The 142,963-nt window shown below is 49.1% G+C and overlaps 3 protein-coding genes, 1 long non-coding RNA gene and 1 pseudogene across 6 annotated transcripts in view; 3 read left to right on the top strand and 2 right to left on the bottom strand.

The window, feature by feature from the left end:
* Cd81 (CD81 molecule) overlaps positions 1 to 9,442 on the bottom strand; it is a 15,916-nt gene extending 6,474 nt beyond the window's left edge. Inside the window, exon 1 of the mRNA XM_051145709.1 lies at positions 9,146 to 9,442. Within this exon, the coding sequence (XP_051001666.1) occupies positions 9,146 to 9,211 (66 nt within the window). The 5' untranslated portion in view covers positions 9,212 to 9,442. The remainder of the gene's footprint in view (positions 1 to 9,145) is intronic.
* Positions 9,443 to 30,838: 21,396 nt separating this feature from the next.
* LOC127189118 (uncharacterized) lies at positions 30,839 to 94,901 on the top strand. Of its 3 annotated transcripts, none has more exons than XR_007830634.1 (4): positions 30,839 to 30,869; positions 32,663 to 32,957; positions 39,114 to 39,185; positions 94,509 to 94,901. It is a non-coding gene; the product is annotated as an uncharacterized LOC127189118 (long non-coding RNA). The 3 variants fall into 3 exon arrangements; XR_007830635.1 differs by lacking the exon at positions 94,509 to 94,901 and adding an exon at positions 75,846 to 75,936; XR_007830633.1 differs by lacking the exon at positions 39,114 to 39,185 and having other exon boundaries at positions 94,509 to 94,900.
* Tspan32 (tetraspanin 32) lies at positions 50,901 to 64,002 on the bottom strand. The gene is given in 10 exon segments (XM_051145707.1): positions 50,901 to 51,060; positions 52,110 to 52,201; positions 52,430 to 52,459; positions 52,461 to 52,514; positions 53,589 to 53,675; positions 54,193 to 54,294; positions 57,955 to 58,029; positions 61,991 to 62,088; positions 62,981 to 63,095; positions 63,721 to 64,002. Coding segments are annotated over 10 exon segments (762 nt in total). The 5' UTR covers positions 63,787 to 64,002; the 3' UTR covers positions 50,901 to 51,017.
* An 18,284-nt stretch (positions 94,902 to 113,185) lies between the features above and the next one.
* Ascl2 (achaete-scute family bHLH transcription factor 2) lies at positions 113,186 to 113,980 on the top strand (the record flags this gene model as incomplete). Its single annotated transcript, XM_051145119.1, has 1 exon — positions 113,186 to 113,980. A coding segment is annotated over one exon (780 nt), but the record flags the coding sequence as incomplete, so codon positions are not given.
* Positions 113,981 to 119,579: 5,599 nt separating this feature from the next.
* On the top strand, positions 119,580 to 120,218 carry LOC127189980 (60S ribosomal protein L13-like; annotated as a pseudogene).
* Positions 120,219 to 142,963: the final 22,745 nt, after the last annotated feature.

The following is a 142,963-nucleotide window of genomic DNA, read 5'->3' as shown; positions in this document are numbered from 1 at the left end:
TGGAAACTGAAACCTAGGCCTGATAAAAAGCACCAGGTGGCCCATTTCCCACCCTGGGGATCCAGGCCAGGACACAAGCTCGAGAAAACTCTGGGGAACCCCCACACGGGTTCAGGAAAGAGGACCCATAGGACCCACCTACCTCCTCTACCCTACAATCTTGTCCTTTGCCTAACCCTCAGAGAGGGAGTGGGGGTGGGGGGCACACTCTCCAGAGCACCGTCTCCTATCCACGGCCTGAGAAAACCGGGTGTGCAGAACAGCAGTCAAAGCCACACTGCATACCTGCTGCCCAGTCCACAAATGCGGTAAAGGCAGGGACCTCGAGGGCACCCTCATGTGCAATCCCTACAACTTCCAGAACCTTACAATGACAGCTCTGTGCCTACACACCCTTAAGAGGGTAGCCTTCAGCTTGGGCAGCAGAGGCAGGAGGGCAGGGCATGGCATAGGCTTCAACAGGCAGCACTGTGCCCGACTCCTCCTGAACTGGTTTGAGGGGAGGAGGTGACTGGCCTGAGTTGCCCTGGCAACCTGGCTTTCTCTGCAGCTTTGAAATGTCATGTATTTTGTTTAAGAATCGGTCCAGCGGCCACTCTTGAGATGTCAGGGTAGGAGAAGTAGGTGATATGCCTACTCCCTATGCTTCCCTCTGCGGTAAAAATGACCCTATGGTGACAAACCCTGATAGTCACTGAAGCTGAGGGGACAGGTGGTGGGTCACCCTGCCTTCCTCAGTCTGTGTGCTGACCTGTGAAACAGCTGCAACCATGCAATCATGGCTGACTCAAGCTTCTCTGCGGGTAGAGAATATTCTCTGTAAGCTAGAGTCAGAAGTGGGCGAGGCTTGATGGCCGGCCTGCTAATGTGGGTGTCTGGCCAAGCCACCACTTACAGCCAGGTTTTACGAAGGAGGTGGGGTCAGGAAGTTAACTCCAGAAAAAGTCTCTGGGCTTTAGTCCTTAACTGACAAGCCTGAACCAAAAAAATGCTGAGGACCTGTGGCCAAACTGGGGTAGGGTGGGGAGGAGTGGGGTGGGAGAGGAGAGCAGCAGGGAATGGGGGATTTGGCCACTCACCCCATTGTCCCAGAGGCAATCAGAGCTGAGTGAGAAGGAATGCCAGGCACTGGGCTGGCTGCCTCCAGCAAAGTGACCCTTTGACTGCCTGCTTTAGGGAAAGGAAGAGGGAAGGCTGGGTAAATTAAGGAGCCCAGGAAGGTAAGACAAGGGTCTTCAAGGAGTAAGAGCCTAGAAAGGACACTTGGCTTCAAAATCCAAGGAACTTCCAAGACTACACCAAGAAAGTGAAACTACCCACGTTTCAGGAGCTAATACGTACACAGAGAAAGGGCAGACAAGTACAGGCGAGGGCTACCCTCCTGACATCACAAGGCATCATGGAGTCATAGGGAGATTACAAATCTACACACGAATCCCAAATTGCCACCGGGTGGGGTGTGGAGCGCTGTGGCACAGACAAGCAGTTTGCCACTTCTGAGAAAGTTAGCTGGTGTCTCCCACTCACCACAGCCAGCCCCACACCTCAAGCTTTACACCCATGTGCGTTCCCTGTTAACACCCCAAGCTACAGCAGTCTGTATGTCCTTTGGCCGGTGAATAGACAGGCCCTGGGTCCGTCGTATTGCAGGAGCTCCAGGAGAAAACACACACATCCATGAGATAGCATGGAGGGCAGTCCAATTATGCAGAGAGAAAGGAGAACACGGAGGACGAAGTGCCTTCTGACTCTCTTCATATGGAAGCAGAATTCAAAGCTCGTTCAAGATAGCGCAGTGATGATAACCCAGCAGAAGTTCTGGGGTGAGAAGGGATAAAAGGGACCACAAAGGGCCCCAGGATGCTCTCTCGATGGTGCTAACAGTTTCATGGGGTCTAAATGTTGTCTAGGTTATATATGGAGCACAGCTGGAGAAAGCTATTTAACTCCGCCCTCCCTCCAGTCCCTGGATCAGGGGGCTCTGCTAAACCAGGCCCAGGAAAGGTATGTGTGTGTGTGGCGGGTGTGTGTGTGTGTGTCTGTCCAGGTGATTAGCAGCAATCAAGCACACATCTTGTCTACAGAACCACAGGTTCAGAATGATCTGCAAAAACGGAGCAACACTCACATCCATCAAAACAAAACAAAAGAACCAGTCCAGTGTCCATGGAAACATGGAGTGTTGCCGCTGGATGGAGGCCCAGGTAAGGCAAAGGATGGCTTGAGCCTCTAGCTGTGTCGTATCTGAGCTGGGGTACCACAGGCCCATCTCAGTCTCCTCCATCCTCATCTTCATTTGTAAATTGGAGAAGTAATGAGCACAGGCTGCTACATATGACGTCACTGTATTTAGCTCTGGACAGAGCAGAGGAGGTGATCGACTATGAATCAAACCAACAGCAGAATCTGGAATTTCTGCAGGCGTCTACTGGGGGGCCTAAGACACCTCTGCCCAAAGCGCCTCTTCTCCAGGTGGCACTAGCACCTGCTCCTGAAGCCTAAGACACCTTCTGCTTAGAGGCGGGGTGGGAAGCACCCAGGTGGCATGTCCAGGTTCCTGGAGCTCCTCTCATAGCACAAAAGGATGCATTCATGACTCTGCGCAGGATTATGTTGCTTCCTCCTTCTTGAGGACTCTAATACATAACAGACTCAAACTTTAACGAGATGAGGAGCTGCCTGCCAAGCATGCTGGGTCCCTGCCCGGCTGGTCTTGTGGTTTTCCAGAAGTGACTGAAAGAGAACAGGCCTGGGGCAGCATTCTACTCTGTGCTAGCTGCCCACTGCCTGCCCTTAGCCAGATCTCAGATGGGGGCTTCTCTGGAGGTTTCCTATTGCTACCCATACATATCCCTCCAGGAGGGGACAGGGCTCCTGTCACCAGCTTGGTAGGTCTGTAGGATCACCCCCAGATACCCAAAGTGCTCCAGAAGGCTGACTATGACATCAGCTTGTTCCTTTAGGGGATTCTTTGTGTCTCAGGAGAAGAACCAGAGGCAGAAGCAGACAGGGTTGGGGCTTACTCAAGGCCTCCTGGGTACATGGTGCTCAGAAGGTGCCTGCCCATCTAAGCAATGGGGAGGTGCTGAGGGTCCAAGAACCTCTCCTTTGACGGCAGAGATCGTGAAGACCAAAGGCAGTGGGCGAAAGAAGACTTCTCTGGGCAGCTGGGATAAGTCAGAGTAAAGAGGCCCAGACTGGCTGTTTTTAGGAGCTGGGGCATGGGTGAGGTGAACAGGCTGATGGAGAGAGATGATGACTTAGGCCCTTCCAAGCTGGGTCCCTGCAGGTTGACCTTATATGCTCAGGCACCACAAGGCCTCAGGGCCTGGCCTGGGAATGGAGGATGGGGACGTGTCCTCTCTGGGAGACACTGGATCCCACTCAGGCCTTCCTATGAGGTAAAGACCTGCAGTCCACTGAAGGAAGCTCAGGAAGGAAGCTGGAGAGAGGGGCAGGAATCCTTGCCTTGGCCAGGAAGCATGGTTCCTTTCACAAGGCCCCTCTCCTCAGGAAGCTACTGTCCTAGCATCTAAAAATAGGCAGCAAAGTAAAAGCCTACCTCTGGGGCCCAATTGACAGGCTGGGGGGTAGTGGTGTAAAGAGCCAAGACATGGCCATGGGAGGACACAGTCTTGAGGTACAAGAGATTGGGCTGGGCCACCCCAGATGGGCCCCTTTCAGGGCCAGCCTACATGGCTCCTTCTCAGGCAAAAAAAAAAAAAAAAAGCTGGAAGGTACCTTCCCCACTTGCCCCACACCTGCCCTCCTCTAGGAAAGCCAGGGTCTCTTGAGATCCTGAAGGGAGACTGTGCGGAGCCAGATGGCCACAGTGTTCTGCCAGAGATGAGGACAGCGGAGGCTGCAGGGAAGCCAGGCCCCTTCAAACGGTCTGCTTCAGAGAAAGCTCACGTTTAAGGACAAAGGGAGGCAGGGGACTGAAAGCAGGTAGAAGAGTTCTACGTAGCTCTGATGTTGTCACCAGCAGCACTGAGGGGCCTCCATCTGTTCCAGGTTAGGGATGGCCCTCTGTCCCAACCATGTCCCAAGGCAAAGCTGTGGGGCAGGCGTAGCCTTACAAGCCACTTTGGCTATGGAGCATGGTGACAGAGTGGGTTGCAGTTCTACCCCCATGCCACAGCTTCCTCATGTGGCAACTAGTTGTTTGAAAACCTCAGCCCCCTATCACCAGCAGAGGGTTTGATAACAGCCTAGCAGAGTGCTACTTTGGGTGAGCTGGGTGCGTCGTTATCATGGTTTTCAGGGCACAGAAGATGACTGTTCTCAGGGGCAAAGGCCAGGCCATGCTCCGGGGACGGGGACTTTTAGCCATGAAAAGTTGTGAAAGGCCCAGCACTGGTGGTGGCACATGCCTTTAATCCCAGGACTCAGGGGGCAGAGGCACTGAGTTTGAGGACAGCCTTGTCTAGAGAGAGAGAGAGAGGGAGGGAGGGAGGGAGGGAGGGAGAGGGAGAGAGAGAGGGAGGGGGGGGGTGGGAGAGAGAGAGAGAGAGAGAGAGTGTTTTCCAGGACAGCCAGGGAAAGCCTGTCTCAAAGAACAGACAGACAAAAGCTGTGAGGCCAACAAGCACTAGTAAGTGGGTGTCAGCTACGGTATGTGCTTGCCACTCACCACAAGCCCTTGCAACTCTGGGTCCCATTCCAGACCACAGGGATGCGGGTTTCAGGAGGACAGGTGGCCTGGGCTTCCTCATTCCTACACCCTGCCACACCAGATACCTTTATCTTTAATTTTTAAAATTTTTGGTATTTTTTGAGACAGGGTTTCTTTATATAGCCTTGGCTGTCCTAGACTCGCTTTGTAGACCAGGCTGGCCTCAAACTCACAGTGATCCACCTGCCTTTGCCTCCCAAGTGCTGGGATCAAAGGCATGCACCACCACCGCCCAGCCTCACACACCTTTAAATACTATCGGCACCTTACTGTTTAGCGGCAGTACAGAGCCAATGCTGATGCTTAGCCACAGGTGAAAGCACAGATAAACAAATCATAGGGTGCCACAGAGCCACCCCGAGAAAGCATGGAGTGATACAGCACAGGTGAACACGGGGTACTGGGGGGACCCTATCACCCAGCATCTTCTGCCCCAACTGCCTTGTTACCAGGCTGTTGGCCTGGGTTAGCAATTCAAGGTGTTTTGAGGCCATAAAACTCTGGGCATTGTGGTTCTGAGGCATCTCCCTGCACTCCCAGCCCTGCAGCCCTCCCCAGACTCCACATGCAAGGGAGGCAGAGTGCCTACTCCCAACAACCCTGGTAGTTATATTTTGACAGCCAGCTCAGGATGCCCACCACCAGCTGATCACTGGCCAACCACTTGTGAACAGTTCCCCCAACAGGCACAGCCGCCCCCAAAATGGTTTTGAATGACATAGTCTATACCCTGCAGCTAGTCAGGCAGAGTAGCTTAGACTGGATCCAGAAGTCTCAGTCTCTCCCTCCCTTCCTCCCTTTCTCTCTTCCTCTGTCTCCCTCCCTCCCTCTCTCTCACTGGCATGCCAGGTTGGAGTATATTCTACTGAACAGTTGAAAGGCACCAAAGGCCAGTTCTCAGGACACCTGGTTCTCTAGCAAGAGTCCTAGGAACAAAATGAGTGCCTCTAAGGCCTCAGGGACACACCACAGCACTTACAGCATGCCCTACCTGGTTCCCTGGCATCAGGGCCCATGCCACAGGTACCCAGACTTCTCCATAACTTTCCCCCCACCCCACCCCAACACCTGAGCCCTTTCCAAAGGCCAGGCCTGTGTGCAAGGGTGACAGCCTGCTCTCTCCCTGGGACATCTGGACTCTAAGCCTATCATAGATTTTATGACTGAGGTTCCTCCCCTTTGTGGGACTCTGGGTAGTGGGACCAAAGTGGCAGTTGTTGGTGCTCTCCTGGAGCAGGACAGATGCTCCGTTTGAAGTAGGACTGAGCTAGGAGGGGAGTACAGAGAGAAAGCCTGAAGGGTCCAGAAAGGATGGGGGGATGGCTCTTAGAAGATGGTGCTGTGTGAGAACCAGAGCAGGGGCTGCTGGGGACTTGCCATTCTTGACTCTAGCTCTGTGCCCTCCAGGGCTCAGCCTTCTTTGAAGCCAGCCCAGGGATGAACCACACACTTCCCCTTCTCAGGCAGCCCAGCCCAGTGATTGTCTTTCCCAAAGCTAAGTGAGCAGACAGCCTGGGGAACAAGGGAAGTCTGCTTTCCCACTGGTGAAACTAGGCACAGGAAGTCCTCAGCCTACCCAGAGCCCACAGGATTGCAGCCCCTCTGCCGGAAGGAAGGCAGCAGACTGCTAGGTGACAGACAGTCATATGCAGTCTGGAGAATTAAATGCCAGTTAAGAGGCTGCAATCAGCCTTTTGTGGTGGGACTGGCTGCCTGGGCTACTGGAAGGGGGCCACCGGCAGCCTCAGGCTGGAGGAGCAGCCAGTTCTGGGCAAGGGACACAAGCTCTATTCCAGTAAGGACTGGTAGCAGCCTCCTCCCCTTAACCCAGCTGCTCCGACGGAGACATTATCACACAAAACTACAGACCCACCCCAGGACATAGGCTGGCAGGGTGATAAATAGGGACACCAGCCCCTGCTCTCCTGCCCTAGTCCCACCAAGAGTCAGGAGGCTGGTCCCTCTACTGGAGACAGGTTTCCACCTTGCTTCTAAGAGCATCTTACGTGGTTCCTGTTCCTCACTGCTCATCCTTCAGGTTTGTGTCTTGTCTCATGTATCTGAACAAGCTGGGTCAAGTGTGGGTCTCACTTGGCCCAAGGAGGGCTGGTGGGCATGAGAACATGCAGGCTAGGGTGCCTGGGATGTCCCCTACCACAGAAAAGCCCCTTTAATCTTTAAACTGGAAATTTAAAAAAGTGCCCATCAAGACATTTTCTGCCAACCAAATCTTCACTTCTAGAGCCCTCAGCCCCCATACCCACCGCGGGCCCACAGGACCTCTCAGCCCCCTCCCCGGGCACGTCTTACATCATTACTCAGCTTTCCTTGGCCCAACTCCCTGTTGGACATCGTGCCCAGCATCCATTTCCTGAGCCTTCTCTGTGCCAAGCCCCTTGTTCCACTCTGGAGTGCATTAGCTAGTCTGTCCACAATCCCTGGAGACAGAGACCCTAAGAACTCTCTCCCACTTTACAGGGAGGAAGTCGAAGACTGAGGACCAGAGCAGTGGGGCGGGGATCCCCAAAGGTTCAACTTTACATCAGGGAACAATCAACCAAAGGACAAGCCTTGTCACACGGGACACAGAAGGAGCCCTTCTGCCAGGGTGGTGTTCAGTCGTTGTGGCCTGGCTCTGCTCCATTTCCCTGCCCACTGTGGGGCCAACATGGGTGGGAAAGAGAGGTCCATGGGATTGTGGAAGGATACAGTTTTCACTGTTCTGCAGTCAGTAACCAGGCCCCTGAGAGCAGGGAGAGGCTTCAGGACCGTTTCCTAGATCCTCAATAGAGAGCACCCCAGGGACCTGTTGGGACTCCACCCCAGCTGCCTGGGAAACAATCTGCCTCACCCAGCCCCAGTTCTCCAGGGAGCCAGGGGTGGGAGGCGGGGTTACCAGTTGGATAAGGTGGGTGGGCCAAAAAAGAAATACCCCGCAGGGTCCTGATATCCTACATCTGAGGCCAGTGGCAGGGACGGGCACTTCCTAGGTGTGCATTTCACTCCCTGCATGGCTCAGAGTGGGCAAACACTGACCAACACAGCTACCCAGCCAAGACCCTAGGGCAGATGCCCAAGCAGAGCAAGTTTAACCCCATCACCCATGTTGCTCCCGAGTGTCTTCCCTAGGGTCACTATGATTGACAATCAGGGTCCCCCCGACAGGACGTGCAACATAGTTCCAGCTGAGTCCAGTCCAGTATCTGCCTATCCCCAACATGCTATTACCCCCACCCCACCCTGCCCTGGGATCCTCAGCTATCTAAGATGGAAAACAGGTGTCCCCTGTCTTACACACTCACTCAAGGGGCCATCTTACAAGTTTGGCTGTCCCAGCTTCAACTTCAGACACACACACTGTTTTGGCAAAAGCTCATTTCTTCCTGGGGAAAAAGAGGGTTGGGCAGCACTGTCCAGAGGAGTGGCCAGCACTGCCCACTCAAGGCCCCACAGGCAGGTCTGTCTGTGAGACTCCCCATTCCCAACCCACTAAGGGAACTGGACACAGGCACACACCACCAACGGTTACATGCCAGCAACGAAGACAGTTGGGACCCAGGGACCCTTGGAGACCCTTCTATACCCAAGTCTCCATTCCAAGATGACCAAATGGGCCTGTGCCTCTTTCCAAAGTGGAGAGAGCCCACTTCAGACTCTGTATATCTATAAAGATCTCAAATCCCTGGTTTGTACAGACCCCAGATCTTTGCACCACCCTTGCCTGCGCCAACTCAGAAGTGCACACCCTCTTCCTCTCAAAAGCATCCACAGGACCTTAAGGGCCAGGACCCGGCTGTAATCTGTGCCAGAGACGACAGACAAGGAGGAGGGGCAGCTGAGGGCTGGGGCTGGGCAGGAACTGGGGCATGGTGAGCAGCGCAGCACGCGGGCCGGGCCACCTAGCCCTCTAGGCCCGGAGCTCGGGCCTCCCAGGGTGGCAATACCAAGCTGGAGGGTAAGCAAGGGTGGAGTAATAGTGGGGTGGGCATCTCCAAGGCAAGTACGGAGTATGCCCCCACCACTTCGAGGCCGCCCATCCAGGGGCGGTGGCTACGATGAGCTCATGGGGGCGGGGCGCCAAGATCCCGCCCTTCTCGAGCCCCCTCAGTGCTCGCGAAGCAGGATGGTCCCCAAAACAGCGTTCAGAAGGATACATGTACCCCCTTCACAGCTGAGGGCTCTGGATTACGTGGCTCTAGCCCGCAGACCCTTGCACCGGTCTCCAGCACTCAGAGGAGACAGACTAGCTATCTCCTGATTTCCTGGCCCTAGAAGCCCCTCGAGCGGAGCCCCGGAAGCTTAACTCTTCGCCCCAATCCCGCTGGCGAGGGGCGCCAGGCCCCTGACCGGCGCACGGAGCCCACAGGTGGCGCCGCAACTTCGCGGCTGCGCTGCGCTTTCTTAGCTGGGCCTAGCGCACTGCCCAGCCTGGCTGCAGTGAGGTGAGCCCCGTTCCCAGTGGCTGCTCACCCAGAAGACGAAATTGAAGACGAAGAGCAGGTATTTGATGCATTTGGTGCAGCCCTCCACCCCCATGGCGGCGCGCGGCCTGCGGAGCTTGAGCTGGTCTTAGAGCGAGCGGTCTGGGGATGCAGGACCGGGGTCCGGGACTGGAAGATGGCCAAGGGCGCTGGCGGACCAGAGAACTTGGGGTGCGGAGAGAGAGACGCCGGGTAGAGAAAGGTTGGAGGCCTAGGCAGGAGGCGCGAGAGTCGCTACTGCTTTGAAGCCAGGGCGCGCTCGCTTGGACCGGGCGCGCGCCGAGCACCGCACTCTTTATAGACCGCTAGGTCCCGCCCCTCAGAGGCCCCGCCCCAAAGACGCTCCGCCCCAGGCCCCGCCTCCCGCCTGCGGGGTGCTGGGACAAGGGGTGCTTGGGTGCTGCCTTCTCAGTCCCAGAGTAACCCGTTCATGAACTCTGTGCAGCTGGTTCTTGGAGCATCGGTACACTGTGCGTGCGCAGGATGAATCCCCAAGCTTCCTGAAGGTTCCCAACCCCCGGGGCAGGCTGCTGCTGGGTTACTACTAAGACTGACCACAAGATTACCCCCACCCCGTCCCCGCAAAAAACAAAACAAAACAAAACAAAACAAAAGCCCTTCCTCCTTTACTGGGGTGTCTTGGACTTTTCTGAAGGGTTCCCCAGTGGAGGTGTCTTGACAGGAAAGAGTCTTCAAAGTTCGCATGTTTTGTGTATATTGATCTCCTATGCAGGAACTTGGATGGGCCGGAAGTTCTGGAATGGATTTCAGCATAGCCTGGCTAATCCCATGCCTCACAGATAGAGTCCCTGGCTGCAGTTCTGGAGAAGCCTTTGGGAAGGTCAGTAGTGTATGCAGTGACTCTAGCCAATCTTATGGGTGGAACACCCTCAGGGGCACCTTCAAAATACTATGCTCATGCTATCCTTCCTGTCCCTTCCAAGAGTCTCTCCTCCATCCTCTGCCTGGTTCCCTGAAAACCGGGGCTATAAGGAAGTGAGGAAAGATTCAGAGTGGTGGTGCTCCCTTCCCAAGTGAGGAAGGGCTACTGTCACCATAGATGACATTCTTATGAACTTCTTGGCACCCTCTCCCAAAACTGGAGGACAGCTGGGCTCTTTTGTCAGCAGGGACTCACTGAGAACTACAGAGGGCCAGTTTCCAAGAGCCAGCCTTTTCCAGGTCATTCTGTGTTCTAGGAGCAGTTAAGGCGATGTTCCCTATGGGGCTCACCCCAGGAACCCCTCTGGCTACAGGGCACTGGAAGTATGTTCACAAAGGAGTGTGTGTGTGTGTGTGTGTGTGTGTGTGTGTGTGTGTGTGTGTTAATTTTGAGACAATCTCACTATGTAGCCCTGGCTCCTGGAACCACAGAGCTCTGCCTGCCTCTGCTTCCCAAATGCTACAATTATAGGTGTAGGACACCGATGCTCAGTAGTCTAAAGAACTAAAATTTGAACAGTGTATAATTTACATGGAAAACTGATGATTGGCCAGCAGCTGCCTGGGTGAGGTAGCTGCTCTGCTGGGCTTGTGGGTTTCTTGCGGGTTAATTGGTGCGCTTGCTTTGGCTTCAGGCTGGTATAGCTGCTACAGTAAAAGATTATGGCGAATGCATAGTTCCTGGAGGCTGAAGTGATGTCACAGTAAATGTAACTCAACCACTAATGCTGAAGTGACATCAAAATAAAAGTCATTTGAGGCAGGACATGGCAATCCCACCCAGCACTCAGGAGGCAGGGGCAGGCAGATCTCTGTGAGTTTGAGGCCACCCTCATCTACAAACGAGTCAAGGACAGCCAGGGCTCTGTTATGCAGAGAAATCCTGTCTTAAAAAAAACCAAGCCAAAACAAAACAAGAAGTCACCTGAGTCCAAGGAGGGAGTCTTTGAGGATTCTTTTTGTTTAAAGGGTCAAAGAACAGTCCTTGCATGTGCAGAGGTGAGTACCTACTCTCTCATCAGCCCTACACTGTCTCCAGTGGTGGGGATACCTCATGCCTAGAGTGGGGTTGCACACTGAAGGTCATGCAGGGCCAGCTGTTTTGTCTGTGTGCTGTATATCAGGTTTTTAGTGGATGCCATTGTGTTCCCAGAACTGTTCCAAGTACTATGGACCATAGCCACTCTCTTTGGGATCCTTAGGCTAGATCATATCAGTGCCAAGGAGAAAGTTTCCAGGATGCTTGATCAATCATGACAGGTAATATTTTGTGGAGCCGATTCCTCCAAATTAGAACATCTCATTCTGGAGGGGACGGTGTTAAGACTCAGGAAGTAAACAGCTAGCAAGTCTCAAAAGTTCCTGAAACTTACAAGGCCCTTTCCTCCCCCAAAGATATGTAAACAGGAAGAGAGCCGATGCTCTGACCTATTGAGGTGCCAATCTCCAGGCTTCCAGTTTTTGTGAGCCATAACCCATGTTGGGGTTTTTGGTGAAACAGCCGCTTTGGGTTGCCCCTGATGCTTAAGTAACCCCTCATCCATATTCCTTTAAGTAGCCCCAATCAACTGATTGGTTTACCAAGTTGGACTTTGGTGGAATTTTTCTTTGGTCTATTGTCAGTTCCCTATCTGGAGTGAATGGATGGATGTTCATGTTGCATCTCCCCGTGGAAATGACTCACAATAGAACTGCACCATGGGTCTTAGAAGAACTAAGGTGGATCCAGACTCTCACACCTGAAAAGCCTTGTGGGCTAGAAGGACCATTCCAGGGCAAGACACGGCCAGAAGCAGATGTAGGCAGAAGAAGGCCAGACAGGTCTGAGGTAGGTGGAAGGCAAACTTAGGCTGCATTCTGTCCTGATGGAAGCGATTAGGGTAAAGAACAATCTCATAGGTTCCAGGAGATTTGCTGAGAGTACCAGTTGCAAGAGAGTATATGGGACTGCCTTGCAGGCCTGCGTATCTAAGTGCCCTACTTTACATCCTGCCAGCCAGGCCTTGGGAGGACATGGGGGAACCAAGGGGCCCACTTGGTCTGACATGTGTAGGTGGGTTCTCCAAGAGTGCATCAGAAAAGGTTCCCTGTGGTTAGCTCTGCCTGACAATCACTCTCTCTCTTCTTGGTTCCAAGAAACCAGTGATGAAGGCAGACGTGCTATGGTAGGGAATGAGGGAAAAAAGTCCAAGCCTGGGAGGGAATGAGGGAGAAAGTCCAAGCCTGGGATTGGAAATGCCTCCCTGCTTCCCCCTGCCCACCAGGTGTGGGAAGGTGGGAAGAAAAGACCTTTTCAGCCAGGGCTTGTCTCAAAATTCTCCTGTCTCTATGACTCTGTATTGGCTTCTCAGTTTCCCCAAGTGTGACAGAGGTGGATAAAGGCAATATGTCCTTGTCACTTGGAGCAGGGTCTGGCCTGTGGGAAACTCAAGGTCAAGTCTTTTTTGGCCCAGTCCCAGGGTCTTGTGACTCACTCCACTGAGGACTCCTGCTGTGTGTGTTTGGCAGGAGGTAGGAGGGGAGAGGTTGTTGCAGAACCACCCTATTTCTCTGTTTGCTAAAATTCAGGAAGACTACCCCCAAAACGGACTGTTTATGCAGAGCTTGCTCAAGTGAAGAGGTTGGCCGCCGTCACTTCTGCTTGCTAGAGATTCATAGGCAGGTCAGGGAGTAAGACAGCTGTGTGTTGAAGGAGTTGAGCATCCAAAACCAGGCAGATCAGTGCCAGATAAAACTCCTGTGAGCATCCCCATAGATAGAGGAAATGCAGCCCCTTACTTTCCAGGCGCCACACTCTGCTGATAAAATTCATTCTGTTCATTCACCGGCAACAGAAGGAGATCTGTCCTCCAGAGCAGAGGAAGGGCTGAACATTATAAAGGTCGTGAGCCCGTGTCCTCTCAAGGACGACTGGAGGTTTCTCATCCAGAAAGGTGAGAGACAGAACGAGATGAAGCAAACAAGACAGTCTCAGCATTTCTCCCCAGGGTTCTAAAAGGGATGATTCGGCAAGATGGAAAAGGTACCACACAGGATGGTGTGCTGGTAAATGTTCCAAATCTCCTGTGAGACATACATGTGAGGGAGTTTCTCAGTGGGGTTGACTAAAGAGGGAAGACCCACCCTGAGTGTGGGCAGCACTATCCTGTGGGCTGGGAGGCCTGGACTGAGTGAAAATCAGAAAGCGAGCTGTTTGCGCCAGCGTTCACCTCTGCTTCCTGCTACAGTTGTAATGGGACCAGCTGCCTCATATTCCTGAGGCCTCGCCCTCCACTGTCAGTACAGACTGTGTACCCTTGAACTGGGAGCCTGGATAAGTCTTTCCTTCCTTAAGTCATTTTGTTGGGTATTTTTTGGCACAGCAACAAGAAAATTAACAGTTGGATGAATAAACATGTTTAACAATGTGGCGGGTATTAAAATCAACAATGCAAAAGACAAGCATTTCTATAGACTAGTATTGAGTAATCCAAAACGGAGTCTAAATGATTTAGAATGGCAGCAGAAAGAACAAAGCATCAAGGGCTAAAGTCATTAAGGATGTGTGAGGCTTGCAGACTTGGAAGAAACCAAGGCTCTAATCATGTGCTAGAGGATCTGACTTTCACAGGTCAAAGACAAAATTATCATTCAGGACGTAGCACTTCAGAATTTGTCTGGCTTTTTACATGCTGCTTCTAAATTCAAGGCTGTTTTATTTTCTGTTTTTCAAATCATACTTTATTTGTGCTTCTCTCTCTCTCTCTCTCTCTCTCTCTCTCTCTCTCTCTCCTCTCTCTCTCTCTCTCTCTCTGTGTGTGTGTGTGTGTGTGTGTGTGTGTACATGTATGCATGCTATAGCATATGTGTGGAGCTGAGAGGACAACTACGTACTGTTTTCACTATGCTGGTTATAGGGATTGAACTTAAACCAGCAAGCTTGGAAGCAAGCACCTTTACCCACTGAACCATCTTGCCAGCCCTGACCCTAATTTCCCAGGGAAAAGCAATGGACTCAAAATAGCCAAAACAATTTTGAAAAAGAACAAAGTTGGAGAATTTATACTTCTGGATTCACACTACAAAGCTTGAGTACTCAGGAGAGTATAGTTCTAAAGTCAGCTATGGTAGGACATGGCTGTACTTTTAGCATTTAAAGGATGAAGTCAGGAGAATCAGGAGTTCAAAGCCAGCTTCGGCTACGTGAGCCCTTATCTCCAAAAGGGAAGGGGAGGACAGAGAAACAGTATAAGGACAGCTATTTTAAGTCTGCTTTCTACTGCTGTCATAAATGGCAGGACCAAAAGCAATTTGGGGAGTGTCTTAGGGTTACTGTTGCTGTGATGAAACACTGTGAGTAAAGCAACTTGGAGAAGAAAAGAAGTTTATTCTGCTTACACTTCCATATAACTGTTAATCATCAAAAGAAGTCAGGACAGGAACTCAAAACAGGGAAGGAGCCTGGAAGCAGGAGCTGATGCAGAGGCCGTGGAAGGGTGCTATATTCTGGCTTGACCTCATGGCTTGCTCAACCTGGTTTCTCCATCACCCACAATGGGCTGGGCCCTCCCCCATCAATCACTAATTAAGAAAATGCCTTACAGGCTTGCCTATATTGTGGAGGCCTTATGGAACCCTGATCTCTCTCTCTCTCTCTCTCTCTCTCTCTCTCTCTCTCTCTCTCTCTCTCTCTCTCTCTCTCTCTCTCTCTCTCTCTTTCTCTCTCTCTCTCTCTCTCAGGCATTTTCTTAATTGAGCCTCCCCTCTCTCAAGTGACTAGCTTATGTCAAGTTGACATAACCCTGTCCGTCAGAAGCTTGCTAATCACAGGCCATTGTTGAGGGGAGCCAAGGCAGGAACTGAAGCAGAGGCCATAGAGGAATGCCATGTACTGACTTGCTCCTCCTAGCTTGCTTAGTTTGCTTTTTTTACACAGCCCAAGAGTACTTGCTCAGGGGTGTGGCATCATCCACTATCTGAGCCTCCCATACCCATAATTAATAAGGAGAATGCCCCACAGACTTGCTTGTGGCCAGTCCGATGGAGGCGTTTTCTCAGTTGAGGTTCCCTCTAACCAGGTGACTCTAACTTGTGTCAGGTTGACAAAAAAACAAACAAAAATTCAAACCAAACCAAAAACAAAACAAAACAAAAAAAACCCTAATCAACACAATAGCAGTGGAGATCAATGGAATGAATAGAATCGAAATTCTAGAAATAAATATTTGGTTTTAAATCAAAGGACAAGACAATTCTGTGGGGGAAGGGGTGGTCTTTCTAACACATGGTTCTGGTGTAGCCATCCTCGTACACAGCAAAACCAAGGCAAATACATCCACTGTCATGCCTGGCAACATTAAGATCAAAATGGAAGCTAGGAGACAGAGCCAATATTCAATGGTTAAGAGCACTGGCTGCTCTTCAAGGGTGCCTGGATTCACTTCCCAGCACCCACATAGTAGCTCACAACTACCTTTAACTCCATTTCCAGAGTCTCTGATGCCCTAATCTGGCTTCTGCTGGTACTGGACACACATGTAGTGTGCAGACATGTATGCAGGCAAAATACCTATACACATAAAATAGTTAAAATTAATTTCATAAACATAAATCTTTTTTTAAAAATGAGTCATTGATTTGAAGGTACAAGCTAAAACTTTAGCTGGGCATAATGGCACCCGCCTTCAATCCCAGCACTTGGGAGGCAGAGGCAGGCAGATCTCTGAGTTTGAGGCCAGCCTCATCTACAGAGCAAGTTCCAGGACAGCCAGGATGAAATTCTTTAAACACACACACACACACACACACACACACACACACACACACACACACACACTTTCCTATCTATGACACCAAGCATACAAGCAACAAAAGAAAAAAAACTACTCCATCCCATGGGCTTGGTCCAAGGCTGCTGGAGGGAGGGAGGGAGGGAGGGAGGGGACTGAGCACCAGCATTCATCTCTCTGCATCCTGACTGTGAATATGATGCACTGGGGTACCTCACCTCCCTGCCAGCTTCCCTGCACAGCCTCAAACCAAAAGCCAAAACAAACCCTTTCCTTAAGTCGGCTTTGACAGGTATTTTGCCACGACAATGAGAAAAGTAACTCAATATTTGTATTAAAACAGGAAGTCCAAGCACTGTATTAGCAAGAGACCTCACTTATTTGTTGAGAAAAAGGGAACTGAAAGCCATATTTGTAAATCTATCACACAACCAGAACGCAGCCAAGTGCCAACCCATGGAATGCCTTGTAATGGCCTGCCTGGCAGGAGTGAGCATCCCTGCCCCTCTCTTTAGCTTTCAGACTGTTGTGACAATGGACCCCAAAACATTAAACCCCCCCCCCAGAAATTCTGTGCTGAGATAAGAAAAAGGTTGACATGGTGGAACAACCAGAAGAAGATTTTTGTCTCCTGAAGAAAGATTTACAGCTTGTTGAAGGACAGTGGTAGGAAAGATTTTGGAGCTGAGAAAATGGTGGGCCAAGGACCCCGTACCTTGATCAGGACTGCTTAGTTATGTATTCCTGAGCCCCCTAACCTTAACCTCATGTCAAGGCCCTGAAAATGGACTTGAGGCAGGAGATTGCTGGATCTCAGGTCCCTCTTCCCAAAGAGATAAATCTCCCTTTACTGTTTATTAATTTGTTTCTTTTTTAAAAGATTTGTTTTCATTTTATTTATGTATAAATGTGTCTGTGTGAGTATATGGTGTGTGTGTGTGTGTGTGTGTGTGTGTGTGTGTGTGTGTGTTGGGGCGGAGGGCTGCAGAGGCCAGTAGAGGGTTTGGAGCCTCTGGAGTTGTAGTTACACATTGTTGTGAGCTGTCTGACATGGGTGTTCAGAATCAAACTCAGGTCCTCTGCATGAGCAGCAGTTCTCTTAAGCCCTAAGCCGTATCTCCAGCCCCTAAACTTGCTCTTTTAACTGGTTTATAAAGGATGGGCAGCCAAATCTGGCTTGCTGGGACTCAGCAGTGACTCTAATTCCAGTAATAGTCTCTAGCCATACAAGCACCTAGATAGCAAAAGTGTTTCACTTCTATACCTAAGTGGTAAATAGAGACTACAATATGGGCTGAACTTGCAGTGACTGTGGCTGATACACTCTCTGTAATTCTGTATGTATGTGATAGGAATGGAAGAGGATGGTATACTTTCAAGGAAAATATTCATTTCTAAAAGGAACCTGTGACAACTGGCAGTTGTTGCAATGAATAGCCATCTTTGCCCTGTCGTGAGAAGAAAGCCTCTATTGTTATAAAACCTCTAACACCCCCCCCCCCCGAAAAGAAATCTGAATTTGTCTTGAGGGGGTTGATAACTAGGAATTTTGGTCCAGGTATTTGGTCCATATGTAGAACATGTTTGTAACCAAGAGCAATGAAAACATATCCATACAAAAATGGATCCACTGGCTGAGCGTGGTGGCACACATCTTTAGTCTCAGCACTTGGGAGGCAGAGGCAGGTGGATCTATCTGAGTTCGAGGCCAGCCTGGTCTACGAAGGGAGTCCAGGACAGCCAAGGCTACACAGAGAAACCCTGTTTTGAAGGGGAAAAAAATGGATCCACATACTCTTGTATGCGCATTTGTTATCATAGCCAAAAAGTGGAGCCAGGGCTGGTGAGGTGGTCCAGCAGTTAAGAGAGCCTGCTGCTCAACTACCAGGTCATGAGTCTGGTTCCCAGCTGGCTTCCAGTGGCCTGTAGCTCCAGCTCACAGAAATATAGCACCCTCTTCTGGCTTCCACAGGCACTGTATGCATGTGATGCACATACATGCAGGCAAAGCACCCATATGATTTATAATGACTAATCTTGGCTGTTAATTTGACTACATCTGGAATCAACTAAAACTCAAGCAGCTGAGCATTCCTGTGAGGGACTTACTCAGTTGCATCATTTGAGGAGGGGAGACCCACCCTCAATCTGGCTCACACCTCCTGGTGGCAGCCCACATAAGAACGACCTGGAAAAAGGAAACTTGATTTTTCTTTGTTCTGTTTTCATTTACTTTCACTGGCAGGTTCATCTGTTTTGTTGGTGAGTCATTCCTTTGCTGGTATCAGAACCTACTTTTTCAGGATTCCAACATAGACCAAAGACCAGCATCTCTTCAGGACCTCCAGGACTCCCACACTACATGAGAGTGGGGAAACATCTGGTCTCATGAATTGAACCACCACCAGGTTTTTGGCCTTCCCATAGGGAGACTGCTATTGTAGGAATACCAGGCCACAGCCTCTAAGTCATTCCAATAAATTCCCTTTTAATATGTATTAATATACATCCATTCTATCAATTCTGTTCTTTTAGAGAGCCTAATGCACACATTTTTAAAAGTAGATACAAAGCAGTGTCCACCAAGAAGCAAATGTATCAACATGACATTGCCCAGACTACAGGTATAATGCAGCCATTAAAATGAAGGAAGCCATGTTAGAAAATGAAGGAAGGACTCATGTTATAACTCAGGTGAGCCTTGAAAATGCTGAATCATATCTGTAACATGGAAAGCAGAGGCAGGCCAAGCAGGGCTCTAACGTTAAGACCCTGTCTCAAAACAAAAACAAAACAAAACCCTCACATTTGATCAATGAGATCAGGGGCAAAAGACCATATATTCAACACTTCCTTCTAAAGAGCTGGGAAAATTGGGTGCAGTGGTGCATTCCTTTCATTCCAGCACTGGGGAGGCAGAGGCAAGTAGATCTCTGTAGGCATAAGGCTATTGTGTAGTTTAAATGCTGATTTCTGTTTCAGTGTCCTGTAAACACTGCTCCCCAATTGTTCCCTGGCTATATAAAGTAGCTTACTGCCAATCGATGAGCAGGGGAGAGAATAGGGCTGGACTTCCTGCCAGCCAGGGGCAGAGGAATTAGAAGTAGGGGATTTGAGCCTGTTGAGGTGCAAGAGAGATCAGGAGAAAGGAGCTGGAGCCAACCTTGTCTACATGGAGTTTCAGGAAAGCCAAGACTACATAGAGAAACCCTGCCAAAAAAAAAAAAAAAAAAAAAGGGTGCTAGAGCCGGGTGTGGTGGCACACACCTTTAATCTGAGCCCTCAGGAGGCAGAGGCAGGTGGATTGCTGTGAGTTAGAGGCCAGCCTGGTCTATAAAGTGAGTCCAGGACAGTCAAAGCTACACAGAGAAACCCTGTATCCAAAAAAAAAAAGTGCTGAGAGTATGTAAATTAATGTGTATGTAAATTAACATTATGTAAATTAGTATGTAGAATAATAGAGGTAGAAGGGAGGCTTTCAGTTGGCTGGAGCTTGGAGGATGTTGCTAATGCTACCTGAGAGATCTTACCATGTCTTTGGGGTTTTGGCTGCATAATCTGATTACCTAGAACGTGGACCCCATTCTGTCCATGGGGATGGTTTTATGGTAGATGAATTGTGGCTTCCTAAGACAGAAAATACATAAACAAAAAACAAAAACACAAACCACAGCTCAGGTGGCCTCCATAGCAGGTAGCTAGTCTGGGAAAGGAGGAGTGGAAATGGAGTGTGCCTTGGGGTTGATTGGTGAGCATATTTGACTTCTCTAGTTGGTCCTGCATTCGGCCCCTGCATTCGGCATCCGCATTCGCCATTAGGCTTTCCTTCCTGAGGGGGTCTGAGTCCTAGTGTCCTGTAAGATTGTTTGTCTAAGGGAATACCCTAGTCAGCTTTAACCATCAACTTGACACAGCGGAGAGTCACTTGAGAACAGGGTCTCAGTTGAGGGACTGTCCAGATCAGATTGGCCTGTGGCCATGTCTATGGGGCACTGTCTTGAGTTCCAGTTGATGTAGGAGGGCCTGTCTCACTGTGGGCAGTACCATTCCCTTGGCAGATTGTCCTGGCACGTATAAGAAAGCCAGCTAATCGGCAATCTGCAAACAAACCAACAAGCAGCATTAATTTCATGGTTTCTGCTTCAAGTTCCTGCCCCAGTTTCCCTCAGTGATAGACTATGACTTGGAAGTATAAGGCAAGCAAACCATTTCTTTCCCTAAGTTGCCTTTTGCTCAGGGTGTTTTATCACAGCAACAGAGAGCAAACTGCAATAGGGAATCTTTTGTTATTTCTCGTCATCACATTTGCCAGACCAAGAGAACTCTGGGGCAAGGGGGAGTGGACAGAAAATAAGAAGGCCCGTCTGCAAGTTAAGGGATTTGGGAGGAGCCAGAAGGGGATGAGGAAAGAGTGGTGTGTACCCTTCGTTGGTGATTGAGTGGCTATGCAGAGACATAACTGAGGTGAGGCCTATGCCTGACACTTAGTCAGCATGTAGACAAAAACCTCAAACCAGACATCACAGGAAGAGAGTGGGGAGTAAAGGGTAGAGTCTGGGTGTGGCCCTGGGGACCTGGAGGTCAGGGTCTGGACAGGGCTTTTAAGTGCTCACTCTGGCGGAAAGGGAACCTGCAGGGAGTCAGGGAACCCCACAGGGGCAGCAGTGCAGGTCCAGAAGGAGCAACCAGTGGCTTGCCTGTGGACAGAGATAGTCAAGAGGGTCACCAGGAAGGGAGACCTTCCTGGTGCAGGGACAACAAACAGCCCTGACTTGTGAGGGTTTCAAAAGACCCAAGCCATCAAGCCTTCAGAGTCGAGAAAGAAAAGAGATCTCAAGGCTGGGCCATTGATGACAGGCTATTGAGCACCAAGGGCTTGAGAGCTTGCCTGTGAGCTGCAGTTGTCTGCGGAACTGTTTACAGTGAGATGCTGGCCTGGTGCTGGGAGGCCTAGACTTGCTGTGTCCAGGAGAACACCTTGGCGTGTCTTGGAAGCCTTGAGATGTGGGGTCTGTTCAACTCTCAGAGAGCGAGTAGAGGTCACGTGTAGGCCAAAATGAGTCTCCCCAGGATCTGCAGGGCCCAACCCCCCCCCTTCAGTCCAGGTGTTGGAGGAAGAGGGTAGCAACAATTCTGGATTCCTTAGGGGTGGGGGGCGAGTGGATTCAGCAGCTGTGCAAAGAAAAAAAAAAGCCTGGCTGGCTGCTGGAGGACTGGGACCCTGACCATGACTGGCTGGACATAACAGCGCCCCTACTGTGGGAGCCTTGTCCCTCGGATGATGCGGTCCCAAGGTTATCTAAGTGCACCCAGTTCTCTGGGTCAGAGGAGGCTGACCAGGGCTTCATATTATTTCCATTTTAGGGCTCCCGGCAGGCAGTGGAATCTGGAAATCTAGGCTGAGCCAGCAAGAGGAGGCCCTGTCCCTGAGGAGAGGGTCAGATGACCCACTGTCTCGGCTTGGGGTAGCGCTTTAACCTACAGGGCTAATCCTGCCTTCATGGTCTCTGTGTCACTCTGTGCCAGGACCCCAGCAGTGCTGCCTGCTAATGTGAGGCCACGATTACCTTTACCATCGACCCAGGAGTCCTTGATCAGCACTGGGAGCAGTAGCCTGTTAAGACCCATCCCCTGAGGGAAGTGGGGCTCTGGAGAGTGATCAGGGCTGGCTGTGGTGCTCTGTTCCTGTGGATTATAAACCCAGGGAGGCCCAACGACCTCTATCTGACTCCCACCTCTATCCCATCAGCATGGATTAGAGGGGCAGGAGGGGACAGTCTGGGAAAGTCACCTGCCTCTGCAGTGGACAGACTCACACAGGGCTGGTGCCCACCTAGCCCAGCCCGTTCTGGTCAGAACCAATCTGCTCTAAACACGTTAGCCCCTTTTTCTCCAGACTGTATTCTTGAGAGCACAAAGGGCGCATTAAAACTTCAGGACCAGGCTGGAGAGATGGCTCAGAGGTTAAGAGCACTGTCTGTTCTTCCAAAGGTCCCTTAGTTCAATCCCAGCAACCACACGGTGGCTCACAACCATCTATAATGAGATCTGGTGCCCTCTTCTGGTATGCAGGTATACATCCAAGCAGAGCACTGTATAAATAATAAATACATCTAAAAAACAAAAGAACAACAACAAAAAAGTTCAGGACCTTTGCTTTGTCACAAGGACTCTTCCTGATCTGTCTCCTACTGCCTAGACTCTACCAGGAACTGCCCAGGCAAGCTATACCCTCTGTTGACAGCATTGCCAGACAGCTTTCACATGCCTAGGCCACAGAGTGGAGGCCAGCTTCTCTGAAGCTCCCATAGAGAGGCTGCAAGATGAGACCTGCAGAAATGAGCAGTGCTCAGGAGAAGAAGGGGTGCATGGTCAAGTGTGTCCCCCTACTCACCTCCAGCCTAAACCCTCATAGGTCAGGGGATGTCACTGGGCCTGGGTGTGGGGGCCACTGCAGGATGAAATAGAATGTAGGGGGAGGGGGTGGGTCTACTCAACTGAGAACTTGAAGTTTGGATAGAAGGTAGGTCTTTCAAAGCAAGGATGTGGCTGGGAATTCTCAGGGGAAACCCAGGAAGGGTGGATGTGGTTAGGAGATAGTTCCAGAAACTTTAACTGTCTCTGCTTCCTATTTCTTCAAGCATGAATGAATGACCAAGGCATCTTGGGTAAGGCTGTGGGAGAAGGAAGTAGGAAGGTGCTTATGAGAGAGTGAGTGGCTGGGAGGAAGGGGCTAGGCCTCACGTACTAACCTCTAACTGTGAGTGGGTGGGGTGTGGCTGGGGTTCAGGACCTAACATGAGGAAAACGAATAGCCACCGGCACCACTTGCTAGTGATCCTTTCCAGTGGAGCTGGGCTCTGGTTTCCAGATCAATACTAAGTAATTAAGAGAGAAAAATTATTAAATAAGACGCAGTGGTCCAAATTTTTTGCCAGACAAGAGAGTCAGAAGAGTCCCACAAGGGATGTTACCCCAGAGGACAGGGACAGCTTGAAGGTCGTAATGAAGACGGGCTGACAGCAGCTCTTTGGAGCCCAGGTGGGCAATGGGGTGGCTGCATGGATCAAGGGTGGTCTCTTGGCAAGGCGCTGCTGGGAGTGGGGAAGAGACAGAAGGAAGGAGGAACAGATTCAGAAGCCACTAGAGAGAGGTCCACAGGGAGGGGATGAGCTCTGTGTAGTATGGGGTTCCAGCAAGGAGTGTACCTTCGGACCCTGTCCCCCTGCTCCTAGCATGCCAGGGGCCCTGGGAATGCTTGCTGTCCTAAGTTTAAGCCAAAACCTACTGTTCGTTAGGCTGACCACAGAAAGGCCAGCCAGTGCCATGGATCAGCCTCGGCAGGATGCATGCACTTCTGAGGCCCTAATGCCACTGCCAAGTGGGGGATTCGGGGGGCAAACACAGCCTGGTCGGGGTAGACTCTTCTCTGTCTTGGTCTCTAACTCAGTGCCCGGATTGCACGTGTGTGCCCACTGTGTGGATGGAGCCATAGGCCTGTACGTCTCTATGGGCATCTGTCTTTCTAGCCAGCTCAGAGGCCGCCTGTTCCTCTTGCTCTGTCTAGGAAATCCAGAGACCATATCTTCCTGACCTGCAGGTTCTGACCTCAGGCTTTGGGTCCCTAGTCTGGTAGTTCCACAGCACTGGCCTAGGGCGGGCTTCTTGTGCGCCATGACTGCCCAAGGGCCAGGCACAGCTCTTTGATCCACCCGCACTGTTGAAGGAGTAGAGCCGACTTTCAAGATAGCGGCCATGTCCCGAGGGCACCTTTGGAGCAGATACATCCCTTGAGACAAAGGGAACTGAGAGGAAGGTGGTATTCTCTTGTTCTTCCGTCAGTCACTGGAAGGACCAGAAGGAACAAGAACTCAAGTGAGGCAGCTACAAGGCGGCTGCTTCAGAGTGGTGGAGACATGGGTAGACTTGTGAGCCACATGGATGTGGCCTCGTGCCATGCTTTATTTTGGTGGCAAGTGCGTTCTTTTCCCAGAGTCAGTGCAGTACCGCTGCGTTTAAAATGTCAGACCACAAACACGATGGCATAAAGATGGGCTTTTTCAAGATGACTCCTTTAGAAAGGCACAGCCCTAACAAATGGGATCCATGTTCTCATAGGAGTGAGGGGTGTGCCCAGTCTTCCCTCCATGCTAGGATACAGCAGGGAGGCACCATCCAGGGGGAACAGGTCTTCCTCAGACAACTCCTTTCTCATCCTTTGGATGCCTGAGACACAAATTTCTGCTGTTGTTGAGCCTACCAGTCTAGGGCTGGGGAGATAGCTCAGCTGGCAGTACTTGCTTTGAAATCATGCGGCTTTCAATTCAGTCCCCAGAACCCACATGAAAAAGCCTGGTACGCTGGTGTCTGCTTGTAACCCCAGTGCTGGAGAGGCAGACATGGAGATGGGGTGTTGCTGGGGTTCACTGGCCAGCTGGACTAGCTGTAATGGCTTAGTGAGAAATGCCCTTTATAGGCTCTGGTATTTGAACACTTGGTCCCTAGTTGGTGGTGCTGTCTGGGCAGGTTTAGGAGGTTCAGCCTTACTGGTGGGGGGGGGGGCAGATAGGTTTTTGAGGGTTCATAGCCTCGCTCCACTTCCAAGTCACCCTCTCTGCACCGTGCTTGCAGTTAAAGAGCTGATCTTTCTGTGGTCAAAGCTGCGATCTTTCCATGTCTGCCCCTCTCCATGCCTCCTTGCTATGATGGACTCTTGTCCATCTGGAACCATAAGCCAAAATAAACCTTCCTTCTGTAAGTTGCTTTTGGTCATGGTGTTTATCACAGTAATGGAAAGTGCACGAGAACACCAACTGGGCTGCATCCCAGCTCTTCGCTTGGGTCTCCTCCCCAAATTTCTCTGCCATTCATTTTCTAATCAAGATTACTCTTAAGTCCCTAACCGTTCAGCAAAACCACCAGACATAGTCTGATAACTGGCTTATCATCAAGGTCTGGCCATTTCTCTTCCTAAACAAAGTGCGTAGCCAAGTTCACTGGCCAAAGCTCAGCCCACTGAGAGGGTCCCCTCACTACTGTCCTGGAGTGCTGTTCAAGAGGTCTGCAGCAGTGAGCTGTCAACTGGTGGGATGTGCCCGCATGACTCTGGTGTCTTTCTTGGGATTTCCCATTGGGATAAAACACCAAAACCAAAACAGCCTGGGGAGAAAAAAGTTTATTTCACCCTACCCTAACACACCACGGCTTATCACTGGGAGAAATCAGGGCAGGAACCTGGAGGCGGGGACAGAAATAGAAGCCATGGAGGAGTGCTACTCACTGGCTTGCTCATCCTTCTTTCTTATACCATCCGGGGCCACCACCTGTGGGACGGGCCCACTCACACGGGTCGTGGTAGCCAGCATTTGCTACTTTGTGGGTTCCTCTTTCTTCTACTCTTCTTTACGCCTTTTCTTCCACCCTTTCAGCCCCCAACACTAAATAGAGAAGAAAGAGGGGGTAACCTTATCATTAGACTACTTCCTGCTGATTAGGAGTGCCAAGGGCAAATTTGATCTTTGCCGGCAGGATATCTAATTTCTCCTTTTTGTTTTGTCCTTGCAGACAACTACTTAACAAATCACAAGCAACAGCAACCAACAGCCAGCCAATAACCTGCCATGCCTCTCAGGGCCCTAGCATTTATATACCCTCTAAAAAGTCCCCAGAATTGCAAATATCACACACTTGAAGAAACTATCTGCAGCTGGCAGAATTATGTCCCTGCCAGAGCACGAGGCAAATCATAGTCAGCTGCTGTGAAGCAGCCCCGTATCCCCACATCTGGGACTAAAACAAAAACATAGGCTTATAATATTTCTGTGGTTTTTAAAGAAACCAAAACTTTAAACTTCTCACTGCATATTATTAGTCAAGAAAATGTACTACAGGCTTTTCCACAAGCCAATCTGATGGGAGCAGGGGAAGGAGGTATTTTCTTATTTGATGTTTCCTCTTCCAAAATGACTATAGCCTGTGTATAGCCTATCACACCTTGGCGGGCCAGACATAGGTCATCCCTTTTCCTGACAACTGGTTGTAGGGCACTCTCCATGAGGCCAGAGATGTCAACTGGGAGAATGGAAGAGCAGCGACATCTGGTCCACTTCCTCCTGGTACTTCTGCCATCAAGGCTCACTTCCATCTGATGATGGTTTGCTGCTGGACACAGCCCACTTGATGACATGCACTTTATGATGGGCAGCTCAGGATACACAGTAACATGTGAGCCATGTTCTATGAGTGCCCAGTAGCAGCCAAGAGCAGATGCTCATTAGGGAAGCGATGCCTTCAAGTAAGGGCAGGGCTTTACGCCACAATCTGGCAGGGCAGTCTGCTGCTACTTCCCTCTGGGGTCAAGCCAAAGCCTCTGTCAGTGCAATCTGAGCACCTCTTCTGTGAGGGTCATAGAGCCCTCATGATGAGAGAATATCTGAATTTGTTGGGGAGCCTTCCCCTGTTCTGGACTCCACACAAATCTAGGGAACCATTTGTATAGCTTGCATGCCCAAGCAGCACTCCCGAGTGAGGGACATGAATAGGCCCATGAGAGGCTATGCTTTTTTTTCGGTTGGTGAATGGGGGTTATGTGCAATGGCGTATCTTTTCTTGGAAGAGATGTTTTGACACGCCTAGATTATCTTATGTTGAAATTCATTTGAATTCACTCCCCACTCTGACACTGACACACCAGTGTCTTACCAAGAAATCAGTAGTTGCTACTTCTTTTTTTTTTTTTTTAACTTTTTAATTGATTTTTTGTGAACTTGACGTCGTGCATCCCAGTCCCGTGGGCCCCCGATGTCCCCGTGGCCTCAAGGGGCAGTTCAGGCCACTCAGACCAGCATGTCCCTCCTAGGTAGCACAGCCCTCAAATATCCACACAGTGGGTGGTGACCTCCCAGACCACAAACATCCACTTGGCCTTTGGTGGTACCTCGGGCCACAGATATTGACACAGACTCCAGCTGCAGAAGGACCACAAACTCAGACATGGCCCTTGGTGGCGGCCCAGGCCAGGGCCTTACCATGGCCTCCTCATATCTACCTGTTCCTCACTGCTGTTGAGTCTCCAGGTTCACCTTTCTCTACAGTGTATGAACCCTCAGCTCGGCTTTCTCTTCCATCTCTCCACCAAGTACCCCATCTTTCCCATGTCCCCACCCCTCATTCATCCATCATAGTGGCACCTGTGGCGGGTACTTGAGCACCTTTCTCCTGGCCTCCCAGGCCCAGCGTGTCTAGTCAGTAGTTTCTACTTCTAACTCACTTGATCCTGTCAATGTGACCTCAGTGCAACGGGCCAACGAGCGGGAGGAACAGCAAGGCCATTAAGAGTCTTGCGAACTAAACCGTGAACCAGGGCTGAAGCACGGATACTTATTTAAGGAAGGCTGGGGAAGTTGACCTTGCCAGATGAGAGCACGGGGACTCTGATGGGCCTTGTGGGAAAACAAGGGTAGGGAAAGAGGTGTCGCCAGTCATTGTCTGCATTCCAGCCACCGGCCACATGTTCATGCACCCTGGCCAGGAAACAGGATCTAGCAGAGAGTGTGTGACTGGAGCTACTGCCCGAGGAAAGCTGTGGCAGATCCTGTTGTCTTTCTCTAAGGGTCTTCTTAGCAACTGCTCAGGCCGTGAAGGGAGCTGGATGCATGTGAGTGTGGTGGGATGGTGGGGATGACCGCCATTACTCCTGTGTAGCTGGCGTTTGCTGCTTTCTGAGTTCTTTTTTTTTTTTTTTTTCCACCTTTCTCCACCGTTTTAGGTCCCTAACACTAGATAGGAGAGAAAGAAGGATAGAAAGGAGAGAAAGAAATCCATGAGTAAAGTCAGGTCTGGAGAGGGCGATGTTATTGTCAGATTACTTCCTGCTGATAAGGGGTGTCAAGTTCCTTGGGGCTCTTTGCCATCAGGATATCTAATTTCTAGTTTCCAATTTCCTCCTCCTCCTCCTCCTCTTCCTCCTCCCCCTCCTCCTCCCCCTCCTCCCCCTCCTCCTCCCCCTCCTCCCCCTCCTCCTCCCCTTCCTTCCCCCCCTTCTTCTTCATGCAGCTGACTACTTAGCACACTTCAACCAACAGCATCTAACCACCAACCCCAGCCACCTATAGAAGCTCTAGCATTTATATACCCTCTGAAAAGTCTCCAGAATTTCAAACATCACACACTCGCAGAAACTATCTTCAGGTGGCAAAATCATGCTCCTGCCAGAGCGTGAGGTAAATCATAGTCAGCTGCTGCAAAGCAGCCTCGTACCCCTATTCCTGGAATTAAAACAAACGCATACTTCCATAACATTTCTGTGTTTTAAAGGAAACCAAAATTACAAAATTCTTACTATACTCTTAGTTTAAAACAACAACAACAACATTTATTTATTTATTTTTTTTATTTATTGTGGGTTGGTGGTGTGCACATCTGCCATGGAGCACATGTGAAGGCCAGAGGACGGACGGGCAGCTTGTAGGTGTTTCTCCTTTTGCCATACAGGTCCTGGGGATGGAACTCAGGTTGTCAAGCTTGGGGGCGGCAGGTGCCTCTACCCACAGAGGCATCGTGCCAGCCCCAGTTTTGTTTTTCTGAGACAGGGTTTTACTCTGCAGCCTAGGCTGGCTTGGAACTTGCTGTGTAAATGAGACTGACCTTGAGCTTTCAGTGACCCTCTTGCCTCTGCTTCCTGAACACCTGGCTTATAGGCGTGTACCACCATGCCTGGATCACTCTGTGTCCATCAGTTCCATTCACTGCACAGCATTTGCAGTCCCCCTCACTAGTGTCGCTGCACTCCCCTCACTAGTTTCCCATTTGTAAGTGGCTCTGGACTAGTGCTTCTACTTGGCCTTTGTCACTTGTAGCAACCCTTTCTGCATAGGTCAGGGAGCCAACTGAAGGACTCTGCTACTGGCTAAATATATCTGTTCTTGTTTGTTTGTTTTCTAGATCTAGGGATATGATTACAGAATGGAATTGGGGACCTATGAGATCACAGTGAGATGGACCATATCTAGCACTCTGTGGATCTGTTTAACTTCTGTAAATCCTGACTCAGACTGTGGGCCACCATGAGGGTTGAGTCTTCTGGAATCAGTGTCAGATCTTGAGCCATATCTGAGTAGGCCCTGAACACTCTGTTCATTTCCTCTTCTCCAGTGTAGTGTCCCCAAGAAAAGGCCTTGGGACCACTTGGGGGGAGGTGGATGGAAAGACCAATGGCTATTATGCCCAAGATTTCTCCTGCAGGCCTCCGTTTATGCAGGATCTCAGATCTATAAATCCTCAGGTCTGAGAATTTCTGGAGTCTGTGACTTTTTGCTTTTACGACTCAAATTACACTTCTGCTCATGTATCCTGGAAGTTTTCCATAGAAAGATGAAGCCAGAAGTTAGCAAGTGTTTTATCCGTTTCCCCGAAGGAACACAGTGATCAATCAGCCAGTACCACAGGTCTGCACTGGCCAGCCTGCTTAGACTGTGGCTTTGCCTCTGCTCTCTATTACAGTAACTGCAGCCACTGTGCCTACGCCTGCTGTGTGGCACCACATGGCCTATGCCACACAGGGATCCTATGACTGTCAATAAGTTTGAGTTCTCCAGTTGACTAGCTTTGGTTCCCAGTGTAAAGTACAGACTTCAGTGATGAGCAATCACAGGAGCTAGGATGCTGCCCTGCTCCCCTGCCCCAAGTCTATTTCTCATAGTCATGGTGAATGTCAACCTTCTAGATGTGTCCAGTGTGGGATAACAAGTTTAACAAGTTGACTCCAATCTAGAATACCCAATATCCTGTGTTTTTCATTCATCCCTCTAAAGTCACTGGAAGTCTCCTATAAATAGTCAATCAAACTAACTAGCTAGCTAGCTAATTAACAATTAACCAGTCTTGGTTTGGTTTTGTTTGAGACAGAGTTCACCATACAGTTCCGACTGGCCTTGAACTTGGTTTGTAGACTAGGATGGCCTTAAATTCAAAGATCTACTGTACCTTCCTCTGTCTCCCAAGTGCTGGAACTAAATGGCTATACCACCACGCCTGGCTTTAATCTTTGACTCCTGGGGCTGCAACCATTAGCTGCAGATCTGTGTTCGGTGCTCCCATACCAATAAATTTGTCCTGATCCAAGTTAATGTTTGACGCTGTCCTACCTCATGGTCTTATTTGATATCTATTACCATCTGAGTTCAAGTTATTTCCTTTTTTACTACATTTCTGCCTGCATGAAATGGGGAATTCGAGCAGTTCTTCTAGAATGCAGTGCACTTCCTTGCAGGACGAACATCATTCCCCATTGAGACCTGTGTTTACCTATGAGTCTGGAAACCATTGTGCTGGCTACTTTTCATTGTCAACCTGACACAAACCTAAAGACACCAGGGAAAAAGGAATTTCAGCTGAAGAACTGCCTCAATCAGATTTGATCTATGGCCCTATCAGTGAGAGATTGTCTTGACTGATAATTGATGTGGGAGAGCCCAGTCCACTGTGGGTGTCACCATCTCTAGACAGGTGGGCTTGGAATGTATAAGAAAGTTAGCTGAGAGCTGGGCGTGGTGGCTCACGGCTGTAATCTCAGCACTCTGGAGGCAGAGGCAGATGGATTGGTGTGAGTGCTAGGCCAGGCTGTTCTTCAAAGGGAGTCCAGGACAGTCAAGGGTACACAGAGAAACCCTGTCTTGAAAGACCAAAAAAAAAAAAAAAAAAGTTAGCTGAGTGTGAACTCCAGAGATCAAGCCAGCAAACAGCATCCCTCCGTGGCTCCTGACTTCCAATTTTTGCCTAGAGTTCTTGTCCTGACTTCCCTTAGTGATAGACTATTACCTGCAAGTGTAAACCAATTAAACCCTTTCTTCCCCAGGTTGCTTTTGGTCTTAGTGTTTATCACAGCAACAGAAGAGCCAAGTAGGACACACAGGGATGGGTGGTGCTAGAAGAGGCCAGCATTGTCCCACCTGGCTCATTGCTGTTTCCCTATGCATCACAGACTTCCCCCACGTGGACAGAGAGGTAGGAACCATGTCTTTGGTTTTAATTTTTCTTGAAGATTTATTTTCTTTTTAATCATGTACATATGTGTGTCTTTGTGAGCCTCTGGACACACAGGTGAGGGATTATCTATCGTAAATTAATTGAGATGAGACCCACCCACAGTGGGCGGCACCATTCCCTTAGCTAGCATCCGGAACTGTATAAAAAGGGAAAGTGAGCTGAACGCATATTCATTGTTCTCAGACACAACGTGGCCAAGAGCTTCTGGTTCCTGCTGCCTTGACTTTCCTGCTGTCATGTGTTGTACTTCGAACTGTGAGTCCTAAGGTTAGGACTTCCTTCCTAAAGTTACTTTTGTCAGGGTACTTTATCACAGCAAGATAAAAGTAACTAAGATACTACCTATCATCTCTATTAGTCTGTCTATCTATCTATCTATCTATCTATCTATTTGTCTGTCTGTCATCTATCTATCTATCTATTTGTCTGTCTGTCATCTATCTACCTACCTACCTATCATCTAAAATGAAAAGCTGATTCATGCAGTTTAGGAAATTGCATATTTCTGTCTGCATCTGGAAATGAGGGAAGTCAGTGGTATGATTCGGTGCATAGACAGATGCCTGAGATTCTGGAGGGCTGGTTGTGTGAATCTTGTCTGAGAACAGAAGTCTGATGTCTCACTTAGCTTCAGTGATGAGGGAGAAAAAGCAGGCAAACTGCTTTCTTCTGCCTTTTCTACTGTGGACCTCAGTAGTCTGGGAAGGTCACCTACTTTGCTGCTACTTGTAGCTGATTGCCCGTAGGAGCACCCTCACAGATGCACAACCACAGGCCGTGTTTGCTCTGAGTACCTTTGGCCAGTCAACTTAATATATTGAAGCCCCCATCACACTGTGCTAAACGCTCTGTGTCTATCTGATGTGGCTATTACAACCTGATTCAGCAGGTTAGGGGCCTCTGAGGTCACATTGGTGGGGAAAAGTAAGACCAAGGACATATCAGGTGGGGATATGGTTATGGTCCCTCCTCACAACCAGTGCAATGTGTGATAGATCATCTTTCCTGTCAATCTGACAGGGTCTGAATCATCTAGAAGACATACTTGTGGGCATGTCTGTGAGTGGGAAAAAGAATCCTCACGTCATAATAATAGTATTGGAGACTCAGAGTAGCAAAAGCCGAACATCTTCAACAGTTAGACACCAGCCTGGAATGGCAAGAGCACTGAGTGAATGCAGATAATGGTTTATAAACCAACGGTCTGCCCTCCCTTTCAGGAACAGTAAAGAAGCGCTTACATGTTATCTAGGTCTCATTTTCCTTCTGTGGCATTCCTCAACAAAAACCTTGTGTGGGTTCACTGTGTGTGTGTGTGTGTGTGTGTGTGTGTCTTGGTTTTTCGAGACAGGGTTTCTCTGTGTAGCCTTGGTTGGTCTGGACTCCCTTTGTAGACCATGCTGGCCTCAAACTTACAGCGATCCACCTGCCTCTGCCTCCCAAGTGCTGGGATTAAAGATGTGAGCCACCACGCCTGGCACTTCGTTTGGTGTTTTACATCCTGTTTATCTTCACGCTTACCAGATGTACCATCTTGCAGGGATGCTTGGACGTTAGTGGCTGTCAACTCCATGTTCCCACATGATGTGGTGGGTTAGCTGAGGAGAGTTTGGATATATTGGGTCCTGGGGAGAGACTAGCTAGACTAGCAAACATTAGCGGGACTCTACTGTTTTCTGTTCATTGGTAACTGGACTTTAGCTAACTCAGGTCCCATTTGGAAATGAAGTACCAGATTTTATTTCTAACAGGTGTTTCCAGAGAAATCTAACCCAGGCAGGAGGGGAACACCTTCCAGCAGGTGGTCCAGGAAAAAAAGTCTAAAGAAAAAGCAGTGTTGGTCACCTGCCATCCCTTGGTCTGGAGCCAGTGTGTCCCCGTCTCTGCTGTCACTGACCTCTTCTGACGTCAGACTCAAGCCTCTTCAGCTGCTTTTAACATGAACTGAACACCAGTGACTCATCAGGAATTTTCCAGACCTTCAGCACCAGATTGAGACTGCTGAGGTGATCAACTTTGTGGATGAAACAGCATCTCTAATGTTGTGTAAGTCAATCTAACAACCCTTCCTTTACAATACGTATGTCTTCCACTAGTTCCATTAGTTCTATATCTAAAGAACTCCATTTAATCCAGATTGTGGTACCAGTAGCAGATTTAGAGAGGCAGAACTTTTGGGATGAGTTTCTCTAGTGGGTTTAGTGGTGTCTGGATCTGGCTCTCCAATTTATCTACACCTAAAATTGCTAAAAGACTCTACACTGCTCTGGTAGTGTAGAGAGAGCACACTGTTCAGCATGTGTGCCCGCATAATTTTAGAAGTGAAAGTAAAAGGAAAGGGAACAGCCCTTCCAAGAATGGAAGCGGGCTGAGAGCTGGGAAGGCTAGAAGCTCTGATGGCGCCAGGCCAGTCACAAGCTTCTGTGGATCATTTCTACAGCACCCACATTTGGAGCATTTGGAGGGCAGGAGTGTGTTCTCAGGTGTGTTCTGTCCCTTATATGTGTCCCTGATTGGATGTTTCCAGTCTTCCATTACCATTGGTTTCTTTCATTGGTTACTCTTCGTCCTCTTTCCCTCCCCCAACATGCTGTGTTAATGGACAGCAGAGGCTAAGCAGTGGCCATAATGGCCCAACGTGGGTGGTTGGGGGCAATAGATGGCAGTGGGGCTTACTAAGCACTACTCCATCTGTATAAACAAACCCAGTGCAAATGAAACATGTACCTTGAGGGATTCAGTGTTTAAGAGAACTGGCTGCTCTTCCAGAGGGCCTGGAGTTCAATTCTCAGCACCCACAACATTCTGTAGTGACTCCGGTCCTACAGGCTCCAATGTCCTCTTTTGACCTCTGCAGGCACCAGGCATACAAGTGGTATACAGACTGCTTGTGGGCATAACACCCATACACATAAAATAAATGAAAGGATTTTAAAAGTTTACTCTGATTTGTAGCAACAGAGAATCGCAGTTCCTCAACTGATTCCCAGACAAGCCAGCTTATAGACCGAGAAGCCCGCTGAGAAAGGACTGTGTCACACTATCAAAACGTTTTATGATGGCTGTTGGGTGGCACACACCCTTAATCCCAGCACTAGGGAGACAGAGGCAGGTGATCTCAGGAGGACCAAGGCCAGCCTAGTCTACAGAGTGAGTTTCAGGACAGCCAGGGCTATGCAGAGAAACCTTGTCTCAAAAAACCAAAACGAAGCCAAACAAAAACGTTTTGCCATCAATCAAGTCAACTAATCTTTCTCCAAAGGAACCCATGGACTTTGATTAGGGTAACTGTACATCCTGGAAAAGGAAATAACCAGAATTTTCATGGCGTATTAGACACTGCCTTTGAATTGACACTGATTCTGGAAGATCCCTCCAAAGCATCGTGGCCCTCCAGTTAAGTAGGGACTTATGGAGGGTCGGGCCATCAGTGGGGTGTCAGCCAAAGTCTTACTCACAGTGGGTCCATTGGGCCCACAAACTCACCCCAGCCCTAGAGTATCACTGGGACAGATGTACTTAGGGATGGGCAGAATCCCAACATTGGTTGTCAGGTGTGTGGGATGTGGGCTATTATGCTCTGAAAGGCCAAATGGAAGCCATTAGTTGCCTCCATCAGGGAAAACAGGGAACCAAAAATCAAAATCAGCCTAGAGGGATTTCAGAAATCACTGCCACCATTAAGGCCTTGCAAGATGCTGAGGGTGGAGTTGGGTGGGGAGTTGGCTCAGTGGTTAACAGCACTTGGCCGCTCTTACAGAGGACTAGTTTTGAGTCACAGCGCCCTCGTGGTGGCTTGCAGTTTTCTGTGATTCTAGTTCCAGGAGATCTCATACCTGCTTTTGGCCCCCAAGGGCACTGCACACATGTGGGTCATAGATACACTTGTAGGCAAAACACCCGTACACATTTTTTTTAAATGAGGGTGGCTGGATAGATGGCTTAGAGGTTAAAAGCACTGAGCACTGGCTGCTTTTTCAGAGGACTCCAGTTCAGGTCCTAGCATGCACATAGCAGTTCACAACTATCTGTAACTCCAGTTCCAGGGGGTTCTAATGCTCTCCTCACGTGGACACCAGGCATACATGTGGTGCACAAACATACATGCAGGCAAACCACTCATAAACAAAGTGATACGATACATACATAAATCTGAAAAAAAAAAGAATAGGAAAGCTGCAGGGGTGGTGTTTACTACTGCAGCTCCCTTTAGCTTTCCCTGTTAGACTATGCAGAAGACAGATGGATTGTGGAGAATGACAGTTGACTATGGCGAACGTAAACAAGTAGTGACTCCATTCACAGATGCAATGCCAGATACAGCTTCCTTACTTGAGCAGATTAACATATCTCCTGGTGCCTGGTGTGCAGCTATTGGTCTGGCAAGGTCTTCCTTTTTTTTTTTTTTTTTTTTCCCTTGAAACCTGCCCATAAGGACCACCAGAAGCAATTTGCTTTCAGCTGGCAAGGCCAGAAGTATACCTTTACAATTTTACCTCAAGAGTATATTGACTCCCCTGTCATAGTTCAGTTTGCAGGGAACCTGATACACAAGTTATCACATTGGCCCATCGCATTGTTAACATTGTATTGATCGGGCTGAGGGATAGGGAAGCCACAGGCACTCTGGACTTGGTAAAAAGCACTTTGGATTTGGGAGACAGCACAGCACGCTCCTTCCTTGGGTGTGTTATTCTGGCCCATACACTAGTTCTTAGTGGGACCCAGCTGCTTGGCCACTTGGATCATATGACCCAGCAGACTTGATGGTTGCTTAAGGTGGCTGTGGCAGATAGGGATGCTGTTTGGAGTCTTTGGCAGGCCCTTACAGGTAAACCACAGTGGAGATCCTTCAGATTTTTGGAGTGGAGTCCTACCATCATCTATAGACAACCATTCTCCCTTTGAGAGATGACTCTTGGCTTGCTGTTGGGCCTTAGTGGAAACGTAACATTTAACAATGGGATGTCAAGATCTGTATCACTCTTGACATAGTGTCTCATCCCTTAATGGGCTGTCATTAATGTCCTCCACCCAAGCCTAGGAGTATATACAGAAGAGGTGACTGAAAGATTTTAAGATCTAGAGGTGGTGGGTAACTCCAAGGAAACAGCGTCTTCCTGATACAACAGGATGGATTCACACATGAACTCTCAGACACTGTGTGACAGCACATACAAGATCTACACGGGTTTAGATCAGATAATATCCCAGAGCCAAGAAGGAGAAGTGGACGCAAAGTCCCATCCCTAAGCAAGAAGCTATCCACAATTGGTAAGTGCTGAGAAAGGGAAAATGAGCTTTCTCCAATGGAGTGTCACTAGATATGTCAGCCACACTCCAGAGGAGGCTTCATGCCCTGGGCTAGTTGGCCAACACAAATCAGACTCTATGTTCTTGTTTGTTTGCTTGCTTTGTTGTTGTTGTTGTTGTTGTTGTTGTTGTTGTTGTATCGTTGGCAAGCTGGATGTTAATGAGCTGAGAGTTGACCTGAAGAAGCAGCTGTAGTAATGAAAACCAAGAGACGGTGCTGAAGGAAAGGAACATAAGTGGTCCGAGCAGAGACTGAATGCACAATAGAAGATGTGAGCGAGGCCCACCCAGCTAAGGGCTTCTTCAAAAAGATGAAAAGTCTGGCAAAGCAGAACACAAAGCCCCAAAAACTATGCTGGGAAAGGACAGAGAGGGACAACGCGATACTCAGAGGAAAGTTGAGTAGTGTAGAGACCTACTGGTTTCTTAGGAGTAAATCTAAAAGGCAGCTGCCCCACAGCAAGTGCGGTCTCGACATTTGTGTCTAAGAAATGAAAATCTATATCCACTCAGGTGCACATCCACACATGGAGGGTCAGGCTGTCCTCTCACTCTCTCCCCGCCACTCCCTCCCCAGCCAGAGGCTTCCCCATAGCCCAGACTCCCCTTGGACCTAATACATAGTCATGTTGGTCTCAGACACACAGGAACACTCCTGCCTTAGCCACCTGAGTGCTAGGATTATAAGTGTGGGCCCATAGCAGCTATGTTTTTATTGAGACTGCCATACCTGAGCACTTTATTTGCATCACCTCACTTATCCATCTCCAGCTCCTCCCGTATCCCAACCCACTCCCTCTCAAAGTCAGGACCTCTTCTTTAATGATTATTGGTTTATATGTATGTACATAAATGTACATGTATTTTTAAGTAAGCAAAATAATGTTTCTTTATTACTTTTTCGAACATTATTATTTTTTTTTAAATAACAGCCCCAAGTGTAATAGATGAAAATGTGCTTTAAAAAGTGAATGTTTGGCTAGGTGTATTGGGTACACCTGTTATCCTAGAACTTTAGAGGCAGGAGGATCAGTTCCAAGTCATCCCCAGCTACAGAGGGAGTGCAAGGCCAGCCTGGGCTACATGAGACCCTGTCTCACTTCTCCCAAAAGGAAGATGGAGAATGGAGAGATGAGGAGCCGATCAGTGGTTGCGTGGTCATCTGGGGCAGGGGTGGGGGGCTGGGAAGAGCTATGGCTCTATTTGGGAAACATCAGGGATACAGTGAGGATGCAGTTCCAACTACTGCAGTGGTGGTGATGTCAAGTTACACACGCACGCACGCACGCACGCACGCATGCATGAACACATACCTGTGCACACTCACACACGTGTCAAAGTCTGAGTCATCTGTGTGCATTGAACAAGTGCCAATTCTATATGTTATCATAGCGTCTGTGCAAGATGTCTGCTTTGAAGGAATAATGACTTCCTGTGTACTTCTTGGTACTCTATAATTGTCTCAAAATATAATGTTGAAGCCAGATTTCAGGCCATGAAAGCCGAAAATGTCAACCAAATCAAAACATTGCTAGAAAAAAAATGCAAATGGGTGAAGTTGACTCAAAATAGATAAATGGGGCTGGAGAGATGGCTCAGCAGTTAAGAGCACTTGAAGCTCTTGCAGATGACCTGAGTACAGTTTCCAGCACCCATCTCCCGATGTGAGTGGGGCATCTCACAACCTTCTGTAACTCCAGTTCTAGGGGATCTAATGCCTACAGCCTTCTTTGAGGGAGGCAGGCTGTGAGATTTCTAGGCTGCTGCTTCCATGAAGATTGAGGCAGTAGCTGCCACGCTGTCCCATGCTACACCTCCCCTTACACCACTCCCCTTCCATCTTGATGCACTATGCCACCTTAATCCAAGAGCCGGAGCAAACCCTTCTTCCCTTATTGCTTTTTCTCAAGTACATGGCCCACGGCACCAAGAACAAAAGCTAACCGTTCATGTGGAAAACGGAAATGTCTAGCTGGCCCCTGGTGACCTCAGCAGATGCGAGGTACAGGGAGGTACAGGTACACAGGTGTGAGCTGTAAGGAGCAGGTAGACTCATCAGGAGGACCCCACTTGTTGGGGGATGGCCTGGTGTATTTTGATGCTAATGACTACTTACTGTCTCTGTGACTTACATTTTGCTTAATTAAAAGCCATCCCACCTGGGCAGGGCAAAAGAGGTAGCTGGGGCTAAGATAAAAAAAAAAAAAATTCTGAGGAAAAAAGAAATAAATAAAGAAAGAAAGACCACTATAAGGAGGAAAAAAGAAAACCACCAGGAGGAAAAAGAGGAGAGACCTGAAGTAAAGCGAGGAAGGCTGTCATGGGTTAGATAAAGGAGAAACACGTGGCCGACGTAAATAAAAAATCCAGCCCAGATTAAAAAAAAAACATAAACAAGTATATAAAATTATAGATAAGAGGTAACTTAATAAAAGTAATTAAAAACCAGATGACATGAGATTGAAACAGGGATCCCATGCCTGAGGCCCTACTATGGAAAAAGTAGTTTAGAGGATTAATATCTGCCCTGCCCCAGCTTAGCTAAGGCTATTTTAAACTATAACAAGTGTCTGTGTCCTGATTGATTGCTAGCCGGGCCTATAGATAAAACATGTAATTTAAAAACAATGCTCACTCTCACCCTGTGACAACGAAACAGAAAGGAGTGGAGTACCAGGACCCAGCTGCTGAGCCAGCCTCCTGCAGCGAGGCCATGGCTAAGGGGCCAGGTGTTGAGGGTGGGTGAGAGAGGAAATTGGAGTAGATGTTAGACAGAGGAGGCGTGCTCAGAGTGCAGCTTGGTTGGGACTGGGCGTGAGGAAATCAGCAGCAAGAGCCATCTGGGAACATGGGAAAACTGAATTTGGGTTATGTTTTCAATGTGACTAGGAAGTTATGAACATAGCAGATGTGACAGTGATGGATTGCAGCTCCATGTGAGGACACCCTCCATATTTGGAGGTGAGTGCTGAATTTGCCAAACTAATGTACGTGGGGAACACTGTGTTTACAAGTTACTTTAATTCTAATCACTTAACTACCATTACTTACATACACACACACACACACACACACACACACACACACACACACACACACACACACACACACACACACAAAGAGGGAGAGAGAGACAGAGACAGGAGACAAAGACAGATACACCCAGACACATACACACAGAGAGACACAGACAAACACAGACACACAGAGGCATACATGCAACACACACAGAAAGAGAAGGGGAGGGAGGGGGAGGAAGAGGGAAGGAGAGAGAGATACATATATTCACAAATACAGAGAGAGAGTCGGGGGAGATACATATATACACAAATACACACACACACAGAGGAGGGGAGAGAAAGGGGAAAGAGGATAGAGAGAGGACAGAGAGATACATAAATATACAAATACAGAGAGAGCGTGAAGGGGAGATACATATATATAACACACACACACACACACACATACACACACACACTCTTTCTTGAAGAGCTTGGACCACCGAATACAACCTCAACGTATTAGGCCAGCAGACTGGAAACCCAAGCAGGGTTTTCACGACTCAGTCTGACACCAAATTGCTTCTGTGGGCAGCTTGAATATCTGCTGTTCCAACTTCTACTTCCTGGACAAGACTCTCTCTACCTTACAGGGATCACCTGATATCCTAGTTTGATTTCTATTGCTGTGATACACACTTTGACCAAAAGCAACTTAGGGAAAAAAAGATTTTTTTTTCACCTTATAGCTTCTAGGTCCATCACCGGGGAAGCCATGGTAGAAACCTCAAGACAGAACCTGAAGCTGAGGCCATGGAGGAACACTGCTTCCTGGCTTGCTCCTCATGGCTTGGACAGCCGGCTTTCTTATACAACCCAGGACCGCCTGCCCAGGGATGGCACCACTCCTGGTGGCCTTGCTCCTCTTGAATCAGTCATTAATCAAGAAAATTGCCCACGGAAAGTGCCTACAGGCCCACCTGAGGGCAGTTCCATCTTTCCATGTGACTCTAGTTCTTGTTGACAAAAACTAAACAGCATGCTTGCTTAGTGATTCCTCACATGAATGAAACATGCTCGCAGCCGCAGGGGTTCAAACCCCCATCTGGGCAGCATGTCCTGGGCCACTAGTTACTTTTTTTCTGTGTTGTGGCCAATAACTGGCAAAAATCAACTTAAAGGAAGAAGGATGTGTTGTGGTTCACAGTTCAGGGAGTGCAGCGTGCACCTTGACAGAAGGCTTCTTGGTCCATGGTGCTGACTAGACAGCAGAGAAATGGAACCCTTTGACTTTTTTATTTAGTTTGGAACCCCAGCCTATGGAATGGTGTGACCGCATTCAGGGTGTATCTCCCCTTCTTAGTTTACACCGGAAACATCTTTATCCAAAGGTACTTCATTAATGGCCCCAAGTGCTTTATTTTTTATTTTATATTTATTTACTTGTGTCTGTATGCATCTGTTTGGGCATGTGGGTATATGTGTGCAGGGGTGTATGCAGGTGCAAAGGCAAAAAGCGGGTGCCAAGGGTCCTCTAACCCTCTATCTATTCCTTTGAGTCAGGGTCTCTTCCTGAACATGATGGTTACTCTTAGCTAGGCTGGAATTAGCAAGTCCCCAGTGATTCTGATATCTCTGTCCTCCTTGGGGCTAAGGCTCTGGGTGTCTGCAGGGGTGGATCTCATGCCCTGTTACATAGGTTCTGAGATTCAAACTCTGCAGAGCAAGTGTTCTTGGTTTCCAAGCCACCTCTCCAGAACTCTGAGGGGTTTTCAATCCAGACAGGTTGACAAGACAAATGTATTCCCGTGCTAGGATGCCACATAGAATCAGCCATCACAGTGTGTATAAGTTTGCTGTGTTTTTTCTGCTGCTTTTCCACAACATGGTAAAACAGACTAAGATTTTTTTGATTCAGCAAGAGTCACCATGAAGAGTGGGAGGAGCCACCCCTGGTGGCACACACCTTTAATCCCAGCAATCAGGAGGCAGCTAGCTGTAAAGTGATCTCTGTGGGTTCCAGGACAGCTAGGGCTATGATAAGAATTAGAAAGAGACGTATACACACACACACACACACACACACACACGGACACACACACGGACACAGACACAGATGAGGAGGCTGTATTTACTCTGCTTGTGAGCAGCATGTGATCTCTGTGGTGATACACTAGCGTCTCCGACAAGACAAGAGACATTATCCTATCTATCAGTTGACAAAGGGTAGTTTGTGAAATGGAAACAGGCGTGGCCAAGGCTTGTGTTAACTTAGTTAACAAGCTGAGAAATGGCAAGTCAAAACTGGGAAGCAGTACCAATTTACTCCAGTGACTGGCGTACACAAGTTTTAAATTTGTAAGCATAAACACATATCAGCCGGGGCACCCACATGTGGCCAGTGAGTTTTTAATCTGCAGTCAACACATGAGAAACACTTTGGCAATGTCCTCTGTGGTGCATGCCAACACCTGCCAGTGACTCAGACTTCTGTCCCTATCCACCCTAAAGGAGATTTCTTTCTCAGAGTTATGAGACGCCCTAGAGGTCTTTCCAGTTGTACTGATGTAAAACCACTGCCTCCCTTTTATCCGTGTTGGCATCTTTAGCAAACGATTTTTGTTCTGTGCCCTATGTGCTTTTATTTCTTGTTTTGCTCTAGCCAAGCCATTTTGCCCCCAAATCATTGTGTCCTGAGCCCCATTGCTCCTGAGCCTGCTAATCTGATAGAAAGCACTTATTGAAACTGTTCTTGGTTCATTTCTGTATTTCTGTTGCACTGACTAATACCCTAACAACAACAGAAGCTTAGAGGAGAGGAAGGCTTATTTGACTAATAATTACAAGTCATAGTCTGTCATTTCGGGGAAATCAATGCTGGAACTTAAGCAGATAGTGACATCACATCCACAGTCAAGAGCAAAAGGAAATAAAGGCATGCAGGCGTCTTTGCTTAATATCCCTCAACTAGCTTTCTCCTTCATTGTTCAGGACCATATGCCTAGGGAATGGTGCTGCCCACAGTGGTCTGGGTCTTCCCACATCAATTGACAACCGAGACTATTCCCCACAGACATATCTGCTGGCCTATCCAAGCTAGATAATTCCATATTAAAACCCTTCCAAGTGGTTCTGAGTTGTTTGAAATTGACTATCAAAACTAACCAGCATAGGGCTGGAGAGAGGGGTTGGTAGTTAACACATACTGCTCTTTTAGAGGACCAGAGTTGGATTCCTAGCACCTACCTTGTGTGGCTTACACTCACCCGCGACTCCACTTTCAGAGGATCTAAAACCTTTTACTGGCCTCTGTGGAGTCCCACATACACATGCCATATACACAGACATACACACAACAGTGTTCAAATGCCTCAGTCTATGATACACAAACCAACCAGTCGGAATACCTATGCCACACCCTGTACGCTGTGCCATGTTGAGATTCACCCAACAGATAAACAAGTTCACTGTTCTTTGTAAGTGTAACTTTTATTCTCCGGCTGTAATTGTCATATTGGAAGCTTACTGCCTTAGTCTGCTAATTTAGGCCTAATCCTGGAAGCTCCCAGCTTCCATTTAATCTAAGCTAGGCCTAGAATGTTTTCAGCCTTGAAGGCAAACTGCTTAATAAGCTCACCCTTTCCTGTTCTTACTGAGATCTGGGCTGGTTGGTTCAACTCAGCTGTTCTGTCTCAAACTCCTCTCCCAGCTGACTGACTGAATCTGGCTTCTCTCTAGGCCTCTGCGTTGCTCTGCTTGGCCTTATACTAACTTTAGCAACTTGTTCTAATCTTCTGGCTCCTTCTCATTCTCTGACTCATTCTGTTTTCACCTGTGACTGGCTTGTTCTCTCTTCAGCCTCTCTCTGTAAAGCTGCCTCCTCTTTCCCTCATTCTCTGTGCTGCTCCCTTTAAGTAGCTTCCCTTTCCTCTCTCTTCTCGTGAGAGTTGGGCATATTTTATTCTGTCAAATCTTTTCTGATTCATCACTTTTCCTGACACTCAATTAGACATCACTTTCAAACATGGGTGCTTCTTTCTACAAACTAACTTTACCTTCATTGTTTGGAATTAAAGGTATGTACCACCACACCCGGACCTAAGCTTTTTTTTTTTTTTTTTTTTTTTTTTTTTTTTTGCCTTAAACTTGCTGTATACCAAGCTGGCCTTGAACTCAGCGATCTGCTTGCCTCTGTCTCCTGGTGTGTGCCGCCACCGCCCAGCGTGTCTGTATTTCAGCCAGATCACACAAACCTAGAAGGTCTTTGGATGTGATCTCTTGCCAGAGCAGCCATGCATTGGAATTAAAATTCCTCCACAGTTCTTATTTCAGCTTCCACAGAACCTTAGCTCACGGACAAGAGCCACCCACGTTCTTTGCTGCAAGATAAAGATGCTGGCCTCAGTTTCAGCGCAATCCTCATTTCCAAAAGAGAGCGCATTAGCCTGGCATTGAGTGACAAAGTTTCTTTCTTCTGCATCTTAATTACAACCATGTAGGCAGTCCCTAACATGTCCTTGCTCTTTTCTGGTCTTCTGTACCCTCGACAGTATTACTCACATTTCTCCACTGGCAACACTTTAGTCCCTTTCCTTAAAAACAAAACAAAACAAAAAACCCCTAACTGTGTGTGTGTGTGTGTGTGTGTGTGTGTGTGTGTGTGTGTGTGTGTACATGTAATGACAGAGAGGGGTGTGGATTCCCCCTGAAGATGAAGTTAGTTATGGGTGCTATGAGCTGCCTGGAGTGAGTGCTGGGAACTCAGCTCAGGTCCTCTAAAAAAAAAGAAAAAGAAAAAAGAAAAGAAAGCATTCACCATTGAGTTGTCTCCCCAGCACAGTTTAGCCATCTTGTAGCTGCTTCTTCAAACGCTCTCATCCTCTTCCAGCTGCCCAATTGTATGCTAGGTACACTCATAATGATGGGACTCTTGGTACCAGTTTTCTTTCTTTCCTTCCTTCTTTCTTCTTAAAAAGCTTTTTAAAATGTAAATTATTTATTTATTTTTATTTTTATTTTTTAAAGACAGGCTTTCTCTGTGTAGCCCTGGCCATCCTGGCACTGACTCTGTAGGTTAGGCTAGCCTCCTTGAACTCACAGAGATCTGCCTGCCTCTGCCTCCAGAGTGCTGGGATCAAAGGCGAGCGCCATCACCACAGCCCAGCCTGAAAATAGATATTTTTTTTTCTCATGTTATATATCCTGATGATGGTTTCCTTCTACTTTATTCCTCCCAGTTTTTCTCCACCTCCTCCCATCCAGATCCACTCACTTCCTGTCTCCCGTAAGAAAACAAACAGGCTTCTAGGGGGATAATAATAAAAATATAGTAAAATAAAACAAGCACCATCATATCAGGGTTGGACAAGACAAACAAATAAGAGGAGTAGCACCCAAGAGAAGGCACGAGAGTCAGATACCCACTCATTTGCACTCTCAGGAATCCCACAAAAACACTGAACTGGAAGCCATAATATATATACACAGAGGGCCTGGTGAGACTAAACAGGTTCTGTACACACTGCCACAGTCTCTGTGAATTCATATGTTCTTTGCTCATCTGGTTTAGAGGGCCTTGGGTTTGTTGTTGCTGTGTTTTGTTTTGTTTTGTTTTTGGTGTCCTCTCTCCCCTCTCGCTCTTAATACTCTTTCCACTTCCTCTTCTATGGGGTTCCCTGAGCCTTGAGGGGAGTGACTTGATAGAGACATTCCATTTAGCACTCAGCGTTTCAATGCCTATCACTCTCTGTATGATGTCTGGCTGTGGCCTTGTCCCATCTGCTGCAGGAGGAAGCGTCTCTGATGATGGCTGAGCAAGATGCAGACCCATGGGAATAGCAGAATGTCACTGGAGTCTTTATTTCTATATTTTTCTGTTGTTGTTTGTTTTGTTTTGTTTTTAAAGAACAGTAGTATTTGGCTTCACCCTAGGACCCTGGGCTATCTAACCTTTGGTTGTTGGTCCCCCAAGCAGTGTTGGGTATATGGCTTCCATTACCTGGAGAAGACCTTAAATCAAATCAGCTATGCTTGGTTACTCCCACAAGCTTTGTACCACTATTCCCCTAGCATAGCTTGAAAGCAGGACACATTGCAGATCAAACAGTTTGTAGCTGGGCTGGTGTTTATGTTTCTCTCTTGGTAGCATGCAAAGTACCTTCCTCTACCAAAGACACTAGAGTGTGGAGGTGAAGGCTCGATGTAGGCAGGCACCAGCTCAACTTCTCCATGCTCAGTGAGCTGTGTAGGTATTGTCTTCAGCAATGGGGCTTTGCTGTCACCAAGTTTGTGGAGAGTAACCTATTCTCTTGACAACTGCCTCGGCTGTTTGGGGATTCCCATGGAACCCCTTTGGCCAACAGCTCAATTCTATGTAGCCCAATCCTGATATTGGAAGCTTCATTTGGTAACAAGAGATGGCACATTGGGACTTTGCCTCCCCCATTATTTGACAATTGCGTTTAGATCGCCTTCATATATGTACATATTTTAGGAAGCTTCTACTGTATTAGGTTTCCATACTTCCCCCCAAATGGCCCTTAATTTTATTTGTCTCTCTCTGTATTCCCTCCCTTCTCCCTCCCCACTTGATCTTTCAGTTTCAGCTCCCCTCCCCCACCCATCCATAACTATCTTGTCTGCTTCCCCTTTCTAATGAGATCTGTTAGTACCAGCTTTCTCTTTTAGCCAGCATTTCATTACCATGATGAAATACTTGAGGCAAGATGCTTTTGAAGAAATTTATTTTGTTCATGATTCTGAAAGGGCAGGCTAAGGAGCTTTCCTCTGGTGATGGCCTCCTTTCTTCCTGGGGCACTAAAGGGCATCCCCATGGCAAGAGACAGAGTGACTGTAAAGCAGGAAGCTTGTGGGGCATTTCCCCTTCTGACCCTATTACCAGATCAGCTTGGCCTGTAGGTATGACTGTGAGGGATTGGTGTGGGAAGACCTATTCCCTAGGCAGGTGAAGCAGGTGGTTTCAACAGTAACAGGAAGAAGAGGTCAGCTGAGAGCAGCCAAGCAGATAGGCCTGCATAGAGGCCCTGTTTCTGAACACCACAGTCGGACTAAACTTGTATCCTTTTAATCTTCATAATGGGGATCAAACTAGACTTGAGTTCAAACGCATCCAAACCATCTAACTGTTACTGGCTAAGGGATTAACCTAAAAACCAAAGGCAGAAGATCATGGGAAGGCTGCTCTGGGATTCACAGAGTTTGTCATTCATACAGCTAGTGAGGAAGGGCACTCTGTGGCATGTGGCGTCTTAGATATCATTTAAGATCACAGTGGGAGATGGCACTGCAAAATTACACGGTGTCCTTGCAACATGTGATCTACGTGGTGCTGCTTTCCCCATATCAGAGGGCTTGATCAGAGGGGAGCACCACTTCTTATAACGACATCTCGTGAGCCATCAAAGAAGTTCTGCTGAGTGCGTTTCACTGGGTTGAAGCTCCTGGAAACCAACAAGGGGATAGTCTGGTCAGAGAACAGAGTGTACAGCAGAGCTGGAGGCCGTGGTGGCACCTGGCTACTTTGGGCTTTCTGCGCTGGGTTAAAAAGCCCCTAAAGCACGCTGGCTGAGTAGCGCTGAAATGAAGAAATAAGGATGATGATGTCGTTCTAGGCAGGGTCGGGTAGTCTGGGCTCTCTTGGCCCGCCACATTAGTGATGAAAGACGTGGCTACAGGAGTCAAGAGTCTCCCAGGAAGGAAGAACTTGGAAAACAGAACAAACCATGAGTGATTAAAGCCACACACACTGTGACGTGGTGACAAGCTGTAAGGAAGGACGCACCTTCTCTTACAGCATCCGATGGGTGGTTTTTCATGTTGTATTGTGTACATTTTACGAACTCTATCTCACGCTTCTTCCTCCTCCTCCTCTTCTTCTTCTCCTCTCTTCCCATTGTGTATGGGATTCTATAGTCCTTTCTCCTTCGTCCTCCTTTTCCTTTTTCACTCTTTCATGTTTCGTTATGTTTGTCCATTTGTTTTTAGCTTTTTGTTTGTCTTTTGTCTTGGTTTGTTTGTTTGTTTGTTTGTTTTTTGGTTTTTCGAGACAGGGTTTCTCTGTGTAGCCTTGGCTGTCCTGGACTCATTTTGTAGACTAGGCTGGCCTCGAACTCACAGTGATCTGCCTGCCTCTGCCTCCCGAGTGCTGGGATTAAAGGTGTGTGCCACCATGCCTGGCTTGTCCATTTGTTTTTGAAACAGTCTTTCTGTTTGGCCCAGGCTGGCCTCAAACTCACACTCTTTTTGCCTTTGCCTCTTTGAGTGCTGGGGTTATAGACACATCCTACCTCACCCTGTGTGCTGGTTTAGTTTTTGTCAACTTTACACAAACCTAGACATATCTGGGAAGAGGGAGTTGCAATTGAGGAATCGCTTTCTTGAGATTGATTAGTGATGATGTGGGAGGCCTCAGCCTGCTGTGGGTGGTGCTGTCTGGGCTGTATGAGAAAAAGCAGGCTGAGCAGGCCATGAGGTACAAACTAGCAGGCAATGCTCTGTGGTTTCTGTTTGAGTTCCTACCCCTAGGTCCTGCTCTGCTTGAGTTCCTGTGTTAGTTTTTCATTAATGACAAACTGTTACCCAACACATGAGCTAAATAAATTCTATCCTCCTTGAGTTGCTTTCGGTCAGTGTTTTAATCTCCAAACTAGGACACCCTGTATATTTGTGTTTTCTTTAATGTTGACTTTCTGGGTAGAATGACAAGAATAGAACCAAAGGAGTGCTTGCCAACAGAGACCCTGGACTTTCTGTTTTGGGGAACAAAATGCTTGCTACATTGGGGAAACTCCCTAGGGAGAATAACCCTATGTGTTCTCACACGTGGAGTACCTTATTCAAAGAGAGAGCCTCTTTGAGGAAGTGAATGTGTGAGAAGGAGGAGGCAGACCTCCTCAGAAACACAAGGTAGGCTTAACAGGCCTTCCCCTGTTGGTGACAAACTACAGGATAGCCCTGATTTGGGGGACCTACTCTTTCTGGGTCTGGATGTGAGGCAGGTTCTTCCCTCAGGAGTTCTCCTGTAGGCTGCATTTGACTAGGTCAGTGCATCTCCTTGGGACTTAGCAGCTCAAACAAACTATGTGACTATTCAAGAATATTCAAGAACAGGTGACAGTTCTTCTTTGAGGTGGCTGAACTGTCATGTGAAGGCGGCTACAGGAGGCAGAGTCTTAGATCCTGCGCCCAACCATGCTCTGTCTCAGGATCCCTCCTTAGGTGATCATGAGACCACTGTAAACATGCTAAGATTTCCCTCATCCCTTACAACAGGGATGAACCATGTGGACCCTGTGCTGAGCTAGCTACTCCCAGGAGGTCCTCCACCCTACCCAATCTTCAGAGTCAGAAAGTAGGACGGGAAGCCAGGAAGTGCCAAGGGAGCAGGGAGCCAGCATTGAATGGGGACAGAGTTTCAGTCTGGGAAGATGGAAAGTTCTAGAGGCGGATGGCGTGGGTGGATGTTAATTCTGCTGAGCTGTGCACTTGAAGGTGGTCAAATGGTCAGTGTCAGGCACTGTGCATTTTACCAGCATTAGAAGAAAGAATTCTTGTTCAGACAAGGAGCTCTTCATGTGGCCCTTAAAGCAGAGTGCTTCACCAGCTGGTGGAAGCCAGCGTGTGAGTTGCACAGGGAAGGCTCAGCCAGCCCCTGTGGGGATGGAGGAGGAGAGAACTCAACTCGCAGAGCAGATAGCCATCCTAGCTGGCAGCCACTGAGGGAAGAGGGACCACAAGCTCACAGCTGTAATCAATTAGGTGCTTCCAGCAGCCAGAGTGAGCCCAGATCAGAGAGCTTCTAGAAACCTCCCAGTAAGGCCCAGCTAACCTGTCCTCTTGCCTTCTTGGCCTCATGAGAGGCTGAGCAGAGGAGAACTTGCCCTCTTCCTTTGGGCTCTGACCCACAACCCTAACGTAGTGAATGGCTACGTCAAGCTGCTGTTATGAGGAGACATACACACCACATATATGTATACACACACATACCACACACATACACATATACCACGCACTCCCACATGCATACACACACTCATGTGCTGTAGGCATGGCCGTGCCTAGGACAGTGTTCGGGCACTGGGTTTCTGGGAAGTGATTAGACTAATCAGTGGATTAATCCATGGAAGAGTTCATAATTCAGTGACATTTTAAAAAGGGAAACTATTAGGTGAGGCCTAGTTTGAGGAAGAGGTCACCGGGCTGTGCCCTTGAGAGGGGTACCCTGTTTCCCTTGCTCTTCTCTCCGCGTCCAGGCCACCACGAGGTGTTAGCTTTCCTCTACTGTACGCATACTGTGCTGTGTTCTGTCTCACTTCGGGCCCTAGAACAACGAAGCCCGTTGATCATGGACAGAAACCCCCAGAAAACAGAAGTCAAACTAAACCTTTCCTTCCTCCGAGCCGCTTCTCTCGGGTATTTTGTCAGTGACAGAAACAAACATCGCCGCCAGGTTTATGCGCTGTGCTTCACAGCACAGAATGTGAGTGGAGCAGGGTCCAGGAGTGGCAGGCATGGGACTCCATCTGACCAGGGCTCCTGCCTGCCCTGTGTTGACTTTGTCTGTCCTTCCCTACTCTGTCCTGTTCCACAGACTCATGAAATCACCCTGTGCCCTCTGCAGGGAGCTGCTCACCTGCTGGCATAGATTGGATCCGGTGTCTTTGAGCTGGTCCATAGGCTCCTGGATGTCTGCCTTGTGTCTCGTGTTAGATCTGAAATGTCCTCCTCGAGCTCCTGTTCTGAATGTCCCCAGCTTATGGTGCTACTGTAGCGCCTGTCTGAGGTGGGCGTCTGGTTAGCAGAAGTGGATTGTTAGGGGTAGGTAGGCTTTTCAAGGTGATAAACCTGCCCCTGGATCCACTCTGCCTGGTCTCTGCTGTCGCATTAATTTTCTCAAGGAAACATAAACAAGAAACTGGTCACCCCACATAGGGCCATGGACAGTAGACCAAAGAAAGGAGTCTACCCAAGTTTCAACTGGAACCAGTGAGTTTATTGGGGTGAGGAGTCCCTTACAAGGAGGGTGGGTGGCCCCAAAATAGTTTTATCATCTGAAAGTCCCACCCCATGATAGGTGATGGCCTCACAGATTCTGGACCGTGGAGTCCTGGTTTCAGTTAACTTTTCATACCCCAGTATCCTAACAGTTTACTGGGCAGGAGGGAGAGGTGGCTGAAATCCCAAGTGAAGATGTAGCGACCTCTCCTCCCTAAACTAAGGAGCATTAGCAGCCCTGTGGCCATTACCAAAACCCAGGCTGTCACCATGTGGTTCTGCACATCCGCTTATCGTGACTACGGAGCCACAGTCATCTTTTGCTCCACAGTGACCCAGAGGAAAGGAGTTTACCTTAATATCTAGCCTCCGTCATTTGAATAAGTCGCTCTTTCTGCCTTACATTCCTGCTGCCACAGACATGGCCGCTCCCCCATGCCTTTGCTGTTGTGATGCACCGGAGTCTCTCTGAAGCCGTTAGGTGGAACAAATCTTTACTGTTTCTGGTGGCTGTCTGGCCACAACAACGTGAAAATAACTAACACACTTGGTAGAGTCTTCTCCACTTCCCTTGCCCCGCCATGTGGGAGACAAAGTTTATCTACTCCTTTGAGCATCATGTGAGGGCTCAGGGCCAGAGTCTTCATCTCTGTGGCTGAGCAGACAGGAAGCATCCTGCTAGACCCACTGGTTAACAAAAACCCATGCTTCAGAGGGACGTCGGATGGTTAGCAACCATGTGTGCTTCAGAGGGGCTTTGAGGCACCAGCCCACCCTGAGTCTATCTGAAGAAGCTGGGTTCCTGGGGATGGCAGCCATGAGCTCTGAGAAGCAAAGGGAGACAGGGAAGTTGTTCTGTATGTTCTAGAAAGAACTGGTAATCTGTTCCAGAGTGTGTTGTAAGGACTCTTTGGCTGCTGTAGAACATTCTAGAAGGTACTGGAATGGCCAAGAATGGTCTAGAGGGAGGGGTGAGGCTGTTTCAGAATGTTCTAGAAGGTAGTGTAAGGGGAGTATAATTCAGTCAGAGGCACGCACACATGCCCCTCCACCTGCCAATTAAATAAATAAAAAGTGGATAGATGAAAAAAAGGCTTGTCTTGCGAGCATAAGGACCTGAGTTTGATTGTAAAACCATTAAAAATGCCAGATATAATGATGCATGCTTGTAATTCCAGTATTGGGGAGGCAGAGACAGAAAGCTCTCGGGGGCTCTCTAGCTAGCCAGTCTACTTTAATTGGTGAACTCCAGTCTAGTGACAGACTCTATTTTAAAGCAGGACAGCATTTCTGAGGATGGCAGTTGGTGTTGTCCCCCGGCCCCTGCAGACACATGTGTGTACAATATGAACATTTAAAAATATGTCCCAGAATGCTGTGAAGGGAATTGGCAAGGCTATTTTCAGAACACAGAGAGGCAATGCAGATGCTGGACATAGAGATCCAGATGTCAGGGCATTAGGGGTGGGGTGGGGTGGGTGAAGCTGGCCTACCACCCACCAAGGAAGGTCCAAATGCTCTGGGAACAGAAGGGGCTTCCTGGCTGCTGGGACTGGTCCTTCTGACTCTGTGCATGAAGAGTCTGCAATTCCTTAAGACCAGATATCCTGGCCTGGGGGTTCTGCTGGGCGGTGGGGAATGTGGGGCTAGAATTTTCATGTCTCTGTGTTGGTGGCAGGGTGATGTCAAGGCTCATCAGAGACTAGAAGTGGGCAGAGCAGAGGAGGGCATGCTGTCACCCCACACTTGCCAAGAGCTCTCCTCCAGGGCAGATGTAACACGTTCATGGTGGGAGACGGAAATCCACCCTCCCACACCCCCGGGGGGCCTGTGGTGCTGTAAGACCCTTCTGGAGAGAGAGAGAGAGGCCTACCGTGGGGTCAGAGTGTATCTGCCTTTTCGGTCCAAGCCACAGTAGGAGTGAAAGGCAAACCAGAGGAAGGCGCAGAGCATCATAGCACATACCTAGAGCAGTCAGAAGAGATGCCCAGGAGTCAGCGGCCACCAAGAGCCCTGGTGACAGAGCCTTACCACTTCCAGGGACGTTTCTAAGACTGGGAAATGGAGGGCATGCGATAAACAAAGGGTCTCCTTCCTGGGTCAGGGGCTGTTCCCTCTCTGTGACTGGGCCTGGAAGATCCTGGTAGTGCCGTGACTAGAGTGTTGGCCTGGGGCAGTAACCCAGGGACTCACCGTGAGGGCCAGGCTGGTGCAGGTCAGGGTGGGCAGCAATACTGTAGTGTGTCCACAGAAAGTTCCTGATGCTCTGTAGGCAGTCCTGGACAGAGGGAGCACGCATGGTTGACCACCCTGGCTGGTCCTCCTAGCACAGTGTGCTTAGCTTCCTCCACCCAACCCCCCTCTCAACAGGGAGGTGATGGTTGGCATCCGGGACATTCATATGGTGGCATTTTTGTTAGGGATAGGCTGAGAGGCCTTTGAGAAGGGTGAGGATAGGCTGGGTCATGCAGAACCCCACAGGATGCTCTCTTGCCTTTCGGTAAGCAAGTGGTCTTCTTGGCCCTTACTGGCCTGAGCTGGCCTTTGCTTTTCTCCCACCAAGGGTCTTTTGCAGCCAGCTGTGGTCCCTTGCCACCCTGGGGGCAGAAGGCTGGCGGCCCAACTATTTGGTATTGGGGACCTGAGGAGTGTTCTTGGGTGGATGAGGCTCCCTGACTTTCAGCCCTTTCCCAGCAGGCCAGCTCCCTTCCCTTCTGGGCCTTGAGCCATTCCCCACCCTCTTGTTTCTTGGAGGGTAGCCAGACATCTCTCCCCATGAGATAGGGCTGGTTTGTTTCCAGGACAGCAGGGGGATGGGACAAGGAGGGGGCTGGGTAGAGAGATCGAGCCAGGAGGGGAGAATGAGTCAAGGCCTAGCCCTCAGGGCAAAAGGGCTACCCCTGTGCCCTTCCCCTAGTACTTTCTCCTTTTTCTGGGCCCCCTGGGGACCTGTCCTACTCCATTCCCCTCCCCTAAATATCTGATCATGCAGAGCCTTAGTTTTTGAGCTTCTAGAAGCTTCGGAGGGGAGGGTGGGGGAGGTTCTTGATGGCCTGGGAAAGCCGCCTGAAGGAAAGAGTGGGTGGGGCACATGCCTGCTGCTAGCCTGCAAAAGGGGGTTTGGCCTAGGGTTTGGGCCAAGCTGGCCATCCTGTGAGTTTCCTTCAGTTTACCTCACTGCGGGCCCCCTATCAAGGGGAATGGGGTTACATACCCAAGGCTCTAGGGCAGATCCCAAGATGTGAGAAGCCAAAGGGGCAAAGAGGATGAAGATGTCCCTTCCCAGGTAGAACTTGAAGTGCCCAAGCCTTATCTGACCTGAGTGCAGAAGCCTTCATTACTTCCTCCTCACCTCTCTCCTGGCCTCCTGGCCCTGACACATGATGGCTCCCGTGCTTGCCAGCAGCCCGAAAGGAGATTTCTTCCCACAACACAGAAACTACAAGACAGACCAGGGAGGAACATAGAGTGGGCAGGACTGCCTGATGGGGAAACTGAGGCACCAAAGCACAAGCTGAGTGATTCTGCAAATGGGGCCCCCCAAGAGACCAGAGCCAGGGGTCAGGGATCACACCTGCTTCTGGAAAAATAGCCACTGGTGGCTTTGGCCTGGAGATGGAATGGCCTGGCTCTCCGGGGGCTGCTTGCCCTCACAAGCAGGGCCCTACTGCCTGCCTGGTAGCTGAACACCTACTTTCTTGAATAACACCCAATTCCTTCTTGGAATTCTCAGCCCCTGTTGAAGAGGGGTGTTGCCCTTTTATTTTACACATTGGCCCATATGTTTGGATAGCCAGTCCTAGCTGGAGCAAAGGGGAATGGGTGGGAGCTCAGTCATCTACCCACAGTGGGACCTGTGTCCTGGGACCTCCTCCTGAAGCTTGGCCAGGATGTCTGACTCTAGAGGATTTCTGGCACCCACTCTCTGGAGCACATCAAGTATGACCCTAGCTCACCGTGTCGTGGATGATGGCCAGCTCCTGCCACCAGTTGCTAGATGGGCTCTTAATTGCCTGATCATATATGAGGTCATAGGTGTCCAATACCGCATCTTCCACCTGCACCAAAAGCATCACAGGAGGAAATGGCCTGAGGGAGACCCAGGGAAGCCCACATCCTCGGTCTCCTTCTCCAGGGACTTTCCTTCTACCATGGCAATCCTGTGGCTTGCCTGTTGCCCTTGAGGCTCCCAAGAGTTAAAGAAAAGACCAGCAGAGCTCAGCTGCCCACCTTCAGTGATGGCTTCTGAGCAGCATGGGGTGGCGTCCTGGTGCTCCCGCCGGCCCAGATATACACAATAGGGCCAGCCTGTTGAGAAGCATGGACAGAGGCCTGGGTCTTTCTCCAGAACTATCCAGAATACTGGGAAGATAAACTCTAAGTCTTGGACCAGGGAAGGTAAGGGTATCTGGTGTCAGATACAGGTAGAAATGGAAGAGGAAGGAAGGAAGCTGGCCATGCCTTTGCTCCACACACAGAACGCCTAGACTGTTTTGCTTCTGTCTGCTAGCTCTGTTTTCTCCACTCTGCTTAATCCCTACCCTAAGATGCTCTCCCCCAGGCCAAATATGTTTTCAGAGGCAAGCTGGAATTTCATCTCTCCCAGGAATGCATCTTGGACATGTGGGACTCACTGGTCTCCTGACCCAGGGCACTTCCTTCCACAGCTTTCTGCCTTGAAGACCCTGAGTCCTCCCCACTCCCAGCCTCATGCCAGGCCAGCAGCCAGGTCACACAGAGGGTTGTCCTAAATGGCTGGGGTGATGCTGAAGCCCTTATGTCTCCTCTGGCCACTCATGCCTTTCAGAAAGGAAGGGTGTCTGTCCCACAGCCTGATGTCCTCTATGGGCCACAGGACCTGCTGCCTGCAGGTCATAGTGGGCAGGTTGGCAATTAGAGGTGCTTGGTTAGTCCAGCCCAGGCCCCAGGCCCCTGCAGGAGCCAGGGGAACTCCGTGCTAACTGCTGATCCTGGCACCAATTCCTCCCTCTCCATCCATGCAACAGAGCCAGACATCCTTATGAGTCATCCCCAGCTCAGCCTGCCCTGGCCCTCCCCCACCCCGGGGCAGGTGCCAAGCTGGCCTTGGTTGCTCGTCAGTGGGGCCAGAGCCCTCTCATGGGCTCAGCTTCTTCAGGCCTGTGGGGCTACTGTGTCCTTAAGGGAACAAATCCCGGGAAGGCTGAGAATGCCTCACGCTGGCCTGGAATGGGTGGGGCAGGTAGCAGAAACAGGCAGGGGCACTTGGACTCGCCCTTTTTGTACCTCATCAGTTCTACCACTTTTCGAGGATGTCCCAGCACCCAGGGGCCCTCTGTCCACTGTCATTCCTACAGGACAATAGGGATGACATCAGCTCTAGCGCTCAGCTCAGCTTGGTTCTGCCCAGCATCCCACCCCCACGTGCAGAACAACAGAGCTCTGCCTAGACCTCAGAACCTGATCTTGGGGCCTTGGAGGCCAGGCTGAACTCTCTCTCTCTCTCTCTCTCTCTCTCTCTCTCTCTCTCTCTCTCTCTCTCTCTCTGCAGAGCCCAGCACTGGAGCAGGGGGTAGTACATTGCCATCTGTACCCATGTTGGCATTCAGGGTGCTCTGAAAGGGACTGAGGCTGGAGTTTTCATGGGAATATGGACAGTGGACCAGAGGTGACCTAAACCAGGGCCACAAGCCTCCACATCATTTGTCCAGGGGTCCCTCCTACCAAGGATCCATGGCTGCAGAGCTGGCAAGCAGTCTCTGGCTTAGAAACTCTCCTTTGTAAGTGTTTTGTCCAGTGTGGAGGGTGGAGGAAGCCCCGCGTGTATGACGTCCTGAGTGGGTATTTGTTGTCAAGGACCACAGCCTCAAACCCACGAGAAGTCGGCAAAGCCACCCACCCTGCGAGTCTAACATTAGCGAAAGCTGCTTCTTGTCTAGCTGTGTACACTAAACCCTGTCTCCTTGTTTATTGGTATGTCCTAACCCTGCCTCCTTGTTCAGCTGTATATAATAAACAGACTGAGCTGCTGGGGCCAAGGAGGCTGCCATTTTCCATCAGAGAGCTGAAACCAACTGATCCCAGCTTTTCTGTACGTGTCTGTGCTGTGTCTGTTTCTCACTCGTTTGTATCCCCCCCCCAGCCCCTCAAAATGAGGTCAATCCTCATTTTGGGCTATGCAGGACACAGCAACCCAAGTTACTGCAGACTGAGAACTCATGTCCAGGGCACCGCCCCCTCTCCAAATCTTTCTTCCTAAGACCAGGATACTGTGATATCTGCCAGGGCTTGGTGAAGCCCCTCCCCCACATTTGCCAGCTCAGGATGGTACAGATGGGCTGTACAGCCATGGGCAGGAGGGACCCCATGTGGAGCCGCAGGTGGCTTGTGGACCAGCGATGAGTCCTGAGGCTACATAGACATGTCTGTTCTATGCTTGGTCTTGACATGAATTATTAAAGAAAGCTAAACAATTCATTCTCCGCTCCTAGGGGACAGTGGGAGATTGTGGCAAAGTAGCTCTGCAGCCACAGTGAGGGGGTTAATGAATAGCCCTATCACACTGTATTCATCACATAGCAGGCTGAGCCACACTGCCATCCTCACCAACCACGGATGCCTGCCAAGGCCTGTGTCCTGGTTGCGGGGGTGTGGAGAGGCCTCATCCCAGCCCAGGATAACTGAGAACTAGGTCCACATTCGAGGCAACCTGGAGGACAGGGGAGCCTGAGTGGCCCCCTGCACTGCTGCTTCATCTCTACCATGTAGTAGTAGCCGCCCTCCACCAGGGCCGTCTACTCTCCATGTATAAAAGAAGCTTACATAGAGGCCCAGGGAGGGTAAAGGACTTGGTCAACGCTGTCCTTGCTGCCCTGATTTTCAAACCCAAGTTGTCTTCACCAAGGGTACCTCTAGGTAGCTCTCCAGGGCTCACAGGGGCCCTGCTGGAATTCAGAACTCCCAAGACAATAGATGAGCTGACAGGCCAGGGTCCAGGAGAAAGCCCTACCCCACCCAGGGTCAGGCAGGCCTTAGAGAATTGCCCTAGTAGCCAGTCTTATGGTGATTGGAGAAAGCCCCACCCCCTCCTTCCCTCCCTCTCCCCCCCCCCCCCCCCCGCAGTCCCCCAGCCCCCCACCCCCGTCCTGTAGAATAAGCACTGGTTGCTGTCTGTTCTCCTGGTCCCTGTGAAGCCCCTGCACATTCTGGACCCCGAGTCTAGGGCTCAGAATGTAAACACAGCTTTGGAACAGGGAGATGGGCCTCGGCTGCTGCAGGCCAACCCGAGGCCAGTCCCTGCTGATACCTGGCAGCTGTCTCGACTGAGGCCACCCACGCTTTGACCCAGACCTCCAGCCATCCAGAACCCACCCACTCCCTCCCCACACACTAAGTGGGCAGGGAATGTTCAGCCAAAAATGTTGCTTGGCCCTGCTGCTTCGGGCAGAACTTCTGGACACCCATGCCCTCAAGCCATTGTGGGAGTTCAACCCCCTTCCAGGACCTCTGGACCATAGGGGGAAAAAAAAATTCTGTCTGTCTGTCTGTCTGTCTGTCTGTCTGTCTGTCTCTTTCTCTGTCTGTTTGTCTCTCTCTGTCTCTGTCTCTCTCTCTCATATCAGGATTGGTGTGAGCCTTTGGGGCTCTCCTTGGGTAGAGAAGAGGGGTGAAGCAGGAAAAAAAAACCTCTGGGCAAAGAGCCTGGCTGGCCCAGGGGGGAGGGTCCTGGCTGCACTCACCTGGGTAGGGTTGTGGAATCTCCAGAAGACCACCTGCACCAGGATGCAGAAGGATAAGGCGAAGCACAGGAAACCCTGGGGACAGAGATGGCCTGGTCACTGCACAGCCAGATTATGTGGCCTGGGGAGACAAGGCATGGTACCAGGTGGGTAGCTTCTGTAGATGGGCAAGGCTGAGGTACAGGTCTGAGCCCCATTCTCGATACTGCCTGGGGAGGAGGGGAGGCTCTTTCTGGGAATTCCTTCCCCAGGCTTTGTGTGCCTCCAAGGACCGGTGTGTGATGTAAGGTGCCACACTGCTTTCCCAGGAACGGTAGGCTTTTCCAGTATGGTGGAGACCCCTCCCTGCCCAGGCAGCGCCTCCATGTATCTGAAATTCTGGCAGCAGAACCTCCTAACCTACCCCTTTAAACAATTTTTAGACTTTTTTTAAACATTTACATTCCTTATAAGCACATGTATGGGGAGGCCAGAAGAAAGACATTGAATCCTCTGGACCTGTACTTGGGTCCTCTGGAAGAGCAGGCAGCCCTTATAACTGCTGAGCCATTTCTCCAGCCACCCAGTATCATCTAGCCCAGGCTGGCCTTGAGCTCATGATGCAGCTGCCTTCAAACCCTCAGTGCTATGATTACAGGTGTATGCAAGCACCACCTTTTATTCAGCGCTAGTGACTGGACCAGGGCCGTGCACGCTAGGCAAGCACTCTACCAAGTGACCCACATCCCCAGCCGGAAAGTTCCCTCTTGAAGGTAGGGATGGCTGCCTCATACAGGATGTCTTCTGTGGGCTCTTTGTTGTTTTGTTTCTGACACTCGTTTCCAAGGAGACCCCAACTGCTACAGCCTGACTCATCCAGGACCACAGCCCACAACCCCAGGCATAGGTTTGACACCTCAGACACTGTGCCCTTCCTCCCCTCGTGAGTTTCCTCCCCTTCCTCTACACCACCGCATGGGTCCCTGTGGTTACCCTACTGGCAGCCCTCACCCAGAGTGCTAAAAGGGAGATCTTTGCACACTGCACCCGGAAGGGAACTCTGCTATAGCTGGGTAACAGACTTAGAGGACAATGCAGATCATCTCTCCCCTGACCATGTACTGGTACAAGTCCCTACACTTTTGTGGATAGTTTCAGGGCCATTCTAGACTAGGAACCCTGTTTCTCAGCAGGGCCCACCAAAGTCCCATCTAATGACCTCATATCTAGGGGGTACCCTCTGAGCCTCTGCCTGGTGCTCTTGATAGTCAGTCTCAGCACCGTGCACATGGCTCCGCCCAGTACACAGAAGCCCCTGTGTAACCATTGAGCCCTCTGTATCAGCCACCTCCGGTTCCAAAGTGTCACTAGCATGTCACTCAGTGGATATGGCCAGCTGTGGCCTGGCTGTCTCAACCTACCCTCACTCAGGGGTAACCCCCATGAGAAGTGACCAGAATGCAGAGGAACCTAGTCATCGGCCAGGATGACAGGAGCATGCCAGGGCCAGCTTAGCCCTGGGGTCATCTGCACTGGCCCTCAAACTTCTGTGGGTGTGGGCTCTGCAGGGATGTGGCGGGGGGTGGGGAACCCCTTCTTCTGCTTCCTCCTGCCTGTTGCGGAGCTTGCATCACTGTCTTGGAGTTGGCCCCTGGGTTGCCTGCTACTCTGCTCTCCCTTTGCCTTTATCTCTCCTCTTCCTCCTTCTCCCCTTCTCCTTGCTTTCTTCCACTTTTTCTTTCTTCTCCTCCCTCCTTTTCCCTCTTGCTGGCAGTATAGGGTAGCCTTCCCCATCTGGAAGCCACTCCTCAACTCTGCCTCCCAGCTGAGGCTGTGAGCCAGCCCCAAGAGCCCAACCCTTTCTGGAAACCATTTCATTGCTCAGGAGGGAGCCTCTCCCTCTCTCTCCCCGGCCCCTATGTCTCCTGTCTCTGTCTCTCTCTCTGTGTCTCTGTCAGTTTCTCTCTCTCTCTCTCTCTCCTCCCCCCCCCTCTCTCTCTGTGTGTGTGTGTGTGTGTGTGTGTAGTAAAGGTCATAAGATGTGCAGAGTGCAGAGAGAGAGGTTGGGCCTGGCCTACCATGACCATTTTCTCTCTACTCATTCTAAATGAAAATAAGTGAATAAACTCGTAAACAACTTGAATCTCCTTCCTGCAGCCAGATCGCTCTTTCATTTCCCCAGTTGCAGAAGGAGGGGCAGGAAAGGGGGCGGGGCAGCAGTGAGCACAGAGTCATGTTGGGGGTTGTCTCCATTCCCTGCCCCCCTTTATGTACTTTATATGTGCTCCTACACCCAGGCATGTTAGGCACAGCACACAGGCAGACACAGAGCCATGGTGAATAAGGCAGGCAGAGACAGACAGCACCACCATGCACACAGGCACAAGCATAAACACGCCACGAAGGGGTTGTGACCGTTGGAACTCTCACTGGCCCTGTGGTGGCTGAGTTGAGCTTACTATCCATGCTGAGGTAGAAGATGCTGGGATTCAACAAAGTGCAGAGCCCACGCTGGGCTGGGAGTGACCTCGGGAACACAGGAGGAGTCTGGATGTGTCTTTTAGCCTAACTCGCGTAAACTGCACGGCACCAGGCTCTGAGTCTGTTAGGGATGTGAACTGGAACTGAAGCTTTGGAAAGCCTAGGTGGGTTCTAATGCTCCTGGAATCCTTTGCCCACAGGTCAAGTGCCAAGCAGGATGTGGGAGGAGCTTGAGAGGGCTGCAATGGCTTAGGAGCCGAGCCCTTTGGCCCACCTATTTACTGCCTTCTGCCTTACAGTCTCCTCGCTGACTATGGTGCCCCCTGGTGGCTGATGTCATACCCGCGTGCAGGCCCTTCACGCCGCCTTCTGGGTGCCTCTGCCTCCATCTTGTCTTTTTTCCATGCTTCCCTCTAGCAAGGCACAAATCCTGGGCGGGTCGCATCCCACCAGCCCAGCAGCCCACAGTGACCACTTCACTAGGGCCTCCCTCTGGGCCCTAAATCTGTTATCTTTGTTTAGTGCTTTTCATGGCCAGCGTGGTCTCTGCCCTGTCCAGTGAGGCTAGAGTGCCAGGTTCTGCCTAGTCCGTTATCCAGACCCACCCAGGTCTGGCTGGTCCCTGAAGCAACTCTAGGAAGTGACTCTGCCCCTGTCTCTGGAGACCAGGGTCATCAGCAAATGAACTGAGCATCAAGATGGGGTTTCAAAGTATAGTTGCAGTCTGTTATCCAGGAAGCAAAGCAAAGCCCCCAGCCCAGGTTCCTGGGGGAGGGGGGGAGGTCATGGATTCTCCCAGTCACTCACAGGCAGAGGTCAGGAGGCCTACAAGCAGGGCTTCAGGCATGGATGGAGATGGGAGATGAGGTCTCATGCCTGGAATGGAGAGGGTAGGTCAGAGACTAGGGGATCAGGAAGGAGCTGCCCCAGTTCACATGACCGCGGAAGCCTGGATCTAACAGGGACAGGGTGGCCATGGGAAAGGTCCTGGCAGATAGATTCCGAATTGACCATTGAGAGTTGTAGGGGCACACTCAGGCACCCAGATGGAGAAATAGATAGAGCATCAACAAGGGCTTTCTTCTGTGGGGTTGTGAAACTTCCCTTCAATGGCTGGACAAGGACAGTGGACCTCTGAGAAGGACGCCCAGGTTGCAAAAACAGCTACAGGGACTTCCCCCTCCCCCTTGTCCCTGTTGGTCTATCCTTGGTGGTCTGAAAAGTGGAATTCATCCGGTCCTGTCTCCAGGCCTCACTAAGTATGAGATGTCTCCAGGACTGAGAGGCGCCTCCCCGCCGCCCCCCTCTCTCTGCCAAACCTCTGTTGGATCTGAGGAAGACAGGATGAAGCAGAGCTCTGTGGAGACTTCTGACCCAGGTAAAGGTTCTTGATTGGGCAAGTGGAAGGTCTTAACTATAGTCCCTTTTAGCACCCTCATCTCCATACTCAGTACAAAGGCCGTTGCTTCTTTCTGGATACTCCTGCTAGGGTCAGGCAGGTCCCTGGACTTATTCCTCTCAGGTGTCCCTGCCTGAGATGTAGGAGCTGGGATCATGTGGCAGCACACAAACTTACCGCAGCCATGAGGCCATGGGCCTCCCTCACAGTGGCTACGGTGCTCAGAGCAGCGCCCAGGCTCAGCAGCCCTGCCAGGCTGATCCCCACGTAGAAAGCTGTGGGAAGACAGAAGCAGAGGATAAGGAGTCTAGCATTGGGTCTAGGCATGGAGGTTGGAGCTGAAATCTACTCTGGGGGTCACAGAACTAGAATTAAAGTTCTGCAGAGTTCCCAAATGGCACATATCTCTGGCCCAAGAAGAAGGGCCGTCCCATGGCCCAATAGCCTTTTTCCTCCCAAGTCTGGGAAGGAACAGGAAAGAGCAAGGGAGAAGCTAGGGGGGCATACTCTGTTTCCTATTTCTCCTGTCCTCCCTGCCTCACAGGCTATCTTTAAGTCACATCCCCATACTCTAGTGACAGGTGGCAGTGTGGGGCTGTGACCTTATCAGTCCAGGCCCAGGCCCCAGGCTTCCTGCCTGGGGGATGCCTAGTGCCTTGGAAGGCAGGGGGCCTAGGGACTGGGGTTGCCAATCCCCCATTCAGGGGCCTCATTTTCTCCCATTGTTTCCTACTGGGTGGTTACCTTCCTAGGTTCCTTGCATACCTAACACCCCTTCATTAAAGTATCCTTGCTCTTGTGGAAACAGGATGCCCTGGCAGGTTTGGCCCTAGCTGGGCATTTTCTGCCCTGCTGAGTCCCTTATGCCGATCTGAGTCTAACCTCAGGAGAACCTTGCTCTGAAAGCACAGATCTGGGGCCTGCCCCAGTCTGAACACTCCTATGTGGTAACAGAGTCAGGGCAGGAGTGCCTGCTGTCACCTAAACCTCCCCACCTTTGTCAGTGCAGCCAGGACACTAGGGTGTCCCTTCCATATCCCCGACCTCTGGCTTCTGCCCAAAGCCAGCTCTTCTGGACAGCCTAGGACTGGGAAGTGAGGTTGGGTCCTCCCGGATGCTCCAGAGCCCTCCCACCTCCACCCCACAGCCATTTCTAGCCTCACTTACCCCAGTAGTGCATAGCGTTGTAGGGGTTCTCCTCCCAGGATCCACGGCCAATGACAGCAAAGTGATCTCCAAAGTGAGTGACAACTGCCATGGTGGCCGTAGAGAGGCCTAGCAGCTGAGAGTGGGGTGGGCTCATCGTCAGAACTTGGGAGTTGCAAAGGCCCTCCCACAATGACAGTGTATGAAGTCTGGGCTTCCGGGGACTCCAGCCTGGCTCCCGGGGACTCCAGCATGGCTCCCGCCAGCTTTTTGGGTGCATAGAAGCAAGACAGCTGCAGGAGGCCTCCATGTTTTTGTAGGTGGAAGAAGGTCCTCCCACCCACAGACCCCCTACCACATACACACAGATAAGTATGCAACACACATACCTGTGCCCATTTTCTCTAAGGACCCAGAAGCTCACACATCAAACTTGTCCTCACAGACTCTGCAGTCCCTGCTCTTTCCAGATCCCAGGTAGCACCCCTTCCTGGCAGTCCCCGCACACTCTAAGTCACCAGCCATCCTAGGTTCTCCCAGACTTTTCACTGACCCTTGGGGTGGCAGCTGTGCCTGCAAGGACAGCATGTACAGATGTACACAGTCCTCTAAGGGTAGCCAACCGGGGGACCCAGAGCCAGTCTGCTGGGGCTGTGGTGTGGGGGAAGGGAGACCGCAGTGCTGGAGGCCTGGGCATGGTGAACTATTACCTCTGCTGCTAACCTACCCACCCACTCCTTCTGCCCCCACTTGCATGTTACCAAGGCCAAGAAGTTGGTGAGCAGTATCTGGCATTTGGCAATCTTGATTCGATTCCAGTGGCCCATGGTGTTCGGCTCCTTCCCTCTCCTCTCCTCTTTCTGTTCCTTTCTCCTCCCTTCCCCTCCCCTCTCCTGCCTTCTTCTTTACTCCCCTCCCTTCTGTGGTTCCCCACTGGGTGGGGACCTCAGACCACAGCTGACAGAGTAGGTAGGCTGTGTCCTCCCATCTGTCAACAGCCCTTGCAACCTAGTGGCTGGGCAGGAGGAAGGAAGAAAGGCAGGCAGGAAGAGGGGCGGTTGCTGTACCTGCTGCTGCCCTGCCCTGGCCCAAGACAACTGGGCCTTTGTAAATGTAAGAGGCCTCCCTGTGGGTGGGCTGAGCCACTCTGTGGCATGGGGGAGGGGTGGAGTCTTCAGGGGAGCAGGAAGAGGAGGGCCGCATGCCTGGCATTGGTTATAAGGGTGTACTAATCTTCTACTAACCCTAACTGCCCAGCCACATATGAACCTTTGGTGTTTGGATTAGACCCTGTGTCCCAAAGAACTAGGATTAATCCCCAAACAGGACTCCTGCAGGTGGTGACTGTGTCTCATGGCCTGATGCTATTGGACAATTTGTAATCAGCACAGAGGGGAAGGATGTGATAGAGTTAAGTAAGGTTCAGGAATGTCCAGGGTTTGGGCAAACAGGTATGGTACATATGTAGGAGTTTCAAGGTGGGGCAAAGTTTATGAGTATTGACCCTTGGTAGGTTCGCCATCTTTGATAGAAAACAAAAGCAAAAACAAAAAACAAAAATATGTTTCTCACAACCAAGACCTGAAAGGCTGAGGCAGGATGGTAGTAAGTTAGAAGCTAACCTAACGCACATAGAGAGACCATACATCAAAATAAATAGGATGGGGAGATGGCTCAGTTGAAGTGTTTGCCCTGCGAGCATGAGGTCCTGAGGTTGGATTTCCTAGAACGTATGTGAAAGAAGCAAGGCATGGAGCGGGGCATGGTGGCGCACACCTTTAATGCCATCACTCAGGAGGCAGAGGCAGGTGGACCTCTGTGAGTTCGAGGTCAGCCTGGTCTACAGAGTAAGTCTAGGACAACCAGGACTGTTACACAGAGAAACCTTGTCTTGAAAAAACAAAAAAAAAATGAAAACAAAAAACAAAAGTCAGGCATGGCCATACATGCTTATAATTCCACTGCTATAGAGGCGGAAACAGGATGATTCCTGGCTCACAGGCCAGCCAGCCTCACCTACTTGGCTTCTCCTAGCCTGTGGGAAACCCTGTCTTAATAAACTAGTTGAAAGGCTCCTAGGGAAGGGCACCTGAGGTTGACATGCCTGTGTCTCCAGGCACACACACTTACATAAATACACAATGATAAAGAAACCATCTGAGGGGCTGGAGAGATGGCTCAGTGGTTAAGAGCATTGGCTGATCTTCTAGAGGTCCTGAGTTCAATTCCCAGCAACCACATAGCGGCTCCCAACCATCTGTAATGAGATCTGAAGCCCTCTTCTGGTGAGCATGTCTACATCAGGTAGAGCACTCATATACAGAAAATAAGCAAATCTTTAAAAAGAAAAGAAACCATCTGAAATGCCGTCAGCCACTTTTTGAAAAGGGAACAAGTGTTTGCTTACTTCAAATTTCGGCGCCCCACAGGAGGATCTATGCCTCGTGCCCATAGGGCTCTCAGTTCAAACAGGCATCTGCACCAGTCATGGGGGTGGCACATACATGAATCCAGCACACAGGGAGGCAGAGGCATCTCTCTGAGTTCAAGGCTGGCCTGGTCTACAAAGTGAGTCCAGGACAACAAAAACTACACAGAGAAACCCTGTCTGGAAAAACCAAAACCCAACCCAAAAAAAAAAAAAAAAAAAAACCAAACAAAAAACAATCATGCATCTGCAATGACACAGAATGACAAAACCCATGGACAGTGCTGTACTGCAAATTTAAAATACATGTGCATCATACTAAATGGGCTTTCGAGCCATGCTGTGCCTGGCCAGAACATGAGTGCCCTATATAAATCTGGGCATGTCTAAATATTTGAGGCTGTTTCTGGGCACTCCAGCAAAAAGTGCACGGCTCTCCTTTCACATCCTGTAATGTAGGGCCCTCCTGGCCAGGGGGCACCTTGGTAGTAAAAACAGGTAACTATGGAAGTGGCCCCCAGGTCTTCTAGAAGCCAGTGGCATAGGGCTCTGCACTGCCTACCAGTGTTGGTGCTAGGAAGATAAGGCCACCCATTCAGGAAGACTGACACTGGAGCCTTGCTGCAGTTCCCTTTTTCAACCTTCCAGAGCTCCAGGTGGCTCCTCTGCAGCTCTCGTCTCCCAGAGTCCCTGTCCTGAGACTGTAGGGTAGGTGGGGTGCGACCACTACATCACTCCGGGTAGAATCCAGTCCCAGGGGTGACCTAAGCATCCAGTGTGCCAGGCCACCTGCAGCAGAGCCTTCCGCTTGCTCGTCCATGGTTTTGCTCACTCCTCAACCACCTTCCTCCACTTGTGTGGAAGGAAGAGCCAGGCAGCCTCCAGAGCCCAAGACAGGCCTGCAATCACTTAGGATCTCCTCCCCAGGTACTTAGTGCAAGGAGAAAAAAATGGAGCTGGCCTTCACTCCGGTTGCCTCACTTTGTCTTCTCAAAATGGTAGGGACCCCAGACCTGTCCCTCCAACCTGGGTCTGACCACCTCCTCTTGCCTGAGCCCACCAACAGGGCCAGGCAGTCACGTGCTGCAGGACCACCTGGCAACCTTTTGGCATACCTTTGCCTCCACCACCACCACCCACCCTGCTTTGGCTCTGACACCCCCTAGAGGAGGAATTGGTAAGTCAGAGGAAGCTACTGCCTACCTCAGAGAACTCTGGGGTACGGCTCATTCCCAGTAGAGGGCAGTGCTGGCCCTCCGAAGTCAGGAAGGGGCCCAAAGCTGCACGTTCAGCTCCAAAGAGAGGGCCCAGAGATCAGGCCCGCTGCTGGCTGCCCAAATCTCCAAGATGTGGGCGTGCGTGCGTGCGTGCGTGCGTGCGGTCGAGGTGCTGTGCATGTGTGTGTTCCAAGATGCTGTGTGTGTATGTGCATGTGTGTGTGCTTATCTGTGTGTAGGTATCATTGTGTATGCCTGTTTGTGTGTCTCTATGTGTATTTGTATATATGTATATTTATGTATATTTGTATATGTGTACTTTCTTGTCTTTTTTTCTGTGTATATCTTGTGTGTTTGTGTATATCTACGTATATGTCTGTATTTGTGCGATTAGTGTTGGTGTGTGTATTTGTGTGCTTGTGTAGGTTTGTATATATTTGTGTGTGGTTTTGTATGTTGTATGTTTATGTTTCTTTATATGTGTGTTTCTGTGTGTATGTTATATACTTGTGTGTGTGTGTCTGTGTGTTGTGTGTACATATACTTGTGTGTGTTTATTTATGTGTTTGTGAGTATCAGTGTGCACATGCATCCATGACTTACTGTTGGGTTACTACTTCCTTCTTCCTCTTTTTCTCTTCTTCCTTCATCTAATAATGACTTAGTTGACTAAAGATGGCTTTATCCAAAAAAGAGATCCAGTGGCCAAGCTGAAGATTTTTGAGTCAATGGTGTTACATTTCAAATCACCATATAATAGCAGGCCGCAGTGGTGCACGCCTGTAATCCCAGCACTCAAGAGGCAGAGGCAGCCAACTGTCTGAATCCAAGGCCAGCCTGGTCTACAAAGTGAGTCCGGGACAGCCAGGGCTGCACAGAGAAACCCTGTTTTGAAAAAACAAAAAGAATCAAAGTTAATTACCATATTAAAAAAAATGACCCAAGAGATGGCTCAGTGGCAAAGGCAGCTGCCACCAAGCCTGACAACCTGAGCTCAATTCTGGGAGCCAAACAGTAAAAAGGAGGGGACTTCTGTAAATTGTACCCTGACAGCACCTCCATACATGTGCTGTGGGCCAGCCCAACCCCCACTGTGAATCCATTCCAATACAGGTAAATGATAGACTGTATAAGTGTAAAAGAAGAGAACAAATGTCCCATTCAGAAGAACTCCAGAGAAACCATGCTAAGGCCCCACCCTCCTGGAGGTGGGGCAGATCTCAGCAGTCACAGGCAGAGCCTCTTCCTTCCTGAGAAGAAAGAGAGGCTCTATGTAGTGGAAGCCTTGCAGGCAGCACTGCCACAACACTCAGGGACAAGTCATGTGGATGCTGGGGACCTGTGGTGGGAGTTTAGGAGAGGGATGTCTTCTTCCGTGACCCCCAATTTAACACTGAGAAAAATGGGACATTTCCCAGCTCAGGGCCCCGAAGGACACCTGGGCAGCCCCTCAGAACTCATGGTCACATCAAGGACAGTGAGAAATTGTTCTAGCCCAGAAGAGCCTTCAGAGGCAGGATGCAGGTCATGGATGGGCCTTGGGGCCAGATACGGACAAGTAGGGATGCAGGAGATGGTTTAGTTACAGCAATACATCAATATTGGGTGACAGCTGCCCCTCACCAGAGTCACATGTTTCTGTGAAACGTATTTAATTTCCTGGCCCAAAGTTCCTACCACATGCGTCCAACCTGTGGCCTGCATGTGACTGAGGACTGCTAGCTAACACATGTGGCTAAACATAAAATTGTGAGTGTGCTTAATATATTATGAGAGTTTCCCCCACAGTTTTGTGTATGTGTGTGCACTGGCATACATATGAAGGCCAAAGGTCAACATTAGGCATCTTCCTTGATCGCTCTTGATATTTTCTCTTTTTTTCTTAGATTTGTTTTTATTTTATGTGTGTGAGTTTCTCTGACCACCCACCTATATGCAGTGCCTGAAGAGATCTTCTGGAATGGGAGTCACAGTCAGCTGTGTTCTTTCATGAGCGTCTTGGGAACCAAGGCTGGGTCGGTGGGAAGACCTGGTGTTTACCAAGTACTCCTAACTGCTGAGCCATCTCTCCAGCCCTCACACCTGACTTTTAAGATGAGTGCTGGGATCAAATTCCATCTTCTCATTATGCATGTATCACTTTACTAACCGAGCAACCTTTCCAGCTCCGTGGAGGCTTTTGTTTGCTTTGGGTTTGTTGTTGTTTTGTTTTGCAGCTTAATTGTGAGGCTCCCACACATGAATTTTTTGTTTGTTTGTTTCTCAAGACAGGATTCCTCTGTGTGGTCCAGGCTGTCCTGGACTCATTTTGTAGACCAGGCTAGCCTCTTAACTCACAGAGATCCGCCTGATTGTGCCTCCCCTAGTGCTGGGGTTACAGGTGTGCACCACCGCACCTGGCTCTACACGTGAGCTTTGTAGATGACAGTCTTGTGTCACAGTGTCTAAGAAGGTTGGACACACCCAAAGACCCCTGAGAACCCCCCCCCTCTAGAGTGTCAGGAACATCCTTCATAGGTTGGCTAATGGTTCCTGGGCATCCAGGTTGCCCCTCAGGCTGGGGCTGGGCACCAGGAAGTTCAAGATAGGGTGGGAGGTTTGGGAATCTCAGTCTCACCCTTTGCCCTGCCCCTAGGGAGGGGGAGCAACTGGAGGCCAGCGATGGCGTCGGCCTGACTGCACCTTAAATCAGTTAAAAGTAAAGGAACCTGTAGGAGCATCCATATAGATGAACATGAGAGGTGCCAGAGGGCAGTGGTCCTGAAGGGGATATGGAGGCACAGCCTCCCTCATGCCTTGTTCTTGAGACATTCTGGTCTGGTAGCTGTGGTCACCCTTCATCATGGCCTTTATAATACAGTAGTGGACAGATATAGGCCAGCACACAGCCCTGAGTTCTATGGGCCACTCCAGCAAGTGACCCAGACCTGAGGAGGGGTCTGCAGAGACCCTAACACATAGGTTACATCCTGGAACTGTGGTTGGCACTTGCAGAAGGCTGGGGTGTGCACTCTTACTGGGTTGAGCTTTTAACTTCAGGATCTGGGTGGGCTGTGCAGAATTGGGTCGGAGAACGCAGCCATGTTGTGCTGGAGAAATGCTTGGTGCGGAGGGTCACAGCTGTGTCCCATGTTGAGAATATAGGAAGGACACAGTTCTTTGTTCTCTGTGTCCTCCCAGCTGGCAATAGAGGCTGTGATGGGGAGTCTTTGTGAATTCTAGCGTAACCCCAACATTTCTATAAACCCAAACAACTCTAAAAAGTAGATTTCATTTCAAAGCCTGTTTTTGTTTGTTTGTCCCCAGGTTTTCTCCCTGAGCCACATCCTCTTGGCCTTACCGCCCCCCCTTACCCTGCTTTTTCTCCATCAGAGAAGGGGGAGGATGGCACCTGCCACCTGCATGTCCACCCACCCACCCACCACCAGCTTGTCCTCACCCTCACCTTGTGCAATTGTTCATCTGTTCAATGCTTCATTTCTTCCTATGTAGCTTTCATGCCACTGGTGCCTCAATTTACCTGCACAGTTGTCTCCAGAGGAACTCTGGTAGGATAGAGGAACTTTGGCCTATGAGCAGGCTCCTGCAGCTTGGAGGCTATTATCCTGGGCCAAAAGGGTAATGACCTCCTCTTCTGTCCTCTTTGTCCTCTTAAGAGCCACCTGGACAGAGGTGTGACAGGAAAAGCCCCTGTCTGCTCCTTGGAGGCAAGCAGAGTGAGACTAGCCCAAATTGCACCTGGCATCTCAGGGCGTGGCAGGGCAGGATGGGTGACACATAGCCCTCCCTACCCCAGCCAGCCTGTCTGTTATCTGGGTGCTGGGGACACCCACATTCTAGTTCTTTTCCTGCCCATGTCATTGCCTGAGTGGGGTTCCAAGCCTGAGGGGACTGTTAGGGAACCTGAACTGGGAGTGGCCTGACTTGTACCTTTATGCCAGCTCTGAAATTGTCCACTATAGTGAGAGTGAGGGGAGCAGTTAGGAGCCGTCTTCTCTCCTCTTCCTCAGCTCCCACCCCACCCCACCCCTGGCTGAAGCCAGGGCTCATGTGCTCTCCCCAGCACTGGCATCTGGCAGCTGAGCCTATTCTCTGACCACACTCATGATTGCTCCAGTAGCACACATCCAGACCAACCCTGCCGTTTCATCTCTGTCCCTTCTGGGAGCAAGGCCCTCCTCCTCCTTCTCTTCCTCCTCCTCCTCCTTGTCCTCTTCCTCCTCAGTGGAGTCCAGTTTGCCCTGCAGGCTGCAGCTGCCCTCCCTGGGGGTGTCCAAGGTCCACAACCCTGTTCCCAGGATCCAGGGACACTTTAAGGAAGATACATCCTTCTACCTTCATGCTGTGTGTCTTCCATGTGTGGACACAAGAAGGGTCCCTCAACAAATCAGGAATGGTGGCTAGCGAGTTGCATGCTGGCTCATTGTGTTGTGGTTTGAAGAGATGTGTCGTATGTCAAGTGTACAAGAGGTTGAGCTGGGGAGATAGCTTGGTGGGCTAAATGCTTGCCTAAGCATGCCCAGGCCCTAGGTTTGATCCTCAGCTCTACATATGCCAGCTGATTGTAGCGCTTCTAGAGGTAGAAGCAAGAGCATCAGGAGTTCAGGGTTGTTCTTGGCTGCACAGGGAGAACCTGACTGGATTAAGAACATTAGGGAGGGACTGGAGAGATGGTTCATAGGTTAAGAGCACTGACCACTCTTTCGGAAGTCCTGAGTTCATATCCCAGCAATCACATGGTGGCTCACAACCATCTATAATGTGATCTAATGTCCTCTTCTGGTGTACAGGCAGAGAGCACTGTATACATAATAAATAAATCTTTAAAAAAAAAAAAGACCACCCAGAGCCGGGTGTGGTGGCGCACGCCTTTAATCCCAGCACTCGGGAGGCAGAGGCAGGCGGATCGCTGTGAGTTCGAGGCCAGCCTGGTCTACAAAGCGAGTCCAGGACAGCCACGGCTACACAGAGAAACCCTGTCTCGAAAAACAAAAAACCAAAAACAAAAACAAACAAACAAAAAGATCACCCAAGGTGGGGGTGGGGGAACATTAGGGAGTAACTGAGGCACACCCCTGGCCACTGCTCCCAGGACTGTATCTCCTCAAACTTCGAGCCACAATAAAACCCCTCCTCCCGTAAGTTATTTTCGCCAGCTACTCTGCCACAGCAGTGAGGAAAGATACTGTTGTGCATGTTCTTCAGTTGTGGTGGCCCAAGATGGTGACTATAACTCCCCAACCCCACTTGGCCAGTCTTGTGCCCTCTTATACCCAGCTTCTGTGGATTAGAGATCAGGTACCATTGGGCTGGCTCTGCTTGGCAGCAGTGAGTTGGACAGTCAGATTCCAGAAACTCTAAGTGTGTCAAAGGTAGCAGGGGCTGAGGTAGAAGGGCCAAGCCCCTGCGAGGCACAGAGGCCATCAGCTCTGCCATACCAGGCTTGAAGGGACTGCTATAACCAGATTTAGGCAATCATCCCAGCTATGGTGCTCAAAGTTTGGCCCTCTTGACCCTAACTGTGGCACTGAAGGCCAGAGTCTTCCTAAGAGGCTACTCTGGTTACCTAGAGATACGGGAAGCTTGGAGGGTTATCTCTGCCCCTGTTGGGGGCCAGGACAGGAAAAGACAGTAATCCTGTCTCAGCCAAGGACCATGTTTCACACTGGGGCTTCCTGGTGACTTTAGCTAACCACTGTTCCTGCCTTAAGTCAATGTGAGATAAACTTCTGATGTTTTATTTCATTTCATTTTGACACAGGGTCTTGGAATATAACTCTGGCTGAGCTGGAATCCCATGTATAGCTCTGGCTGGCTTTGAAGTCACTATCTCTTGCTTAGGCCTGACAAGTGCAGGGTTTTACAGGCATATACAACCATGCTCAGCCAAATTCTGATATTTCAAACACCAGAATCAGGGCTAAGGCAGATAAAAGAGGGATGGCCAGCCGGACACAGTGGCACACGCCTGTAAACCCAACACTCAGGAAGGCAGAGATAGGAGGATCTCTGTGAGTTTGAGGCCAGCCTGGTCTACTACAAAGTGAGCCCAGGATAGCCAAGGCTACACAGAGAAACCCTGTCTTGGAAGACAAAAACAAAACAAAAAGTAAAAAAAAATGAAGGAGGATCACTCAGGTTGGGTGTTGGGCTAGGAGAATTGAGATCTTCCTGGAAGACAGAGGACCCTTTGCCAGGGCACAGCTGGGAGCCCCTGGGCCTGTTACTAATGTGACATCTGTGAGAGGACCAGTTGGTCACGACATCTCCAAGACTGAAGGACTGGCACTGAAGTCTCAGCTGACAGCACCAGTGAGGAGCTCCAGGCCCAGCCCACTGGCAGCACTCACATAAGGCCTGGGTTTCTCAAGGCCCAGTTCACCATCCCAGACTGAAGAACAGGCTTGCTATGCTTTCTAATTTCACACTGCTCCTCATTCTCCCGACCTCCCAAAGGGACCTGTTGCCACTCACCTGCTGCCTTCGCTTTGGGAAAGAGAAATAGTTAGATTTTGGGGGTGTTTCTGGACCATTTCTTCGTACTCATTGCGTTTCAGTGTCTAATGGTTGCAGAGGGGACTGGCTGGGTCAGGTGACCTACAGAACTTCAGTTTGGACCTGTTCGTGTCCAGAGAGTCCTCAAGACCATCCTGTGGCCATTTCCCAGTCCCAGGCCCAGCACTGGAATAAAAGGCATAGCTACTCTTGGAGCCTCATGTTCGTTTTCTAACCCTCAGGGAGGTGGGTAACTTCAGCATGATGGGTAACCTCAGGGTAGTGGGTTACTTCAGCTATTACTGATAGTAGCTGCTGGTCCAAGTGTTGGGATTGCTGGAACAAATAAAAACACACCAGACTGTTGGACACACTCTCTCTCTCTCTCTCTCTCTCTCTCTCTCTTTCTCTCTCTCTCTCTCTCTCTGTGTGTGTGTGTGTGTGTGTGTGTTTGTGTGTATGTGTGTGTAGGTACCTGGGTTTCTGTGTGTATACCTGTGTGTGCACACGCGTGTGGAGGCCAGAGGCCACTGTTCTCCACCTTACTTATTTTCGGATAGGGGCTCTCCTATCTGTGAAACTGGAGCTCGCTGACTGGCTAGGCTGGCTGGCCAGTGAGCCCCAGGGATCCTCTCCGCTCCACCTCAGAGCCTGGCTTTTTACATGGGCACTGAGGCTCAAACTCAGAGTTCTCCAGCTTGCGCAGTAAGCACTTTCCCAACTAAGCCATTCCCTTGCCTCATGAAAAAGTGTTCTAATACAGCAGTGCCCTGGTTTCCTTTCCTATAGCTGTGATAGAATATTCCAGCAAAAGTAAGTCAAGGGGGTCGGGGAGGGGTCGGGGAAGGTTTATTCGGCTCTCAATTCCAGGTTGCAGTCTGTTCTTGTGCGGAACTCAGAGTGGTGGGAACTTAAAGCAATCCGTCGCATCATATGCACAGTTAGGCGCAGAGAACGGTGAATTAGTTCATGCGTAGAGCTCACTGTAGCTCAGGCTACATTTTCTTCCTTAGGCTAAACCTCACTTTCCATAGTCCCCGCCTTCAAGAATAGCACCGCCCACTAGGGTCCAAGTGCTCAACCCAGGAGCCAGCGGTGGGGATGAGGATTTCACACTTCCATCACAGCACTGACATGTTGCGGTTTCCACCAGCAGTGATGCGATGCCGGGTGGCTGCCGGTCCCCACAGTATCGGGTGTTGTCGGTGTTCCTGACTTTGGCCGTTCCCATGAGCAGTGGTGTTTGAACTGCAGGTCTCCGATTCTGTGAGATGCTGGGAATCTGCTTGTCTAACACCCACAGGTCTCCTTCGGTGAGGCGTCTACGTCTTTTACATGAATTGTTTTATTATTTTATGGTTAAGAGTTCTTTGGACATCTGGGATAGGGGTCCTTTATCATCTCAAATGTTTTGATGGCACTGGACAGGTGGATCAGTGGTTAAGAACACTTACTGCTCTTACAGAGGGGCCCAGCTTCAGTTCCCAGCACCCATCTGGTGGCTGACAGCTGTGAGTAACTCCAACTCCAGGGGACACGATGCCCTCTTCGGACCTCCATAGGCACCAGGCATGCACACAGCACACATATATAAATGCACAGAAAATACTCATACACGAAAGTGAATCTTTTTTTGTTTGGTTCGGTTTGCTTTTTGTTTTGTTTTGTTTTTGAGACAGGGTTTCTCTACATAGCATTGGCTGTAGACCAGGATGACCTTGAATTCACAGCGAATCTGCATGCCTCCGCCTCCCTGAGTACTGCGATTAAAGGCGTGTGCCACCACGCCTGACACAAATAAATCTTTGAAAAGTTTTTTTGCAAGGATTTTTTTTTCTCAGTCCATGGCTTATCTTTTTATCATCCTTCCCTTCCTCCTCTTCTTTTAAAAATATTTATTTGTGTGTATGTCTCTGTGAGTGTATGCACACTTATATGTGTGTGTACACACATCTGTGCATACATACAGAGCCAGAAGAGGCCATTAGGTGTCCTTTTATATCTCTCTTCACCTGTTCCTTTGAAGCAGGGTTTCTTCCTGAACCTGGGGTTTCTGTTTTCTCAGCTAGATTGGAAACAATTAAGTCTCAGTGGTCCCCTTGCCTCTGAGCCCCTCAGAGCTGGGGTCACAGGTCCACACAGAATTCCCAGGCTACTATGTAGATGCTGGGATCTGAACTCATTGTACAGCAAGTCCTCTTTTTTGTTTGTGTGTTTGTTTTTCAAGACAGGGTTTCTCTGTGTAGCCTGGGATGTCATGGACTTGCTTTGTAGACCAGGCTGGCCACAAATTCAGAGATTCTCCTGCCTCTGCCTCCCTAGTGCTGGGATTAAAGGTGAGCACCACCACCACCCAGCTAAGTCCTTCTAGTGGCTGAGGCATCTCTCTAGTTCCCCCCCCCCCACGCACCCCAATCCTGATGCTCTCTCTGTGAATCAGGTCTCATATATGCCAGGATGGCCTTGAATTCACTACCCTGGATTTTTCCTGTCACCATCTCCCAAGTCCCAGGATCACAGGTGTACATTATCACACCTAGTTCTTTTATTCTTTTAGCAGCATTTCTGCAAAACAGATGTGTGGTTTGGATGTGAAATGCCTCCCTCAGGCATTGGGGTATTGTTTGGGGATGCAGAAACTTTAGGAGGTAGGACCTCACTAGAAGAAGTAGGACACTGTCGGGTGGACATACAGTGTCATAGCATGGCCTCACTTTTTAACCTGTCTCTGCTTCCTGATCCACAGAGATAGGAGCAGGCCATCTCGTGTTGTTGCGCCCACTGCCATCGTGGACTGGGTGCCCAAACCAATCGTTCCTTCCTCCAGTGGCTTCTGTCAGGTATTTTGTCACAGCCACAGGTGAAGTGACTAAATACAACAGAAGTTTTCGATTTTAATAAAGTACAATCTCTTGGCTATTGATCTGGCGAGCACATTTGAGTTTCTTGATACATCTTAATAAAACTCACCAGCAACCTGCTGTTTTCAAATAGCAAGGAACACACCATTATGAGGTGTTCCCACGTCAGGCTGAGGCCTGGGGATCTAGATTGACTTCTCCCCCTATGGGCATCATGCTGTTCCAGTGTTCCATAGACACAGCTGTGTTTACTGGGCCATCTGAGCAGGAAGCTGTAGGCATCTGTCCTAGTTTTATTTATGTGCCTGTGATTGAGTAGCCTGACAAAAAGGAGGAGGAAAGGGTTCATTTCAGCTGACAATTCCAGGTCACAGTCCATCCTTGTGTGGAAGTCAAAGCAGGAAGTTTGACAGCTGGTCACATCACATCCACATTCAAGAGCAGAGAAAGATGAATGCATGCATGCTTGCTGGCTGGCTTGCTTGCTTGCCTGTGCCCAGCTGTATGTCTCTACTACCATACAGTTCAGAAGCCCCTGCTATAGGGAATGGTGCTGCCCAGGGTGGGCTGGGTCTTCCCACAATTAACTTAATTAAGACAGTCCCTCATAGACATGCCCACAGGCCAATCCAAAGTAGGCAAAGCCCTCACGGAGACTTTCTTCCAAGGTGACAACTCTAGATGTGTCAAGTTGAGGTTTAAAGCTGACCGTCATGATATCTAAAGATGACTTGGCCACAAGTGTGTTTGAAGGTCAGGTGATCAAATCCCACATGACTTGGGAGATGCTTCTGCCTTGATGATATTACTAGTGTGCAGTGGATTGGGTCAAGTGGAGATCTACACATTGTCCTTCCTATGGGGTAAGATATAGCATGGATCTGGGTGTGGTGGCGCATGCCTGTACTCCCAGGACTCAGGGAGGCAGAGGCAGGCAGTTCTTTGTGAGTTCGAGGCTAGCCTGGTTTACAAAGCAAGCCTGGTCTACAAAGCAAGTCCAGCACAGCCAAGGCTACACAGAGAAGCCCTGTCTCAAAAAACCAGAGAGAGGGAGGGAGAGAGGGTGGGCGAGAAATACAGCATGGCGCCTAGTGGCTCTCTTTGGATTTTACAGTTAGCAGATTCGTGATATCAAGTGACCCATAGGAATGTCACTTTTCAGTGAGGCCCAAACAAGATGCTCTGCAACAGGCCCAGGTTACTGTGCAACCTTCTTAGCTGCATCAGTGTTTCTGAGCAGCAGAGCTATGATGTGCAAGGTGCTTGTGGGAGGTAGGGAGTTCTGTGGGGGTTGTTCAGGCTCCTGCAGGGATTACACAGTCCCCACACTTGGTCCATGGCACTGAGCCCTGCTATCCTCTGTGGATACTTCTTCAGATCTTAGATTGCCTCCAGGCTCCACAGACTGTGTAGCCATGTTACACCAACTGACCACATAACCTGAACTGTCCATTATATAAAGGAGCCATTGAGTGACCCGGGATGTGATGGGGTTGGGGAAGTGGGTGTGTTTCACCATTTTGTAGATGCAGGGTGGATCTGATAACTAATAACCCTTTGTCAGTTATTGTACTCATTCCCCCATACAAATTATTTGACAAAAGCAACTTAAGGAAGGAAGGAAGGTTTTAGTGTGGCTCAGCGTCTGAGGGTTGGATCCATCAAGGTGAGGAAGGTACTGTGGCAGCAGCAAGAAGAGGCAGCTCCAACAACAGTGCATTCACAATGAGGAAGCAGAGCGAGATGGACTCTGGTGCTCAGCTTGTTTGCTTGTTATGTGTTCCAGTACCTCAGCTCACAGGATGGTACTGCCCATATTCAGGGTGAGGAGTCAATTAACCTAATCTAGCCGATCTCTTACAGGTATGCCCTAGGGGTTGTTTCCATGGTGATTGCAAATCCTTTTAGGTTGGTGATCAAGACTGACCATTACATACCTCAAAGCTCCAGTGACTTTCATGAAGAGTTCCCATGATGCTTGTGGCTTCTTCCTGTTTCTTTCCTGCTTCCTCCTGGCAGCACCTGTACTTCATGTGTAATTTCCTATTACCCTGTCACCCAAGTAGGCAGGACTTGGAACAGCCACCCTGGTTGCTCTACTTGACCTGGAAGGAGAGAGAGATCAGGGTTACAGGCTCCACCATTTGGTGGCCAATGGGACATGATGATCAGAGAATTAGAAGGAAAGCATTTGAAGAGAAAACAGTAATCATAAAAGGGTGGTAGCAGGAGGTTAGAGGAAAGGGTTAGCCCTCTCCCACAGTGCGCAGCCCGGGATATAGAGAAACTTATGTCCTGTATGGATGTTGGCCACAGAAATAAACCCCTGGGATGAAGGGACACCATGGTAGATGAGAGGACCTAGTCAGTGGCCACCAGCCAACCTTTTCTTCAGATATCCCTGTCACTGCCGAAAGGGTTTGAGAAAGGTACGAGGCCTGGAGATCATGTGTTTGAGGTTCTTCTGCTAAGTTCCCTGCTTGGCACTCACTGCTGAGTGATGTTGGCGCACTGCCGTCATGAGAGACCCCTCTGCTGTCATTGACACTGAGGAATACTGGAATGTGAGCTGGCCTCCCTGGTCCAGAAAGGTCCTGAACTCCATAGTATTCTTGACTGCCTGCTGTGTATCTCATGGTTTCCTCCTGAATAGCGACTTAGCTTAGAGAATCACTGTCCTTAGCATTCCCCATCTCCCTGGCCTGAGGACAGAAAACTGGTTCATTTTCTGTCCTCCAAGGAGCTGGGACAGTGTCCCCTGAGCCCATCTATGCAGCTGCTTACCTGGAGCCACTGCTCATGGTCCTGGAAACATAGGTTAACACATCAATGATTTCTTATTCACCAGTGAAAATCTACCAGTGACTGGCAGATTGAGCCAAGGGCTTTTACACACACAAGGCAAGCACCCTGCTACCAAGTTATATCCCGGTCTTCTACAGTAACATTTGTCTTCCTGTTCCCAAGACTCTAGGGACCCTTGGTCAAGACCTCCACCATAGGCACTACACTGACTCCTAGTACCCTGGAGGTTGAGGTGACCGCCAGTCCACTTTGAGATTCTCTTGTGAGAGAGTCACCAGGCTACAAAGGAGGTGATTGGTTACAGGCTGGTGCAAGTGCCCTGGCCAGGAGAAACAGGCTGTGGTGTCATAATAGAATGTCTAGAACGTAGTTGATACCCTGCAGCTCTGGTTGCATGATTAACAACAGTGGAAAGACCCTACTGCTCAATCCAGGCAGGACTGCCGAGGGCCTAGATCCTTCAGGAATGGAGGCTTAGGTCACCCACCAGGCAAAGGGCCACAATCAGCTGAAGCACTCGCTGAAGCAGAGAGACACGCAGGAAGATGGTTATAAATACCAGCCAGGCCATGTGACCGGTTGCAACCCCGAGCCTATGATGGTTATGGGACCCTTCCCTATGCTGTGAGCAAATGTGACGGGACGATTCTTCCTTCCCCTCCTCCAGACCCCTGCACCTAGTATTCGTGAGTTCCTAACTGCTAATTTTCTCGCTCAGGATTTGCTCTTCCGGCTGCAGCTCAGCTAGAAGGGGAATGGATCCGCTAGCAGTGATGGACACGGGACCGCCCCTCTCTGTGGGGGTGGGGCTGTACATCTGCCTGTGCAATCCCCAGCTGTCTGTTAGGTGAAAGTGGAACTTTACTTTGTTTCATTCAGAAGTTTCACCCAAGGTTTTCATTTGTATAAGAAGCTCAAAACAGTCAGATCCTTAGAGACAGAAAGTGGCTTCCTGATGCTGGGGAGGGAATGAAGGGTGCTAAGGGTGGTAGGGAGATGGGGTCTGGTGTGCTAGGAACATTCTAACATCAGATAATGGTGATGGTCTGGTGAGTTACTGCAAATCACAGAAGTGTGTTTGCTCAGAACAAATCAGGTCCCATGTTAATAAGATGCAATGACTTTTTGTTTGTTTTCAAAGGGAAGTTCTCTCTGGATGCCAGGGGGAAGGGGGATCAGCATGTCGTCCGCTCCACTGAACTGAGCGTGGCAGCCACGTAGTGGGAAAGTGGCGAAGGTCTTCTTTGTGCCTCACATTTGTCTCTGCCTATCTACCTAGAGCTTCTCCCTGAAGACTTGGGCCTGGCTTCCTCTCATGCTATTCATAGGTCAGTGCTATGAAAATGTCTGTCACAGGTTAATCCAGACTCCTGGGAGCCCCGCCCCATAGAGGACCGCCTGTTTCCCACTTCTCACCCACTGGGATTCCAGCTGGCCCCTGGCTCCTACTTATGAAGGGCCTGGGTGGCATCTGTCCCCAGCTCTGGTTACTAGTATGTGGCCATCCCCGGTCTTCTGCCTGCTCTTCTCCATTTCCTTTCCTCATCCTTTTCCACCTCAGCTGTGACTACAGCAGAAAGCCAAGCGTGCAGACACTGTGGTAAGGTACACATAGCCAAACTGTCCATGTTGGCTGTGTCTAAACGACAGCTCATCATCTGACTCCCGTCTTCCCAACAGTGAAACACGGACTCTCTGCCCCTCCCCAGGTGCCATCGTCTCACTTTGTTTTCTGTCCTTGTAGATCTGAGGTCCTCAGGGGCGTCTTAGGAGAGCGATCCTATACCATGTGTCTGTAGTAGGTGTCTCCCCTGGCCAGTGTCTAGAAGATTCTGTGCTCCACCCCTCTCCCATGCCTCTGCAGGCCGTTACTTCTGCTTACCTTCCCACAGCAGTCTCCTTCCATTCTTACTCATCCATCCCTCTCTCCTCTAATCTATTCGCATAGCAGGTGGTATGAGCATCTTACTGACACTGGTGGCCAGTATGGTAGCCTTGCCCAGACTGTGTTTCCATCCCTCAATCAGTGCTGTAAATCCATTTAAATGGAGGGAGGAAAAGCCACAACCAACCAAATACTAATGACTGGGTTGGCGCTGGGCGTGGTGCCACATGCCTTTAATCCCAGCACTTGGGAGGCAGACGCAGGCGGATCGCTGTGAGTTCAAGGCCAGCCTGGTCTGCAAAGTGAGTCCAGGACAGCCAAGGCTAGCACAGAGAAACCCTGTCCTTGAAAAAACAAAAAAAAAAAAAAAAAAAAGAAAGAAAGAAAGAAAGAAAGAAAGACTGTGTTGGCATGTGTGTGTACACATGTTCATTTATATATCCATGCCTGCATGCTCGTGTGCACAGATGTGCAAATGCTGCTGGGGATATGTGTGTGCATGTACATGTGCAAGGCATTTATAGATGTGTGTATGCTTTTTGTGAGTATGTGCCCAGGCGCACATATATTTAAAGCTGTATGAAAACCTGTCTGCATGTGTATGTCTCTGTGTATGTGTGTGTATGTTATGCACACATCTTTTTCATGTGTGCATGCATGTGAATGGGTGGTGTACACGTGTGCCCTTAAGTGCCCTTTTTTTTGCACTGTGTTGTGCCTGATGTGCATGTGGGTGTACACGCATGTAGATTGTGATGACTGGCCAAAGGCAGTGACAGGGACCAGCAGTTGGAGAAAGCCTCACCACCCACACAGCCCCACCAGTGGCCCTGTAGTCATACTGGCTCCTTCACCACAGGAATTTGCAGCAGGACAAACTAGAAACTCCATATGTTACCTGGCAGAGGATCCTGATAGGATAAGGGACATATCCCACAAGCCAGCCCCAGCCATGCTTCCTTTACCTGACTCCTTTAATCTTGGAACCACCACATGGGCAGATGAGGCCTCTGAAGGCTGAGCTGTTTTAGTCCATGAAATAAAAGCGAGGGCAGACTGGATGGCAGGTAGAAAATAATGGCACATTTATTACAATGCCTAATGGGACGATGTATGAGAGTCATATACGTACAATAGAGACATAAGGAGTACAGACTAAGCAGTTCTCAGCCTCTGGGCTGCAGCTCCTTTGGAAGTCGCGTATCAGATATCCTGTGCATCAGATATTTACATTGCAATCCACAAGAGTAGCAAAATTATAGTTATGAAGTCGCAACAAAATAAGGTTGCAGTTGGAGATCACCACAACAGTAGGAAGTGTGCTAAAGGATCACAGCATTCGGAAGGTTGAGAGCCATAAGTATAGACAATTCATCTTGGTCCGCTTTCTGATGCTGTATCAAAATGCCCAGGGCTGGTGTTTTATAATAGAAAAGGGTTTATTTAGATTACTGCCCCACTGGGAGAAACAGGAGGCTTCCTTCAGCTGCCTTTTCAATTCTTCCTCTTGCTCCTTCCATGATATAATCAGCTCCTGTGGGTTTAAATGATACAGAGTGCCAAGGGCTCTCCAGTTCTCCACTGGAATTTCAGTGGCTGCTTTCTATTTGCTCACAGTCAGTTCCTGGGTGCCCAGTGTGTCCTGGCCGCCTCGCATCAGGTACGCAGAAGAGCACCCGCCGTGAGACAGGAAGCCAATGGGACTCAGAACAAGCTCCCTTTCTTCAGGACCACACACAGGAGCCCTGAGTTTGAGACCAGCATTAATGCTGCCGAAGTGGGTGCCTCGAAGTGACAGAGCCACTGCCCTCAAGGCCTTGCCACCTCAACCCTGCCACTCTGGGGACTGCACCTCCAGAACACAAACATATAGGGGTACACTCAGATCACCTCCAAACCATAACACACTAGAAGCAGGCTCAGGTTAAGGAAACTGGAGATGGGGCACGTCCCATTAAGGGATGTGTCATATGCAGATGAGCCCCTGGGTAATAGTCACTTGTGTTCACCTCCATCTAGGACAAGTGTCAAACCCTGTCTTGGCCATTTTTCTCCACTACATCAAAACTTCTGGGGGAAAGTGTGAAGAAAAGAGATGTCCAAGGACATGACAGTTGCATCAGCTTGGCTTTCGAGACAACCTTGTGATGATGGCGTCATAGTGGCTGTAGGTGAGACAGGAAGTAAGAGAGTGGAAAGGGGTCAGAGTTGCTTCGTGTGTGGGTGAGCCAGTATGCGCACGTTCGTGTGTCTGTGCGAGTGCATGTAGAGGGCAGAGGTCAACCTCCGCTATCATTCCCCAGGAGCCAACCACCTTATGTTTTGAGACAGGGTGGCTCACTGCAACCCAGAAGCTGAAGATAAGGCTGGATCATCTGGCCAGCGAAGCCCCAGGGCTGCACCTGTCTCCCCAGCCCTGAGATTACAAGCGTCAGACTCTGCGCCTGGTTTTCTTGAGAGCATCAGATATAGAACTCAGGTCTACATGGGTGTGGGGTAAGCACTTTACCTGATGTAGCTCCTTTTTGGTTTTTTAGTTTTGTTGTTGTTGTTTGTTGTTTTGTTGTTGTTGTTTTTGCAACAGTTTTTTTTTTTTTTTTTTGAGGAACCAGTTGGGACCCTTGGGGACAACTTAACCCCTCCCAAGAACATTGTCCTCAGAGATCCAGTCTTAGTTGGACCTCTGGAAGAGCCACATTGAAGACCAGGCCTCTAACACAGAAACTTTTGAAGGGATTAAAGCTACACCCGAGCCACAGAACGCCTATCCCTTCCTCCTATGAAGGGGCTCTGATTGGGAATCAAGGAGTTAGCAGAGCTCCTGAAGGTTGAGGCTCGTTTGACATCAGGGCTTGAGAGACTTCTGAGGACTCTCCCTCCATTATGATATGTGTAGTTTTGTGGTGACAGTTTCCAGGCCACGTACGCACTTGGCGGGGGGGGGGGGGGGGGGGGGTGTCAGTATTCTGCCAGTGTCCCAAAGGCTTCTGCTGGGACTGCAGTACACGGGCCTCTCTGTCTCTCTGCTTTGCTTCCTTTCTTTTCTCTCCTTCTTCTCTGTCTTCCTCTCTTCTCTCCTTCCTTCCTTCCTTTTTCTTTCTTTCTGCCATCCTTTCTTCTTTTCTTTCTTCTCTGCTTCTTTTTTCATTCTCCCCCCACCCCCACCCTTCTTGTCTCTGCTTTTCCTCTCCTTTTCCTTCCCTTCCTCTTCCTTTCTTTTCCCCCTTCTCTCCCCCTCCTCCTTCCTTTTCCTCCCTTCTTCTACTTCTTCCTCCTCCCTTTCCCCCAGGGATCTCCCACCTCAGGAGCCCTCTGCTCACAGGAGCCGCTCAGGTCCCTGGTTCCTTCAGGCCTCACTGGCTTCCTGCTTCTGATGCCTAGAGGCTGTTGCTCCACCTGGGTGACATCACGTCCTGTTTTCAGGTCTTGGAAGTGGACAGGCACGTGTGGTCTGCTCATTTTGTCCCTCTCTAAAAAGTAAGCCCAGGCAGGACCGACTGAGCCTGAGTGCCGGTTAAAAGTTGTATCCGGGAGATTTCTCCAGTGTGGTGCTGCCTTCTCCCTTGAAATTCACCCACTGTGGGAAGCTAAAGCCACCTAACAGCCCCGTTACAACCATATTTTCATCCACTTGGACCGACTTCATCATTACGGCATTGCTAAGAGATGGCTTTCTAATCCCATCGCTCCCTGTGCCTTTATTAGTTGGCACTCCGCTGCGAAACAAACAAAAATGAACTAGTCCCAGCCTTTTCTTCTCCATAACAAGGTGAATAATAAACTACCTTTAGAAGGGACCCACTGAGCAGGGAGGTGGCACTGCACACCTTTAATCCTGGCCCTCCGGAGGCAGACAGAGGCAGGCAGATTTCTGTGAGTTTGAGGCCAGCCTGGTCTACGAAACAAGTCCAGGGAAGCCAAGGCTACACAGAGAAACCCTATCTCGAAAAACCAAACCCCCAAACAAAACAAAACAAAAAAGAATGGACCCGCTGCGAACTGTTGCTATCTGTTACTGCCATTTACCATGATGCTAATGACAGTATCCCCAGTGTGGCCTGCAGATGCTGTCTCTTGAGGCTGGCTCCTTTGTCAAGTGATGGCACCTTACTGACTTCCTTTCTGACATGACATAGTTATCTCAGGAGTTTCTGGTGGTAGACTTGCCATCACTCTGTCTTTTACCAGAAAATGGTCATTTTAGGGGACAGTGAGATGGTTCAGCATCTAAAGGGGCCTGTTACTAGACCTGATGGCCTGAATTCAGCCCCTGGAACCTACAAGTGGAAAAGAGAAGTGAATCCTGAAAGTTGTCCTCTGACACAAACACACACACACACACACACACACACACACACACACACACACACACACACACACACACACACACACACACATACCACCCATGCACATGATTTATTTTTAAATACAAGTTAATCTGAGTTCTCCATTCTGTCCAGGTCCCTTGGTGAGTGTTCCAAGCCCTACCCTGTCATGCTCATCATTTGTCTCTGTGACAAGACATGGGGCTCTCCTCATGCCCAGCATGCCAATTCTCCTGACCATGCTGTGGCTGTTGTCCCTGGCCATATCATTGATCTCAGCAGATGCCGGCTTCTCAGCCTTGGCCTCCAGCCATGTTCCCTGTGTCCTCAGCTCTCCAGCCTTCAGACAGCTTCGACGAAAAGAGAAAGGGAGAAAAGCAGTGAGTATAACTAAAGGAAAAAGAACCTGAGGGAAAATGAACCCCAAGTCCAAAACTCCAGCCAGGAAGACCTGGGTCCTGCCTTGTCCTTACTCGAGACCAGAGTGCTCCAAGTTCACCAAGGACCTGAGCTCCCAGCTCCCCGTGTAAGAAAGGGGGCAACGTTCTCACCCACAGACAGGACGAGGTAGCATCATTGACAGGGACGAAGCCGTGTGGTGGTTCCAGTGGAGACTCAGTGTGGAAGGCCAGCAGCAGCCATAGAAAGCAGCATTAGAATGACTGTGAAGGAAGCCAAGAGGATCTGGCTATAGAGAAGATGGCCCATTCACAATCTCATGAGTTGGACACACAATGCAGGTGCTGTGAGGACATGGGTGAGGAGGAGGTTCTGAGGGCATGGTCCTAGAGCAGTGGCTCTCAACCTTCCTAATGCTGCAACCCTTTAATACAGTTCTTCATGTTGTGGTGACCCCAACCATAAAGTTATCTTGTTGCTACTTTGTAGCCTTAGATTTTTCACAAACCTACTTTATGTAGGGTGGTTTTTTTGTTTGTTTGATTTTTGTTTTTGTTTGTTTGGTTGGTTGGTTTTGGTTTTTCGAGACAGGGTTTCTCTGTGTAGCCTTGGCTATCCTGGACTCGCATTGTAGACCAGGCTGGCCTCGAACTCACAAGGATCTACCTGCCTCTGCCTCCCGAGTGCTGAGATTAAAGGAGTGCGCCACCACTGCCTGGCTATTTAGGGTTCTTAAACCTTTTTACCACCCTTCCAACCCCTCAACCCTAGGTAGGAGAGAAAGAAAGTTAGAAAGAGGAAAACAGGGGATGTAAACCTCTTTACTTTTTCTAGCTGGTGGGGGATGTCAGGTTATTTTGGGGGCAATACCAATCTCAGTTGTCCGCAGGAAATGCAGCAGGCAATCCTTGGTCAGTCTCCTCCAAACCGCCTGGGCTGTTTCCCTTTAGGCTGTTTTTTTTTTTTTTTTTTTTCGTTTTGTTTTGTTTGAGACAGGGTTTCTTTGTGTAGCCTTGGCTGTCCTGGAACTTACTCTGTAGACCAGGCTGGCCTCGAACACAGACACCTACCTGCCTCTGCCTCCCGAATGCTTTATACTCCTCAGAGTCCTCAGAATTCAGCTAACTCCACCTGGCAAAGACCACGCCCCTGCATGAGGCAGTTTTCAGCTGTGGACAAACTAAAATCCCACCCTTGGGATTAAAACAAAGATATGTTTTCATAACGTAACTGAGTTTTTAGGTGGGCGTGAGTGGCACAATTAATCCCAGCACTCGGGAGGCAGAGGCAGGCGGACCGCTGTGAGTTTGAAGCCATCCTGGCCTACAAAGCGAGTCCAGGACAGCCAAGGCTACACAGAGAGACCCTGTCTCAAAAATAAAACAAACAAATAAATAAATAAATAGTTTTAAAAGAACTCAAAACTTCCATTATCCTACTTCATAACTGCAAGTTTGCTACTGGTATGAATTGTAACCTGATATGTACCCTTTGGGGGTCGTGACCCACAGGTTGAGAACACCGTTCTAGAAGCTCAGGAGGAATGTAGGTTGGGAGCTGGGCATGGGGCATGGGAGAGAAAGGCAGGCCAGGTTCAAGGGCTCACGGAAGGAAGAGGGAAACTGGCAGGGAAGAGATACCTAGAGAAATCAGACACCTCAGAATTCAGGCAGCTCAGGAAAGCACCCTTGGGAGGACAAGAGAGGACGCACATGTTAGAGTGCTACAGTGTCACAGTTTCTGAAATTCACCCCACAGCTTGAGAACAACGCCGGGAGCCAATGAGGAGGCTCAGTGGGTAATGGTGCTTGTTGCCGAACATGACAACACGAGTTTCATCCCTGGGACCCATGTGATGGGAGGAGAGAACCAACTCCTGCAAGGTGTCCTCTAATCTCCACATGGGTGTCGTGGTGTGCGTGCACCTCTCAACACACACACACACACACACACACACACACACACACACACAAACACACACTCCCACAACACGCATACAACACTCATGCTAGATGTGAGAACTCACACTCACACACTGTGAGATGTAAGAAAAGTAAGTCCTATTGCTCTGAAGGGAAATACCTTTTGTTGAATGATTATTAATATTCAATACTGAATGATCATTTTAGTGAAATATATGGTTACTCCTTAACCAGCTTTATACCCAAATAACACACAGAAAGACTGGAGCTATTTAATTAGCCTGGAGCACAGTGCTGCGCAATCCTAAACCTCCATGCTAGTATAGTTTCCTCCCATTCAGATTTCCCACATTATATTTGTTTTTAAATCATCTCGTAGGCCCAGTTCATTTCTCCTGATATTTCCCAGCCTTCTCCTCGTGACTCCATCCTGTCCTTCCTTCTCTTTCTCCTCGCCTCACTGGAACAGGATTTCCTATCCTAGTCTGTTATTGCTCAGAGTTGGCTAGTTGGCTTTTATTGGCAATACAGAGGACAAATGGTGACATGTTAACACAAACTTGAGACAGAAGATACTTTGGACAGTGTGTGTGTGTGTGTGTGTGTGTGTGTGTGTGTGTGTGTGTGTTGAGAGGTGCATGCATACCATGACACCCATGTGCATGTGAAGGACAGGGGTTTTTCTTTGATGGTTTTCCTTTTCATTGTTTTGAAATGAGGCCTCTCAATGAACTTGGAGTTGACCCGGCATGCTAGGCTGGCTGGCCAGCAAGCCCCAGAGCTCCTCCTGTTTTGGCCTCCCCAGCCCTGGGATTGCAGCTGCACAGCACCATAGCTGGCTTTCACATGGGCACCAGCATCAAACTCAGCTCCTCATGCTTGCACAAGAGCTTTACTTTCTAGGAAACCTCCCCATCCTAGTCATTGAGTTTTATAGGCTGTAACTGTGATTTAAATGCGGATAGGATAAAAATAAGTTCAGGCACACTTACGGTAGCAAAGGCATGCTACAAATACCTGCTTTAGAAAGAGCCACTATACCAACCCTTTGAAAGATACACTCAAACAACCAGAGAAAGAAGTCCTGGAAGGTGATGGAAACATCTAGAAGGAGAGAACCTGGAGAAGATGCCATCTACAGTACAACAGACCTGGAAGTTTCTAGAAATCAAGTTCTCTTTTTCATTCTTTAAAAATTATTTTATTTCATGTTGATGAGTGTTTTGTTTGCATGTATATATGTACACTATGTATGTGCAGTCCCCTTGGAGGCCAGAAGAAGGGTTGGATCCCCTGAAACTGGAATTACAGATGGTGATGAGCCACCACGTCGGTGCTGGGAACCAACCCCTGGTCCTCTGTAAGAGCAGCCAGTGCTCTCAGCTACTGAGCTGTCTCTCCAGGCCCAGTCAAATCCATTTTGAAATGTTAAACTGCCTTTGCATTCCAAGGACAAACCTTGCTGTATAGGTTGGTTTGGATTGGCTAAGTTTTCTTTGAGAATTCTTGCGTCTACATCTGTGAGGAGCAAAAGACTGTAGTTTATCTGGTTCTGGCAGCTGAGCCATGCTGGCTTTATTAAGGAAGTGGGGAAGGTCACGTCCTTCTCAAGGTTTTCTGGATAAGCTTGTATGGGTTGGCTTTATTTTTCCCTTAAATATTTAGTAAAATGCACTGGCATGACCACACAGACCCGGAGTTCTCTTTTCTCAGAGGCTTTACCCACTGTCCTCGTTGGTTTTCTGTTGCTGTGATAAACACCATGACCAAAAGCAACTTGGGGAGGAAAGGGTTTATTTCATTTAACAGTTTACAGTCCACCATGAAGAGAAGTCAGGTCAGAACCCAAGGTAGGAAGCTGCAAGCAGGGACTGGAGGAGAGGTCATGGAGGCGTGCTGCTCGCTGGCTCACTCTGTGTGCTTCACTCAGCCTGCTTTCTTTTCCTTTTTTAAAAAGCTGTGTGGTAGATATACTATTTTATTTTGTGGATAATTGGAATTTTTTACAATACAAAGTAAAAAAGAAACAGAGGAGTTGAACATACTAACTTTTAGCCAAGTAGGAAGGGTGGATAGTGGCAAAAAGAGGCCCATGCTGGTTTCTTGACATATGCAGGCCAGTACATTTTCTTATTTTATTTATTTATTTATTTACTTATTTTATGTATTTATTTTTTAACTTGCTCACTTTATATCCTGATTGTAAGCCCCTTCCCTTGTCATCTCCCAGTCCCACCCTTTCTCCCTCCCCCCTCCCCTTGTCCTCAGAAAGGGGGAGCCCTCCTCCCCTATCATCTGACCTCAGCCTATCAAGTCTCATGTTCATCTAGACTGCTTGTAACCTCTTCCTCTGTGGCCTGGTAAAGCTGCTCTGCCAGGGGGAAGTGATCAATAAGTGGGCGCCAGAATCCATGTGAGAGGTAGTCCCTACTCCCCAAATTGTGGGACCCACAAGGAGACAGTGCTGCCTATTGACTACATCTGAGAAGAGGCTCTAGGTCCTCACCGTGCATGGTCCTTGGTTAGTGCATCAGTCTCTGCAGCACTACCATCACCACCACCACCACCACCACCACCACCACCACGACCACCACCATCACCACCATCACCACCACCACCATCACCACCACCACTATCACCACCACCACCACCACCATCATCACCACCACCATCACCACCATCATCACCACCACCACCATCACCACCATCACCACCACCACCCCACCACCATCATCACCACCACCACCATCACCACCATCACCACCACCACCACCACCACCATCATCACCACCACCACCATCACCACCATCACCACCACCACCACCATCATCACCACCACCACCACCACCACCACCACTCGGATTTGTTGGCTCCACTGATCTCTTTGTGGAGCTCATGTCCCCTCCATGTCCTTCTATCCCCCAACTCTTCCATAAGACTCCCTGAGCTCCACCCCAAAATTTGGCTGTGAGTCTCAGCATCTGCTTTGATGTCCCGTTGGGTGGAGTCTTTCAAAGGACCTCCATGGTAGTCTCTTGTCCTGTTCCTGCTCTTCAACTACTTCTGCTGTCTATTCTATTTGACCTTCTGAGTAAGAATTATGCATCCTCCCTAGGGTCTTCCTTGTTATTTAGCTTCTTAGGTGTGTGTATTGTAGTGTGGGTATCCTGTATTATATGGTTAATATCTGCTTATAAGTGAGTATATACCATGCGTGTCTTTCTGGGTCTGGGTTACCTCACTCAGGATGATCATTTCCAGCCCATCCACTTGCCTGCAAATTTCAAGATTTCCTTGTTTTCAGTAACTGAGTAGTATTCCATTGTGCAAATGCAACACAATTTCTTTATCCATTCTTTGGTTGTGGGACATCTAGGTTGTTTGCAAATTCTAGCTATTACTAATAAAGCTCCTATAAACAAAGTTGAGGAAATGTCTTTGTTGTATGGTGGAGCATCTTTCGGGTATATGCCCAGGAGTGGTATAGCTGGGTCTTGAGGTAGAACTATTCTTTTTCTATGTTTTCTATATAATGCCCTTTGAGCTTTTTTTTTTTTTTTTTTTTTTCCTGAGACAGAATTTCTCTCGTAGTCCTGGCTGACCTAGACTCACTTTGTAGACCAGAGTGTCCTCAAAATCACAGAGATCTGCCTGCTATGCAGGCTTCTTTATGAAGACTATGGCTTTGTTTCACTTGACCTTGAAATTCTTGTCATAGTTGATTGTCCTAGGCAAAGGGTTGGCCTTTTTGTGGCCTGTTTGTTTGTTTTTTGTTTTTTTGTTTTTCGAGATAGGGTTTCTTTGTGTAACCTTGGCTGTCCTGGAACTCATTCTGTAGACCAGACTGGACTTAGACTCACAGATACTGGCTGCCTCTGCCTCCCAAGTGTTGGGATTAAAGGCATGCGCCACCACTCCCCAGCCAAAGATTTGTTTGTTTGTTTGTTTGTTTGTTTTGTATACAGTGTTTCACCTGCATGTACACCTACATGCCAGAAGAGGGCATCAGAACTCAGTACAGATGGTGTGAACCATCATGTGGTTGCCAGGAGTTGAACTCAGGACCTCAATCACTGAGCCATCTCTCCAGCCCCAAAGGTTGGGTTTTAAATAAAGACATTGAGTAAACAAAGTGGTTTGAGTGTAAAATATCCCCCATAAGCTCACATGTGTTGAATATTTGGCCCCCATCTGGTAGTGCTATTTGGGAAAGGTATAAAACCTTCAGGAAAAGAAGGCTTGCTGGAGTTAGTAGATTGCTGAAGATGGACCTTGAGACTTTATGCCCCAACCTCACTTCCTGTTCACTTTACCTTTTTGACTGTGGATGCAGTGTTACCAACTAGCCTCCTGCCCCTGCACTATGCCTTCCCAGCATGCTTTCATGTCTTCCCTAGCCTGATGAACTTTGAACTGTGGGCCTAAATAAACACTTTCTTCTTGAAGTTACATTTATCAAGCTATTTTATTATATGGTGACAGAAAATTAACTAAGACATAGGATATATAAAGTTTGGTGCTATTAGTATCTGGGACTAGGTAATTATTGGTGCTACTAATCTTTTTGAAGGGCTGTTTCCAATTGCTTTCTTCTACAGCCCAGACACATGCTCCTCACACTTGGCACCTCACACAGAGGGCTGGGCCCTCCCACATCAATCACTAATTAAATAAATGCCCTATAGCTAGCTGCGGTGGAGCACATTTTTATTTCTAGCACTTGGGAGCAGAGGCAGGTAGCTCTCAAGTTCAAGGCCAGGCTGCGCTTCATAATGAGTTCTGAGACATCTAGAGCAACACAGAGAGGCCCTGTTTAAAAAACAAAAACAAAAACAAACAAACAAAAAAGAAACTGAGTGAGAGAGAGAGGGAGGGAGGAAAAAGGAAAGAAAATGTCCCATAAACTTGCCAACAGGCCAGTCTGATGGAGATGTTTTCTCACTTGAAGTTCCCCTTTCCCAGGTGACTCTATCTTGTGTCAAGTTGGTAAAAACAAAACCAAACCACCTGACCAGCATGCCCACAAAATTAATTTACTGAGTAGATATGGGACTATTTTATTTATCCATTTCTTTTAATGTAAATTTTGCTAGTTTTTGTCTTTCAAGGAATATATCTATCCCAGCTAACCTGGTGCATTAATGACACAAAGTTAGATGTGTGTTTACTATCCATAGGCTCTGATATTCAGTTGTCATTCATTCCTGCTATTGATAGCTACTGAGTTTTCTTTTTTCTTTTTTCCTTGATCAGTCTGGCTTTTGTTAATTTTACTTACCTTCTCAAAGAGTGTTTGGTTTCTTATTTCTTTCTGTTTCGTGGCTCTTCTCTGGCCCTGTGTCTCTAGTTTGTCCATTTCTATTGGATTATTGAATTTAATTTGCCTTTCTTCTTCTTCTTCTAAGTTCCTTAAGGAAACAGTGATTTTGACTTGGAATCTTTATTTTTTTTTTTCTAACACATTGTTGAGTGCTTTAATTTTTTTAAGGGCAAGAAGCAGGCAGATTTTTTTCCTTTTTACTATATTTTTGTTTAAAAAATTAAATTTAAATATATTTTGATCATATTCTTACACACATAACACACACACACACACACACACACACACACACACACACACACACACACGAAGCAGAGGTTGAACTGGAAGTGAGGTAAGGCTATAAACCCTCAAAACCTATATCCTTAATGACATACTGTAAAAGGAATTTTTATTCTCCTGTTTAAATGGTCTCAGAGGATTATTGTCTTTATCTGCTAGCCTAGACTTACTCCTGGAAGCTTCTAGCCTCTGTAAAAAATCTAAGCTAGGCCTAGAGTGCTTTCAGCCTCTGAGATGTCCTGCTTAATAAGATCACCTTTTCTTTCTACTGTGCTCTGGCTGGCTGGTTCAAATCAGCTGTTCTGGCTCAAACTCCTCTCCTAGCTGATTTACTCAATCTGGCTTTTTGTAATCTGAATAAATTAATTAAATAAGAAAAGATGTGTGTGGTGTGGGTCTGCAAGTGGTGAATTTGCTCTGTTTGAGTGAGAAACATCCTCCTTCAACTTGCACTTTTGGTAGATATTTCATTTGAGCTAAATGCCTAAGTTGACAAATTTTCTCCAGTGCTTTGGACAGATCTACTCTCTTCTTCCTTGCAGTGAAAAAAAAAATCTATATTATCCTTTAACTTTCTGTAACTTTTTGTTTGTTTGTTTTTTGTTTTTCAAGACAGAGTCTCTCTGTGTAGCCTTGGCTGTCCTGGACTCGCTCTGTAGAACAGGCTGGCCTTGAACTCACAGCAATCCACCTGCCTCTGCCTCCCGAGTGCTGGGATTAAAGGCGTGCGCCACCACGCCCAGCTGACTTTTGTTTTTTTAAACACACACACACACACACACACACACACACAGACTGTGGCTAATACACACAAAAGCTAATATGGCCCAGCAGTTAAGAGCAGGTACCACTCTTGTAGAGGACCTGAGTTTGGTTCTCATCACTCATGTCAGGCAGCGCCCAACCATCTGCAACTCCAGTTCCAAAGGGGGTCTGACATCCTCGTCTGGCCTCCAAAGCCACCTACACTCATGTGCACATAGCCCACATGTAACTAAAACCAAAACACATTAGATGTAATTTACCACTTCGATTAGCCACCTTTCTTATTACTGTGATGAAATACCCCATAGCAGCAACTTAACAGTAGAAGGGTTTCCCTAGCCAGCATTTCAGGGGATGCAGTCTGTCATGGTATCAAGGAATGAGAACAGGAGTAGCTTTCAGCTGTTTTAGGGGGTGTGATGGGGTTGGTTGCCTCTCCTCTGTAATCAGCAAGCGGAGAGAAAAAAGGACCGAGTTATAAATCTCAAGACCTGCCTCCCAGAAACCTACTCCCTCCAGCTAGTCCCTAAATCTCACAGGTTCTACAGCCTCCCTAAACAGTCCAACAGCTGGGGACCAAATGTCCCCAAACATGTGTCTGTGGAGGGACATTTCACCGTTAGGCCACAGCATTCCACCTCTAGCCTCCGAGGCTCATCCATGGTCATCTCACAAAGTATAATCAATTAAGTTTCTAAAGTCTCTCGGTGTTACTCTTCAAAGTCTAACATCTCCTTTGATATTCAAGGCAATTTCTTAACTGTGAATCCCTGTAAAATAAGATTTTTAAATAAAAAATAAGCTACATACTGTTAGAAATAATATCGTGACATTATATGGTGTAGGTGTGCAAAGGACACCCAGAAGCCTGTCAGCACTTCCAGAGACGCACCTACCTCCACACCACAAGACATGGATGAGTGGAAGACGCCCTGAGGCCAGCCCACTGCCACACAGCATGGACAGGATATAGACAACCAGAGGCCCAGCCACCACCAGGCCACATGGCATGGGTGGGCAGAGGACAACCCAGAGACCACTGTGATGTGCCAGTATGTGGTGGACAGATGGGAGAAAAGAAGTGGACCAGTTTGAGTATTCTGAAGAGAGGTGGGACTGGAGACAAGAGGGTGAGGAAGACTATCCTGTTGGAAGCAACCTGCTCCACCACCTGAGGCCATGGTAAAGTCCCAGCCCATGCTGCTGCAAGGGCCATGTCTGAGTCCAAGGCCATGGGGCAGCAGGGGTCTGTGTTAATGTCTGTGGCTCATATTACAACTAAAGACCATTCAGCTGCTCCTGGTCTGGGCAACCGCCAAGGACTATAAGCTCTGCATGGGATGTACAGAGCTGAGCCTGCTCCTCACTGGCTGCAGCACTCTGGAGAGCTGCCCTCCCCCCTCACTGGCTGCAGCACTGGGAGAGCAGGCCCGACATGTCACCTGGGCAGCACAGCAGAACTGGCCCTGCCGGCAGGGGTGCAGGTGAGCCAGCCCTGAGGGTTTGCTATAAAGTGGTGTGGGCTCAGGAGAGATGCCCTACCGTACCTATGCAGCCCTCACCACCTCCAGCAGTCAGGAGAGTTGGCCTAGGGTTCATGAGATTGGGAGAGCTGTCCCTGCCCTTCACTGGCTGCAGCACTCAGGAGAGTGGGCCATGTGCCTTCCCTGGGAAGCACAGTAGAGCTGGCTCTGGTGGCGTGAGTGGGGGTGAGCTGGCCCAGAGGGCACGACAGCAAGAGAGATGGCTCTGCCCCTTGCCTGCTACAGCATTGGGCAGTACTGGCTAGCTCACCCTGGTGGTGTGGGTGCAAGAAAGCTACCATCCAGGCTCAGATTGGGGGCTTTGAACTGGACCATCGCAACATCTACCTCATCTGTGAGCTGCCGGAGCATGTGAACGGGCCGACCCTGATGATCCAACGCTAACTCCAGGACATAGGGCAACAAGAGGATACTGGAGGAAAAAGCCTTGGTAAGGATGCCGCATTGATAGGATAGCGGAAGCCAGGGTCCTCTCCAACCAGATCTATGACTCATCGCAATGAACATTTGCACTACTGCTTCCATTATGAGGGTTTTTTTTTTTTAATGCTTTGTTTTGTTTCGTTTATTGTTTGTTTTTTCTTTTCTTTTGTGGGGCAGGTGGCAAGGAGGGAGGGTGGATATGAAGGGCCAAGGAGGTGAGTGGGATTGAGGTGCATAGTATGAAACTTACAAAAACACCAATAAAAAGTTAAAAAGAAAAAAAGAAATAATTTCTCGCAGATCGGTTTCAAATGAACAGAAAACGCTGGACTCTTACCACTGCCTGCTACTTAGCTACTTCTGCCCCAAGGACTAGAGGTTTGGAGTATAAAAGTACTAATAGCCAACCATGATTACAAGATCACGCATCTGATAAACTTTAAAATCAGCATGATTTATGTTGTTTTAAATACAAAAATCTCAAAGGTTTGACTTTACCAATCAGGAGCCAGATGCAAGGATGAAAGCTTCCTAGCTCAGAGAGGCAAAGGAAGCACTCACCTGACCTCCCTACTCAGCCAACATCCCAGAAGGAAAAGGCTCCTTCTCCTTCACCACAGTCTTAAACAAACAAACAAACAAACAAACAACCTCAAACTGAATGTCCCTCCCATTTACTTCCTGTGGGTCTCTTTATCTGTCCTCCGGACTTCCTCTCACTCTCTATGGTTTTTTTTCCCCCATGTTCACTTTCTGTCAACTGGTTGCTTGCTCTACCTCTTGACGTAGGGTTAACTTTATTTAATGCTGTTTACAGAAAGCTCTTGGCTTAAAGGTGTGTGCTAGGGCTGAGCCACATCACAACTAGAAACATGTTTCCCCAGTAAACAACATAGTCTCAGTTTGCACAGTGTGACCAAATATCCTGCAACAGAGGCAAAACAGAGATGAACCTGTGTGTGGTTTTTGGTGAGAAAAAGACAGATGTAAATGTCAAGAGCGCAAATAAGCTTTAAACGATACATATGATTATACTTTCCTGATTAGTAGAAAAGGTACGAAGGGCTGTGTGTGCCTGGCATTCTAGGCTGGTGCCCAACTTTGCAATGATGCAAAATGAAACTGTTCCAGCTTTAAGTCTTCAGTGCTCTTAAATTATAAAATGAGAGTGTTCTCATGATAAAGCAAGGATCAGTATTTCTCATACATTGCTTCCAATACACAATGGTGCAGAGTAAACATTTGAGTTCCAAGGGGAGGGACAGGGGTGCATCCAGGAGAAATTGAAGAGAAGCAAGACAGAAGTTCAGAGTGAAAAACACCAGCCCAGGTAGGCCCGTGTCTGGCCTCCAGGGCCAATGATGAAGTCATGTGGGGTCCAAAAGCCTTGGGTGGTTCTGCTTTCCCAGCTCCTCTCACTTTGCCCGACTCCATGCCTGACTTGCAGCTTTCCTTGGTAGATGCTCCATGGTTCAGGTACCTCTAACCTCCTGAAGTCTCTAAAGCAAGGGAGGCTCCTGTTTCCCAGCTTCACATAACAGCCTCTGAGGTCCTCCTTGCTGAAAACCCAACCCTGCCGCACATACCTGGTGGCTTTCTTAACCTTGGGGCAAACATCATGACCTGTAATTTTTTTCATTTGGCATGTCTGCAAAATCAGCACTATGAGATCACAACTGCCAGCTTTCTGCTGCCTGCTCAACATGTAGCTTGATATCCTTGAGCCAAACCTGCCATGACCTCTGTGCATCTGTGCAGTGTGATCCCGGGGAGACACTTCCAAGGTAGTTAAAATAAGCAGGAGCAGAGGCAGGTGGGTTGCTGTGAGTTCGAAGCCAGCCTGGTCTACAGAGCAAGTCCAGGGCAGCCAAGGCTACACAAGACAAACTCTGTCTCGAAAAACAAACAAACAAAAAAAAAGCCAAAATAAAGTAAAATAAGCAGGAATCCCTTATGGCCACTTTTCCATTCAAGCATCCTCTTTCAAACAAACTTACATATTATAAGTTGTAGCCGTTGATGGGTGTGGTCTTGCTTTCAATCTACCTTTCCTATTATTCAAGTGCAGAGTGCTGGCTTATTTTTTATTGCATTAATTTCTTCAGTAATTAACGTTGATTTGTCTGTAGCTGCCTTATCTGCAACCATAAATTTATCCATGTTCCTTTCATTGGAAGCCACATAACTTCATACCTTTCTGCCCTACTTCTCACCTTCTTTCACTATAAATCTTAGTAAGCGCAGCAAGCAATACCGACTATGCAGTCTTAAATTTTCCTCTGCTAGACAACTTAGTCTACTATTTTTACTCTATTATTATTTAGTCTTTTTTTTTTTTTTTTTTTTTAGTCTATTATTCATCCTCACTCAAGTATTCAGGACACAGACAGAATACAGCCACAGCCTGTGTCAAAATGTAACACGAATTGTCATTAGCTCAATTCCTGGTAGAGTCCTTGCTCTGTGAAACCACATGCAAAGTCTTCAGTGTCCAGATTAGTATGGACGTTCACGTCTTCAGGACTGCCACTAGAGTTGCCCACTAAGTTCTTCTTACTGCTTTAGTTGCTCACAACCTCAAGTTCACATTTCCCCCAAAGCCAATCCCAAAGGCTTGTGGACTACAGAAACTGCCCCACTCCTAATACCAATATTCTGTATTGGTTACTTTGTTGCTGCTATGACAGAATGCCTAATAGAAGCAAATTAAAGGAAGATTGCCGTTGGTAGCTGTCGTTCATCATCCAGCAGGCTGGTCCAAGTGCTGTCTGTTTCTGGATGGGAACGGGTTGGGGGGGGGGGGGCGCTCGTGATCGAAGGTCCGGCTTCTCCGTCGGGATCGGTTTAGAGCACTCAGGGTGAAGCCAGTAAACTAGGTGAGACTCCTGGTCTCACCAGGGGAGGTGGAAGAAATGGGTTTTCCACTGGGTGTTACAATTAGCTCTTTTAAAGTGAGATTGCTGGTACCAGACGGCAGTGGAAGCTCGGGAGCTCCGAAAGTCCGTGATGATACCAAAAGCGTTAACAGCCCTTAGTTAAGCTGCCATGCACCGCAGAGGATGCAGGCGGACCCAAAACCAGACAGAAGGCAGTTTTGGTGAGACGTAGACCTGGCGAGTGTTTCGACAGCGGTCAGCACCTTCTCTCGGTGATGGAGCGGACTTCAGTGGTTGCTAAGGCCGCTCCTTGACTGGCAGTCAAGTCCGCAGGCACCCAGTAGTGATTCTTCCCCAGAATAAATGGGTCCCAAATGGTCATGGTGGTTGGAATGAGGTGAGAGCAAGGCAGCCTTTGTTTGTAAATCAGGGATTTATAAGAATTTGGGCAGCGGCGAGTAGTTTTGAGGGTGAATGTGTTTGATTCACTGGGGCTAGAGATGCCAGGGTTACCTACTCTACATGTCACAAAACAACCCTGTCGTAAGAGGGGAAAAGCAGTATTTAATTATCCTATGGGGGCGGGGGATGGGAGGGGGTGGAGAGAATTTCCAGGTAAAGCTAAAAGGTCATTGGTTGAAAGCCAAGACACCGAGACATCTTATTAGCATAGGGTGGGTATCTCCAGGAATCCCTAGGTGCTTGCTGAACAGGTTTTTATCAGGAAAGGGTTGGGCCTGTAATCTTCCCTGAGGCTAAGTGATGCTCCTTAGGGAATCTAGGGTTCCCCAGATCAGACGAAGAGGGGATCCCACTGAGAAAGGAAGTTGTCATTCTTATACAGAGCTCCGAGGATATCCGGAAACACCAGATTTTGACCTTAAAAAGCAGGGTTTCACAGAGCATTGTTGTTTAGGGGGTTACAGTTCAGAAGATGTGGTGGTCAGTTGCTTCTTCCTGGTGGTCAAGAAGCAGAGACCAGAAGGGAAAGGAGCAGAGCTAGGAGATGCAACATAAGGCTGGCCTTCCAGTGGCCTACTTCTGCCCACCTCTCAAAGGGTAGACAGCATCCCCAAAACACACTCTTCGGGGTGATCGAGTGTTCAATCCATTTCACATTCAAACCCTAGCACCACTGCGACCATTTCACGGTGAAAACAAAAACAAAAACCAACCAACCAAACAAACAAAAACCCCCAACAACTTCAGAATGTCCTCACCTTCCGAAATTTTGTTTCATTAAGCCTGAGCTACAATCTCTCCTCCCACCCTGCCCCACCACACCTGTCATGATGGTAATCTTGATTATTGCCAGGTGCTGTGGCGCACACCTGGAATCCCAGTAATTGAGGGTATGGGGGGAGGCAGAGGCAGGTGGATCTCCATGATTTCGAGACCAGCCTGGTCTACAAAGCGAGTCCAGGGCAGCCAGAGTGACACACAGAGACTCTGTCTCAAAAAATCAAAATAAATAAATTAATGAGAGAGAGAGAGAGAAAGAGAGAGAGAGAGAGAGAGAGAGAGAGAGAGAGAGAGAGAGAGAGAGAGAGGAAACAAAATAAACCCGAACTAAACAAAATCTTGACTATCCGCTTGCCAGGCTGTAGAACCACCTAGGGAGCCCTGTGTGTATCTGCGTGCCCATGAGGTTGTTTGTAGGGACGCTAAGCTGAGGAAGGAAGGCTCACCCTGAATGTGATGGAGTAAGAAGGAGAAGGGAGCTGAGCACCAACGTTCGTCCTTCTGCTTCCTGACCTGGACACACCGTGACCTGCTTGTTCCTTCTTCGCTCCTGAGATGGACCGCGCCCTCGCCCGGTGAGCCAGATAAACACTTCCTTCCGCAAGCTGCTTTTTGGGCACAGCATCAAGGTAGGTATCTGATATTTATCATCCTTCCTTATGTGTCCGTGGATATAGTAGAGACTGAGTCACACCTTCCCCTTTTATTTTTGTAAAATTTATTTTTTGGAAAAATAAAAAATTTTAAAAATCTTTAAAAATAAATAAAAAACTTATTTAGAGGTGTGTGTGTGTGTGTATGTGTGTGTGTGTGTGTGTGTATGTGTGTGTATGTGTGTGTGTGTGTTCTGTGTGTTTTGCTGGTGCCTGGAGAGGGCAGAAGAGGATGCCAGACCCTTTGGAACTAGAGTTGCAGGTAGTTGTGGGCTATGTGAGTGGGTGCTGGGAGTCAACCTTGGGTCCTCTAGAAAAACAAGTGCTCTTAACCACTGAGTCATCTCCCCAGCCCCAGTACCTGACCTTTTGTGATTAGTTTACTACACTTAGTATTGTGACCTCAAAGCCTATCAACTTCCCACATTTTTCTTTTCTTTCTTTCTTCTGTCTCACTACATAGACTAGACTGGCTTCTTAACTTGCGATCCTCTTGCCTGTGTGCTGGGTTTTAGATATGTCTCACCACATCTGGCTAGAATGTCCTTCCTTTAGATTCTCTTCCTTCCTTTCTGCGCCCCCCCCCCCAGCTTCCCCCACAAGAACTAACATATAGCAGACTGGCCTTGAACACACTATGTAACCAAGGATGACCTTGAACTTCTGCTCCTTCTGTCTCTGTCATCTGAGTGCTGGATGACAGGCATGAGCACCATGCTTGGTTTATGAAGCCCCAGGGATTGAGCCCAGGGCTTTGTGAATGCCAGGTAAGCATGCTATCAAGCTAAGCCATCTCCTCAGACCTACTTCACCTTTAAAAATTAATCATTAAAAAATTAATTGATTACGTGTGTGTGTGTGTGTGTGTGTGTGTGTGTGTGTGTGTGTGTGTACATGTGGCAGTCAGAAAACAACTTGTTGATTCTCATCTTCCACTATGCGGGTCCCCGGTATCTAACTCAGAATGTCAGGCTAGGTGGCAAGCACCATTTATCTAGTGAGTCATCTCACTGGCCCCTCCCTTTAAAAAGGGGATATTTCTTTCCATGGATTTGGGTGTTTTGCCATGTCTATGGAGTGCCCACAAAGGCCAGAAGAGGACATAGGATCTCCTGTAACTGGAATTACAGATTGCTGTGGTCCATCATGCGGATGTTAGGACCTCTCTGCAAGAGTAGCAATTGCTAAGCCATCTCTCCAGCCCCACCCTCTCCTTCACTATAAAGAATGGGCCAAACTGCATTCTGCATATCCTTCCCCACCTACAGTCTGCGAATCCTTCCCCACCAGCCCTTGGCTGCTTTGAGAAATGCCGCTGTGAACAGATGTGCCAGTCTTGTGTCATCTCCTTTTGGTGTCTCTGCATACAAATTATTTTTTCTGCATGTATGCGCAGCTATCATTTTCCTCTGACTAAGAATGTTTCTTTCCTTTCCTGGTTTCACACAATACGATTGCGATGTCTTCTCTTTGTTCTTCGATTTTGCTGAGCTTTCTGGATCTGTGGGCTTATGATTTTTATCTAATTTGGAAATTTTTCAGCTCTCTCTCTCTCTTTTCCCTCCAATTGTATTTTCTCACTCTCATTCAGGAGCTCCAGTGTGTGCTGGCCTCTGTGCTTCTTCTCCTCACCTTGCCTGTCTGTGCTGCCCTTTGGGCGGCACCCACTTCTGTGCCTTCAAATTCACTGACCTTTCCTTCCACGGCATCCAGTTTGCCACTGATGTATTTTTCCATCCCAGATGCTGGCTCCAGAACTTCAGAGCATCTCTTCTGCTCTTGCAAATACCGCCTGTGCCTTTACTTAGCATTCCACACACAAAACCCAGTCACAGTCATATTTTGCTAACCTTGCCTGTGAACTGTCTTGTGACATTGTCCTCCCCACCTAGTTCCTTATGTCAGGTGTTTTGTCACAGAGGTGACAAAAGTTGATAAGACAGTTGGGTACTAGACACTGCAACTTAAACCTTTAAAATGTATTTTTAACATTTATAGGGTGTGTGTGTGTGTGTGTTTGTGTGTGTGTGTGGTTGTTTGTGTGTGTGTGTGTGTGTGAGAGAGGAGAGAGAGAGAGAGGAGAGAGAGAGAGAGAGAGAGAGAGAGATGTGTTGCCGCATGTTCACAGTACATGTGGGAGCCCGTAGAGGGCAGAAGAGGGCACTGGATCTCCTAGAACTGGAACTGGCTCTCTCTTTCAATTATGGTTCCCAGAGACTGCACTCAGGTCACCATGGTGTGCTTTTCCCTGCTGGATCATCTTCAGTCTAAGTTAGGCCTTTTTGTCCCTGGCCTAGCCTAAAAGAGCTCCAGGTTCAGTAAAATGCCTGTCTCAAAAAATGCAGTGGAGAGTTATTGAGAAAGACATGCAACATTGACCTCTGACCTGCACATGCACACACTTGCACATGCATCCTTCACACATGTGCACACACATGAACATGCATAAGCACTCACAAAATTGGCCTTTCTACCAACAGATACAAATGTGAAGTAATGTAGCCACTGTGGAAATTAGTGCAGATAGTCTCTCCAAAACCTGACCCAGCCGTACCACACGCAGGTGCTACTGACGCCACTCCAGGCTAGCGAGCCACATGTGCTCACTGCCGTGTGCACTGTTGTGCTGTCCACAACATCAAAGTTATTGGTCAGCCTAGCTGCTCCACAATAGATAAACAGATAAATAAAGCATAGTCTATGTGCAGAATAGAGTATTATTCAACCAGAAAGTATGAAGTTACATCATCTGCAGGAAAATGGGTGGGGATGGGGATTGTTACCCTAAGTAATATAAGCCAGGCGCAGGCAAGCATACACTACGTGTGTGGAATCTAGATTTAAAAGAAATGCAGGGGTTTGGGATTTAGCCCAGTGGATTCAGTCCATAACTCTGAAGAAAGAAAGAAAGAAAAGAAAGAAAGAAAGAAAGAAAGAAAGAAAGAAAGAAAGAAAGAAAGAAATGCAAGGTTGTGGTGGCACACAACTTTAATCCCAGAACTCAGGAGGCAGAGGCACACAGACCTCTGAGTTCGAGGCCAGCCTGGTCTACAGAGCAAGTTCCAGGACAGCCAGGGCTACAAAAAGAAGCTCTGTCTTTAACAACAACAACAACAACAACAACAACAAAAACAGATATAGAAGGGGGAGCTATTTGGAAAGAGGAAGAAATCGGGAGGGGAAAAGAGAGCATGGAGATGCAAAAATGATCTAAGTATACCATAAGGGCTAATAATCAAAGGAAAAACAGTATGCTATTGACTCCATTTTGAGTCTCTGTCTTTTGGGGTTATGCAGAGAGATCCTTCCCCAAGTACCCAGCTGTTGACTTAAAGTTTTAAGCATTTATTTTATCTTTCTTTATGTTATACATGTCTGCATGAGTATGTGCACATATATACAGGTGCCAAAAAAGGGTGTCAGATCCCCTAGAGTTGGAGTTACAGGTGGTTATGCGCCATCAAATGCAGGTGCTGGGGACTGAATGCAGGTCCTCTGCAAGAGTAGTATATGCTCTTAAACACTGACCCATTCTCCAGCCCTTAACCTCTGTCTTTTGGTGTGTGTGTGTGTGTGTGCGCGTGTCTGTGTGCGCGCGCGTGTGCGTGTCTGTGTGCACGCGCGTGTGCGTGTCTGTGTGTGTACCATGTGAGTGCAGTACCCAAAAGGGCCAGAGGAGGGCGTCAGATATACTGGAAATGGAGTTCTAGGTGGTTGTGAGCTGCCTTGAGAATGATCCCCTGTCTTGCTAACTTTCTCTCATCATTAATTATCAACTTTATTTTGAAATTTTTCTTTCTTGATGTTCTGGAGTCAAATGCCTTGCTCATTTCCACCCTGCCTTCCCTCTTTTGTAAAGAATCCTCTTATTGAGGGGAGGAAGGATTTAAGGAGCCAGAGGGGTCAAGGACACCACAAGAAAACTTACAGGATCAACCAACCTAGACCCGTAGGGGCTCACAGAGAGCATGCATGGACCTGAGCCCCGTCCGTACACATATGTAACAGATGTGTAACTTAGTCTTCATGCAGGACTCCTAACAGCAGGAGCAGGGGCTGTCTCTGACTCTGCTGCCTGCCTTTGGAACACTTCCCCTTAACTGGGCTGCCTCGTCCAGCCACAACAAGAGAAGATGCTCTTAGTCTTACTGTAACTTGATTATACCCAGGCAGGCTGATATCCATGTGAGGTCTCCCCTTTTCTGAGGAGATAGGAAGGAGGGGTGGATGGATGGGGGGAGGGAGAGGAGAGGGAGGAGCTGGGAGGAGAAGAGGGAGGGGAAACTATGACTGGGATGTGATGAATAATAAGTTAACAACAACAACAACAAAAAAAACCTGGGGTGTGGTGGCGCATGCCTGTAATCCCAGCACTCAGGAGGCAGAGGCAAGCCTTTGTGCATGTGTATGGTGTGTGTGTGTGTATGTATGTATGTGTGTGTGCTTGTGTGTACATGTATACATATATTTTGTGTATACATATATATATGTATGAATGCACACATGTGTGTTTGTGTGTATATATATATTGTGTATGTTTGTGTGTGTGCACATAGAGACATGTTGGAGTATGCTCTGGGGCTTTGTATTTGTTAATTGCTTGCCCCCAGAGATTCTTACTGTTCACAAGCAAACTGTCACATACCCCAAATATTGCTGTTTTACTTTGCCTAGAAATTATTTCTGACTGGCTGATTAAAAAGCCAATACCTGGGCAGGGCCAGAGGAAGGTAGGTGTGGCAAAGGTTCACAGGCTTTTGGGACAGAAAGGATCTAGGGAAAGAGAAGCATACAGATACCAGGAGGAAGGAGGAAGATCACCATGGGATAGAAAAGAGCCTCTGGGCCCCGGGGAGGAACTCTGAAGTTCCACATGGGAAAAAAATGGCCTAGATGAACAACCTTAGCAAATATTTTGGAATTATGGATAGGAGGTAGCCTAGGTAGAAATTGTTAGGACAGATGGCATGGGATAGAGGATGAAAGATATTGGAAGGTAGTTTAGGGATTAAACTACCTCAGGTAAAATAAGGCTTATTCTAAATTACAACAGATGTCTGTGTCTTTTTGATTATGATAGAGGGTTAGATATTACCACCATAGTAAGTATAAGCCTAATAATAAACATTTATTAGGGCCAGGCTGTGGTGGCACGCGCCTTTAATCCCAGCACTCTGGAGGCAGAGGCAGGTGGATCTCTGTGAGTTCAAGGTCAGCCTGGTCTACAAAGCAAGTCCAGGGCAGCCAAGGCTACACAGAGAAACCCTGTCCCAGAAAACCAAACCAAACCCAAACAAAAAAACATTTATTAGGCCATACCATTAAATTAATAGCAACAGAGGTGTATGCATATTTGTATGTGTATATATGTTGTGTGTACGTAAATGTGTATATATGTGTATGCATCCTTGTATGTATATGTGTGTATGTACACACACACACACACACACACACACACGTGTGGGGGGGTATATATATGAGTGTGTGTTTGTACACAGAGGTCAAAAGTCAACCTCAGGCATTATTTTTCTGGAGGCAGTGTTTTGTTTTTGTTTTTGTTTTTGTTTTTTAGCATTGTCTGTCTGGGACCTAGGGCCAGCAAGTTCCAGGGATCCAACCACCTCTGCTCCCCAGCACTGGGATTACAAGCACACACCACACTCAGTTTTTTGTGAGGGTTCTGGGGATCGTGCCTGCATGGCAAAGACTTTACTGACTGAGCTCTCTCCCCAGCCCTTCCTCCTGGCTTCTCTTTGACTTTAGAGAGAGCCACACCTCATCTGTCTCTTCCTTTCTGCCTTTACTGCCGCTGCTTGGGATACTTCCTTTCCAGACTGTCCTGCCATGGGTAGGAACATCCTTGAATATCTGCTGTTGTATATATGGCAGCTTCCCCAGGATCTGATCCCCGTGACTTGACAGAGGGCCAGATGCCCTCTACCAGCAAGCTGAGCAGCTTTTCCTCAATGGCATTGTCCATTTTAAGGGCATTGCCTGGAACCAGGCTGTCTGTCCAAGCTTCAGTGAGCGTCTCAGGGGGTCATAATGGTTGGCAATCTATGCTGAGCAAGCTGAGCCTCTGCCTCTCAGTCATCAGCAAGCCTTGCTCCACCTCCCCTCCCCCCATGAACCAGGCATTCAAACACATGAGGCTATGGGGCCAAACCTATTCAAGCCAGCAGCACAAAATGGAAGATGGAAATTCAGCTAGAGAAGAGGCCAGGTCACAGATGAAAGACTAGAGGGAAAGACGATGGCACCCATGTGGGTGACCTGTCATGGGTATGGAGACATCTATGTGGAGGGGACCTAGGAAGGATATGGGCTGAGGGGAAAGAAGGACAAGACCAGCCAGACAAGAGTTGAATTTGGGAAGCTGTGAGGGATTGAGGCTCGGTCCACATGTCATGTAGGTAGAAACTGTGGCCGGTGTCAGGACCTTTACCGATTTCAGTACTGTTCCACAGCTAGAGGGGTAGGAAGATGGCTCAGCAGTTAAGAACTGGTGTTCTTCTTAGCCACTCTTCCAGAGGACCCAGGTTCAGTTCCCAGCACCCATATAGTAGCCCAGACCACTGCAGTTCTGGGAGAAATCTGAGGCCCTCTTCTTGCCTCTGTGGGTACTGCAATATATACCTATACCCTAAAATAAAGTAAGTGTTGGATTTTAAAGTTTTTAAAATATTAAAGTTGTTTAAAAAGGCCCAAATTCAGGCTGAGACAGTTAAGTTGGTAAAGGGCTGACTATGCATGAGGACCTGGGTGTGAACTTCAGAATCTACACAGAAACGCTAGAGATGCTAAGTGCTTGTAATCCCAGGCAGAGACAAGAGGACCCCGGGGCTTGCTGGCCGGTCACCACCTGATACAAGCCAGTGTGAGGCCCTGTCTCTAAAACAAAAACAAACAACAACCAAAGCCCTTCTCTTCCGACACATGTTCTTGTACACACAGTGCACACGTGTACCTGCACCCACACAAACATATGCAAGCACACACACACACACACACACACACACACACACACACAGACATCAAAATTAAAATAACACTTTGTAATTCATAAAGACGACCGGAAGTTCCAGACGCAGCGTTTTTACGTCTTTTGCTGGAAAACATCCATTCTTGTTGTTTTTTGTCACGTCTGTGGCAGCATTTGTTCCCTAGCTGTTCAGAGCATGTGACACTGACTGTGTAACATGCAAAGCATGAAAGATTTGTTATCAGTTCCTCAGAAAAAAAGCTGTTTTGCCCATCCTCGAAAGCTCAGGATTGGGGACTCAAGAGAAATCACAACAGTTAGGAATAAAGCCGGGCGGTGGTGGCGCATGCCCTTAATCCCAGCACTCGGGAGGCAGAGGCAGGTGGATCTCTGTGGGTTCGAGGTCAGGCTGGTCTACAAGGTGAGTCCAGGACAGCCAAGGCTACACAGAGAAATGCTGTCTCAAACAAACAAACAAAACCACAAAACCCAGGAACGAATGACCCCTACAAAGGAGCAGGGAGGGCCCGTGCCATGTCAAAGTCTTCCAGCTGTTTTGTTTTTTTTTGTTTTTTTTTTTTTGAGGCATAGCCATATACCACACTTTATTGAACCATTCAACCGCCCCCACATCAGCTTTAGCATAGTCACCTCAGCCTGTGTGCATGTGTGTGCCATACACAGGTGTGGAGATCAGGTTCTGCAGAGTATCAGTTCTTGACTTCCACCTTTCGGAGACAATGTCTTGTTGCTCACAACTGTCCATTCCAAGCTAGCTGGCTGGCCCTTAAGCTCCAATCTTGTCCTAGCAATGCTGAGATTACAGGAATATGCTCCCATGCCAGGCTTTACATGGGTTCTGGGGATACAAATTCAGGGCCCCTGTGCTTGCACAGCAAGCATTTTATCTGCTGAGCCATTTCCCTAACCTCCTTAGGACATTGTGATTAAAAGGAAATTTATACCCTGTAGCCACCACCTCCCCCTCATTCTTGTCCCTGTGTCTATTCCTGTCTATCCTGGCCTGTCCTGGACAGTTCTTGTAAATGAAGTGATGTACTGCATGGTCTTTTGAGTTTTCCTTCTTTTGCTCACTCATGTCTACCAACACCATGGTCCTTGCCAGTGTTTCATCTCTTCTTTTGGCTGAATAATACGCCCTCCTGTGTCAGCTCATGGTTTTATTTATTAATTTGTCTGTTGATAGACATTTGGCTGTTTCAAAACATCCACCTGAGTACCGCATGGATGAGGATAGAGCCAGAGTTCAAGTCTCACAAGAGAGACATGAAACTCACAGGATCAGGAGGGAACTGCTTTGGGAACAAGAGAACTGGCCCCCGTACTGAAGGCTGGCAGAAGACAGAGGTCAGAGGGCGTGGGTAAATGAGGTTAAGAAATGAAAGGGGGCGCCTAGGGAGACACCAACGCCTATGGAACTGTCACTTTGAAGCTGAGGAGGGTAGATTGGGCTTGCAGAAAGGGAGGGGGCGAGGATGGAGGTGGGACAGCCAAGGTGGGAAAGGCACTCAGTGGAATGAGACAATGGCTGGATAGAAGTCTTGCAGGTACCAGCCTTGGAGGAAAGAAACATGGGGAGACTTCTGAAAGAGCTGTGAGTCTCAACAGAGAGTTTTGTCGTCATGGGTCTTGCGGGGTCTTTCAAGCTCTGCTCCTGATAGGCAGGAACCAGCTGTGGAGAGGAAGCTGGGTGAAGAAGCTATAAAGCCTATGAAAAGCAATGACCAGCCCAGTAACATATCCCCAAAGGCACAATAATGGCACATTTTGGTAGTAACCAACAGCTGCCAAATTGGACTTATGGCCTGATCAGTAGGAGGCAATACATGTCTGATCCTATAAATCCAGCCAACTATCCATGGCTGGTGAAGTCATGGACCCTAGGAGAGAAGCTACCACTGCCATTCTCCTAAGCCAGTATAATCTTCAATTGTATTCTAGAGATTTATTATCATATCCATAGGTTAAGTGTAGTTCTCAGACCCCATCAAAGAAGCTTCTTTTTTTTTTTTTTTTTTTTTTACAGCAATCTACAAATGGTCAAAATGCAGAAAACAACTGACTATGAATTGCCTACCCCAAATGACGTGTTTATAAGGCAATCACCACACAAAAGACTCAGGAAGCATGGAGGAAGACAGAGCAGAAAGATCGAAAGAGTCAGAGGATCAGGAAGTTTGCTTCTAGGTAGTGTCCTTTATATATGACCAGGAATCTACCCCCATGAAATCTCAACAATGCGGTTGCCTAAACAAGATCTGAAAAATGACGTCACCAGTTGACAAATGCCAAAGCAGATGGGGGAAACTTTCACAAGACTCTGCCCTGAGCTGAAGAACTGCAGGCAAGTAAGGCTGGGAGAATCTCTCCAGGGTTCAGCTCCCTGACGATTATCCAATTCCAAGTGGCCAGTCCTAAGTACAAGTGAGCAAGGCTATGGATTCAGTAGTGTGTGTATGTGTGTATAAAACTAATAATTATCTGGGCACAGTGGCACATGCCTATAATCCCAGCAATGCAGGGAGGCAGAGGCAGGTATGGATCTCTGTAAGGTTGAGGCCATCTTAGTCTACAAAGCAAGTCCAGAACAGCCAAGGCTATACAGAGAACCCCTGTCTTGAGAAGAGGGAGAGGGAGAGAGGGGGAGGGGGAGAGAGAAGAAAAGAAAAACCTAATAATTAAAGAAGTCGGGCGTGGCAGCACATGCCTTTAATCCAAGCCCCCGGGAGGCAGAGGCAGGCAGATAGCTGAGTTTGAGGCCAGCCTGGTCTCCAAAGTGAGCCCAGGGCAGCCAGGGCTGTTATACAGAAAGAAACCCTGTCTCAGAAAAAAAAGAAAAAGAAAAAGAAAGAGAAAGAAATAAAAAAGAAAAAAATATATAATAACTAAAGAAGAGGTCACAAGTTTGGGAGGGGGTGGAGCAGACAAGGGAGGAGTTGGAGTGGGCAGAGGGAGAGGGGAATGATATAAATACAGCTTTCGTGTATGAAATTCTCAAAAAAATTACATTTTAATTAAAAAAAAATCTGGTGGAAGGCCAGGTAGATGACCAGGACCAGCTACTGTCCACCACAGTCCCCAGCTAAAGAAAGCTTTAACATACCAGCAAGGTGATGGCTACAGTCCCACAATCTCAAGAAATAATAACTTGAATAGACCTTTACCACCAGGGCAGGGCCCTGGGACTGTCACCACCCTTCCTCTGCAGCCTTCACTTAGTGTGCAGAGTGAAGGACACCTCTGTCCATTTTGAGCTTGCCAAGAAAGAATCGGGGAGGAGAGGTATGGAGAAATGGCTCAGTGGTTAAGAGCACCTGGGTGGCATTCCCAGCACCCACCTGGTGGCTCACAACCGTCTGTAACTACAGCTCCAGGGGATGTGACACTTTCTCTTCTGATCTCTGTGGGCATTAGGCATGCCACATGTTGCACAGACATACATGCAGGCAAACACTCATGTATATTACACACACATATGTATGTGTGTGTGTGTATGCATGTCAAGGGAAGGAGTCTGGGGATGTGGCTCAGTCTCTAGATCGTCTAGCATGTGCCATATATGGAGCCCTAGGTTCAATCCCAGCATTACATACAATGGGTGTGGTGCCTGTAAAAAGAACAATCTGGAGATAGAAGAAAGAGGATACAAATTCTGAAGTTCAAGGTCATTCTTAGCTACATAGTGCATTATGAGCTAGCTTAGGCTACAGGAGGCCCTGCCCCGTTCCCCACACCCCATCACCAATGAAAGAAAAGTACAAAAAGAGAGAGGTGCATGGAGGATGACAGAGCAACAGTAGCCTCTGAACAGAGAGGGTCTGCAGATCAAGCCTCGTCCAGGAGCCAGGATACAAGTTACTTCCATTGTATATATGCATATGCGCATGCTTATGTGCGTGAGAGTGGGCACAACAACGTGTATGGAGGTTGCAGGGTATCTTAGGCGTTGGTCCTCCCCTTCCAGCCTGTTGGAGGTACTCTGTTGTTCTTTCTTGCATCCCTGGGGCTAGCTAGCCAGGGAGCCTGCAGGGATTCTCCTGTTCTCTTCTTCCCACCCTGGCCGTGTATGGGTTCTGAAGATTTGAAGTCAGGTCTTCTCACTTGGATCGCAAGCGCTTTAGCCACTGAACAATCTCCCCAGACCAACTGCTTCCATTTCTACTTGGATTGCTCCACCAGGCAGAGAAATGACTTGACTCATCCAGATGCTCTGAGCCCCCAGGAAGCTTCGACTCACTACCCACCCCACTTCCCACTCCTCTGCATGGCGGTCATAAGGCTAGTTTAGGTAGATCTTGGAGGGTCACGGTAGCCTCCGCAATGGCAGTAAAAAGCTCCCTGGCTATGCGGAAGCAGAGAAAAGCCCTGGGTCCGGTAACCCTCTTCCAATCGTATATTTACCCGGAAAGTACCTCCAGGCAGCCAGACCCACCGGATAGTCCTCTTCAACCCTATACGTCTTGGCTCAGGAGCACCTAGTTCTTTTGGGGGAAACTGGGCTAGCTATGGCCTCTAGGGCACAGTTCCCGGAGAGTGGGGGCAGGACTGAGACTTTTCCAAGGTCGGTGCATTTCCCAGCCCCTTCAACGCACCCACTGCCGGCCTCAGGGGAAGGATGGGACTGGAAAGCCCGCTGGAATCCAGAGAAGTGTGTTAAGCAAAAAGCCCCGGGAACTGAACGAGATCTAGTCTGGCTGGATTCAGGAGGCACTGTCGGGAAAAGAGACTCAGACTGGGAGAGTTGGCTGGAAAGTGTAAATGGAAGACTCCGTGCTAATGAAGGAGGCAGAGTGAGCGTGACTTCACCCCCTCCCCCTCCCCCCTCAGGTCAGGGCACCGGGTCCTGAGGCTCCTTGAAAACACAGAGGCATGGGATGTGCATGAAGGACGGAATGGGCACACGGTACCCAGAGAACATGAAATTTCCCAGCACAGGTCTGGTCCACTCCTCAAGCCCTCCTCACACTCAGAAAAGCACAGGTATGCAATGGCAGTGAGTGGACACCTGGGTCCGGGAGGAGGAGTAGGGTGGGACGAAGTGGGCGTGGAGTTTTGTTCGAGACACTCCCCCATCTCTGGAGCCACGCGCCAGGCGTACGCTTCCTTCTGGCCCGGCATAGGACCGCGCCAGCTGTCATTGGCCAAACGGGCGATCCCAGATTGGCTGAGACCCCGGCTCCCGCCTCCTCCGCCAGGAGGAGGTACGTGGGTGCGGGTTTGTGGCGCGTGCTGTCCTGGGACCAGTTGAAGTGGGGGGCTTTGGGGGGGTCGTCGCGCTTGTCTACCTGTTGACCACCACAAAGCTTAGTCGGGTTCCTCATCTGGCCGCGTGTGTTTGGTGTGCAGAGACCTGGCAACTCTTGAGGGTTGAGCACCAGGGTGACCGTAGAGTACATTTCGACCCTCACATACACCCTGGGATGTGGGACGTGCGTAGCGCAGCCCGCAATCTGCACTCTAGGACTTGTCGAGGACTTACTAAGCACCTGCCCCGAGCATGGAGGCGTGTCGGTAGCCTGCGAACTGCACACAGGAGGGGTGGGGGTGGGGGCACGCGGTGTCAGCTTTGCTAAACGTGTACGCCAGGGGGAGGGCGAAGCGTGGCGGGAGGGCGAGGCGAAGGAAGGAGGGCGTGAGAAAGGAGGCGGCGGCGGGCGGCGGGTTATCTATATATTTAAAAGGAGCCGCCTGGACCGCGCAAAGGGAGACCCGGGGAGCGTCTGACCGCACGTGCGGGACACGAGCGCACCACGCTTCCCTACTCTATCTGTCCTTGCATGACACGGGGTCCCAGGACTCCAGAAGGCCAGAGTCGCGTTCCTCAGGACGTCCTGCGGCAGCGCCCTGCCTCAGGCCCGTGGAGGTGCGACCGTCCGCTTCCCAACGCACTCGGTTCCTCGCGGGCACTTTTCCTGTGGTGCTCCGAAACTCTCTGCAGGCGCCCACGGGCTGCATGCAAGCATGATGGATGGCAGCGCGCTGCACCAGTTCGTGCCCTCCTCGCCTGGAGTCGCCGGAGCCTGCGCTGCTCCGCAGAGACCGGCGTCCCCGGAGCTGCTGCGCTGCAGCCGGCGGCGGCGATCAGGCGCAACCGAGGCCAGCAGCAGCTCGGCGGCGGCCGTGGCACGCCGCAATGAGCGCGAGCGCAATCGTGTGAAGCTGGTAAACTTGGGCTTCCAGGCGCTGCGACAGCACGTGCCGCACGGCGGCGCCAGCAAGAAGCTGAGTAAGGTGGAGACGCTGCGCTCGGCGGTAGAGTATATTCGTGCGCTGCAGCGGCTGCTTGCGGAGCACGACGCGGTGCGCGCTGCGCTTGCGGGGGGTTTGCTAACACCGGCCACTCTGCAGCCGGCCGCCCGCGCGCCGCCCACCGTCTCCTCTGCCAGCACTCCTCTGTCCTGTGCTCTGTCCTGCGCCTCTACGTCCCCGGACAGCGGAGGCAGCTCCGAGCTTGGCTCCCCGAGCTCCGCCTATTCGTCGGAGGACAGCGGCTGCGAGGGAGAGCTGAGTCAGATGGACTGCGAGCTGCTTGACTTTTCCAGCTGGTTAGGGGGCTTCTGAACACCCCACCCCACCCCTAAGGTAAATTTCAGGGCGGCGGGGAGGAAAGGGTGCAAGGGTGACACGTGGGGGGGAGGCGGGCCTGGCACTTTGCGCCACCGGGACCCAGGGCAACCGGGGCTCGGCTGGGGCGATCACTTCGATTTCGAGCACGCTTCATTTTTCCTCAACCTTTTTCAAGCCTGAGCAAGACCAGCGTTTGTTTGTCCGGGATTGCAAAACTTCCTCTCCGAACTGTGCTGAGGGTGGGGGAGGGGGAGACCAGAGGAGGGGAGCGGCCTCAGGGCCGGGCCGGCGAGGTCCCTGTGCTGGTGGAGCCCCGCCGAGACGGGTGCTGGAGGCGGGGTGAGTTTGCATTGCAAATCGCGTCCTGGGCCGGGGTGCCTACTGAGTCGGCGGGAGCGGGCCCCTGAGTCACTGCTAGCCGGCTCTGAACGTGCGCCCCGCCCCCGTCGGCGCCTCCGAGCGGACCCAGGCACCAACGAACTGAGACTCCAAAACTACCCAAGCAAACGAAACTGCTCCTTGGGAGGTGGGACGGTGTCCACACACATTAACGTGTTTTGTCCCCTTCACAGCTGCATCCCTGGTTGTCTCCTGGTGGACCGACCCGCGTTTCTTGCCCACGGAGCCCAAGCCGATGCCTTGCCCATGCTGTCTAGTGCAGCCTGACTAAATGCCAAGCGCTAACCTCTGCGCGGCTTCCATCCCGAGGAACGACACCGTCCATCTCCCAGCCCTGTAGCACTAGGGCCTGGAGATTTCTCAGGAGGATTTTACAGTGACAATCTATTTTTTACGAATTAACTTGAACTGCTGGAGGGACTCTACTGAAAATATGAAGACTTATTTTTGTACAAAGGATCCTTAGGCTTGGAGCATAATAAAGATCGTCTCTGACCCTCACCCCCGCTGTCTAGGACTTTCCAACCCAGCCAAAGTGTGGACCAGTCAGGCCCTGAGGGCAAGATGCCTGGCTGCACCCCCCCCCTCCCCTTCTGAAACCTAGCCTGATTGATGCTAATGTTTGGCCAGTGTGGGAAACCTGCTGTTGCAAAGTGTACTGTTCTATAAAAGTTGTTTTTCATTAGTGTTTGCAGTGTGTTCTGTTGTCTCATCCTTGTGTCTCAGGTGAGGGCTAGGCCTGGGTGGATAGCACTGGCCGAGACTTACTCTTGAGACCTATGTTGCATGGGTGGATGCAAAGGTATGAATGAGTGCCTACTTTAGCCATCTCTCTACAGATGGAAAAGCAATCCAGACACCTTTGGGGGATGAGGACGGGCTTTCCTGCTGGTGTCTGTTAGACAGTGCCTGCCCTGCTGGGTGCTAGGCTGAAGGTGCATCTCTGGGCTGTGGGCATCTCTAGGCCCAGAGCTCTCTCTTCCTTAACTTGTGGATGCCCCTTGGCAAACTGCCTCGATTGCAAATGATGCTGAGCCTAAGCCCACCTTCCAGGTTTTAGGGGAGAGGTTGGAAAACCCATCAGTGAGCTTGCAGCCAGAATGTGCTGGGTTCCTGCGCTGGCGGCTGGGGCCAGTGGCCATAGTGAGGACCTGTGAGTAGATCTCTATTTCAATTTTAAGAATTTTCTAGGGGCTGGGGAGATGGTTCAGAGGTTTAAAGCACTGGCTGCTTTTCCAAAGGTCCTGAGTTCAATTCCCAGCAACCACACGATGCCTCACAACCACCTATAATGAGATCTGATGCCCTCTTCTGGTCTGCAAGTGTTACATGCATGCAGAACATCATATACATGATAAATATATCTTAAAAAAAAAAAAAAAAAAAAAAGATTTGTGAACAAGGGAGACCCGGAAGCTTCCCAAGCACTCCCCACCCATGTTCCCTAGCCCAGGGAGCCAGGCTGTGACTGCTAGGATATTACTCAGCTTCACCTTTAACCCTGAGCCTCCACAGCTTTGAAGTCTCCAAAAGTGTGCCCAAAGCTCACTTTTATTGCAGGGTTTTGGGCGGGGCTGAGGAGATTCCCCAGGTGGTTTTAGGGTGCTGCCGGCATCCCTTCAAGAGGGAGCGCTTGGGGGCACAGCCATTGGAGCTGTGGGAAGTGGGAAGGGCTGTGCAATGGAGCAGAAGTCTTCCGTGTACCTGTGGTGGCTGTACGGAAATGCCGCTCGTTTGCATCTGTATGATGGCAGGGTCCCTTCTTCCCCGCATGACCTATAAACCTAAAGCCAGGGTCAAAGGTTGTCAGCTGCTCTGACGGAGATCAGACTCAGGGGCAGCCCAGCTATGGTTTGGGGGTCCCAGGACTGAGTGGATCTGTCTTGGAGGGCAACATGGGACATGTCGTGGCCATTGAGAGAGGGCCACCCTTTTCCTTGGAGCCCATTGCCAGTCAGTGTCTTGACTGAGTCAGGGGACCTGATTTGTCTCCTGATTTCTTTCCTATATCTCAAAGCGTCTTGGTTGGGGGTGGGGTTGCCGGAAGCCTGCCATTCTGTGTGTCCACAACTCCGGCCATCCCCACCCCCACCCCAGCCCAGTGATGTCAATGATGTGCTCCTGTTGTATTCTGGGAGATCTCTAGTATGCCAGAACTCTGAAGTCTTCATTAAGCCATTTTATTGGCCCATGCCTGTCATCCGAGCACTTAGGAGGCTGGGACAGGAGGGTTGTTTCTAAGTCTCACATCAGTCTGAGCTCAAAGGGGTGGGGGAGGGGGAGAGAGGGAGGGGGAGGTAGGACAGATGGCTCAGTAGGTGAAAGTGCTTGCTGTGCAAGTATGAGGGCCTGAGTTTAAATCTTCAGAACCCACAGAAAAGTTGGACAGACAGCGCGTCAGTAATCCCAGTGCTCCTATGGGAAAGTGGGAGGGAGGGGAATCTCTGGCATACACAGACTGGCATACACAGCAGAAAAAGAAAGAAAGAAAGAAAGAAAGAAAGAAAGAAAGAAAGAAAGAAAGAAAGAACCAAAAACCAAGAGCTCCGTATGTCAAGCAAAGTGGAAGGTGAGGACCGACATCTTATGTTGTCCTCTGACCTTCATGCCTGAGTAGGCGCATACACAGCACAGGCACAAAGGAGTCTTTCTGCTTCGTGAAGTGAGGGTGTATTGATGTGCCAGACAAAAAGGCCAATCCTCCGGGAACTTGCCTTCTGCGGGTAACAAGCCAATTGACAAGAGGCATGTACCAGATCATGGGCAGCCAGGTGAATGAAACACTGCTTAAGCCAGGTTATGGCTGAAGGAGGCCACTGATGCCTCACCCTACTCCCTGCCTCCTCGTGGTTATGAAGCATCTCCAGACTGTAGATTTCCTTGCCTAAGGGAACCTCTGAGCCCTTTAATCACCCACAGTGATGAAAGTGCAGCTTGCAGACCAGTAGTACCACACACACCCTCTTTGATCAGTAGAACCAGGGTCCGTCCCGGGTTTATACACCAGACTTGCTGCAGAGATCTCTTAAGTCCCCTTGGAAGCTGCTTGTCCCAGGTATTATGTTTAGAGGCCCCACCCCATCCTGTGTTTCCTGCAGTCGGTGGCCTGAGGGACAAGAGTGGAGCTCTTTGGCAGTGCACTATCCTGTGCCTGTATCCTGCCTCAAGATGTGAGGTTTGGTCACCGTTATGCTGTTCAAACGTATACCAATGGGGCCAACGTGGAGCAGCGTAGAAGAGCTATTTACAAGCAGCCAGACAACAGGTGAGTCATCTGAGCCCTTGGCTGCTGCTCCTCTCCTCAGAAAGTCCCTTGAGCTGACAATCACAGAACACCAATCCCCACTAATTAAATGCCTGAAGCTACAGAGCTTGATTGTGGCAGGTGAATGGGATTCTAACCCTGGATTTTCATCGCTTCCCTGAGTAGTCAGGAAGATGGCCCTAAACCTGTCCTGGGGAAGACACCCCAACATTTGACATTCGATGAACAAACCTGGGCAGTCCCTCCTGGACAGATCCCTCATGACCTAGGGAGCCTGGCTTGCCCTAGGCTCTGCTGGAGTCTGGGTGGGCTCTTCTGGGAGGAGACACACCTCCATTCCAGGCAGAGGTAATTTTTTTCCTTTTTTTTTTTTTCTTTTTTCTTTTTCTTTTTGGTTTTCCGAGACAGGGTTTCTCTATGTAGCCTTGGCTGTCCTAGACTCACTTTGTAGACTAGGCTGGCCTCGAACTCATGTCAATCCACCTGCCTCTGCCTCCTGAGTGCTGAGATTAAAGGCATGCACCACCGCGCCCTGCTCTTCTTGGAGTTCTTAACCATGGGACAGGGTGGAGTAATACCTCAGAATGGTGATCATTCACAGAGTGAATGGCAGGGGTGCCTGGCAGGAGTGAAGAAGTGGAGGGCAATCCAATGACCCAGGCTCCCCGGGGCTTCGGGAGCCCTCTCTTGCTTGTGATTAATAAATGTTCCTGTCTCTCAGTCCCTAGGACACCTGGGGAGCTCCAGCGTACTATCCTGGGAAGATTTCTATGGACTCTGACTCAAAACTCATGTTCTCCCGAATGTGTCTCTTCATTGTGTGTGTGTGTGTGTGTGTGTGTGTGTGTGTGTGTGCGCGTGCGCGTGTGTATGCGCGCGCGCGCACGCGCAAGTGCACACACACACACACCTGCGTGTTGAGAGAATAGTCACACACAGGACCCCAACATAGGTCAGGGAAGTTGGCAAGGTTGAGTGTCCCATGAACTCAGGTCTCCAGCCACACACCCAGGGAGTCTTCCCTGGCACCTCCCTCCGCATTAGGAGCCGGATCTCTGTCTCTTCCATACAGCTGGTGTGCCCGTGTATAGTAAGTAGTATCTCGGGGACATGTCCTGGGTCCCAGGCTGCAGCACAAGTCTGGATTGTGTCCGTGGTCCTCAGTTTCTCAGAGCCATCTACACAGTGCTGACCTCCTGGGGGGCAGCCACCTGTCCTGTGGTATGTCAGGGTTCGGCTGTATAGACTAGTCTGTCAGTCAAGGCCGTGCTGTAACCAGGTTCACTTCACTCCTAGGTGGCACCACAGACGGCACCTGGGAGCCCAGCTGTCAGTCAGCCTTCGGAGTCCCAGAACCTCTAGCTCTCTGGGGACACAGGAACAAACCCTCAGGCTGCAATACACAGGCTGTCCAGGGTAGGTTGAGTAACGACTGAGGCACAGAGCAAAACAAGCAGAGTTTCAGGAAGCTTCTGTCCTTCATCGAGTCATGTCTCTTTGCTTTTGAGCACCTTCTCCTGTCTTGTGTCCCCCACTGTGATATGAGGCCGAAAACATAATTGAGTACACCGAGTCCTGTGAAACCTTGGGAACTGAGAGACAAAATAAATCTTTTTTTTTTTTTGCTTATGGACTGAGTACCTCAAGTGCTTTATTGTAGTGACAGGAAGCTGGCTGAGGTGCACTTCTTCCTCTAAAAGGGCAAAAGAGTAGCATTAAAGGACCTAAAATGCAGCGCTTCTTCTTTCAGGGCTTTGTGTCTTGACTTGGAGTGTCTCGTACTCACTAATTTAATGCAGCCGTGAGGAAAGGAACATTAATAATTTAAATTGCGGTTGGCCGTCTGTATCCAAGGACTCTCCAACTGGAGTTTGAAAATCTTTGTATGTGCATGCACGCATGAAAAGTATAGTACATAGCGATTCTCTGGCACAGGAGGCAGCCATGGCGCCTAGCTGGAATGGCATGATCCTGAAGGCCCACTTCCACAAGGATTGGCAGCAGCTGGTGGACACTTGGTTCAACAAGCTGGCATGCAAGATCCGCAGACGCAAGGCCCTGCAGGCTAAAGCGCACTGCATTGTCCCTCTTCCCGCATCCGGTCCCATCAGGCCCATAGTGAGGTGCCCCACAGTTAGACCACACCAAGGTCCGAGCTGGCAGGGGCTTCAGCCTGAAAGAACTGCGGGTGGCTGGTATCCATAGGAAAATGGCATGCACCACCATCAGCATCTCTGTGGACCTGAGGAGGTGAAACAAATCCACTAAGTCACTACAGTCCAATGTGCAGCGCCTGAAGGAGCACCACCGATCCAAGATCGTACTTTTCCCCAGGAAGCCTTCTGCTCCGAAAAAGGGAGACAGTTCTGCTGAAGAACTTAAACTGGCCACCCAGGTAACAGGACCTGTGATGCTCATCCAGAGTGTCTACAAAAAGGAGAAAGGCGGAGTCATCACAGAAGAGGACTTCAAGGCTTTTGCTGGTCTTAGCATGGCCCACACCAGTGCCCGGCTCTTTGGCATCCAAACAAAAAGGGTGAAGGAAGCTGCGAAGATGTTGAAGATGTTGAAAAGAAAAAGTAATGCGCTGTTGGAATGTTGCAATTAACTTTCCATAAAGGAAATTTTAAAAAAGCATAGTACAAGTGCGTGTGTGCATGTGTGTGTGTGTGTGTGTGTACGTGTGTGCGTGTGTGTACGTGCACACCAGAGGCTGACACTGGGTGTCTTTAATTCTTCTGCACCTTAGTTTTTGAGACAGGATCTCTCACTGATTTTGAAGCTCGTTTATATTTTAGGCAATAGGTTATATTTGCTGTCTGGAAAGCCCCAGGGATTCCTTGCCTCTCCAGTGCTGGGATTACAGATAAATGCCACCTTGTCTGGCTTTTTATATGGGTACAGGGCTCAAACACATAGCTTCATGCTTTTGCAAAAATCTTTAAGCCATCATCCCATCTCATTGAAAATATTTTGAGATGTTGGGAATGGTGGCATACACCTTTAATTTCAGCTCCCAGGAGAGGCAGAGGCAAGGGTGGATCTCTGGGTTTGAGACCAGCCTGGTCTACAGGGTGAGTTCCAGGACAACAGAGCTACACAGAGAAACCTTGCCTCTAAAAACAAAACAAGACAAAATGATTTGAAAAACAATTTTACCTATAGTAAACATCTGGGGACTTTTCCCTTGTCAATAATATATCAACAGGGGCTGGAGAGACGGCTCAGTGGTTAAGAGCACTGACTGCTGTTGCAAAGGTCCTGGGGTTCAATTCCCAGCACCTACATGGCAGCTTGCAACTGTCTGTAACTCCAAGATCTGACACCCTCATACAGACATACATGCAGGCAAAACACCAAGGCACATAAAGTAAAAATGAATAAAAATTTAAAAATAGTATATCAATCTGTCACATTCTGTATTCCATTGTAGTGGGTGTTGTCAGTCACTGAGGGAGGATTAAAGCGCAGGAGAGACATGTAGCTTCTGTAACACACTACAGGGTTCTATAAAGGAGTTCTTTTTCTTTTCTTTTCTTTTCTTTTCTTTCTTTTTCCCCCCCTGAGACAGAATTTCTCTGTGTAGCCTTGGCTGTCTTGGACTCACTTTTAGACCAGGGTGGCCTCAAATTTACAGATATCCACTGGCCTCTGCCTCCCTGTGTTGCTGGGATTATAGGCGTGTGCCACCACGCCCAGGTCTATAGAGGAGTCTTGAGGACCACTTTTCGGTCTCTGACCGAAAGTGGTAGTTTCTCAAATAAGTCGACCTCAAATATAAAAGGGAAACCAGAATAAATAGCATGAATGTTGCTGCCGTGTGTCTTTTTCTTGGGCAATTCCAGTTGGATGTGCAAATGTCAAAACATTTAGCTGATGCAGAAACTCTGACAGGACTCAGTTCCCAGTATCCCAGAGACACTGAATGGCTAAAGTCTAATGGTTTGTGTAGTGTACCAGTACTCTCCACCCTTGCTTACTGATGGGAGCGAGAAGGACAGGACAGGCATGGTGGCACATGATTTTAATCCCAGCACTCGGGAGGCAGAGACTGGTAGACCTCTGTGAGTTCAAGGCCAGCTTAATCTACATAGCAAGTTCCAGGCCAACAAGTCTTCACAGTAAGATCCTGTCTCAAACAACAGCCACAACAGAGAGTGACTCAGGTTGGCCCCACTCTCCTGTCAACATATTCAGCATAAATGGTTGTTCCATGCAGGGACGTCTTCCTGCTAAAACCAGACTTTGTCTCCCGTCCCTCAGCCCTTCATGCGTATATTGTCTCTGCCTTTGAAGTCAAGTTCTGGTTTGAATGGGAAATGTGGTCCCTTGGCACTGATAGGTGTAACTGGATGACTTGGTGGGGCGTGTGGGGGTGTGGCAAGGCTGGACAGGAACAGGGTACAATGCCTCCTTACCTAACAGGCACAGTTCAGAGTCCCCTGACCTTCACCTACCCACTCAGGTTCAGAGAGAAGAGTACCAAGAATTTCAAGATGGGGTTACTGGGGTCTCACACCCAGGAAGCTGGCCCTCAAGTCACCCACAGAACTGTTGTGTGAAGCGACCCCACGTATCACTTGCTTCCTGCCCCTCTTGAAGACCCCCTTGCAGATGGTGACATTCAGTCACAGCAAGCAGTAGAAAGGCTATGGCAGGGAACACTGCTATCAACAGGGCCCTGTTGCTCTTATACCTCCCTTTCTCATGGAGGGGGCCTGGGTTGTGAGGACAGGTGGCTGGTGGAGGGTGGAGGCTACTAGCAAGGAGAACACACCACACAATGGCCTGGGGAGCTCCCATCATATCCCCTGGGGGACACATCCTTCTGGAATCTTTGGGGAGTCTTACCCTACCAGGCAGCCACAGGTACCCTAAGATGAGACGGCCTCCATGTGAGCAGGAGTGGAGGCCATACTTCCCTTGTGCCTGCCTTAGGTAGGCACACGATGTTTGCTGTTTTCTGCTCATGTGGAGGGACTAGCCTGCCAGTTAGAGAGGAGCCAGGGCTCAGCTCAGCCCTCTAGATGCCCCAAGCTTTCCAAGCAGGTGAGGAAAAGACTTATGCCCCCAGCCTGAGGACAAGAGGTAGATGTCAGGGGTTCAAAAAGGACTCCCTAAAAGGCTGACTGAAGGGTGGCCACTCTGCCTTGACCACCAAGCCTTGCTTCATTCCAGAACTTCTCCTTGGTGGGCCTGAAGGAAAGGAGGAATAGGAAAGAGATAGGCTGAAAGCAGGTATGGTTCACTCAGAGTTGATTCTTGCTCTTTGCTGCCAGGTCCCATGGGAACCTGCCCCTACCACTCTAGCTTTTTCCCTCCCTGGCTCCAGGTTGGATTTAGTGGAATGAGATGATTAGACAGAGGCCTTAAGGCACAGAGAACCCCATCTTCTTCAGGTATGGTGGAGGTGATGGTGGTTGAGGTTGTGGTGGTGGTGGTGGCCGCAGCTCCAGGTACTTGGCAGGACCCCTGCTGAGATTTCGAGTTCCACTCCCTCCATTTTCCATATTGGAATAACCCACTGTCCACAGGGCTCTGAGCTGCCATGTGCCTTGGTGTTTCCCAGAGGTGCAGTCTCAGTCACAGGAGGCAGAGTGGGATGTGCTTGCCAGCCCCAGTCCCTCTACCTGATGCCCCCACCTCCCAGGCACCCACACTTTGCTGTCATAGATCAGGGACGGTTGTGGGCTTCCAGCTGGGTGCTGCTTGCCTGAACCTCCAGAATCAGGAAAAGCTATCCCCAGTTGCTCGTGCCCGAAGGGGCACAGTTGCAAAGCAGCAGCAGGACCCTTGAGCATGACAGCTGCAAAGGCAGAGTTGAGTCAGCCCTGTCTGGGGACAGCACCTTAGTATCCCTTCAGGGACTTCTTGGAGGCTAGAAGTCCAAGGTAGAGGTGTTACAAGGTGTTACACGGCAGATGGTGTCTTCTCTTGTGTCCTCGTGTGATTATTGTCTGTGTGCCTGTGTCCTGATCCCTTTTACAGGAAACCCAAGCCATACAGATCAAGGCCACCCTAGTGACCTCATTTTAACTTCCCTCTTGAAAGACAAGTACCCTGAATGACTGGGTGGCTGTGGCTGCAGCCGACAAGAGTGTGTGTCGGGGGACGGTGCAGCCTTCATCAGACAGGAAGGGAGGGGCCTCTTATATAGATGTATCCAAGGCCACACCTCTCCTTCAGTGCTCACCACTGTGCTGAAGTGGGGTCATCTTTGGGCAACTCGGGTGGGTAATAACTATTCCAGAACTGCATCCAGAGACATCTGGGCTTCCATGTGGCCTTGGGAAAGACACCTCTCTCTAGACTAAGTTATCTGTGACCAGAGCAGGGAGTAAAAGCCACCCTCTAAGGTCCCAGCCCCACCTAGGGGCTGCATGGCTAGAAGGGTCCCCTTCTACCTCATGGGACAGTGACCCCAGAGCTGCTGGGACAGACCGAGGAGCAGGCAGTACTCCTGGCCCCAGCTATGGGATATTGGGAGCCGATGTGACTGGGATATTGGCTTCCACACCTGTCGGTAGATTACAATTTCCCCATAGCTTGTCCCATGGGCCTGTTTCTCTAGGTGCTGTGGCCCAAGGTGCTGATAGTGCTGTGATATGATCTGAGAGGTGAGGGTAGCCCCAGGCTACTGATTACCTGCCTTCCCTGCACCTGGTGCTTACCTGGGAGTCCCGGTCCCCTAGAGGCTGGTTGCGCTGATAAACAGGCAAATCTCTAAATGAATGCAATTAATACTCAAATGAGTGCCAGGGAGCAGCCACCGAGTGGCAGAGGCTGGGCTGGGCTATATCTTGGAGCCTCAAATATTTGTCTCTTATTTGAATTCCTTTTGTAGACTGGCAGGTGGGGCCTTCAACTCAGACAACAGCACTCTTGTAAGCCAGTTTTGGGAAGATCTGGGCTGGCTTTTATATATTCAACTATACCTTCTGGATCTCACAGCCTAGCTCCTCCCTGACTACAGCCTGTAGACCCTCCCTGCCATAGGCTGGTCACTCTACAAACCACACCCTCCTGCAAGGTGGGCACAGAAAGGAAGTAGAGACCCACTTGTCAGATGGTAGGACAGAGGCTTGAGGCTGGACAGCTTTGTGTAAAAATCTAGCTGTAGAGGGTAGGATAGGCATAGTTTCTGAGGTATATCTTATCCCAGGCTGGAACCAGGACTCCATGGGAGAGATATGGCCGCCAGGCAAGCACACAGCTTTCTCAGGACTGGGTGTGAGTGTATGACCCAGACACCTGGGTGTGCAACACATGTGTCTGATGTCTCTCCAGTTGTCCCTCCTACTTTGAGCCCACTGTGTGTGTAGCTAGTCTGACCTCCCCCTGGAGGTGACAGCCTTGACCATCCCTGGGACTTGGGATCCTGATCACTTCTCTAGTCGGTTTTTCTCGGGGCACACCTAGAGCTAGCAGAGTGCTCAGAGGCCGGTCTTTAGAGCAGAGAGCTTCTTTCTCAGTTTATCCTGCTGGGGTGCCTGACTTGAAGTGTTTCCCATTTCACTCTAGCCTGTTTTCTGTGTCCATTCACAGGTGTGGAGGCTGAGTCTTGGTGATCTTTCCCAGGGCCACTCCATCACCTCCATCCTCCTGAATATTAATGTGACTTCTTTAGCTAGCCTGTAGCTGGTAGAACTGAGTTTCTAGGACTGGACAAGAAAAGCTTGCAGATCACTGGTTCTCAGTCTTCCTAATGCTGGGACACCTTAACACAGCTCCTCATGGTGTGGTGACTCCCCAACCATAAATTTATTTTCATTGCTACTTCACAACTGTAATTCTGCTACTGTTATGAGTCCTATTGGAAATAGCTGTGTTTGCAAATGGTCTTAGGCCACGCCTATGGATGGGATGAGACCCACGGCTTGAGAACCACTGCTGTAGTGGCTTAACACGGCTGTGGGCTCCCTACAGCCTAGGGTAGGGGTCGATGAGTGCTGGGGTCCATCTTGGCCTTTCCCAAACACTCACCTCTCCTTCATTCTATCTCCGTCATGTCCCCAGTTTCACCCTGGCAGGGCCTTTCTGCGCCATCTGGTAACAATGCAACTTTGCATTGGCTTTGCTGGGAGCTCCTCCTCTCGAAGAGCTTTCCAGAAGATACCCTTCCACCCCAGCCACTAGGCTGCACTCTGAAGAGAGCAGTGTAGAATGGAGGACAGGTCATGGGTGTGTGCATGGGCGTGGCCACGCCTTTCCATTCACCCAAAAGGCAGGGTCTGGTAGGCCTCTGCTCACCCCTCACTGGTCTGTCCTAGACCTGTCCTGCCCTGCAGACCTGCCCTGCCCTGTTCTCCTTCTGGGAATACTAGGTGCTGAGGGAGCAGCAGAGAGAGCTTTGGTCATCTGCACAGCTGGACAGGAGGAACCCTAGAGGCCAAGGTCAGCTTGGGCCTACAGACAAAGAGGGTCTAGTAGAGGGAGGGCCAATAGAATGCAGAGGGGCAAGCTTTAGGTGAGTGCCAATGTCCTGTCCCCAAGATACCCAATCTGCTGTTGGAGTCAGGGCCACCAGAGTCCTTCCCGCCTCCCTACAACCATCACAGCTGCCTGCCTCTCTGGTGTAGAAGAAGAGGGGACACTAGAGGGTTCCCTAGGGGTTATGTAGACCGGAAATTGGGTTGGACTGAGCATAACCTTGGGCTTAAACTACAGGCCCAAGACTAAGGACAAACCATCTCAGCTCTGCAGCAAGGGCCTCTTTGGGGACAGTGTTACATTGTCCCATGAGTGTGCCCTCAGTCAGCTCTCCCAGGAGCACAGGCCTATCATTACCCTGTCTCTACCCTGAAATCTCCCCTCTTCCAGGGTACTTTGGACTTGTAAGTCTTGGGGAGACCAAGGCAGTGGCTGGCATCCTTCACTGAAGGTGTAACTCTGAGCAGGAGTCTGGTGTGCGCGGTAAAGTCTTCGATCATCTGCATTTGGACAATCTCCTAGGCACCACACCCAGAGCTACCAGAGCCACAGGCTTCCCTGAAAAAATGGCCTCATTCCTGCTGTGCCCTGCTGTTACCACACCTAGGGCCTGTCCTTGAGCTTTACATGAACAAAACCCACACATGGACCTTAGAGGCAGCGACTGTTGTGGTCTCTGAAGATGACCGCTGGGGACCACGCGAGGATCCGTCCTCCTCTCTGCTACTGACAGTGGTTCATGGTTCAACTGCTGTAGACAGTGCTGCCAGGGCACTCTTGGGCTAATGCATCTCCGTGGACCCAGACTTCCTGGTATATTCTGTGTTGGTACCCAGAAGGGATCAGGCTAAGCTGACATCTTGAGTTTCTGTCAAGGATGGACACTGAGGGGCCCTGAACACAGCGACAGGGAGTTACTGGGTTTGGCATCCAGCTGAGATGTTGGGGCATTGGGGTGATGTCCAGAAAGCATGAGTTGGGGGACACTGGCAGATGGATGGGCTCCATTTTGCTTCTTATCACTCAGCAGTCTTGGCTGCTGGGAAGTCCCTGGTAGGAGCTGGCCTATGCTGGTGACTTCTTGCTGCAGACTGTGGTCAGGCATCAGGTTGAGGTGCCTTGTTCTTAAGAGTCAAGGAGGTCCTTCCGGCTTGATTAGCCTTGGAGGCAGATTCACTTGTATAGTGGCACATGCCTGTGGTTCCGGTAGGAGTCTGCGGCACAAAGATGGGGAGTTCAAGGCTAGTCTGCGCAAAATAGTGAGACTGTCTTTCAACCAACCAACCAACCAACTAACCAACCAATCAACCAACCAACCAACCAACTAACCATTAGGCAGAGAGACAAGCCAAACACCTTAACAGAAGAGGCCAGGTCATTTGTTCTCTAGAGTTTAGATGGCTGGGGTAGGTTGGGACATCCAGACCAGCATGGCACCTCCCTCTCTCTCATGGTAGCTCTGGGAAGGGACCTGCCTGGAACAGAAAGGGGGTGAAGGGAATGTGAAAACCCTTTTCTCATTGTCAACATGGTGAGGGATGGGAAATGGAGGGCCTCAAGGATATTGGGGATCACTGGCTTTTCTAAAGTTCCTATGAGCCCTCATGAGTTGTTAATGACCTGGTGTCTGGGTTCCAGAGCTCAGCCAAGGGCAGCCTAGAGACAGGGCAAGTCTGGAGTAGTCATAAGGCACCTATAGATGAGATACAGAACTTGAGCTGATGATGACAAAGGAGGCCAGTTGAACAAGGAGCAGGCATGGGGACCATTAAGCTGACCAAGGCTTGTTTTGTGCCCTGGAGAAGACTTGGACTTGTGCAGAGCTGACAGGCAGTCAGGGAGGCCCCAGGATTCATCTGGTTTAGGAATTCCAGGAAGACAAAGCAGGGAGATGACAGGCAGCAGGCAGCAGGCCTGGGCGCAGGGCGGCAGCCAGACCCAGCACCACCTCCAAGGCTTGGCCTCCCCTTCCCCTGTAGTGGCAGCCACCCCACCCCCAAGCAGCACCAGGCTGGTTCAGGTTGAACCTGTTCTGGGCAGGGCCGCCACTGGGGGTGGATTCCAGCTTCTCTTTCTGCTCTGCTTCATTTGAAGCTGGAAACGCCTGGCCCAGCCCTGGCTACTCAAGCCCAGCCCTCAGCCCTAGGGCTCTGCTCCCGAGACACCAGGCAGCCAAGTACTGCCGCTCCCTCTTACACATGTGCAGGGGGGTGGCATGGGCACAAAGACCCCTTGGTGCACCACACACCCATACGCATGGAGAGACACACCAATACACATATGCATATACCCAGACACATGCAGAGATATCCTGAAACAAACATGTACATGTACACACCCAGATACACTCAGACACTTTAAAAAACACACCCAGACACATGCCAGACATCGCAAAAAAAACATATGCCTGGAAAAATGCAGAGATACCCTAAAACACACATACATGGTAGATGTGCACACCCAGAGACATGCAGGCACCCCAAACACATATGCATGATATATTTGCATACCCAGATACATGCAGACATTCCCAAACATACATACATGATATATGTGCACACCCAGATATGTGTAGACAACCCCAAAACACACTTAGATACACACACCCAGATACATGTGAGACACCCTGAAATATGCACATACAGTGATTCATGTAGAAGCCTCCCAAAGCACACACCCTTGCACAGAACCAGATACATACAGACACTATAAAAATATAGCCAGATAGCCAGGCATGGTGGCGCAGGCCTTTAATCCCAGCACTTGGGAGGCAGAGGCAGGTGGATCTTTGAGTTGAGGCCAGGGTGGTCTACAGAGTGAGTTCCAGGACAGCCAAGAGTAAACAGAGAAACTCTGTGTCAAAAAAAACAACAACAAAACCAAAACCAAATACCAGATACATGCTACGCACTCACTCCAAAATACACCAGACACATGGGAGACACCCTGAAACACACACACACACACACACACACACACACACAGAGAGAGAGAGAGAGAGAGAGAGAGAGAGAGAGAGAGAGAGAGAGAGAGAGAGAGATTCGTGCTGAGATGCTCCAAAACATACCTACATGCTTGCATCCCGTGTGGTGGTTTGAATATGAATGAATTCCCATAGGCTTGCGTGTTTGAATGCTTGGTTCCTTGTTGGTGGAACTGTTAGGGAAAGACTAGATGATGTGGCCTTAGAGGAGGTGTGTCACTGGAAGCGGGCTTTACGTTTTCAAAAGCCAACACCATTCTCAGTCAGCTCTTTCTACCTTGTGCTTATAGATCAAGATTTAAGCTCTTTTTTCAGTGCCATGCCTGCCTGCTGCCATACTTCCCACACGATGGCCACGAAACCCTAAGCTGCAATTAAACACTTCTTTTTATAAGCTGCCTTGGCCATGGTGTTTTATCACAGCAATAGAAACATAACTCAGACACCAGATAAATGAAGAGATATTCCAACACACACACACACACACACACACACACACACACACACACACACACACACACACATGCGCGTGCGCACACAGAGAGAAAGAGAGAGAGAGAGAGATTTATGCAGAAATGCCCTGAAACAGTCCAGTGCGCACATGCGTGCACACACACACACACACACACATTCTGACAGACACATAGATACATATATGCACACAGACATATTCAGACAGATACACACACAATTACAGAGACATGCTGAAACACACACATTAACATACACGTATCACACACATGCACAGACATAAACTTGTATATGTAGACACACCAGCACACACACCTGCACACTAATGAAACAGGTTGGATTGTAGCCTTGGACAACATAGACACAGGCATGGGTGACCCATGCTGATTATAAAGTCTGCCATGGTTGTTCCCTATCCCCCTGACTCTCCTCACTCTTTTCACTTACAAGGCCTTACTCAAACATCCCTTACCCCCGGCACCTCAGAAGACAGAGCCCACCCCATCACACAAATTGACCTACACCTTGTATGGCATCCTGGTGGCACCGATTCCCCCCCCCTCCCAAGTCCAATTTCTTGTTCAACTGTCCATATTGTGTTGGGTGAAAGGGCAGGTTTGTTTGTTTTTTAGATCCATGGAGCAGAGCAGACACCAGGGGTAGACCTACTAAACCTGGACAGCTGAGCTTGGACAAGATATGAAAGCAACTCGATGGGAAAGGATGGCATATGTGTAGAGTCTAGAGCTGCTGGTGTTAGCTGCCACCATTCGCCCTAATTTCAGCCTATACATAGGCCTGCAGGCAGCTGAGGAACAAGAGCTGAGCTCACTTCTTTAGCACCTGATGGCATGGAATACTTTTTCAGCTATTAATTTGCCATGCATATGTCTTCTTTGGTGGCATGTTTGTTTAAGCCAGTTGCAATTTATGATGATGATGATGATGATGTGTGCGTGATGTGTGTGTGCGTGATGTGTGTGGGTATGCATGCTTGCATGTGGTGGTCAAAGCACAACTTTGTAGAGTCAGTTCTCTCTTTCCACCTTTCCATGGTTCCAAGGATCAAACTTAGGTGGCAAGGCTTGTTTAAAAGTATCGTTACAGGCTGAGCCACCTTGATGCTTGCTTTGTAGGTGTGTGTGTGTGTGTGTGTGTGTGTGTGTGTGTGTGTGTGTGTTTTGCATGTTTCTGTATGTGTAAGCCAGAGGATCATCTCAGGTACCATTCCACAGATATTATCCACCTTTAAAACATATTTCCTGGCATGGGGAGATGGCTCATCAGAGAAAGCACTTGTCCTAGAGTTCTGGTCGTCAGAACTCATGTAACTGTTGGCAGGTAGGTGAGACAGGGGAATCACTGGGGCAAGCTAGCTAATTAACCAGCAAGCTCTGGGCTTGAGTGAAAGACCCTGCCTCACAGGAGAGACCAACCTCTGGAGTGCTCCTCTTCACCAGGGCCAGCAGATGTATGCATACCATATGCACATGTCAAAAGACTTTTTTTTTTTTTAGTTTAATTTAATTTTACATGTATGGGTGTTTTACCTGAATGAATGTATGTGTACCACATGCATTACTTACAGTAATCACCAGAAAAGGGCCTCAGATTCCCTGGAATTGGAGTTATAGATGGTTGTGAGGCACCATGTGGGTGCTGAGAATTGAACCTGGGTCCTTTGCAAGAGCAGCCAATGCCCTTTGTGGGGGTTTGTTTGTTTGTGTGTTTGTTTGTTTGTTTGTTTGAGACAGGATCTCTCTGTATAGCCCTGGCTGTCCTGGAGCTCACTATGTAGACTATGTTGGTCTTGAACTTACAAAGATCTGCCTGCCTCTGCCTTCTGAGTGCTTGGATTAAAGGCGTGCACCTCGATGTTCAGTAGCCAACAGTGCTCTTGACTCTTAACCATTTCTGTAGCTCCATAATGTTGGCTTTCTTATTGCTGTTTTCAGAGTTCTCCTTGTATTCCAGCTCTGTCCCTTTTCAAACACTTTCTTCCAGCCTGCATTCTTTCATTTTTTCCTCTTCTTCTTCCTCTTCTTTTCCTCCTCCTCCTTTTCTTATTCTTCTGTAAATTAGCCCATTTATTGCAGGCTAGGCAAATCTCAAACAGTAGCACTTCTACTGGTCTTTCCATTCCTTGAGTCCTCTGATGGCAGACTTCACTGCGATCGCAGAAGTGGTGTTGTATTCAGGTCCCACCAGCCACTGTTTTCATGCAGGAACCACACTGCCAGATGTCAACTGCTCATCTCTTCATCTTGGTCTTGCCATAGAAGGAGCGTGTGTGCTTGGCTGATTTCAATTTTCTTTTTCATTTTATTATTTTATTCATATTACATCTCGATTGTTAGCTCTTCCCCTGTTTCCTCCCATTCTTCCCTCCCTCCCACTTCCCCCCTTCTCCCCTCCCCTATGTCTGTGATTGAGGGAGACCTCCTCCCCCTATATATGCTCTTAGAATATCAAGTCTCTTCTTGGTAACTTGCTATCCTTCCTCTGAGTGCCGCCAGGCCTCCCCATCCAGGGGACGTGGTCAGAAAAGGGGCACCAGAGTTCGTGTGAGAGCCAGATCTCACTCTCCACTCAACGGTGGAGAATATCATGTTCGTCGACTAGGTCTTGGTAGGGGTTCGAAGTTTAATGCCTATATCCTCCTTGGCTAGTACCTTAGTTTGAGGAGGACCCCAGGACCCAAATCTGCTTGTCAAATGTCTTTCTTTCTTTCTTTCTTTCTTTCTTTTTTTTTTTTTTTTTTTTTTTTTTTTTTTTTTTTTTTTTTTTTTTTTTTTTTTACCATTTTCTGGAGGGAGGCACCATAGCAGGTCCTTTTTCCCAACGATCCCAACCTTCTTGGTGCATTTGGCTGTCTCTCCAGAACCAAAGCCCAAGCCGGAAGAGCACCTGCGTTCTTTCTAACATTTCCATTTCCACGTGAAATGTAATGAAACCTAGCACATAACTTCCTGTGTTGTTGTCTTGTGGACTGCGGCTTCTCCCGTGGATGCTGGGCAGTGTCTGGAGAACTTTGTGCTTGTCACACTTACATATGCTCAGGGCACAGAGCAAAACAACCTCATAGCAGGAAGATACGAATGAGTCTCTAAAAGGTAAGGCTTAGGATGGGAGCTCTAACTACCCCAAAGCCAGTGGTTTTTCTAATGCACCTGCCTTCGAGTCACCCACACATTTGTAAACAACCCGTTGTCTAGCTTTACAACACCCCAGTTTCTATTCCTGTACGTCACATGAACTGGTCAGTTTTATTCAACTTGACACAAGCTAGTGTCATCTGCAAAAAGAGAATCTCGACTGAAGAAACTCTCCCATCAGATTGACCTGTAGGTAAGTCTGTGGAGCATTTTCTTGATTAGAGGTTGATGTAAGAGGGTCCAGTCCATGTAGGGAGTAGCACCTCTGGGCAGGTAGTGCTGGACTGTATGAGAAAGCAGGTTCATGACAACTAGGATCGAGCCAGAAGGCAGCACTCCAGTGTGGCCTTTCATCCAGTGCCTGCCTCTGGGTTCTTGCCCTGTGTTCCTGCCCTCGCTTCTCTCCAAGATGAAAGAAACCCTTTCCTTCCCAAGTTGCTTCTGGTTAGGATATTTATCAAGCAATGGAGCGCAAAGTAGGAAATTAACTCACTGATTTGCTAGACTAGACTTGGGTGGAATCATTTCTTCAGTCTGTCAGTGGTGCTCTATCTGAGGGGGGAAATGAACATTTGTCCTTGACATGCAGGAAAAGTCTTACAGAGCCATCCTTTCCCATATAGTCACTTTGGCATCTTGCCTAAAAACAACTGAAAATATTTATAGGGGTCTACTACTGGGATCTATCCTGCCCTTTGGTCAATAAGTCTGTCTGTGAGACCATACCACGTGACCACAGCTTTAAGGAAAATCAAGTGGAATAATCCGAAGGTAGTGAGCATGGAATCCGCAGTGAGTCCTGGGATGTGCTCTTCCCTTTCTGAGTTGTCTTTACTATCAAAAGCTCATGGGTCACAAAACAATTCTGTTTGGATTTTTACAACCAATCTCAGAATATTTTGATCAACTAAGGAAGGACCGACCTCTTAAAACTGAATCACCCATGGGTGTTGTCTGTTTTATTCTGACCTTTATTTGATTTCTATCATTGGTGATTTGTAGAGATTTTTCCTTTTTCCATTTGTGTGTGTGTGTGAGTATTTATTACGTGTGTGCATGTTTGCATGTGTATGCATTTGTGTGTGCTTCATATGTTTGTGTGTGCACATATGTATTTCTATATGTGTATATGTGTGAGTACATGTACACACATGTGAGCATGTGGAGACCAGAGACTGCTGTGGGGACTCATCCTTCATTGCTTTTCTACCTTGCTCATCACAGCAAGTGAAGAAGAAATTTAGTCAAGAAACATGGCTGCTGTGGCAAGGGATCACATCTGAAGACTTAGGTCTATGTGACCCAGCTGGAATGCAGACATGACACACAATTTTAATCCCTCTGGCTGGAATATAGGCATGCCCTTAGCACACACCTTTAATCCCAAACAATAAAGGTAAAGCTAGTTTGCTGAAGGAAGCACTGATGCTTGAAAGTGGTGTCTAACTGAAGGACAGTCAAAATGACAAAGCAGAGAAAGATTTAACAGTGTGAGCCAGAAATAGGAGATGCCCAATCCTCACCAGAAGAGACAGAAAAAGATTACTTAGGAGAGTAGTGCAGAGAGGGGGGAAAGGGAGGAAGGGAGGGAGAGGGGAGCAGTTTTACCAGGACAGTTGTGCAGAGACAGGTTACAAAGAGAGAACAAGCTAAACATGTAAAGTGAAGATAGAATGAGCCAGAGAGTGAAAAGGAGCCAGAAGATTAGAACTGATTGCTAGAGTCAGTTTGAGGCCAAGTAGAATAATTCAGTTAGAAGCTGCGAGAAGTAAGTTTGAATCAGTCAGCTTGGAGAGGAGTTTGAGCCAGAACAGCTGCCTTAAATCAGACAGCCAGGGTTCTGAAAGAGCTAGAAAGGGTGAGCTTATTCAGCAGTAAGTCTCCGAGGCTAAAAATATTCTAGGCCTAGATTAGATTGTACAGAGGCTAGAAGCTTCCAGGACTAGGCCTAGGTTAGCAGGCGGAGGCAGTAAGCCTCTGAGATGACAATTAAATCAGGTGAATAAAAGTTCCTTTTACAGGCAAATTCTTTCAATCAAACCCAGAGCTTACTGGTATGGCTAGTCTTACTCTGGGGATCTCCTGCCTCTGCCTTCTAAAGCTGGAATTATTGGCGGACTACTATGCTTGTTTGACACTTATGTGGGTCCTGAGGACCAGAGTCCTGGTCCTCACAAATGAATGGCAAGTGCTTTAACCACTGAGCCATTTCCCCAGCTCCAGTGTTTTGTAACTTTAATCTTTATAGATGCTATGTATTTTGTTGTTGCTTTGAGATAGGGTTTCTCTGTGTCTGACCAGTGGTTCTTTGCCTTCTGGGTTCTCCAGTGTCTCAGGAAGTTCTATCTTGGTATTCAGCAGGCTGAGCGCTAAGCCTCGGATTCCCTTTTATGGTAGTCTCACACTTTCTGACCTCCCTGAGCTCTTCCAATGTCTGGTTTGTGCCACATTGTTCCTTTAAATATTTATTTTGTCCGCACTGCTCTTCCAGGCTTCCTTTCTGAGGTTCTAATTAAACAGTAGTTAAAAGCCAGGGGTGGTGGTTCACACCTTTAATCCCAGCATTCAGAGAGACAGAGACAGGAGGATCGCTGTGAGTTTGAGGCCGGCCTGGTCTACAAAGCAAGTCCAGGACAGCCAAAGCTACACAGAGGAACCCTGTCTCGAAAAACCAAATCAAACTGAACCAAATCAAATCAAACCAAGAACAAACAAAACAAAAAATAGAGTTTAATGTCAACAGCTCTGGCTTGATCCAGTTTTCCTTTCCTTTCTGTCCCATATATGTGTGTGTGTGTGTGTGTGTGTGTGTGTGTGTGTGTGTGTGTGTGTGTGTGCGTGCGTGCGCCAGAGGAGGACCCTGTGTCCTCATCTCTCTATGCTGTTCTCTTGAGACAAGGTCTCTCATTGAACCTGGCTAGACCGGGCTGGTGCTCCTGTCTCTCTCTCTACCCCACACCAATCAGGGTCACAGGCACTCAGGGCCATACTTGGCTTTTTAGGTGGGTACCAGAGATCTGAACTCAGGCTTTTAAGTTTGTGCAGCAAGATCTCTCTCAACCACCCAGCATCTCCCAGATCTCCTTCTCCCCAGTCTCCCTACTCTCTGCCGCTTTTAGGCAGAGTCTCACTATGTAGACCAGGCTGGCAAAGAACTCCCAGAGAGCCACCTGCCTCTGCCTCTTGAGTGCTGGGACTGTGCCACCACGCCCAGCCCCAGCCTTTCATTTTTGCCTCTTTGCAGTTCAACCTGTGGCATCTCCACTGAGCCATCTTCTCGTTGGCTGGCTTTCTTTGCTGGGCCAAGTCATTGAGGAGCCCACGATGGCTTCTCATCTTCCCGCCCAGTTTTCTTTTGAGTTTTCTCCTGGTTTCTGTCTCCTTGCAGAAGCTGTCTGCTCTTGTACTGTGCTCTCCTTTCCCAGCTTTTGTTATGGTTACTGTGGCTATTTAAGTCTCAGTGTGTGTCACACCTGATGTGGTTGCTCTGATTGCTTTCTCCTGCCAGTGTTATCTGCACACCCATTGCATGTACATGCATGTTATGTCAGTGTGTGCCGACACAGCGCACAGAACTATCGACACACACACATGTACATACATAAAGTGTGTGCAGCCTGTATGTTTGGTGAAATGGGGAAGTTTTGTGAGTGGTGAAAGTAAGCAGTTGTACCCCTGGGCGTGGACATGCCTTCTTTTGAGTGTCACCCTGGTATCAAGCTGCAGTCAATATCTTTACTTGTCTTTAGAGCAGGGCAGCCAGTAAGTCTCCTTTTGCTTGAGGGTGGCTGTGGAGCTGTTCCCTGCCATAGTCCACCTTCAGCTGTGAGTGACGCCTCAGAGGGGATTCCCTACACTCTCAGGCACCTTTCCAGCAACTTTAGATGTCACAGGTCTTGGGATGATTGTGGGGGTGGAATTTGCCAGTGCTGAGGGTAGTTCTGTTTTTATGGCTATCCCTATGTCCTTGTGTCCAGTGGATGCAGACTCCTCAGGGTTCCCACTTCACCTCCAGCTATGGTTCTGGGGTCCACAGCTCACTCCTCACCACAGATTGTGGCTTCTATGATTCCCCAGCTTTGGTGTTCTTTGCTGGCACCCTAAGCTTGCGTGTCCTCCCCACAGGGAAATCCTCTTTGCAGTAGCAAACGGCCTTCGGCCCAAGAGCAAATAAGCTGGCTGAGTTTGCGCCCTGGGCAGTACGTTAGTCACGTTTCTGTGATTTTGCTCTCACAAAATACTTGAGAAAAACAATTGAAAAGAGAAAAGATTCTCGGCGAGGGGACGGGGGATTGGCTGCATTGTTTCTGGGTCTGTGGAGAAACAACCTCTTGGCAAAAGGGTGTGGTCAGACCTGCTATTGTCAAAGTGGTGGGGAAGTAGGAAGCAGAATTTGAGGACAGGGCTAAGGATAAGTATACCTTTTAGTGTCACCCTTCCTTCTCAGTGATCTACTTCCCTACCTCAGACCCCTGCTCCTAAGTACCCAGCCAGCCTTGAGCTCATCAGTAGAGTCACTCTTGATGTGAGTGAACTAAAGAGCCAATCACTTCTCAGTGTCATTAGCTTGGGGTCAAGTCTGTAACCCATAGGTCTTTGAGGGGCACAAGCCCCACATTTAATTGAAGAGCTACTTGATGGCTCCTGGGGGGAAGGAAAGTCAATTTGTTTGTTTGTTTATTTGTTTGTTTTTAAGTGTGTGTGTATATACAATACATATTGGAGTCAAAAAGCTATTTTTTTTTTTAAAAGGCCAGACATGGTAGTGTACTATGCCTTCAATCCCAGAACTTGGAAGACAGAGGCAGAAGATAGATCTCTGTGAGTTGGAGGCCAGCCTGGTCTACATAGCAAGTTCCAGGACAACCAGGGCTACATAGAGAGACCTTGTCTTAAAAAAAAAAAAAGACAAAATTGATGGGTGTGGGTTGGGAGGTGGGGTGAATCTGAAGAATTGGGGTGGCGGTGAGTATGATCAAAATGCGTTGTATGAAAATTTCAAAGAATTAATAAGGTAGCTGTAATTCAAGGTTGCCTTGGATCTGGGTACCATTGGGTCCTGGAAGGCAAGCTCTAGAGGGAGGAGAAGAGGAGACTGTAACAGAAAACTTATCCATTCCAGAGAACAGCAGAGTGTGGCCTGATGGAGCCCCCCTTTTTTTTTAAGATTTATTTTTATTTATTTATTATTTATTTAGTATACAGTGTGCATTAGGTCACATTATAGATGGTTGTGAGCCACCGTGTGGTCGCTGGGAGTTGAGCTCAGGACCTCTGGAAGAACAATCAGTGCTCTTACCTGCTGAGCCATTCATCTCTCCAGCCCCCTGATGGAGTTCTTTATAGGATCTGTAACCTGGCACACACTGTGGAGGGTGATTCCAGGATACTCACCAGTCCAAAGATATGGTGGTGGCTTGTATCAGTACCCTTCAAATTGAAGCAGACCCTCCGTGCTGCTTAGGTTTCCGTCAGGTGGACACAAGCTAGAGCCATCTGGGAAAAAGGAACCTCGATTGAGAAAACGCCTCCATCGGTTTTGCTGCAGGCAAGTTTGTGATCCATTTTCTTGACTAATGACTTACTTGGGAGGGCCCAGCTCACTGCGGGTGGTGCCACCCTTGAGCAAGTGGTCCTGGGTGTTTTATAAGAAATCAGGCTGAGCAAGCCCCTGGGAGTAAGGCATGGGGGACCTGCTGTGATTTCCCTTCGTGATGGATTGTAAGGTGAAATAAACCCTTTCCTCCCCCAAGTTGCACTGAGTCAGTGTTTTATCAGAGCAACACACCCCAGAAAGGGAGTAGTATAAGATGAGGGAGATAGGCGGCTCAGAAGCATCAAACAGTGGCCGACTAGAGGAGGCTCACCAGTGGCAGAGACTCATCTGCCTGCAAGTTGGGTAGGGAGCTCCAGCTACAGTTATCACCCATGCTGGGTTGGACTTTCCAGTGATGTACCTGCCTTTGAGTCCCATGTGCTCCTGTGTGTTTCACTGCAATAAATAAACTTAGAGGCCGAACTAGACTTGTGTGAAATCCTTTCTTTGGTCTGTAATTGGTGACCTTTCTGGGGTGAGCAGATGTTTGTTCACCCCTCACCCAGGGAAGGTCACCCGTGTTCACACCCTAGGGACTCCACGTTACCTCGTGCGCCTGACCTTCCCAGGTCCACAGCTATTGTGGCTGGATTCTTCTGCTGCCTCTCTGCCTCACCTGCCCCAGGTTTCCCTGTGCTGGTCTTTCCTGGCGGCTGCTGCTGCCTTCCTTTCAATTTCAGCCTGGTAGACTGGCCTATGAACTCAACTTTGACTGTGTCAAAGGAAGTTGTATGCTTGGGGTGGGGGGGAGACATTTGGCTCCTTAGGTTGTTCTTTCTGCTCTGGTTGGGGGTGGGGGTGGGCGTGGCTTTCTCGGTCCCTGTGGAAGCTGCAGTGGCTTCTCAAGTCCGCTTCCTCAGGGATTCTCCTGAGCAACCATGCAGATGCCACCGCCTTCTATGTGAGGAGAGTATAGGAGTGGACAGGCTCCTGGGGACCAAGGGCTGGCATGGCTCCTCTACCAGGCCTAATGTGCTAGATCTGCCTAGGGGTTGGGGTGGGTTTTTTGTGGCTCACCAGCCTGGTCCTCCCCTGGCTCCCTCTTAGGCTTGACTCTGTGAACATAGGTGTGGAATCCTTTGATCAGGGTCCATTCTAGGAGCTGAGACAGCCCAGGATATCCAGGATGATACTTGAGGCCTTCCTGGAATCCAGAATGGAGCCAGGGCAGGACAGGCTGGCTTTTCAGTGTTTCTCAGACCCTGGGGGGGGGGGATGGGACAGGGGGGGCGTTAGGACCTATGGGTAAAAGGGTTAGTTTGGACCCCTGCAGTCTAGCCTTGTCCCTACCTCTCTTCTCTACCAGCCTCTTGATTCTCTGAGTGATGTAGTGGTCCAGGGAGAGGAGACGGCAGCTCCACAAGGAGCAGAGCATCATAGAGCCTTCCTGGGAAGGTTTTTCTACCCCTTTCTTCATGGAAACTCCATCATAGTAGCTGACGCAATGTTCACCTGGCTCCCTGCCCCTCTGCAGTCCTAACACCCCCCTCACCCCACCCCCTACCTCCCACCCCCAGCGCACCGACAGCATCCGCCAGATAAAGCAGGCATGGGGCCTCAGCAGGGGACATGTCTTTTTCAGACTATAAAGAGATGATCTTAGAATCTAAGGGAATCTGTAGTCTGAGGTATCTACCATGAGCTCTGTGTTGTCAGACCCACCAACTCAGGAGGTCAGACAAACCCAGAAGCCATTCGTCCTACACCAGAAGAGACAGAGTACATCTAGGATTGCGTACAAGAAGAGGGCACAAGAAAGAAGACACATAGGAGGGCCGGGCGTGGTAGCATACGCCTTTAATCCCAGCACTCGGGAGGCAGAGGCAGGCAGATCGCTGTGAGTTTGAGGCCAGCTTAGTCTACAAAGCGAGTCTAAGATAGTCAAGGCTAACACAGAGAAACCCTGTCTTGAAAAAACCAAAACCAAAACCAAAACCAACAACAACAAAAAGAAAGACATATAGGAGAGGGACCTGACACCATGTCTTTGGTGTGGCCCTCTTGTCTCATCACCAACTCAGGGTTCTGTAAGCTGGAGAATCCAGAAGTACACTCTATCTGCATGGAACCTGCTGACAGCTTTGTGTTTCTCAGTAATGTGAGCATATGACATTGAATGGTGAGACAAGGATGATGTCAGGGCCATAGTCTTTCCCTTAAAAAGTCATTAGTCCCATCCTGGGGGATCCCACTTTCATAAGTTTACTAACCCTAGTCACCTCCGAAAGGGCCCCTGTTTCTAAATGACAGCCACACAAGGATTTGAGAGTTAAGTCTCCAGCACACAATTTTTATTTTTTATTTTTTTAACTGCACATCCCTCCTTTATTGTGCTGATCTGGAAAGATTTAGTTCTGAACCTGCATGACAGGGTCAAACAGCTGGAACTGATTCAGATAGTGAAAGACAGAAACTTGGATGTGGTCAAGGGGCCCTTCACTGCTACACAACAAGGCAGCGGGATCCTTACACGGCAAGAGGTATCCTGCCCCTCGAGGACAAGTTCATCCCATTTGATAGGAGGAATGGCTTATTTTCTAGTGACCACATGTTACTATTTCAACTGTCACTAGAAACCTCAGAAGGGCTTTTGTGTGTGTGTGTGTGTGTGTGTGTGTGTGTGTGTGTGTGTGTGTATTTTATTTTTTTATTTTTTTTAAGTGAATGTAACATACAGACTTGACAAGATTGATCCCAACCTTCTGGGGTTAGAGAGGAAGTACAATCTTTTAAATCACCATGGAAGTTACTTTCACCCTCCACTGGAATGACTACAGCCACTAGTTACCTAACTTCGGAAGAGTCCAGGACAGGCTCCGGGACAACACTGGGCCGCAGCTTCTCCTCATTAGTCATCACATCGTGGCTCCTCCCCAGCCACTTCCTAAGCAGACCCTTGGTAAACAAAGGACTAAGAAAAACTGTAATTACTACCTCTCAGCTCTCCTGGGTAAGAGGAACTGTCCCTGGGTGTGGACCAAGAACCTGCACCCCCAGAGGCATTACTCTGATTGGATTCTATGAAGGGAGTGGGTGCAGGGGATTAAACTATTAAAATGAAAACGGGAGGCACCTTGAGATCCTAAAGACGTAGTCAGTACCGCAGGTGTTGGGGAAGGTGCAGGAGGCATGAGCAGGCAGCGAGGGTGTTCGTGGGGGAGGAGTCTGCCTGCTCGTCTTCACTTCTTGACCTTGCCCTGAGCCGCCACAGCTTTCATGGCTTTGCCCACGATCTCCTCATCTCCCAGGAACTGCCTGGGCTTGACGGGCTTCGAAATCTTGTCCAATTTGTAGACGATGGGAACGCTGGCTGGCCTCATCTGAGAGACCCTCTCAGTTGGTTGGCGTCATCCCAAAGGTTGCTGCCATGGCCGGAAATCAAGACCCTTTCCCCCTGCTTGATCTGGGGGACAATTTCTTCATCCCAGAAGGGCAATGCTCTGGCAATAGCATGGTTCAGGCTCTCACAGGAGGGCAGCTGGTCCTCAGCAAGGTCTGCGTACCTGCGATCCTTACGGTACAGAGATGGCGGGACAGCGTATGGTACGGTACGGTACGGTACGGAGATGACGGGACAACGTAACACTGCCTCCAGATCTTCACCTGCAGCACACAGATTTTGACACATTCAGAACTTCTCAGATATGTTATAACCCCTAGGGCCCAGAAGTGTGCCAGTAACCTCCCGGAGAATGGAGAACTTCTCTGTAGGGAGTCAAGGAAGCCTTGAGTGAATGTGTAAAAAAAGTAGGTAAGTCCTGAGTGGGTGTGTACTGTTGACATGGGCACAACCATGCCAAAGACCAATGCCTTAAACCCATGGGAAATTGGCAAAGCGTTCCCTATGTGAGTCAGGCTCATAATTGGCAAAGCCTTCCTCTGGTCCAAGGACAGTGTTTATTTATGAACGATTGACCAGTGTGTATAAAAACTAGCAACTGTGGCTTTCTACTCCAAGATGTTTACAGCCTGAGACTGCCCTCTTTCCAGAGACTCCTGCTGCAGCTAACTAAGTCCCGAGTCCCCGCCCCCTTGCTGCACATGATACTGAGGCTCCTGGTTGTTGTGAGTGGTTAGCGAGGTTCCATCAGAGGATTCCTGTACATCTGTTGATTTTTAAGTGTCTCTCGTTTCTTCATCCCCTCACCACCTCAGTCAGATTTCCACACCCAAGCCATGCAGGATGTGGTAGTTCTCTGTGCAGCCTCATTCCTGAACCCCAGTGGCTGGACCATGGTTCATCTGTGGGTTTTCCATAGACTCTGGATGTGCAGTATCTTTCCTCACAGCAGGTAGACAACTCTCCTCCCTTGGGATTTATCAGGTTTCATGGTGTGTGAGCCAGCTTTCCATCACAGAGCAAGCTCTTGAACCAATCATATGTCTAGACAAGCTGGGTTTGGTTCACAGTTTGGAGGTTCTGGCCTATGATCCCTTGGCCACTATGATAATTAGCTTTGTCAACTTACTGGATCTGGAACCAACTTAAAGGCAAGTCACTGGGTACTCTTGTATGTTAGAATTTTTCTTGATCAGATTATTATAGGAAAATCCACACTAAATATGAACAGTAGCTTCTGGTGACGGCCCAAATAAAAAGGAGATAGAAGAAGGAAACCCTGCTCTTTTCCTGCTTGCCTTCGCTCTTGCTGGGAAGCTCTTCTACTCTGTTGCTGCTACTGCTACATTCCTT

The sequence above is a fragment of the Acomys russatus genome, chromosome 5 (assembly GCF_903995435.1).
Source record: "Acomys russatus chromosome 5, mAcoRus1.1, whole genome shotgun sequence".
NCBI classification, from domain to species: domain Eukaryota; kingdom Metazoa; phylum Chordata; class Mammalia; order Rodentia; family Muridae; genus Acomys; species Acomys russatus.
Note: the sequence above shows the minus strand (reverse complement) of the source record. Positions and strands in the feature narration are given on the sequence as shown.